The 144,179-nt window shown below is 36.7% G+C and overlaps 1 protein-coding gene across 2 annotated transcripts; it reads right to left on the bottom strand.

The window, feature by feature from the left end:
- Positions 1-15,633: 15,633 nt before the first annotated feature.
- Positions 15,634-101,879, bottom strand: KHDRBS3 (KH RNA binding domain containing, signal transduction associated 3). 2 transcript variants are annotated; one of them, XR_010090734.1, is made up of 11 exons: positions 101,594-101,879; positions 66,217-66,335; positions 63,091-63,207; positions 59,386-59,532; positions 54,804-54,943; positions 53,065-53,251; positions 47,407-47,489; positions 39,188-39,246; positions 37,711-37,860; positions 36,273-36,324; positions 15,634-15,821 (listed from the first exon to the last, which is right to left on the bottom strand). XR_010090734.1 is itself a non-coding variant. In XM_063451037.1 (9 exons), the coding sequence occupies exons 1-9, from the start codon at positions 101,676-101,678 to the stop codon at positions 37,769-37,771; spliced, it is 1,029 nt and encodes a 342-aa protein (XP_063307107.1). In that variant the 5' UTR covers positions 101,679-101,879; the 3' UTR covers positions 37,223-37,768. The 2 variants fall into 2 exon arrangements, 1 of the variants encoding a protein (XP_063307107.1); XM_063451037.1 differs by lacking the exons at positions 15,634-15,821; positions 36,273-36,324 and having other exon boundaries at positions 37,223-37,860.
- Positions 101,880-144,179: the final 42,300 nt, after the last annotated feature.

Here is a 144,179-nt window from a genome sequence, read left to right on the forward strand (position 1 = left end):
CTACGTCCAACAAACTAATCAAATGTGTTCTTGTTTAAAATGTTATTGATGTTCTTCTTGCATCGAAGAACACAGAGAGGTCAGGGCCCTATCCTGTGTCTCAGACTGCAGTGATTATTATACATAATTATGTAATTATAGTTTAAGCAGAAAATTTTGAAACAATCTTGACTACTGTGGATTACACTTGACCTTCCCCAGCCTAAAAAAAAAATCATGCTTTAAGTCGGAAAGCTTTTTCAAAATAACAATATCTATTGTGTGCGATCATTGGAAATTTGCATATAGCCTTTGAACAAAAGGTGGTCAGGCTAAAATATATTTTAAAATATGATATGTAAATCATAGTCTGTGCTGCAAAGAATTTCAGAATTCAAATCAGCATTACCGAGTTTTATAAAAAGCTGATTAGATACTAAACAAACCGCACATACATAGTTCTACATAGGAGTGTGGCCAGTGGCGCAGCTAGAGCTTTTGTCGCCTGGGCTGTCCCTGAGTTTGCCTCCTCTATCTCGACCTAAATACTGTGAGGGGAGAGGGGGGATCTGTGAAGGGGTAGAGGCATATCTGTGAAGGGGTAGAGGCATGTCTGTGAAGTGAGGATCTGTAAATCGGGAGTAGGAGATCTGTGAAGGGAGAGGGGACTGTGAAGGGAGGGGGGACTGTGCAGGGAGAAAGATAGGGGATCTGTGCAAGGAGGGGAAGGGGTCTGTAAGGCTGCAGGGAGGGGGGCTGCGCAGGGAAGAGCATAGCTGATGTATCTACCAGGCAGCTCTCCATCTTAACCCAAAGTAGTGGATAGCGCTAAACGGGTTTGGTAAATAGTGTAGCACTTATGATAATAGAGATCTTAGAAATCAGCAGCAATCTCCAAATATGTGTAAAACAATACAATATCCAGAAAAAGATGTTGCGCTAGAGTATTACTATGTATCTCTAGTAAGTATATATCTCACCACTAAACCTTCATAAAAATCATCTGAAAAGATACATATAGACAATATAGTGCAGACCATCTAATTTTAAAATATTCTTGTATATATTCTTGTATATATATTCTTAAATAGAAAAATGGAAGTTCACACTCACATTTCCCAGAGCCTAATGAACCCTGGCTCTGGGTGGGATAAGCTTCTATGGAGAGGGAAATGTTCCCACAGTCTGGTTCCTCAGAGAGACCAAACTTTCTTCTGCAGTGCTGTATGGGAGACACTACCAGGAGCACACCAATGGCACAGTACAAAATAATATATTTATTAGTAAAACAATTAAAACTGCTTACTCAGCAAGATGTGGGCTTGTGACAAAAAAGTTCCCACTAAAAGTGCTTGTGTTAAAAGTCAATTGCTCCTGTCACTTCCTTGTTCCTGGTCCTGGCTCCACCCCCTCCATTCCTCTCTCTGAGGAACCAGATTGTGGGAACATTTCCCTCTCCATAGAAGCTTATCCCACCAGAGCCAGGGTTCATTAGGCTCTGGGAAATATGAGTGTGAACTCCAATTTTTCTATTTAAGAATATATATACAAGAATATATACAAGAATATTTTAAAATCAGATGGTCTGCACTATATTGTCTATATGTATCTTTTCAGATGATTTTTATGAAGGTTTACTGGTGAGATATATACTTACTAGATACACACAGTAATACTCTAGTGCAAGCTCTCCATCTTAGCTATGCCAGCACTGCACAGAAACGGGGAAGGGGAATCTGTAAAGGGGGAGGGAGGGACATGTGAAAGGAGGGGGGATCTATGCAGGGAGATAGAAGGGGAATCTGTGAAGGGAGAAAGAGGAGGGACTGTGCAAGGAGAGAAATTGGGGACTGTACAAGGAGAGAGAGAGAAGGGATTTGTGCAGGGAGGGAAGGGGTATGTAAGGATTCAGAAAGGGAAGAGCATACCTGGTGAAGATAGCAAACAGCCAAAAAGTGGTGTCAACAGTTGAATTTCTTCAGTTGACAGAGTGATTGCAATTTTATAACTTAATATCCATTTCAAAATTTATACATAACACTGGTGGCTACAGTGATTTATATGCTCTACACATTGGTCTCAATTGACCTCGGTTTTTGGTGACAATTCTCTTTAAATAGAACAAATGGCTCTTGGTTGAACATATTTATTCAGAGAAGTCAAAGGTCTGCTGGTTATCAGAATTGCTAAGAATTTATTGTTTGAATGTTGAGAGTTTTCTGTAAAATATTTTCCATTTTCCAAGATTTAAAGTGATCACTAGACATGAACCCAACCCTTGTTCAATAGATAATGTGATTCAGCTGCGCTACGTTCCAAGCGTCTCTTCCTAGCATTGTATTCTGGAAATACAGTAACTCCAGATGACAGACTGCTACTATAACTCTCTAATAATGGCCATTGCAGCCTTGTGTTAACTGCCTTGGAAGGCAGATTTTGTAAGCTGAGCAATATGGTGTGATGACGAATGTCAGGGTATAGTGGATGGCTCCACTGATGATGTGAAGATTAAGTTAAATATTTCAGGTTGCTGTGAAAATTACAATTAACAGGAGAGGTTTGGATAATTTAAGGAATAAGCAATATAACCTATTTTAAAGAAAATGTCCACAAAACTATTCCATTAGGGAACTAAAAGCACACATGCATAAGGGCAAGTTATGGATTTAAATGACACACTATTTACTTGTTGACAATTTCTTTTAGCACAATTTTACAGACAAGAGAATAACATATTAGTTCCATGACTTCTGCAAGGCTTGGTAACACATTATAAAGCACTGAACATGATGTATGCTGTACAGAGTGCAAGAAGGACAACAGACAAATGGACATTCTATAACCGTGTACCTTCTCGTTTCATGGTTTAAATCCATTGGATTTCCTCACTAAACATATTTCCCCTCTCTAACCCCACTAATTCTCACTCCACCAGCACGTTTAATCTTTCTCTTCCTATCAGACATGTTTTCTTGACAGCATTTATTCATCTTTTGTCCTTCAGCATGTTTCCCCATCACTGGTCCAGCAACATCTTTTCCCTACATTAGCCATTCCTTCTTTCTTTGCCGTCATATAGATACCCCCCATTCACCCCAACAGCTCTATAATAAAATTGACTGTTTCTAATTTGTCAGCAGCCCCCCCCCCCCCCCCATCACCTACTCATTGTTAGGGACTTCAACTTGCACATTGACAATCTTTCCACTGCGTCTGCATTCCTCTCACAGCTTTCTTCTCCCCTAACGTACGTTTATAGTGTTGCACTTGATCTGATCCTAACTTCTGGATTTCAGTCTGCCTTATCTTCCATCTTCCTCTATGCACCAGAAATATTACATTAAGCTGTAGTTGTTCTGCTGTTCAGAGTGTCCCTTTAAGTAAACAACCCTTTAGTTGAAAAAACAAAATACTTAAATGTACACTCGACAACCCAAACAATAATTAGTCTATTAGCTGCTCTTAACCCGAGTTAAACTGAACATTCCGCCAGCATGGTATAATGCACTATTTCAAGTGTAGGAGCAATTTCTCTTTGTGGATTTTGAGTAATATAACCAATCTAGATCTGCTTGCTAGGTCTTGAGTTACATTTTGCATATTGTAATTAATAGTTAATATTTTGGTATGCTTATTTTATGAGAACCAGATGTTCTCAAACAGGAAATCAGTGACCACCAATGGTCCAGGTTTAATTGATAATAAGTTATAACATTTTAAATCAAGAGCCATTAAAAGGCACATCTTTTTAAGTAAACTGTGAACACTCTAGACCCCTAAAGCACTTTTGCTTGCTGTAATGCTTTATGTGTGAAGTGTGTCCTTTTTTTTTTTTCATTTTACTGAAAGTAAAGATTTCAAAAAAATTGTCACTTTTATAAATTAACCTTGCTAATCCCCTGGGCTGTATGACAACTAGTCCTGTTACCTGGTTTGGTTAGCTCAGTAGAGCTTACCTCAAGAGGTTTGCAAACGCTCAGAGCACCTGCCTTGCTTAGACTTCTCATTGAGCTGCTTTGGGAAGTCTGTGATTGGACAGCCACAGAACGTCTGGGCGGGGTTGCAAGGGAAGGGCTTGCAAAGGCTGCAGACACGAGAACTGCAGATTTTGCAAGCGGTTTTTAGATACACCCACAATGAAAACAATGCATAATAAAGTGCATGGAAGCTTTCATTTGGGGTATATCTACTAAATTGTGATATTTATTTATAAAACTTTGGGTTAGATCACTGAACAGATATAATACAACTGCAGTCATATTTTGATCAATTGACAGTGGATGAGCTATAGTCTGAGACTAATATTCAAAGAAAAACTACAAATTAATAGGAGAGAGACCTATCTTTTTAGTTTTAGACAGGGATATAGAGGTAGATAGGGCTTAACCCTTGAATTCAAATATTGAAAACTAATGAGGATGGTAATTCCCTAAAGAAAGGAGGAAAAACCAGCCCTACAAAGAGTACCTCTAGATGAAATACAATATAGGGTAAAAAACTTTATTGAGAGAAGCATATACTATACAAAAAAAAGGTGCTCATGCAACCTAAACGTGATATAGAAAAGTGTACACAAGGTGATGGTAGAATGACTACTGAATCTCTATTTCAAAAGTATACCTTAGGCTCAACAAGCTACACATTTGGTATTTAGGCAGTATACTAACTTAACACAAAGTAACAAGTTGCTTACAAAGTGTCCTTAAGGTAAAATGTAATGCATGCAGGATTAAACCTGAATTATATAAATAGGGTAGACAGAGGGTAAACAGAAAATTAGTCTATTAGAACTTGAACAAGAGATTGCCACTGCAATAGAGGTCTAACAAAAGAAGAAGACATGTTTAGTAAGCATAGGCTAGTACATTTATAAATACTATATACAGGGACCTCAAAGATTCCTAGATAATTGGGTTATATATGTGTAAAGAACAAACCCTCAGGCTGTCTCTATTCCCCCTGTCACTCCCCTTTGCTAAAGACCTAAAAATCTAAAAAGAAGTAAGAGTCAAATCACCATAAACCAAATGAAGTGAAAATAAAATCAAAGTACATGCAGCGGCAACCCGACGCGCGTTTCGGCGGTAAAATCGCCTTTATCAAAGGCTGACGTTAAACCATCAAAACAACCCCCCGCAGGTATCAAGACATGGAAGAAATATTGTAAAATAGCAGGTTGCAGACAGATAGGTGTTAGTATAGATTTAATTCCAGCTGCAAAAGCAAATATAAAAGATCAGATTTTCTAAAGAACAATATTTCACAGCAGTAGCCATCAAGCAATGTACAAGTGGTGCAAAGTAAATAATCCTTTTTATTTCTAATGATCATTTCCTTATAATCTTATAATTGCTTGTGTGGGCAACATATAATTTAGCATGCAGTCCGTAATAACAAATTACATTTTGCTTTACTGAGTTCTGATACCGAGATTATAAACTAAGCAATTAATTATACATGTAGGATGTTAGAGTTTTAGGTAGATTTGTTTGAATTAGTAATCTTTCACATTTCCTTAAAAAAAAATATTCATACATTTGTGCTCTGCGTGTTTCATTTGAGATGTGTTTTTATAAATAGCGTTGTTGAAGTTTCATTTAAAAGTAATCTCCTGCCTACTAAAGACTTCTTAACAGCTGACAGAATACTTGGTCTCTTTCCCAATGCAGCAAATTACATTATTTGGACTTTTCCATCCAAACTAATTTACCTACCCCGATAAGTAATTTTCTACTTAATCCAGTTTTTCTTTCCAAGAAATTACCTACTCATCATTTTGTATGTCTCCAAAACTTAGAATTATAATTAAAAGGGGAATACGTACTGAGAAAATTTGGTCATCTTCACTTCCATTTTGAGATTCTCTTTACTTTTTCATTCACTTATATAAAAAATTAAAATGTTCAAAGAATTCCCAGGGTACTTTTTAAATTGGATCCCTAGCTTCCAGATTGGTTTTTGTGGTTGGGCTTTAGACTAAAATTGCAAAGATTGATTTCATGAAAGTGAATTTTGTCACAAAATCTGCCTTTCACAGAAATGATGATACCACTAGCAGAGAAATACTGCTAAATAATTCTTTACGATATATAAAAAAAAAAAGTTATTGCTGTACTCTGAAGTATGATGTTTTTTTTTTTGTTTTTTTTTATAAAGCAACAACATATTTAACAGAGCTATACACCATGGCTGAGTTTGGGTTAAAGACAAGATGTATAATGAAATATACTGGTACAAAAAGAAAGGATAAAATATTTCGTGATCTTAAAAATCTAGCAATGGTAGCAGGGTTATACAATGTGCTTTGGAAAATGACTTGAGATCATAATCTAAAGGAGGAAGTAAGACAAAGGACAGCATAAGTTGAATCTGAGGTTGATGGCTAAAGAAGTCAAGAGCATCATACAAAATACTTTTAGGGGTTATGTATGTTTAAGGAAGGAGGTTAGGAAGAAAACATTTTCGATGTATGAAGTATCTTGGTATTTAAGGGAAAATGAAGCAAGGATAGACCAGCGGTTGCAGAATGAAGAGGCAGTTGCAAATCAAAGTTGATTTAAAGAAGGCATCTTCAAGAATTGCAGGGTAGAGCTATCACTTAGAAAATGTTTGGGTTCACATCTATTTTTTAGAATTCTACATAATAAATTGCTTTATGTTGCTTAATGACTGATAGTACCAGGATGGTATCTATAGAATTAAGGTAAGTTGGATCACTAATCAGGAGATATCACTATGGAGTACATGTACAGCCAAGTCCCACTGACACCTGAGTTTACATTACTAAGCTGTCACCTACAAGAATGGTGACAGTAGAGCAGCAGCCAGAAACCCTAAACTCCCGGGCCCCAATGAAAGTAAAAACATTTTTTGGGGGAAATCTTTATCTAGATGTGAAATATCAATTCACTCACTGCAAAAAGAAAGGACAAGTCTTCCATTTTGGGAACATTTATATGATTGGTTGGATCTCAGATACATACACAACCCTGATTGTATTTTAAGGGGATTAACCTCCTCAACTTAATCTACAAAAGTTCTTACCATACTCTGTTCAACTGGATCGTTACTCCTGCCCTAGCACAACAGGGGTATTTGAAACTATTTCCAATGGATTCAGTGAGCTCTAGTATGAGTACAGAAAATAAAGTCCTTCAGGTTAACACCCATAATCATCGTTGAATATTGTAGTATTTTCTAAAGATCAAGGCAAATGTCCTTGACAGAGACCCATCTGGACCTCGCTGAAATGTAATATTTCCAGACAATTGTCATACAGTTTTGTAAAGTGCTGCAGAATATGTTGGCACTATGTAAATAAGAATTGATAATAATACAGAACTGTCTTCCGCATAAGCTTTGACACATGTAGACCTTGGAGACAAGCTGGTACCAAGCCACATTACAGCAAATTTATATGTAAAAATTAAGCAAAACGGCTCTCCATATAATCGTACTTCACAATGACAACAGAGCAATAACCACAAAAAGCAAACAAAACTCCGGTTCCGTATTCTTCAGGCAATCTCTACATTAAGTTATAATCATTATATAAGAAGGCTGACCTGCCAATGGCTCTCCAACTTCTGAAACACAGGGTTTGGTGGCCAAAAGTTGGATCTCTGGCTTACAATTTAAGTCTCATGATGTGTTTTCCACATTTAAGGTTAGTAAAGCATTATGCTTGCCTCCTAACACTATTAACCTGGAACATGGGTGGGATTACATGATGTGTCATTTACACTTTATGTATTACTAGTGATGACCTAAGGTGCAGACCTGCTCAAAAGGGAGCATTCAGCTTGATGTGGATGCACACTTGTCATGCACTCGTCCGGCTCAACACTTACTTGCACCGCCAAACGCCACACCATGCTGCATTAAAGGAAGGTGCTCTGTTCTCTTTTCCTGACTCTGAGAAGGGGAGGCGTCTGCAGAAAGCAGGTGCCATGTCTAGTCATTTGGTATTACCAAATGAACCCACACAAATCTCAGACTAGATGTGCACCAGTCGATCCTGTGAATTCTTAAAGGGGGAAGGAGTTCTTTGAAGGGGGAAGTACCTCCTCATACTTGCTACCTGAGATTAGTTTTACCTTGCTCCTACTCTGAATATCAGGTACCTGAACTTTGGCTTGTCTCCTGTTAATGAATCTGTTCTGCTTTAACTGATCTATTGCCTGCCTGACCTCGCTTATGCATATTATCCATGCCTGTACCTCGCTTTGGACATTCTAAGTTTATTACTGCATTATGAGCTCTATCTACTAAACCATGATAAGACTAAATTTACCATCCATCATGTTTCACAACTCCTCTGATAAAGCACTCTGCCTGTGGGTTTAATTCTTGAGTAAAGTGTAGCAAAGCATGCACATGTCTAATGATGCCCTTATGGTGTGCTTCCAGTTCACTTTTTCTCTTGAGTCCCGAGATGTAGGGTCAGTGGGACAGAATCCCAAATTGTAAACCTTCAAACTAAATCCAGGACGGTTGGTAGGTATGTATTATGGGAACTCTGCAACATATGAGATTCTACCTTTTGACAATCTTTTACTTAGTGCCTCAACTAATTCTGCTCTAAACAGATCATTGTAACCACTTCAGTAAGTGGCTATATTGGGAGTTATCATTTGGATATCACTAATGTGTTTACATAAGTTGTATTTACAATGACACCTTTCTATTGTTTGTGTAATGCTTAAAGCTAAGAACACGTTAGGGTTAAATATGTTCCATAGTATCGCACAGTTAAAAAGGCAGAAAAAAATCTTGAACAAGTCTCCAAAGTTTGTTTGCACTAATTACTGATAAATGCTCATTGATTACAGGCTCTGCATTTAATTAGTGGTTCCAACATTTGTTGGCAACTAAACACATACCCCATTTTAAAGCAATTTCAGAGTGACAAACATTTAACTGGCAAATGCTAATTTCAATTTGAGAACTCACAGTGGTACACTTGCATTAAATGGATTAAAACAGATGGAAACTGCCAATCATTTCAATTGTAGAGCAATAACGAATATGAGAGATTGGGGAATAGAGAAATGTGATCCATATTCATAAAACACACATTGACATGCATGATTGCGTAATATTCAGTAAGTGATTTGTTTGTTAATGCTGTGATACAACAAATTACACTCACTGAAAAAAGTAAATACAAACAGAATAAAACTTCTTAATTACCATTTGTTTTTGTTTGAAAAATGAACACATAATAAGAACAAACTTCATGCATCATAAACCACTTGCTCAGTGTAGTGCAGGGGTAGGCAACCTTCGGCTCTACAGATGTTGTGGACTACATCTCCCTTGATGCTTTTCCAGCAATATGGCTGTAAAAGCATTATGGGAGATGTAGTCCAAAACATCTGTAGAGCCGAAGGTTGCCTACCCCTGGTGTAGTGGTTATAGTACTAGAAAGCTGTCCCTGAGTCAACCAGGGATCTGCAAAGAAAGAGCCCTTTCCAATCACAGCTCCTATGAGTGTAGGAGACTTACAAGAGTGGTGTGGTAATATAAATTTGGTAATATTTATATCCCTTATTAATATGTTGATTAGTTAGTACTCATCCAGCTAAGAGATTTATATATATATTTTCATTATTTTATCTGTATTAATTTTACATAAAAGTACATATAACATCACTGAAATATTGGTTCGTCCATTATCATTGTTTGAACCTTCTTCGCTCACATATAGACATTTAGCAAAAAAATATTTGCCTAAAAATGTATGGAAGGGAAGGGATGGGGGAGGAGGGAAAACAGATACAATACCATAGGTAGAAAAATGAGAGAGAAAAATCTCATTCCTGAAGAATAGCAAAATATGACTAATTGACTTTCCCCTCTCTCCCCTTTTCCTCCATTCCTCCCCCTTCCCATTTTGTCCTGTTCTTGACAATCTCCAACATTACCGAACAACAGTAAAACATACAAAAACATATTATAGACATCTGGCGGCCTCTACCTTTTATATAAATCCTCCACCTCCTAACATTGCAATATCATACATCATTATAAAGAGGCAGCTCCATAGGAGGATTAATACTCACTACACTCGTTCATCGGATTATTCGTTGATTTTTGCTCATTCAGGGATTAAATTAATCCATATATCCCAATTATAATTTTTTTGCCCAAATTACAATTTTGGTACATGGCTATTCCTTTTTCCATTTTAGCTGGAAGAGAAGTGGATTTTTGACCTCATTCCAGGTTAGGAGTGTTGAGGATTTCCATTTTCTGGATATTATGAACTTTACTGCAAGCAAAATGTGGACCACCAAATCATATTCAACTTTAGACATTTCGGGGAAATATAAATGTAGTAAATATATTTCAGTTTTCAGTGGTAGTCTAATCTTACTGATATTATAGATTTTTTTGTGCTATCTGTTCCGAAAATTTCCAAATCGGTTCACATTTTCACCAAATGTGTATCTGATCCCCTTTATGTAACTCACATCTCCAACAACTACCCGTATAGTGAGAGCGCATCTTGTTAAGATGACTGGGTACAAAGTAAATACAATTGTTAAGCTTAAATTGCATCTCTGTTAGATTCAGGCATCTTACAAATTTACATAATTTTTAGAAGGCTCCTATTAAGCCTTTTTGGTCAATTTTAACCTGTGTATCTCTCTCCCATTTTTCAACAACGCTGGTCATACTCCATCCCTTTCCTGTGATTTATATATTATATACACATATATATCACAGAAGAGAGGTTCATCTTCTATACTAAGCATTTTCTGTAAATCAGGCTTGGCAGACTTGCACCATACAAATACTTGTATGACTCAGTGGAGACTTCCTGTTTGACATAACTTGATAAGAAAAGAAAGTCAAGAAAAAAGAATGGAAATTAAAAGATTTGTGTTTAGGGGCAGCTTACAGCACCATTATAAAAGCAAAACATAACAGTGATTTGGGAGTTTTGATAAGTGTGTCTTTAATACAACTGGGGAATTTCCATATCTTGAAGGAGTAAAAACCTTGAATTGTCTCATCTGGTTTCAGATATGGCACCTTGCAGGCTCTGCAGAAATGCAATAAGTGCATTACGTCCTGCAGAGTGAATTGTCTGTTTGAATATCTAGCATTGTAGACTAATCAGGTGGAATCTTTTCTTGTCCTATCCAGGATTTTATTTTTACAGAATTACTGTGGACAGCAAGGTGTGTTAATCTTCTACAAAGCAGCGTAGTATTTTGGGACTCTCTGAGAGTTCTCAGATTCAGATGTTATTGTGTTGTGCTTATTAAATTATTCTGCGGTTGACATCTGGATGCTTTTTATCATGCTGTTTTTCAAAATAATTTATGGACAGTAATAAAGAACATTATGTTTTGCATCATTTTATGGTCTCAAACTGCTATCTTATGTAAGCTTCATATCGCTCTTGGGATTTTCTGTGCACTCTCTTGGGATATGAAGCACCTCTGCATTTACTTTGGGAGAAGAATATTCCGCCTATTGGCAATAACTCGAGCTCAGGTTTTCGTGTATAAAGTGAAAAGAAAAAAAAAAAAAAAAAAAGGAAGATACATGCTTTAAAATGTTATTTCTAGATTGTGTCTTGAAGAAATTGTATTTTTTTTTTCTAGCACTACGAACATGTAAAAAATGGGAAAGTGCCGAGAGAGCGTTTACAAAGCGAGATGTGAACTGGTTAGCATAGCACATAGACAAGGACTTTGTGGTATGGTCAAAGCCTGAGTTGGGATGGACGAAAAGAAAAATTCTTGTTTCTTTGGGGAAATGTATACTGAAGAAGAAAAAAAAAAAGTGGCTAGTGTTTATCTTCACCTAAAATGACATGAATTCTGTTTATATGAAGTAAAGATTTCCAATATGCATACAGTGCTTTCAAAATATAAATTTATGCCCTTTAAGAAAATAAATAAAATATATAAGATTCTGCACTATTTCGACTGAAATGGTTTTTGTGCTTTTGCTTTGTATTTGTTCGATAATGTGCACCCATGCATATTATTTAATGTTATAGTTTTTTTTATTACATATCTAACTTTCGTCTCATATTCTAAATGAACATGTCACCTGACATGCTGTATGAATAAAATGTTTGAAGCATTTTTTTATTTTTTTTGTTTTGTCATTTCTAAACAGGGCAGCTAAAGAAAAATACATCCAAACAAGTTTAAGAAATATCTCCATGTTTAGGAATTCCATCAGTTTGGGAAATTTGACTAAATGGTTTTCTGAGTCCATATTACCTAAAGGACACAATTATAGACGTTCCCTGTATTTTACACCTATCATGACACATTTGCAAAAGATGAAAACGGTCTTTATCATGTAGGGCTTATTGAGTATCGTAATTTAACCATCTCATCATCATCATCTGCTGTTGAATTTAACAGTATTTCAGGCATTATATGCACATCCACCTTTTAATGGTGAGCTTGCTAGGGCTTGTGGGTCCTTTTCCAAAACCACACATTTTTGGTCTTTTTGTTCATTTATAGGGTCAATTAACAGACTGACCAATGAAATACTAAACCAACAGTATAGTGATAAACACTTTGTTGAGTGATCAGCTGCATGCCAAGTCATCGAACAACTACTCAGGCTTATCACAGAGCCTGGGAGCCAGTTGATCAATACTGCTGGACTGTCTCAGTTGTGTGACAGCCAGCAATACCTCGGTATACATGAATCTTTGTGTGCACCAGGTAGAAATTCTATTCCAAGCCTTTCAGTATGGATTGAGGGCGATCATTCATAGGCTGTTGCATGAGAGGGGTTATATATTTTATATACTGCTGGACTCATATCATGGTGCCAGACTAATCAGATGCTTCACAGAGCCCTGTCAGGGGTAATGGCTGGGTCTTGCCTCAACGCAGGGTGATTTAAATGGCAAAAGCATGGAATTTTTATATAATAATAAAAAAACACTTACATTGACTGAGTACATGTAGTCAATTTTGTAAAGCTAGACAGTTGCTGAGCCAATCAACTTTACTTTTAAATCAGACATTTTGATTAATCATAGACCAAGACGTGAAGCAATCTACTGCACACATTGCAGTTCTTAGTTCTGTATAACCCTTCCTAATAGGCGATCTTATCCAACTCCTGAAACAAATTATTTAGGTTTTGTTATTTAAGCACTCACTTTCAACTGGATACACAATGTACTAGAATCAACTTTCTAACATTTTACATTGCACATGCTCATAAAAACAGTATTTGGAGAAAAGAGGTGTTCTTTATTTAAATTGATTTCTTAACCCCTTAAGGACCAAACTTCTGGAATAAAAGGGAATCTTGACATGTCACAGGTCATGTGTCCTTAAGGGGTTAAAAATGTTTTTTCCAGTTAGTAAACTGGATGATCTAACATGTTTAGTGAAAACCGAATGCTAGATTATTCTTTTAATTTTAATCACTATTCCCCACCCCTCACTCTGTATATGTACAACCCTACGTAATGCATGTGCAGATGAAATCATGGTTTATTGCTTTTAACACCTTGAGGTCGTCAATGCATGTACGCAGTAAGCGTTTTAAATAAAGAATGCAAAGCACAATGAATTCTGTATAATAGCAGGAAAATGTGGGGTAAAGAGAATGGAATCTCTTGAAAAACAGGTTAATGTAAAACATTAATCTCTCTCAAATATCAATCCTATGGATTGTTTTATGGATCTTAAGAAGTTTTTTTTATATATTTAGATATATATATCTCTATTCTAAAGTAATTTATTAATTCACATGACATATAAAGCATGATTCTAGCATAACCTTAACGTTTCCAAACGTTTGTCCAGGTTGCAATATTCCTTTTTTTCGTTTCACATTTTGTACAAAATGGACTCTCCTGTACTCATAATAAATGTTCCCAGAATGTATCAGTCCTTCACAAATTAGAACCACTATGAATTTACTGATTTACCAAAGCTTAAATTAGACGCACCCTTCTGGTTCACAAAAGAAAAATCCTTCATTCAAGTTAATTGGAAAGAATAAGCAAGTGGTCTCATCTCTGAAGCCAGAAACAACAAGTCCATTCTGATTTGCTGAGGTCAGCGGACAGTCTTCAATTCTCAGTCATACTTTCAATTGATACGATTACCTCAGATGTCATTTCAACAAGAATTCCTCACTGCAGGGAATATATTCACGTTGACTTTATGGGTATAAAATGTTAACTTATAAGGGCGATTTAAAAAAGTTTATCAATGTGAAAAACTCAATGTGTCACAGGTAGTTAATGAAGCAAAAGTCATAATTAAAAAGAAAGAAAGCTTTTGGGATGATTGAATTAGGCATCATCATGCACAAACAACAAGGCAGAAATCAGATTCGGATAACGAAGACTACAGGGAATAAAAAGCAACAAAAAGATCCCAAGGGCCAGCTGGAAGCAGTGTCCGTGATACACTAAATGTCTTTTGTGCAGGTTGTTAAGGGTATTAAAACATGCTCCGATGGAATCATTTGCTCATTGAAACATGCGAAAAAAAAAAAAAACAGCTGTGTTTTCCATGCAAATGGAGGATTAAAAACACTTTTGTGTCACTGATGTGCAATGTACTCAACCTTCGGCAAAGAATTATCTGCTTTTAAAACAAATGGCTTATATACTCATACAAAACACGGACGTTGGAATGGGTATTTTGTTATGAATTAAAAACACTAGAAATCAACAAATGCCTTGTCAATTGTTTTGTAATTAAAAATAAAACAAACATTTAATTATCACGCAAGTTTAATAAAGCAGTCAACAGGGTCCATTGGTTTCCAGAGAGAGGGGGAAGCACATTTCGACGTTTACTCCAAAATAGAACGGTTTAAAATTGAATTTAAATAAATGGTGTACTGGACAGTAATCTTTGACAATATTTTTCTTTCATTGTCCATAAAATATATCAAACTAGTTATGGATAAGGACCCACAAATACAAACCACTTAAAGCATCTCCTCTCCTTTTCTGTCTGTCTGGCCGTTCCTGTTCTGTATTATATGTATTGAACAATTACATTTTATAATTTATTCTGTAACCACTAGCCTTTTGGCATATGTTTAAAAAGAAACAAATGTCTTCAGATCACTTGAATAAAAGGTTTAACAAAGATGTATATGTAGTGATTATAAGTGTTTAAATTAATCACAAAATAAACTTTAAGAATAATGAGTGGTGCAGGTAAAAGGCATCAAAATATCGAACATAGTAAATATGACTATTAAGGCAACAATAAGTACAATATTCTATTTAAAGAGGTTTTGTAACGCACTGCTTTAATTTTGTCATTATTATGAGATATGTATATAAAGTGCTGCTATCTAGCTTATTTGCTGCATTTTACAAGTCAATCAAGAGATCTCGGCCCATGTTCTTGCTGTTTGATATTGAAGTTTGATCCATCTTGTATCAATCAATCTACACCTCATTTTAATTCTGATTGACAGATTATGAAATCATGTTGCTCTGCATGACTACATTAGGTGTACATTCATGGCTTGGTTCTAGTGATAAATAAAATTTACAACATAAACCAACAATAGTTGTATTGTGATAAGATTTTTTTGTTCAAAGTAAGTGAAAATCAAAATTTGCATGAACCAGTTTAGTTCTGCATCACATTAACCCTTAGAAAAAAAAGTACAGTGAAACAATGGAAAATGTATTTTTTTTATTAATTAAAATGTATAGATCATCTGTTTAATGTCTATATACAATGCAATCAGATATTTGCAAAAATAAAAAATATATGCTTCATATGTCCGAGCAATGACTGACTCCTAGGCACCTTGGTGAACACAGTGTAGCTCCAAGCAGATTGTATGTAGCGTGAGCAGTCCTGAAATGAGAGATATATTTAAGTGGACATGTAAACAAACAAAAAAACACCAAATACAGTTACATATCATATTTTAAGCCTGTTATTTCACACAACTCTCTATATTGGATCCATTTACTACATTTGTGAGAGTTACACTACTGGATATTCTAGTAGGACATATCAATGACTGTATAAATCTGGTTTTCAATAGATTAAATATACTAGATTTCTATACAGAAGGTGGCCGCCTTAGGGTGCAACAGCAGGAGCACGCCCTAGAGACTTGCATTTTTAAATATTTCTGCCAGAACAAAATGGCAGCTACTGCAAGCCAGCCCCTTAGAAGCCTTTTACTTGTGCTTCTAAAAAGCCATGCTGGTGCTATGGCACTCTGCTGAAGCCCAACATGAAGCTGCAGGACCTCCCTTAAGGTTTGTTCCACACTGAAGCAGTTTATTGGCTGCCGTCTGCAAAGCCCCCGCCCCTCAATCAGCCCTCCCACTGTACCTCATGTCATCGGACTGCAAGGAAGTGGGAAATAAATTCCCACTCTAAAGGAAAAAGGCTGTAGCTCCCTATAGGTATGAATAGCCACAGCTGGCAGACTTCTTGGTAATACAGGAAATGAGGGATGGTGTAGGGCTGCCAGGAATGGGAATTAGTAGTACTAAGAAACAGATTAGTGTACAGTGTGTGCTGAGGAGCTACTGAGGGGTGGGTCACTGCAGGAGCTGCTGACTCCATGCTGCCTCCTGCCTCCAGTCGTTCTGTGCGGCTCTCTATGAAGTAGGGAGGAAGTGACAGGCGGTCATCACTTCCTCCCTGCCCGCTGATTCTGTGGTCGGCTCTTAAAGTGCTGGCACCCCACCGGCCCCTGCTTAGTATTAAGGAAAGGGGGCTCAAATCATGTATAATATCCCGGAAAACTAACACAATCAGCTATAAGTTGTAGGTCAGATTGTGCGTGGGATTTCCGGGATATTATACATGTTCTGCAGGTGTCAGGAAGCCACATGCAAAATGAGGAAGTCTCCCGGAATTACTGGGAGACTTGAGATATCTGCTGTTTGTCAGAGTGTAAATAAGTGACCGAGTGTGCATGCCTGATTGTAAGTCTGTATCTGAGTATAATTGTATGCATCTGTGTATATCTGTGAGTGTGTCCATAGGAGTGTATTTATGAGTGAGCCTACAAGTGTATATTTTTGAGTTTGTCTATATGAGTGTGTCTGAGTGTTTCTATAAGTATTTATCTGTGAGTGTGCCAATAGGAGTATATCGGAGTGTGCCCATTGGACTTGGAGAGGAGAAATGGAGGAGGTAGGAGTGCCCGTGGCAGAGGGGAAAATAATGTTTGTCTTCCTAGGGAAGTTTGAAATAAATTAACTTTTTTTTTTTACTTTACATATTTTCTGATTTTCCCTCCCTTATCCTTGAGTTGTTATCATTATCATCATTATCATCTGTTAGTGGGTTTTACACATAATCAGAGTAGGATAGTACTTAATAATGGAAAAAAAACACGTATTGTTTAACTGAAGCAATATTCAAAATTAGTAAACTGTAAAAGGTTATTTCTAAAGACCCTTTCCAAGGGCATTTTAATTTAATCGTATACTTCAATGCTTTAAGGGAGAAAAACACAAACAGAAGATTTGCACCAATCAGAAGTTTGACATTGCACACCATGGAATGGCCCTCGCTGAGATAATTGTACAGCAGCCAACTCATCGAAGTACTATAGTCCAGTGGTTCCCGACTCAGTTCTCAGGCAAACCAATAGTCTGATTTAGGCATTTCCAAATAGAAAATATATATATATATATATATATATATATATATATATATATATATATATATACTAAAAATAAACAATTACAAATAAATGTAAAAAATGTAAAAATTCTTAGTTTCCCCGCTAACGCCTCCCACATAGTGGAGAGGAACGTTATGCATTTAATGAAAGATATGAATCAAAACTTACAAAAATGGAAAAACCCTATGGACAGGTAGGATTAATAGTATTAATTCTTATATTCTACCAAAATGGTTGCATCTGTTCTCAATGGTCCCTCTTAAAATCCCTAACACCTGGATATTAATGATCCAATCTAACATTAATAAATTCATTTGGAAAAATAAAAAGCCTAGAATAAGTCAAAAAATATCTAAAAAACTGTCTCAGGGAGGGCTAAACTTTCCAAGCATTACTAATCTTTATTATGCAAATAATGTACGACATATATACATTTTACAAGAACCTACATTTTTTTCTGAACCTTGGTATAATTTGGAATCGGAAGCTTTACATGCTTCTAGTCTATATTCTTATATTTGGTCAGATCCTGGGAAGCTCCCGAGGGACTTGCCCAATTGCTTAATGTCGCTGGCCCAGTCTTTGGAAACATGGGCGGAAATTAAGAAAATTTTGGGCTTAACTAATTTAATCCCTAGAACATGTAAATTAAATATATTAGAAAGCAATATAGAGGATTTATCACTGAGACACTGGCCTAACAAAGATACACTAACTTTATCGGACATCATGCAGGGTGATAATATTCTACCCTTTCAACAGATTGTGGATAGTCTCCATATACCATCTAAAGAATTGTTTACTTACCTCCGTATCAAACATTATATTCAGAAACATGTTGTCCAATCTTCTTTTCCTTGGGCTAAAGAGCTGCAAACTATATTTTCTTTTCAAACTGTACCCAAGATTATTTCGGTTGCTAATTCGCTTTTTAAAGGTTTAGATACCTTTCCTTACAAACTGGTTAAACTATGGGAAAAATAACTTAATTTAACGATTTCACCAAATGACTGTTTTTCCATCTTTAATTCTTGTAAACAAATATGTCCATGGCTCAAACCTGACTGAGTGCCACTTTAAGTTACTTTACAGATGGTATTATACTCCAACAAGATTGGCCAAAATGTATACTTCAAGACCCTACTTGCTGGAGATGTGGCACCTATTCAGGTACATATACTCATATATGGTGGTGTTGTCCAGCACTCAAACCACTATGGGTCTGGACTTTTAACATCATATCTGAAATATCTTTGAATAAGGCATCATTTAAGGATACAAATAGAAATCCAGCCCGGCCCTCCTTCATCTGAACTGGCCTTTTAAATCAAGTAAACACATTTGTTTAGCTATTCATTGCTTTATTGCAGCTAAAATCATCATAGCGAGACAGTGGAAATCTTCTGAGCCCTTTCAGAAGATTTCCCTAATCAATCAAGTTAAATTCCAATTAACAATGGAAAATTAAATTATTAAAAGTCAGGCAGTGATCTCTAAAAAAAGAGACTGGTATACAATTTGGCTAAAAAAAACTGTTCCCTACTCTATGGTAACTCATAAACCATTTAGGTGTTGGGGGTATGGATGATGCAACTTTAATTGGTTAGTAGAATTCACTCCATGGCCAACAAGTTTCTAAATTTGTGTTTATTTTCAGGGATATACTTCCTATTACATCTTTACAGACTTTTGTCTATGTTATATTAATGACTTCATGTGGCTTTTTTAAATTTATTTTTGTATACAATATGACTTATTTATGTCAACTGGATGTATTTTGTATGATTGTGTGTCTGTATTTTCTATTTTTTTTAATTGTCTTGTAATATTAAAACAAAACTTCTGAATAAAAAAAAAATTTAAAATAAATTATAAAAAAATTATATATGTCATTTTATTCTAACTGTATTTTGTTTATATCAAAATACACTTAAAATGAAATTTTATATATACATATATATATATTAATAAAAACAAAAAAATACATGTTCAGATACATAATTACATACATCTACATGTAGACTTAGAATATAAATATATATGCATATTTATATATTTGAAGTGCATATTTATGTAATATTTCTATATAATTAAGTGATTTTATTGATTGCAATTTGGGGGACCTGCCTTGCTAGCACTATATTTAACACTGTAATTTTCCAAGACACAAATGAGTGGCAAACACACTAGGCGAGATGGGAGATATCCAAGTTCAGTGGGGCAAAGAGGAGGTTTGTTTGATGGGTTGTCTGCTTTTGTCATATGGCGTAGTATTGTGTGTTAGCTGAAGTATGTTTCCTAATTATCAAAGCAATCTGCCATATCAGCGAGGCTAGAGAGTGCAGTTCACCCTTACATAAAAAGTTTGCAGCTTGAGTCCCATTAAGTTCTTTCTGATCATAATAGTGTTGAGCATTGCTGGAGTTTGTGGTTGCAAGTGTTTAGGGATTCAAAATAAGTAACAGTCTGGCTTTGCATGATCAGAAAGATTCTACTGCCACCCATTCAAGGGTCGCTTCAGTGGTATGAATGGCTACAAACAAGGATAGCAGGGCTGCTTTATAATACAATTTCTTGTTGGGCAGGTTTAGGCCATCATGGTTGGTTGCTTTTTGGAGAATTGTGGTAGCCACCCCGACTCTTCCCCACCCATAGAAACTCTGTGATAGACTCTTGCAGGTGTATTAAAAAAATGTTGAGGGAGAGGGGTCTGCAAGGCTCACAGCAAATAGAGGTATTTAGGTAATAGGGACCATTTTAAAAGTGGCTAGTCTGCTGTACCAGGAAAAATATTCTTTGTCTCCTACGTGAAATGTCTGCTCAAATTCCTGGATTAGTCTTTCACAGTTCTGTTTAAATAAATTATGTTAGTTTTGGTGACTTGTATGCCTCAAAGTGTGATGTAATTGTTTCTCCAGTCAGAGAAGGAGGACTTCAGAGAATCTGTAATACAGAGATAGAAAAAGCCTGCTTTGGTTAAGGTGTTTAAGACGGTTTCAGATGTTCAGTACTTTCCATTTTTTTCTGATCTTGGTCTTGCCATTATAAGCCCCACCTGGTTATCATGGATAATATGTGGCAGGATGGGACCCAACTTCAGAGCAAATATTCTTGCAAAGAATATTGTGTCAGAATTTACAAAGTATATGGGTCAAAATGTTGGTGGCTAGTAGGAAGTTCACCTGGTTTCTGGAACATTTAATATGTGCCAAAAGGTGGCAGTGTTGGTTTCATTCAAGAGCTGTGTTTGTTGAAGAGCTAGGGCATCATACAATTTCTTATAATATGAATTGGCAAAACCATCAGGGTCTGTCTATTTACCAATGGGGAGGAATTTTATGACTAGCTCTACTTCGATGTAAACGCACTCCTAATAATTGCCATCATTCCTCCGGCCCGGGAATGTGAAATGCAGTAAAGGTAGCGTGTAAGCAAATGAGCAGAAATAACTAAAAGAGAGAAAACCGTAACATAAAAGCAAAAGGCTTCGATAATGGCTAGACACAAAAATGCAGTACCGTGGGGGTAGAAACTAATGGTTTCAAACCTGGATGCGCTCCCTCAAAATAGGCTGTTCATTCAAGTTGGGACATTAGATTGTATTATAAAGATTGAATGGAGTAGATTCCTCCTTTTTCATTTTGCGCAGAATAGAAATTTAGAGTGGAAATTACAGGTTTTCTGCTTGGTCAACTAATTATACCACTCAGCTATGGTAAAGATAATATCTTGCACTAGGGTGTACGCTGTATCTATAGGTAAAAAGTCACATCTACCAGGTAATAGTGCAACATCATCTGTCATCACTATTGTAGTTTAGAGGATGTCTCATATTATATATATATATATATATATATATATATATATATATATATATATATATATATATATATATATATATATATATATATCATAGTGTTGCAGTGGTAATATATATTTATGACTTTTTGGGTAGAGGCAAGTTTGTTAGTTGTAGCCTAATTCTAGCATTCAAGTACTGGAAAACCCCTGGTGAATGTAAGATAGGGACTATGCACATCAACTAATTTTTTTATGGATAGCCACATAATTTGTGTGTCTTATAGATCAACAAACAGTAATAGAAGTCTAATCTTTGGGGCTGTGGTGATGGTATCTAATTTGTATAGTACACATCACCAGCAGTCACACTCACAACATGAAGGGTAAATAGTTTGAAAGTTACATATATCCAGTAAGACATAACTACCAATTCCCAGTGACCGCGGGGAAACAAACAAACAGGCAATAATGGAAAAATGAATATACCAAGCAGTAAAAGTACTTGCGCCAGGAGGAATTTGTAAGGTGGCAAGAAGACAGGCTGGAATCGCACGAGTCATTTGTGAGCAATCTTCCATTCTGGTGGGTACAGTGGGGAGTGTGTTGAGCCTTCGGGAGTTTCAGCTTGTGTGATTCCCCAGGTTCAGAGTATTCGAATGTCCTCTTCAGAAGAATTAAGAATATCGACAGTTCCAGTTCAATGAATGAACAATTTGACCAGGTAGCCCCATTTAAATGGCAATCAGTTTACCTGCAGCAACTCTGATGGTGGTGAAGGATTTCCTCTTCCTTACAGTGGCCGCTGAGATGTCTGCAAAAATCAGTTGCTTGTGGTAAGTCATCTGCAAGCCCTTCAACCTGCTGGAATGGATAATACTTCCTTAGTGTGGTAATCATCCATTTTTATAATAATGTCCCATGGTAGTTACTTCAGTAGGTATAATAGTTTCACAAACCAGTGTATGCAATCCATTAGGAGCATGTCTTGGGGAAGATCAGGGGCAAGTATGTGAAACAGCCCATTTACGTAGGCTCTTCAAACTTGCAGATTCAGTCTCCAGCACTCCTCTTATTCAGAGATTACTGCGGCGTGCCCAGTACTACATATCAGCCAATTTGGCCAAAAGAAGTCATGAGGTCCTCCACATTAGAAGTGAGGTCATTGTGGGCCTCTGCGTATTCCAACATTTTATTTTCTGGTGCAGAGATATGGAGTCGAAAGAGACTCCAGCCCTCGTAATGACTTCATTGAGGTGACCTTGTGGACCGGAGAAAGGCCAGAGAGCCTTTTATATATGTTTAACATACATAGTATTTAGTCATTGAGCTTAAAAGTGGGGGACATGTCCTATATTTGATTGAGAGCAGTCTCATGTGCTGCTAGCTCTGTGGTGAGTTTGCTCTCTTGAAGTATTTTGACCCAATCAAAACTTAATTTTCTACCACCTACAATATGTTCAATCACAAGGTAAAAAGGCAGGCTGAGAAGTCTGACAAGATTAATTTCTCTGGCACAAAAACAGAAAACCGGGCAAAGATTATTCAGACCTGGCCCAACGCCCTGCATCGCCTGACACTCCACTTACCCAAAGCCTGTTACAATCCATGTCCACTTAGCTGCTAGCGTCACTGCAACAATATTTCTGTGATCTCCACAGAGATATCCAAGATTCATAGCCTTCTCACCTTCTGGAATTAAACCGTTTAACCACAAGCCTTCTGTGTCCAACCCAAACAGGTTTTGCTTGTGAAAAAAACAAATATTAGGTATGCTGACACATTCAGCCTTTCACTGGCCACCCATTGTATAATCATGATCATTAAAATAGCAAGAGGATGAGACAAGAGGCAGTGTGCACAGGTGCCCAGTGGTACAACTTTTAAAAATGGTTTACCAAGTAAGGCAGAAAGGTGCCTGGGGACTCCAACCTCCATAACAACTTAAAGTGTCCCTTTCACATGGTAAGACACATGATAAGTATACAATCAGAACAAGGCACAGGACATAATATTGCCCATAATCTACTGAGAATTTTAGTTTCACAAAATTTGCAGTCTTTGCACAGAAATAGTGATCACTCAACTGGCAACAAGAAGGTGACACCTTTATATTCCTTTAAGTGAAAAAGCAAGGCACCAAATAGGGAGAGTTCTAAGAATGCTGCAATGGGGAGAGGGTGAAAAGCTTAAGGTACATACTTTAAATAAAGCTATTTTAGGGTTTAGGGCTATTCTGGAGGCAGAGAGGATAATGACTAAATGAAGAAAAATAAAAAGCCCACAGACGATTGGGAGGTAGACCAAGTAACTTTATGGTAAACTTGAAGAGAAAAAAAAAAAATCAACTCCAAAATAGAATTATTTTATCAGTTTATGGTAGAGAAATAGTTTTGTTACCCACTTGGGTTTATGACCATTAACACCGACATTACACATAAAAAGACATGTGTTTTTGGCAAGTCCAGAAGATGTATCAAAATAATCAGATTTTAATTGCAATATTTTAAAATGCAGATTGATTCTTGGTTATGGCTCAGTCAGTCATTCTATAACGGTTTTACCTTGCATAAGATTTGGAAATATGCGATTTTTATATATTATCTACGTGAAAGGTTTGAGTTTGTCCTAACATTGAAAATTAGAACTGGTATACAGCAATTAATGGATAAAAAGAGAATGAGGTTTGATGCCACAACTAAAACAAAAAAAATAAAATAAAAAATGCATCACCTTGCAAATTCTGGCACAGTATAGCAAGATAAGTTATTAAACTGGAATGTAAATATGGAATTAGGGCTTTAACTGTGACTTAACACATGCAGAGAAGGCACGCCATTTGACGCAGCTTGCAATCTTTCATCTCTGAAGGATTTAACATGCCTTACATAAGAGAAACTGCTTGAAAGTACTTTCACCACTGTCTTGTAGGCTACATAATCCGAGAATAAATAAGTGATCGTATAAGTGGTGCAGAAAACACATTTGCTCTCAGAATATCTGCAAAACCAAGACAAGTTGCAAAGCTATTCTTGAGAATGTAGATAAGTCTAAATTCCGCAATACTAATAAGTGTCTAAAGAGACATCACTTTGATCAATTGATCTGCATGACAGCTTCCTTTCCAAATCTGCTCTCTAATGTTCTGGCCTCTAGTGTTTCCTATATAATCAATCTTCATGTACTCACAACACAAAAGCCAGTCTATTGCTCTCCATCTGATGTAATAACACAAGCTGCAGAGATCCCGGGACCATTAGAGTTATAGCTCCACCTTGCAATATATTACAATAAATAATTAAATTTTACAAAAATAAATGGGCCCTCATGTCAGATATTAATTGTATATCATGTGCCCAGCAGTTTTCCCCTTCAGTATGATTTTTTTTTTTAATGTTCGCATTTATTAGACTGTTTTTTATTTATTTATTCTGTATTTGGGCAGTAGGGTGTTCATTTAAATAGGCAATAAAAAAAAAAAAAAAAAAAAAGTATTTTAAGAAAACACTATTTTTGGTAAAAGTAACTCTTCCTAACCTCACAAAAAAAATACTAGTTCCCCCTGCAGATTCATCCTCCAAAGCGGACATCACTTTCACTAACCAGAGAGGTAGGGGAGAAAGTAGGTGAGGACATGGGTGGCAAGGAGGGAGGCATTCGGTCATTCAATGTCTGTCTGCTCTTCGTGCCGGCATCAGATGCCAAATTCGCACAAAATTGATATTTAAAATTATAACCAACACAGCCTAAAAAGTGTCTCTTAATTTGTAGTACCAACACCTATTCTTCTCAACCCAGTGCCAACTACATCATACAACATTTAAAGGGAAACCTCTTAAAATAAGATATATAAAAGCATGAGAACTATATCAGTATAGGAAAAACTCACCACTCAAATTGCTTTTTTTCACAAATAAATTCGAGAACCTCTGGTTAATCAGTAAAACAAAAACACAATAAATAGATAGCAAGACAACAAGTTAAAAAGCACAGCATGAACATGGGTCATTTATTTTGTCTCTGCACAAATATATGCATGTTTTCATGAAACTTATTAACGATATCTAGCAAAAAGGTTATTTTTATGAGACATCAAAAGAATACCAGAAATCAGCCCTTCTTCAGCAAAGTGTGTTTGCGTGTAGTCTCATTAAACAGCATCACAGCAAAGCAGGTTCAATTAACAAAGCAGACATCTAGAAAAAATTCTATAATCTTCAAACTTTGAAGAAAATAAATATGCATTCCTATTTTAATCTTTATAAGATATAAACCGAAGGCTGTACGGGGGTACAATAATGGGGATACCATTAAAGATAGCATCATAATAAGAGCGATCCATCATCATCCATCCTCCATACACACACACACACTACATGTTATACATGTTCCTTGTATGACAAAACTAGGCACTTGTCTCCATGAAGACCACCACTAACAAAATGTAATAAACGCAAAGGTGGAATTGACACAATGTACTGAATGCATGCGAAAAAAAACTAATGTCAGCTGTCTTGTAAATCATGTGAATCTACAGCGGAGCAGCAGTCTTCTCTGACTGCCAGTTCTCATTCTAGTTTAGACATTGGAATTTCTTAGAGTTTCTGCTGCCAAGAGAGACCGTAATGATCCCTGTAGTTTTTCCGCTTTAGAGATGTGTGCACGTCCAGTGAGGTGAACGGTGACGTGATTGCACAAGTGCTAATGTGAAAAGGTTACGGGTGACTTTACAGTGACATCCCTTGCATATATGGTGATATCACAGCACAGGGTTGCAAACATTTCTGCAGAAAAAAAAAACTGGACTTTTTTCTTAGTAGTTTTAATTTAAATATATATAAAAAAATAGAATTAAATAAGAGCACACAACATTTTTTTACGAAATGAGAAAAGAACGCAGAGTAGCCGACTGCTCTGAAGCAGACCTGCATTTTTTCTATCACCAGAGGCATCAAACGGCAAACATTCACATATTCTTGGCATTTATATCGTGCTTTACAGCTTTTAACAGGGGATTTAACAGAAAACTGTTACAAGTGTTGACAGGAACAATAGGCTAATGATGACCTTGCTAAAATGAGCGTACAAGCTAGAGGAAAAACACAAAGGTCAAAGGCAATGACAAAAAGGGAGAGGGTGGTAGATTATTAAAACTAGAAGGTGGGACTGAAGTGGAATATGGACTCCCTTTGGATGAGAGAGAAAAAAAAAAAAAAGATTTAAAGAATTATAGAAAATCTCAAATTCTCTAGTAATCCTCAATGGAATATATATATATTTGTTGCCACTTTTCAGTAAACCAGTAAGAATTACTGCCTGTTATGCTTTTAAGTAATGGCCATTATATATTTCCTAGAATAACTGCAGTGCTAATGGAAAACAGAATAGAAATCGCTTTAGTTTAATACGAGTTAATGTAACCAGCAGCCTCTCTTGGGAAATTTAAGACACTGTCCTATTTCCTGCAATAGTATGAAAGTCATCAACAGTACATTAAAAAAACATATTGAATACAACTGCAGAATTATTAATTTTACTACAAACAAAATTGAGAAAAAAAAAAAAAGGGGGGTAATTATTTGATAATCATATAAAATACAAAACCGTTACATGCTTGGGGTTTCTCAGTTAAGCTCTTTCACCCCGAGCACTAGGAAATGTTGGGGTACGTGAGGAGTAACATGTAGTCCCAAGTTAAATAGAAGTTTTTGCCCTGAACATGAGTAAATGGTAATTAATATGGTAAGAGCAGGGTGAAACATAGGCCCAAGCTGGAAGTAGAGTATGTACCAAAAAGTCTAGAGTAGGTACTAAAAAGTCCTCGTAATACTTTAGAGTTTTATAGAAAATTGCAATAAAGGCTCTTTCTTTGTTCATTCAAGTAGGACATTCACAAAATACCTGCACTACGAAGTGTTACTATGTTGAGAGTGGTATAAAAGAAAAGAAAAGGTCTAGAGCATAGAACTGAATCACAAAACCAATAAAACTGCTTGTTTATTCATCATTTCGTGATTTGATCATAGGCCGATTTGGAGTTACCGAATTTGGATGAAAAAAAAAAAAAAAATATTACCCAAAATTTGGGAAAATCGCAATTTGTTTGAAGCAGATTGCAGAAGACTATGGATTATACATCCGATTCATTTATTTCTGACCAACATTTTCATTGTTTTTTTTTACAAAAGGTTATTTTCTGTTCCTGTTCATCTAATAGTTTTCCCACTGGAATTATTTATTTGCAGCCTGCTAGGAACTAGCTGAAAAGAACAGTCTGTCTGAAAACCTTTATGAATCATTAAAGCACACAAATAAACATATGTAGGTTTCTGAACCCCCGTGGTGCATTTTTAAAACATTATAAAACCAAAGTCCGACTAGAAGACATATGAAATAAAATATAAAAAAGTAGTTTTACTTTTATAGATAATGTATTTTCTATTTGAGGAAGCACTTTTTAAAGTTAAGATTTTTCTTCGAATCTCTGATATTGCAGCTTTGGGAGTTCGGGTTTGTCAAGAAATGGTTTCATTTCGTATAGTAAATTGAGAATTTTTTTTTTGTTGAGAAAATGCTTAATTCAATAGGGTTGTTGTTTTGATGTTGGTAGTAAAGATGCACGTGCAGATTAGAATTTTTGGGTTGCATCATCAAAATTATTATTCCCTTTGATAAATGGGATACATATATACATACACACACTGTATGAGCAATTGTACAGTGTTGCGGACCGCCAGGCACCCCGACTGGGTACAACTCCGCCAATCACGCTTCCTAGTGCTCACCGAGTACCATAGGCACCACACCGGACACCATAATTACTGTAGCCCCCTTAGACACCGCAGCTTGGCTGGGGGCTCCCAGTCTTTTCCCACCCTGGACCAAACACCTGGATCCAGCTCCCAGTGGTAAGACCGCTCCTCCAAGAGAGTATAGCTGTAACAGAGCAAGTGATATAGCAGTATAAATGTTCCCCCACACATGAGCCAAGGCTTAATGCTGGGAGTCATCTGGTTTATTGGAGGCAACACACTGCCTTTAATGCAAAATCCCTCCCATGATCCTTTGCGCCTGAGCAAACAATTTAATTATCTTTCAGGTACAACATACAATTTATAAACATCCCAAAGTACCCCCAAAATCTATAGAAACCCCCAAAAAAGTTACATTCTATGATAGCCCGATCTGGGTGACCAACATATCCAAAAATCACCCAGATCGGTTCAGTTTTTCCCTGGAAGTCAATTGATTGACCGACCGCACATATGGTATTATGCCCAAAACAGTTCCATGAAATCAGTGTGAACGGACGGTCTCTTTTGGGAGTATAAAAGTGCATAAAATACCGAATGGAATCCATGGTTAACATGTGTAGCTTGTTCACCTTGTTCGTGGGAAAAATTCCACTGAACAGTCCAGTGGTGTTCGGGAGTTTCAGTTCCATGAACTTGAGATCAAACACCGCTGCATGCATTCATGCGAACAAGATAGCCGCCACCTCGTGGTCGTTCATACGAATTGCGGCCAACCAGATTAGAACACTGCAGTGGAACTCGCTATAAGGTGTCAATTGGGCTGAACAAGCACATGGATGGTCTCTGGTTCGTGCGGTTGTTCGGTTCCCAAACAATATAGGGAAATGGCAGGAACAAAGTCTTTTAACAGGATTTTGCATGGTCCATAGTCTTTGGGCAGGAGGCTAGCCAGCAGGCCTCTCCAGGAACACATGGCAGAGGCATTTCTACCACATACAGCAATTATGCATTTTCCGTTACGCTCATTAAAACCAGCTGAACCAATGTACATTGACAAACTGAAATAGCTATAGAACACCAACATCTGAGAATCTAGTAGTGACAGACTCGCAAACAACTCTATAGATTTCTGATGGGCTGATCTGGGGCTTAGTTTTTTGCTATAGCGAGAAACAGAAGGTCTCCTGGTCGGCATATTTTTAATAACAGTGAAACATGCATCGCTCTAAAGAAAGACATTCCATTTACGAGGGCACACACACACACACCTCTAGAGAGCGCTTTAAAAAAAATTCTTAAATAAGACTAACAGGAGAGAACGTAAGCTTTAGAGCAAATTATAACGTGGGTTGACTGGTTTCCCCCAGCACACAGTGCAGTGGTTGTAATAGCACTGCAGACAGAGTGTACCCTCACTGCTATTGTATGTTTCTGAATGGATTTGTGCACTTTTCTAAATGTATGTGTTTCTATGTAAAACACTAAAAAGCACAACCTAAAAAGTACAAAGGGAGACCAATAGTGCAGACTGAAAATTAAAAACACATAATATAAAAAACTAAAATACACTCACAAACAAACGTAAAAAGTAGGCAGGGTATAATCTGTCTTCTTCAAATGCTTCTTCCCTTCTCAGTAGTGGAAATAGATGCTTAAAATGAAGCACAAAGACAGACCATAGTGTATAGCTGTATAATATTAAAGATAAAGCTTTATTGGACACACTTACAAAATAATAGTAGTAAAAGGGCCCTTCAAATCAAAATCAATGTCTTTCACCAAAGGAACGATTTCATCATCCAAAATTTCAGAGACACGAGAGATGAAGAGGTCCACAGTAAAAAAAATATAATATGAATAGACAAAGCTTGCCACCCTACGCGTTTCGTCTGTTAAGACTTCATCAGGGGCTTGTGGCATCAAAACGAAACGCGTAGGGTGGCAAGCTTTGTTTATTCATATTATATTTTTTTTACTGTGGACCTCTTCATCTCTCGTGTCTCTGAAATTTTGGATGATGAAATCGTTCCTTTGGTGAAAGACATTGATTTTGATTTGAAGGGACCTTTTACTACTATTATTTTGTAAGTGTGTCCAATAAAGCTTTATCTTTAATATTATACAGCTATACACTATGGTCTGTCTTTGTGCTTCATTTTAAGCATCTATTTCCACTACTGAGAAGGGAAGAAGCATTTGAAGAAGACAGATTATACCCTGCCTACTTTTTACGTTTGTTTGCGAGTGTATTTTAGTTTTTTAAATTATGTGTTTTTAATTTTCAGTCTGCACTATTGGTCTCCCTTTGTACTTTTTAGGTTGTGCTTTTTAGTGTTTTATATTTACGATATCAAAGACATTGAGGAGTCTTTTGCACCTCCTGAATTTGGGGTATTTATATTTTATATTACTTTCCCCGTTTGATAGCCACAAGGGTTGTTTTGCATTTTTTTGCGAATCACTATTTTTGTATAATGTGTTTCTATGTGTATTGTGCTTGTATAAGTGTGTGTACACACTAACACAGATAAGTACACAGATATATGACTGTATTGCTTGTCTACATGTATGATTGCAGGGGCAGAGCTCTTCACTATCAGCAACGCAAAAGGGATTTTCAAAATTTGGAACATGGAAGACATGGAAAAATAGTCAAGTTGGAGATTTCCCTAGTTTACTCCAAAAAGTTCACAGTTTAGTTGATAACCCTGTAAGTCAGGGAAGAGGCAGCTGTGCATCATTTTATGTTCTGCAAGCAAGCTGTGAACATTTCTAGATTGTAGAAATGTCCATGGTTTTCAGAATAGATAGAAACATGTGCCTTGTTGGATATTTTTTCTACTCATAAGCTAGGCTATATGAAAAAAAATCTGGAACACGATAGAACTAATCTTAAAGGTACAAATAATACAACTGGTTATGTGCACTATATGGAAGTGAAAAGATTGTGCTCAAACACCTAATAACCTACACCACTTCAAAACATATAATATACATACATATAAAAAGGTGGAGCTCCAAGAAATATGGTACAGTCAATAATCTGTAAAACAAAATTATACAGGCAATAGTGCAACACTGTAAATAAGAATTAAGAATATATAAGATGAGATATTATAACTCACAAGCCTGGAGTCATACCCTCATATGACTCAGGTGGTATGCACTTCTGGACCATTCAAGGATGTCCCAAATCCTTTTTTCTCTCCTCAAAGGCTTGATGGTTCCTTTAAAGGTGCTTGGTGCTTTCTGCTTCCCTTTCTTTTTCCCTTTTATATTTGCTATTAATAGTAATGCAAAATCCCAAAGGATAAGTTCCAAAAAGGTGCTTTATTATGAATAAAAATCAAAATATAAAATGAAATAAAATCATAGAATAAGTCCCAGATACTTGTCTGGTTAGACTAAATAGTCTATAACGGTGTCCAATACGCGTTTCGCCTTATAAAAGGCTTCCTCAGTTGGCTGGTAGGTGATAACCTTCCCTCTCTTTTCTGTTTATAAATCTTCCACTTGCCGGGTCCTGTGTGCCTCTCTTCCACTTCCGGGTTCCATCTCGTGGAATGCAACGTGCGTTCCAACGTGCGCATCCACTTCCGCATTCTTCGTTACGGTGGAACGCACATGCGTTCCAGCGCTTTGCTCTATGTGCATCCACTTCCGCATTCCTCGTTACGGTGGAACGCACGTGCGTTCCAGCGCTTTGCTCTATATGTGTCCCCCTCTGTTTTCGTCATTTGGTGAAACGCACATGCGTTCCACCTTTTGAAATAAAAACGTTATCAATGACATGCCCTATGATACAGTTGAAGACACAGCATCATTCTATTTTCTCTTGCTTAGAGCAAATTACATTATTCATTCTTTTTATCAATTGGAAAGCATATTGACTTCATTTAATAAATAAAGTATCTGTATAAAATCGAATTAATAACGTCATGTAGGCATATTATAAACAAGTAGTTTTAAAAGCTAAATTCAATTTAAAAGGCAAAATATGTCATTTATACAGTAGTGACAGTTTATGAATGTCTTTTTTTTAAAAGATATGTAAAATATCTTAAAATGAAGAAAAGATGTAAATAAAATTGGAAAACCATATTTAAAACCAAAAAACATTATTAAGAGGAATTTTAATTCATAAAATGACATGGTTCAAAGTCATTGTTCAATCCATGTGGAACCATTGTATTAAAGTCACAAATAAATTTAATTTTTTCCCTTCCTATTTTTTGAATGTAATCTCCCCCTCTCCAATCTTTCTTTACCAGTTTAATCGCACTAAAAAACATTCCCATAGGGTTTGAATTATGGACTTTCTTAAAGTGGCTTGAGACACTGTGTGTCTCTACCCCATTTTTTATATTTATTGTGTGTTCGGCCACTCTTGTGTTTAAATTACGAATTGTTCGGCCTACATAAATGAGATTACATGGGCATTTTAGTATATAAATTACTCCCTTATCTGGAATTTTTGATTGATAATAGGTTCCATGTCTGTAATATGTCTTTTCTTGCTTTTAGTGTTTTTACATGCTAGACACTGTCCACATCCATAGAAACCTTTACTCATATTTAAAAAGGTATTATTTGCAGGTATTTTATTTTTATTACAACTCTGTACTAAAGTGTTTTTTAAATTTCTAGCCCCTCTGTAGATTATTTGGGGTTTGTCTGGTAAAATGTTTTTCAGTACAGGATCGTCTTTCAAGATGTGCCAGTGTTTATTAATAATATTGTTTATTTTTATATTATTTCCATTAAAACTACATATAAATGGGACGTTATTCAACATAAGAGATAATAGGATCATAACCAAGAACCACTTTAAAGAAGTCAACGCTAATGGGTATATTGATAAGGAAAGCAGTCATCATGCCCCTTGGCTAACAAATGCCCCCAAGGGTCAATTCCTGAGAATTAGGCGTAATTGCACTAATGATCAGGATTATATAACACAAGCAAATATAATCAAAATACAATTCAAGGCCCTGGGGAGTCAGCACAGCTAAACGGACAAGGGCACATGTATGAGTGTGGGGATGGTGCTAGTAATTGGCTATATGTGTTTAGGGGAGTGGTTATGGGTTTATAGTGGGGCAGGGATCATCTTACATCAGTGCCTTTTGGGATTCTGGCCAGCAAACATCTTCCCTCCCACCCACCCTAATTTTCTGTTTTTGTTCCGTCACAGCTAGCGGGGAGCGTGTCCTTGCCAACAGGGTTGGGGACCAGATGGAATGTCAGGAGATGGACATGGTGGGTCTCAACCTCCCCTGCTCTGTAAGGTAAACTTTTAAGTTACCGAATAGGACGTGCCCACCGAGCAAAAAGCCGGCTGGTGGTAGAGCATTTAAGATGATGGGAATTTTTGGTTTGGACGAGGGGGGAGGCGAGACACCAGTGGGTAAAGTTTTGGTGCATAGGCACCTGGTTAAGTTCGTTGGCAAGGACGGTTATTTAAGTTGGAGGCTGTAGGGCAATAAGTGTAATTTATATGTTAATTATGGTATGTATATGTATATATTTATATGTTTATTTATATTTGAATTAAAGAAAAAGAATAAAGTTCGGATGAGTCCTACAGTTGTAAGTTTAATAAATGCTGTGGCCTGTTTCATCCAATATTCGTTGTTTGTCATTATTGGGGGGAGAATTGGGGTAGTCTCCTTACTCTTAGTCGCACCACATTCCCCGCTACGTACATACATGCAAAAAGGATATGAGGAAGGAAAACTCCAGACAGCGTTAGAAGAGGTTTTAAAAAATCCCCAGAAAAAAAACACCTTGACCTATAAGGATAAGGAAAAAAATAGAAAAATGGGACGGTAATAATGTCCCATTTATATGTAGTTTTAATGGAAATAATAGAAAAATAAACAATATTATTAATAAACACTGGCACATCTTGAAAAACGATCCTGTCCTGAAAAACATTTTACCAGACAAACCCAAAATAATCTACAGAGGGGCTAGAAATTTAAAAAACACTTTAGTACAGAGTGGTACCTTGAATGGTCCAGAAGCGCATACCACCTGAGTCATATGAGGGGATGATTCCAGGCTTGTGAGTTATAATATCTCATCTTATATATTCTTAATTCTTATTTACAGTGTTGCACTATTGCTTGTATAATTTTGTTTTACAGATTATTGACTGTACCATATTTCTAGGAGCTCCACCTTTTTATATGTATGTGTATAATCTTAAAGGTAGACTACAGTGTTCAGAAATCTGCATTCTCAATACTATATTCTTCATGTTCCTAGGTAGATTGTTTTCAGTACCCCAAGTATTCACTATTTTCTTTTAACGTACCTTTTCTCCAGCTCCAAGTCTCCCCCATTCTTCCTCACATGTCTCCAGGATGACTGTCCAATCTAATGCTCCTTATAGAGGAGCATTGGGATAGAATATGCATGCACGGTGCTCATCACAATACACTAATGATTCTCTATGACAAGCCACGATGGCATGGTATGTGTGAAGTCACGTTATGTCTGGGTATGAGAGCTCTCAATCCAGAGGGCTTTGAGGTGTGGTTAAAGCCAAACTTCTAATATTTAAGCAAATGTTTTAGAGGCACTCACAACATGAGATCTACTGTAGGCAGTATAACAACTTCAATTAGATATAGTTTTTATAAAGAGTAATGTCTTCCTTTAGATAAACTTATATCTTCATGGAACTAACCAACAGACACAAGACTGAATTATTGTATATGTTACATAGTAAAATGGGCCTGTACTCTTAATGAAAGGAACAGTGACGTTAAAAATAAAATAAATAAAAACAAGGCAAACCAACAGTCCAGGATTTAGTGATTACCCATGTGTCTAGGCTGTTCAGAAAAAATTAAAAATAAAAAAATAACAAAAAACACCTTTTTAACACCTTAGACACACTCTGGTAATCCCTAAATTTTGGCCTGTTAGTTGTGCCTTGAGAAGAGGGTTGAGGAGTACTGCCCTAGAGGTAGAGAATCTGACTTGTAATAGAAAGGCATGTTTAATACCTGTATATAGGTTTTTTTCTGTCTATTGCTTAACACTACCAAAAATCAAAAAATAAAATGAATGTAATTTATCAAAGTTTCAATTAGTGAATAGATTCACTTATGTGCTGGTTGAAGTAAAAATAATATATTCATTACGTGACATCTCAAACATTTTTTATGCCCATACAGGAAGTGAACCCTTGCGGCCAGTGTAAAAACTAAAATCTAAACTACTAGGCTATGGGCGGCAACCTTCGGCACTATAGATTTTGTGTACTACATCTTCAGATGTATCCAGATAGTACTATTGTTCTTACATACACAATGCTGGTAAAGCATCAGGGAAGATATAGTCTACACCTGCACTAGACTAAAAGAAGAAGCTTAATTTCAGAACTCCATCTCAAAACCTAAGCAGATTCAGCATAGACATTTTCTTTGTGGATTTGTCTCAATAAAAGGTCTTCTCCAACCACAGTAATGTATGCCTGCTGAAAATCGTTCCTACAATTGCAGCACTGTGTGTCGTCTAAGCAGGCATTACATCCACCAATCCCATCAATATGTGTGGCTGTTGAAGCAGGCTTAAAGGCTATCACACATTTCCAGTAAAGGCACAATACTTCTACGTCTTGTCCTGTACCCTCAATATTTTCATTTTTTGGGAGGAATAGTAGAACTCAGACTAAAGAGTTTCCTGCGTAATGATAATACTTAATTTGCAACCATTTCAGTTTATCACAACTCAAATATATCACAGAAAATAAAGATTGGCATTGCCTACCTTACATTTTTACTTCTAAGTCCTCCAAAAGTCTATTTCCTTGTACAAAGAAAATAGAAACTATACGCTGGCAAAAATGTAAATCGTAGGCAAACATAATTAAACTGGAACATTTCCCAAATCAACTATTCTTCTAGCTTGGCAATTTTGAGCTAGAATGTTTTAGTTTATTTTCCTATTCTTCACAAACGATCTTCCATCAACTAACGTACTGCGCACTGACGTTTTTAAAAGTTTTAGATAGAAAATTACATGATGTATAGTTTTATAGATTTACCCAAAATATACATACACAGTATACATTAAATTTACACTTACCCAAGTTTTAAAATCGTAAATATCCGTCTTCCCAGTTCTTGTTACCTGCTTCCTGGCAGAAGAAAAAACAAACAGGAAAATTATTTGAAATTAAATTTAAATATAAGAAACAAAAACTGAGCAGGAATAGAAAAAAAAAAATTAAAAAGTATGGCAAAGAGATTAAAAAATAAAAATGTTAGTGTAATTTTTTTAAAATTATTAAGTACTTAGATTTATAGACAGCATCATTGTCAAAAAGCTAGTTATGAAATTTTACATTGTTTTAAATAGAAAACTATAGGTTTTTAATGCTATTAAAAATAAATGTTTAAAATGGTAATTTAGGGGCTTTTCAATTAAAAAAACAAAACTTCTAGATTTGTATTCCACCTGCTTTTATTGGTTATATTAAGAGAAATTAAGGAATATTAAAATTTTATTTCATTTATTTACCTTTGCAAATGAAGATCGTTTTAAGGGTTACACATCCTCTGCCACTGATGAAAGCGATCTCAATTAGTCAAGTCAGAAAGTCTTTAAAAGCTTTGTGCTAATTGCTCCCACCACGGTACGAAGTGCTCATTAAGGAACCAAAATTCTTTTAAATTCCAAAGTTGCACTAGTGAAAAAATGCTCAACAGAATGAAACTAGTCACATTTATTTCAGGAAAATTCATTCTCTATTTTAAAACCATTTTTAAATGCATTATTTTTTTTTTTTTTTGCATTTTTTTTTTTAAAGGTTATTCAAACCCTTTGAATACTTTATACAGCATTTAGTCTACTGTGAGCCAGTATCTTTATAGGTTTATACCAATTTTAAAACCAGACTGAACAATGTTTATTGTAAACCTTTTAAAATATATAAGTAATTTACCCTGTTTATCATTGTAAATTTGTAATTTACCACTATTTATATTTGTTTTTTAAAAAATAATGCATAAAATTACTATTTCACACACAGTGGATTTTCCTTCAAAAGTTTATTTAGTATTAAGCAACAGTAAAATTTGCTCAACACTACAGTACATGTTCAAGACTCGTTACAAAAAGATACCACATTTGCATTTGTAGTTTTCTCCTTTATGCAGTTTTACAAGAGAAAAGGTAGCAAATTGTTAAAGTAAAGCTGAGAACTAAAAAAATAAAATAAAATAAAGTTTGTTCAAAACCTTTAAAATAAAAAGGTTACGCTTATGTTAAAAGAATAGATTAACATATTTAGTAAACCTAACTTGTTTAACACTAGTTAATCAAAAGTTAAATTCATTCTTTTGATCCCCACCTATTTTCAAATACAGACTAGAAATAACATTTTTTTTTTACAGCTTGTTTTGTATCTTTTCATTTGGTATTTCAAAAAAGAAAAAGAAAAAAAAAGTTTAGGTTGAGTCCATCCATTCACAGAATTAGAACTTTTTTTTTTATAAAGGGAGTGTTCATAGAAAAAAATTACTTTGAACAGTATACAGGGCTGGAGAAGAATGGATAATTCACAACGTCAGACTGTACAATCAGTATCTTGCATATGGCTGGTCTCTGTAGCTTCCTTTTGTGACTCTTGCCGATGCAGCCTTGTGTCTTGAGTTTGCCCAGTCTTCTTGCCCTATAAGAAAATATAAATAAAAATATGGGTGTGTCTTTCCATTATTAGAGGACTAGATTGTAAGCTCGTTTGAACAAGGTCCTCCTAACCTGTTGTTCCTGTAACATTTTTTTATTATCTGATTTATTGTTAAATTCCACCCCCATCCACTTTATAATATTGTAAAGTGCTGCAGAATAAGTTGGCACTATATAAATGCTAACAGTGATAATGATATACCAAATGTTTTATTACATAGTCTCTGTTGGGGGGAGTGGGGTTAAAGGACATTTCCATGAGCAAGGGATAAGTAAAGAGACAGAGATAAGCTGTGACTTTGGATGGCAGGATTTTTCTCTTTAGTGGTACTAGACTAATCCTTTATTAAATATTGGGGAAGAATTATATTTTTGGAGTAGTGGGTCTTTTCTATAGAAATGTATAACAAAAAAAAAACAAATCCTATGGCACATTATGTTCTGAAAGCCAAGAAACATAATATGCCTACATTAGTATCAAACATGAATGAAAAAAAAAAATGAAAATATCTAATAAAAAGTTACCAACACTACACTATATAAATGTTAATAAGGGGGCACTCTAGACACCAATACCTCTGCAGTTTACTGTAGTGGTTTTGGTACAAGCAGTCCTTTAGTACCATCCCTCCATTCCCACCCTGTTCTAAAATATGACATTTATGAGTAGTTTGTCACATGAAGAAGACCGCCCAAAGTCTAGATCTACTGCTGCCACACAGATTCTTGGACTATAGTTAATGCGTAATTGTTATTTCCATACTTTACAAAGTTTAAGCATTTGAAGGACACAATAGCTTATTGTTCTGTATTTGTTTGATCTTAACCGAACAGTTACTTCCAGCTCACAAATAAATACCACAGTCCTCTAAGGTCAAATGGCTTTGAATGGATAATTTCTAAGTTAAAGTTACATTCTCGGACTGGCAGCACAGGTGCTAATTAATTGCTTGGAGGAGACTTGATTTGTATATGTCCAATCAACTTAGAATGATTTAACATCAAACAGGAGAACAGCACCCAAGGACTAAATCGCAACATACCCACTGCAATAAGATATAGTGATTATGATGCTTTGGGTGTCCATTTAAATATATTATGATCACAAAACAATATGACTGATAATTTGAAATTATAAATAAAACATGTATTTGAGGGTGCGAGAACTACTTTAAGAATTTGGTTATGATATAAGCATATTGTGAGCTGCTTTTTTTTTTTTTAACTGTATACAGGTTGAAAGTGCACAAAGTGAATACATAGAGGATATTGTAACAGAAGGAGTTAAAACGCGTTTAATACATACTCACCATACGAGTCATAAGATTCCTCTCCGATCCCATGTCCGTAGTCATAATAATCTGCTGTGCTGATTAAACAGAATAAAGAACTCCGTCAGATCTAATTATTATTGGGCGATTCATTGTTACTAGAAAAAAGTGATTAGTTCAGTTATATGAAATATATATTCTGTTTCATGTTCTTTGCGTTCTACAAATACAATATAGATTGGGGTAGGCAATCATTAACGCTCTAGGTGCTGTGGGCTACTACTACATCTACTACAGGCAAAGCTAATCCACAATATCTGCAATGTCAAAAGTTTCCTACCCCTGATATAGATAATGAGATCTAAAGATACACGTGTGTATATAGAATATATATATATATATATATATATATATATATATATATATATATATATACACACAAATGACAATTACTTAAGATTACATGTTGAAAAAAATAATATTACATTAAAAATGTAGGCGGGTTTTAAGTTTTAATATGGGGTAGTTTAGGCAATATCTTTTGATATTTCAGGTTTTCAAAGACAAAGAGCAAAGAAGGCTTTTCTATACTAGTTTATTTACAAAAAATAAAATCAGAGAAATAATTTAATCTTGACTGTTTAGTCAACTGCACAGATTTTAAAAAAAAAATCTGTCAATTATTGCTTGTAATGAAATTAGCACTCAAACCGTATATGTTCCACGCCATTTATTTTTTATTGTCTAAAGACAAAAGTATGTAGACCTTTCCTAGGTTATAACATACAGTGTGTTGCAAAAGTGAGCATTGCAGAGTAATTACTACATTTAATGCATGTAAGAATTACGTAGATCTTAAGGATAACAAACTGTACGGAGCTGCCCCTTTGTTGGGATTAGGTTAATGGGAATGTTTACACAAAAATACAGTTTAAGGCAGCTTCTACTACTCTACTCTAATAAGGAACAAAGGAGAACTATCCATGCTGGGACCGATTGGAAAAAGCATCATTTTGGAGAGAATGAGAAACACTTGGCTCCAGTTCTTTAAACGAAGAGTAAACGTTGTGCAAATCTATTTGTGATGGACATGAAAAATGACCTACATTTTAACATATCATTTGTGCTTTTACGCCTGTAGCTCTCCAAGTTATTAGCCTTTGAGTTTTACAATTTAAATGTCATAAATGTCAGTTGGTAACACTGGAAGGGTTAATTTTTAACAAAGAAGTTAATCTTAAATTCTGGAAACTGATAATGTACATTTAAACCAGTTTACCTGTTCCTGACATGCATGCCTCAGGAAATAAATTTGTAGATAATAGGAGGAGAATGGGCAGGGAATAAGAAGAGAAATATGTAATTTAATGGGTGGACATTGGGTTATTTAATACCAGGACCTAGCCTGCAAGAGAGTGTCATCTTCGTGAATTTTCATTTTCTTTGTACATTCAGCATGTATTATTACAGGGAACAGGCCTATTCACAGGTCCTTGCAGCCGTTCTAATTCTCAGACCGCAAGTGCGTGCTCTAGGCCCATCATTTTTTATCCAGGTACATTAAGGTTGATTTACCCTGAAAAGTAAAAATCATCATCTTCATTTCATCTACGATTTTGGGATGCCAGGTATAAAAAAAAAAAAAAAAAAAAAAAAACCAAACAAACCACTTTTATAAATTCTTGGAATTGCTTGGATAGCCTTGCCTTTGATATATTTTAACTGCAATCATGGGAAATATGATTAGTACTGCAAAATAATTGTCTATTTAGTATCACAAGTGTTTAGCTAGATTATGCGTATTACCTTTTGTTTTTGGTTTTCTCTAACATTTTATTAAGCATTATCTTTTGCTGCACTTTGAACAATTGTCATTTGGGGGTTAACGGTTTGGATATATCTCTGCCAAAATACCTGATGCAGCTAATCTAAATTATAGCTACACAAAATTAAAAGGTTTGAATTCTTGCAACTATATGTGGGCTTCCAGTAACTCTGTTGATGTCCATTGTGCGTGCAAATAGGTTACATTAGGACACATGGCTGTGGCCATCTAGATGCTCTGTGAAGCACATGGTCAGCAGTCATCTTGGAACTCCCAAGCCAAATGGCAAGATGCCATCTTGTAACTGCATAAACACAAATACAGTAGTTATTGTGAAACCCTTTGAATTGCGCAAACCAATTCATCCAAAACCATGTACCACAACATGATTGAAACCAAGATGCCCATTTCAAGACTGTGCCTATTCCATTGTAACATTGTTTAAATTGGTCTGTATCTGTAAGTAAACCCGATTATAAAAATCACTGTGTATGCTTTCACTCTCTTGGAATACTATGTGAACAGTTAAAATATATTTTTTAAATACTAACATACATTGTGAGAGCCAACTCAGTCTCACATACATAGAAATATTTTATCAAATGAGAATATATATTTTTGCACAGTGACCATGCTCAGAGAAGAAAATATTTTGAAAATGGGTCAAAATGACCACAATGAATAGGTGTTTGTGTTATTACTATAAAACAGAATGCCCGTTAACCAAATCATGTGAAGGCTATATTATGAATGACAGCCGATTGACACATCCACTCAAATTAGGCATCCAGTCCTTGTAACAGATGCAAAATGTAATCCAAAACTGCCCATGTAGGTTTGGGGAGTAAAACAAAAATATTCTAAATCTCCCCCACTTCCTGCTAAAAAAGTTAAATTGTATGTGCTTCAAGAGGAAAGCCTTTCAGGTAAAATATAATTAAAGCAAGACAGTATGTATTATTCAAGAAAATGATTATGTGCATTATTCACTCTATTTTGTAAAGGAAACATAAGTAAATATTACTTTCCAATGCATATCGTGCTTGCCATTGCTTTGTGGGAGAGGGACACTTATCTGAACAAAGACCAAGCAGGCAAGAGCTAGTGCACGATCCCAAATAATGACAGCCTCTAATAAAGATAACGGACCAATTGAGGCCAAGATGCCTACCCAAAGGAAGCCAGAGTAAACTCGTTAAAAAGAGGTGTTACCGTGCAAGGATAAGACACTCTCTATATACAATATATAAAAATGTGGGTTCAAGTTCTAAAGGTGGAGTAGTTAGAAAATATTTAATTGGTTTCCCTGGCTTCACATCTATAATTTTGACACTAGATTATAATTGGGTTATAGTCCTAAAACTTAGAGACATAACCAATTAGTGTGTGAGAGATATAAACAAAGCACTTTTACATTTCCATGTTGGAGAGAGGAAACCAACGTTTATAAAAATTAGTCACTTTTCTTCATAACGTAATCTGATTTTTCAATCAAGCCCTTGCCAATACCAGGATGTTCAGTCTTTGAGTTATTTTTATAATCTTCCCATTGGCATAAGACAAAACATGTCAGGAAAAGCCAAAGTGTCTTAAGAATCTTAGTCCACAGCTGTTGCAGTGTAATATACAGTCTGTCTTATCTTGACCAGAAGAAAAGGTAATCATACTAAAACGTAAGAATTTTATTATGCTTCGACTAAATATTTTGAAGGTACTGTATTTCATCATAACAAATCAATGTTCTAAAATGTAAGACTGAAAAAGAGTTGGGGGAAGCGAGCACGCACGCAGATATGCACGCACAAACACACAAAATGAGAAGCAATAAAAAAAAGGGGTCAATTGTTCCTTATTTTGCATTCAACAACTTTGCACCATAATAGAGTATTTTTTTGCAGGAATCAATTGAAATGTCAATCCTGCACTGTCTGATCAGAAGTATCTCTGTAGTCATCTTACTGCTATTAAGCAGATGGTGCATATAAATCCAAACTGGCCAGCCTCGTTTCTGTATAGTATTTTTTTTTTTTTTTTTTTTATAACCCCTTATAAGTCTTGGGTATACTGAACATTATATGGCAAACTCGCAAAATTCTGGTTTTATTACATATATCCATACGGTTTCCCTTGCATATAGTCCTGAAACCTTAAGCACCACAATAAATGTTTTGCCAATTTAAAGAAATGCTGGGATTGTTTTTGTTAGCCTTTTTATAGTCAGACACAATCATGAAACATGAATATTCTAAAACATTTTTCAGATTTCTACATATTCAAGTGCTAATTTTGCAACTTTTTCAAAATATTTTAGCTTTATATCTTATTTTATTGTTCTTTAAATTATTAAGACACACTGAGGCCAAATTGTATCACAAATTTACCAGATGCTTTACAACTTATGCCTAGCTAATTTACACAATGCAGAATATTAATGTCCTACTTCAGGATTCCTTCTGTGGATACAGTTAAAAATTATATCAGATCAGCAAATTCTGTTTAACTTTTGCATTTGGGGATTTGTTGCTACGGATCTTTTGTATCATAATACACAATTAAATAGAAATGTTAATTACAAGTTATTCGATCAGAATATAGATCTTTGCAATAAGAATTCCTTCTCAGCAAACCAGTTTCTAGACATTTTCCATATGTGGCTCTAGTCATCCATAGAAAGATTGTAGGAAAAAAATACAGTATGGGGAAATTGGTAGAGATATTCTCTATCAGTTCTACAAACTAACTGCACTCTCCAAAAGCTCTATAAAAACCGTAAGATAGAAAGATGGATAATTATTCTCAGAAAATCAGCAGATTTTCTGGTTTCCATAAGTTAAAATGGTTTAATGATGCTCTTTTTAGGAAACTATACCTTTATTGGGTGATAACACGCACATCAGATACATTGACATTCTTTAGCAGATTATTTTTTACTTGTACATTTTTGAACTTAAAATATACTTAAATAAAGCCACCGGGATATTAAGAGACAGAGTTATTAATGCCATCTTAATTCAAAAACAGATAAAAGTTTGTTCTGTTTTGTTTTGAGTTTTTAAAATAAAAAAAATAGAAAAAAATTGTATTGTAGGAAATTAAATTAAGAAGAAAAAGATTATTGTTCGACTTCATATATGTCACTATTAGAACTGCACCCTCATATTGGTCTTTTTACATTGTAACAAGTCATCTACTACCATGGACACCATTAGACTGTTCCTGCTGACTGTGCCACTTTCAGATCTTTGGCAGTAAGGGGTTATCCATCAATCATAATTCAGAGGCAATGTAGTTAGTAATATGAAGTTTAAGATGAGAATATAATACCGTTTGCAGAGCACTTAAGACTTGTCTTTATAAAAAGGAGATATTGGTTCAAAGTTCTAAATGTTAATCAGCAAGAAGAATCCATTTGTTTCCATGGCAATAGCTCAACGTTAGACCTTTGCCCCACATGTATTCTTAAGATGTAACACTCATTGTGTTGATGTGTAGGGAAATATCTTTAAAACATCACCTTCCAATTTCTTACAAGATCTACAGATTTAACACCACTTATAAATTTCAAATGTTTTCCTTAATGATCAGTATTTTTCTGTCTCTTCCCCCCTTTATTTGTATACTGGAAAACATATTGTAATTGTATACGTGTTAGCCTATTCCAAAGGGGTCCAATAACGTGGCCTGGACTAGCATAGAAGTTTTTAGAATGTCTTTTCTCACTGTGAATCATAGTTATTTCTATTGAAAATTAATGTGTTATAGTATAAACCTCCATTTTTATAGTGCAAAGCTATATATATATATATATATATATATATATATATATATACATACTTGTGGGACAATAAAATTCAATCAGATGCAATTTATGGTAAAAAAGATACAGAATGTTTGCACACTTGTAGGTCTTTATTCTTATAAAAGTAATGTTTTACTGTAGTCCATTATAATAGGCTACATGGGGGAAGAGAGACTAAAAGTTAAAATACTAAAGACAGCAATACCATTATAAAAGCAGAAAATAATTAAAAATACAATAAACTAAATAAACACAAAAGTATCCAGTGCAAAAAAAATCAAAGAGAATTTGGTTTGGTCATACTATTAATTCCCACCATAGAAGGTGTATGGTTAATTGTCATTGGAAGTATTGCTCTGGCAAGTACAGAGTTAAACGTAGCAGGACATAGGGTTTAATTCCTGGAGGATAGAAGGCTCGGGCTCACAGCTTTAGCTCATACAGTTTTTATTAGTATAGAAAGTCAGCACATTCAGATAAACTGCAAGTACGTGCTTCTATCAAGAGTCCACTTGACCTTAATTATCACCAAATCTGGGAAACAGAAATATTGCAAAGCACCCCAAAAATGGTTTAGTTTAATTTGCTTTGGGAATCAATTTTTTTTTTTAAATATCCAAATAGCAAGCTTTCTAAAATTACATCATGTTCTTATAAAAATTCTTGATGGGAAATTTGCATCTACTCAACATTTCTGCAGGTAGATCTTTAACATGTTCCTATTTTTACCCCAAATATCACAAAACACTCAGAGCTAGCTTAAGAAAATTTGACATATGCAAAGTAAATAAGACCTTACAAGAAAATGTAAAATAAATATTAAAATAATATATGTCCTCTATTTCTTACATCTTAATTCATTTTGTTAACAAAAAAAAAAAAAGTGACTTTAACTCAGAGACACTAAGTGGAACCAGGAATGGCCAAAGTGTTTATTCCATTTGGACTGATTTTGTGTTCTATCCTACACTTTATTAAATTGTATTTTAAAAGGCATGTTGTAGCCCACTGGCCACCTATAAAATCAACACAGAAGAATTGGCTGGAAGATAAAACTATATAAAGACCGAACATTACCTGGTATAGGCTTCATCTAAGGCAGCACACTATATAGCCATCCAGCTAAAGTAATATCTTTGCTTATAGACATAGCAACCACTATTTTTTCTATGCTAGATTATAGAAGCATGTGCTAGTTTTACTTAGGTTTTCTTTTCCATCATGTGGGGACACACAATTTGGACCTAATCACAATGTAGTACCCCATGCATGTATATTACCTTATTCATCTGAAAAGTAACCAGTCTTCATGCATTTGAGATAGGATTTATTCATGGTACAGAGTGACAGGGAAAAGCATCAACAATCAAAAGAATAAATCATAAAAATGTCCCTTTTTACACAAGTCTGGGCCTTTGGAGCAGTAACAATAAGAGATAGCACATTTAGAAGCGTCAAACGGTTCTTGAACTAGTGCATAGCACAATGAAATTGCATTTTCCTTATTATTAAAGTAATTTGAAAATAATGTAAAAAAAGTATTGTCCATCCATGGTGATTTGAGAATAATTGGAAGGCTGGGATAGTTCCAGTCAGGCAGTCATTTTGTATCTAATACTAGGTAGCAAATGCAGGAATGTAACTGAATGCATCTTTCTTTCAAAGCCATATAGTTTTAGCTTAATACCAGAAATCTAAACCCATAAAATCAAGCAAAATGAGTATTCTTAACATTACCTGAAATGGTATATATGGTCATGATCCTTTAGAGTAACTGAACTCCTCTACTCAAAATGTTCGATCTATGGACTGCGGGGAGGTATCAAACTGTGCTTGTAACAAGCTAGTGGAAAGTTCATATGAGGTGGCAGTAAAGCCAATGATTGCAATGTGTTGGTAGCCTTAGTTATATCTCTCAACACTTTTCTAAATTTTGTTAGGGTGTTCGATCAATTGTGTGTACATAGAGTCTAGAAATATAAACATTTATCCTCAGAAATTAAAATGTGAAAAAACAAAACAAAACATAGGACTTCTTTTGTACTCCGACATCGAGTAGGCAGAATATATATATATTTACATATGCATACACACTTTGACAATATTATACAGTGTTTGTCATGCAGTAATAGTAACTGCTTACAAAAAATGATGATATATTACAAAAAGAGCAATACCTGCACAAAGTATGAAGCATGACATGAATTCCAATGTGTTTAGATAAATATTCCAATCTCAAGCTACACAAGTTTGTAATCAAGTGTTTAATCGCGTCTACTGCCAGTTTTATAGGTTGGGTTGATTTCCGTGGATGCAAAGATTATTTTGATAAAACCTAGCAATTCAATTTGACTGCTAATAATATTGTGGATATTCCATTCTGTATTAAAGCTGATGGGTATAGCTAACCTTTGACAATTGCTCAAAATGTAAACAAAACAGAAGATGCATTTTCCAACAACCTTGCATACTAAAGTGGATCAAGGGATACACCTTTCAATGATGTAAATAAGAACTGCCGCTCGATTTTTTTTTTGCTTCACTGATAAATCTAATCTGAGTTATCTTTAGAGGATCCCAGGAATTTGAAAAACCAGTTTGAGTATTCAATAATACAAAATAAAACCAACTTACTTCTGTCCTTGTGAGTTGTAGTTATTTTCGTAAGAATCATAGCTCTGTTCATCGTAGGCCGTTCCATATCCATCATCATAATCCTTGGTGGGAAGAAAATGGATTTTATTTTTTATTAAATGGTAATTTAATATAAACATTAAATATAAACTTTTTTTGAATGAATGGTTTGATCATTTTCGATACTTTAAAGAGTACACATTTTTAAGAACGTGTATTTTTAGAATATTCCCATCTTAACGAAAAGTACAGAGATTCTTCATAAGCCACCTACGGTAATCTTTCATCACTGGGGGAAAACAAAAATGAAAAAACAAAACAAAAAAAACAAGTAAGATCAAAATGTCTAGGTTTAGGTGGGTTTGTTGCACTGCCACATTACACTAGAATTCTTTCATTAAAAATAAAGGATTTAATCTGTCATCCACTATGTGTACAGCTCACTGTACAATTTGTTGACTTTTTTTTTTGTTATCTATAGACACCAAAACAAACAAATACTTAAACAGCGAGTTTAATTATTTGTTTGTTTTGGGGTCTATCTATTATATTGGGTTTTTGGAGTATCCACTGAGTGCATATAGCAGCTAAACTAAAAAAAAACTTTCTATCTTCTATCACAAAGCGCCATTGGTTTACCACACCTTATTTGTGTTCGTTCTATTTATTTTTTATAATCTATTGAATGGATTTTAGATTTGATACCACTGATCTGCATGGTGATTATCTAAATTTAAAATACAGGAATGCAGTGCAAACCCCTCATTACACACATATGGGGGTCTTCATTATCCATGTCAAAAACGTTGGTAAATCTAACAGGTGAATCTATCTTCTCAACATTATCTTTGCAATGTAAAGGTTTGTTCATAAACACAATTTCTCTCTCAGGAACTATTGTTTGTTTTCTTTACTCAAAAGAAAGTATTAATAGAAATTACTTTTGAACGGATAACATATTATGCTGTCTGGTGAGACAAGGATGTATTTTGATAGCTGATGAAATAGTGATGTAACAATACTGTAGTGTATATTATATATAGATATATACCAAGAGAATACAGCCTGAGATGTCCCAGTGTTATGGATGGAAATTAATGTTAGTAAGATGTCTATTTGCTTAAAATGGCTGCTAGAGCACCCCCTCCCATCCTGTGTTCATTAACTGCTCAAAATGGCTGCTGCTAAAGCACCCCTCCCATCGTGTAAAGAATGTCATGTACTGAGATAGCATCTCAAGAGAAACTGGACCCAGAATGCTGGTGACACCACACTTTAGATGAGGTACAGTAGATAAGACACTTGGCATCTACCAATTAAAAATGTATGCTTAGTGTTATCTCATGTTTTGCATATGATGTATTAATGTCTTTATAAGGGGCTCCCCGCCCCCCCTGATTAAAGATTACAAAGTCTTTCATTGACCTGAAACCAGTGTGATTTACTTCAGCATGCATGCATTCTATTTTAAACAAATTTGGACAGGGGTAGATACTAAAGTAAACACTTGGTTTGATCTAAAACACCAGCTTTGACAGGAATAGCCAAACAGTTGCCAATGTCAGCAGGTTGTTATGTCAGTGTGAAATATCACTGTTGGTGAATGTGCATTTGAGTGTGCATGTTAACGTAGGCGTAGGTGGAGCACAGAGCAGCATTACTACACCACATTTTCTACTCTGCACCTGTTCTACATGTTTGATATCCTCCACTATTTCACAAATATCCTCCAAATAACCATTTTTAACATACAAAATACTCTCCACTGTTAAGCTACTGTAACACATTTCCCTGTGCTAGATATCCTCCACAGCCTTCTCCTTGTCCTGGGTACCTTCCACAGAGAGGTATCAACAACATCTCATTAACAAGGCCCAAAGAAACGATGGTCAGGGGTTCCTGTATCTCTCGTGCAGAGAGAACTTGCTGACATTTCAGTTCTAGACTGCTCTTATGGGTGAATTAACTCCGATATGCCTTGGAACTGGTTCTCGCTGTAATGGCACAAGTGAGCAAAAACCATTTTGAGACCTGAGTTGGGAAGGGCAAGCTACGGAGTTCCTCTAAGCTTTTGTCCATTCTCATCGTTCTCATATGCTTTGTTTTCCCCTCTCCATAATGCCAAGTATTCCCCACAGCATCCCTTCCTATGCCTAGTTTCCTTCACATACTCCCCTTAACCTGGCAAAAAAATTAATTAAAAAAAATATACAGCCGATTCCCAAACCAAAAATATATTTGTTTCTCCCAAACTGTCAGAACTTATGCTTTATGACCAAACGGTTTTTAAACCTAAAATACACAAAAGAGGAAAAAAACAAACCAAAAAAAAAATCATTTTGACTAGGATATCTTCCACAATAAACATTTATCATTTTGTAGCAGTGGTAAATATTACAGAAGCATGCTGGCTTTTATCACTGACAGAGGGCTGACCATGTATTATGAAAAACCATGAAAATAGATTGCAGCCTTAGGTTCCATCACAAGGTAAATGAGGCATTGAAAGTGTAAAGACATTAGAAAGTCATCACACAGGTACAATACTTTAATTCCATAAGACACTTTGGATGCTATGCACACAATGAGTTGTGTTCATTAAACACTGAAGGTACCAAACTAAAACCGTAGCTAAAATAACTAAACTGAGACTAGGACAGTTGGTCATTTTTTCCAAATCAGATATTTCGGCCTACAATTTAGTTTTCAATTCACTACCATGTGCTGTTTAATGTATAAACCCCTTTGCATATTTATAACCTGCCTTGCTAGCTTATGAGATGATTAGCAGTATTTTATGGACGATCACCTATATATTTACTTTTTGCTATTTGTTTCAAATTATTTTTATTTAATTATTATTTTATTTTTTCTTCACTGTCCTTCTATCCATTTGTTTTAATGTTTTTTTTTTTTTTTAGCAATAGTGATGCATGCAACGATTTTGTGCTTAAAGTACATAACCACCCCATTAATTCTAACCCCAATCTGACTCTGGGAGTATTCCTTGGTTTTAATGCTCAGTTTTATTTCAAGAGTCCGGTTTTAGTTTAGTCGTAGAGTACAATATATTTGGCTGTGTTTTTTCCACGTTGTGTTGTAAATGTATTTGCTCTGTGCACAGTGCAACTTCTCAATGTGGTGTTCCTCGAATATCCTGGCAAACCATTCATCAGAGGTGCAGATTTATTAATTAAGCATTCATCAGAGGTGCAGTCATTAATGGCCAAGGCTTTACCCCAAAAATATGTTCAAACAGTTATGCCCTAGTTTCTCACTTGGGTATAATGTATTCACTAAAGTGAGAATTGAAAGTGAATTTAAAATGTTGTATTCCAATTTTCCAAGCTTAAAACATTAATGGCAGATATTTTTTTTCCAATTTGCCTATTTTGGCCTTAAATTTTAAATTTACTTTGGTAAATAACAGTGTTTATGTCAAAACTAATAACGAGGCCTACAAGTTATTCTCCGGCAGAGATGCTCAAAAAGCATGTTTTATTCGATTTATATTTTGTAGGTAGCAGAGACGGCAAGTGAATGCAGGAATGATTAGGCATATAAAGAGCACTGTGTGAATGCAGGAATGAGTGTGTGAAAGGTCCCTGTGTGAATGTGTAGAGTGCATTTACTGGAAGTCAATCGACACAATTGCTTTGAATAAAATAAAGAAAAATTGTAGGCATTCTTTTCAATTTTCATCTATAATTTTGTTTGAATTATAGTTGATGCAAAAGTTGAAAAACATTTCATTCATTCCAAATTTGGAATTACATTCAAACTCTTGAGTCTACTTTTTGGCAGCTGCTAATCATACATTTGAGAAGAAGAAAAAAAAAATCACGAGTTACTGGTTCAAAGCAACTTGCTATGAATACATGTAATTGTAATGGCAGTGATTGATTCAACATAAATAGTTACACAAAATGTGTGCACAACTGGGCCAATGCATTAATCCAGTGTGAAAAAAAGGTTTTAATTGATAAGGTTTTTAATACAAATGTTAACTTTTTTGTTTATTTTTTAAAATGCAACCTGGGTTGATTGAATCAGATTACCTTCTTCATAGTAGTTTATATTTTTAAGACAGACATCATAAAGAGTTTATTTTTATATTTTTAACACTGTTCTACAACCAGTCTGACAGACTCAAACACATTTTTAAAATGATTTGTTATATTATACAGATACAAACACAGATTTAAGCAGTAGCCCATTTGTTTCTCCCAGAATGGCAAGTCATTTGCAAGAGAATTATTCTAAAGGTGACCCAAGAACAAAATCCTGCCCCCACCCAGACGCCATGCTAAATGTCCCTGTAGATACCCAAACCTCTCACACATTACTAATTAATCACATATAAACATACATAATTATTCACACCAATAAAACTACTCAAACACACGTACATACAGAGTCATATTTCTTGGTGATTTAACAGTTTAATCCACTGACCTCTTAAAGCATGAAGTGCTGTACCCCAAAAAATGCTGGATGTGTCCCATGGACTTTCCACATTTTACAACTTGGAGTTTGACTTCATTAAAATGACACTGGATGTCCTCACCCTGTGCATGACGACATCCAATGACAGTGAAAATCCCATAGGAAATCATTTATTCAATACTTTCATATAGGGAAGGCCTAATGAGCTCACAGCACATGGACATTAGGTCCCTCATCAGAGGACTTCTGAGTGTGACCCAGCAGTGAGGGAGATCAGCGTTCTAATTGGGTGAATAAAAAGAATGGTATTTGTGTTTTTCCCCCCTCAATTTTAATGTTAGTTGGTGGTCCATGAGGGGAGGGAGGTGACCAGAGGGCACTATAGCTCAGAATAAACCTTGTATTCTTAACACTATAGATTCCCTTTAATCAACTCTTCAACAAACGGCGAGTGCCAAGGTTACAACACGATCTAGGCTAGCAATGTTTACGCTGATTTTTGTTCTCTTACAAAGTTATGTAATTTAATTGGCCATTTTCTAAGCCCGACAGAGAATGTGTACTTGTTGCGTTTATTGAAAAACGATGAATATACTAGAAAGGGGTATCCAGAAATTAAAAAACACCTCGATAGATGACAAGCGCCAATTGTCTATGCTAAGGATGGGGCACATATTGTTGTATTGTTGAATTGTATTATGTATTCCAAACTGATACACAAGTTGGCTTCTGCGTAAGCCCCAAAGTTGATGTGCACCGGATATGTCTATTGAGCAAAAATAAAGAATTATAAAAAAAAAAAAATCAACTCTTAATTTCCCTCCTTTTTATAAATATAATCACACCCAGACATCGGGTTTATTTATTTATTTACAAAGTTATATTGTATAAATTAAACCCCCACTTGTACAGATAATCGGCTTGCTTATTAAAAAAAAAAAAAAAAAAAAAAAGTGAAATAAATCTACAACAAGTATACAATACTGAATCTTACTCATTTTAAAATTTGTAAGGAAACCACGTAAAGTATATAAAGCCATATCTCTGTGCTGGAAAGAGGACAATATATTTTGAGCGGGAGAGGTTTTAGAGGTTCTGAATGCAAAACAGAGAACTGCAGCACAAGATAAGGCAATAAGCATCTGGGATAGAATGCCACCATCTGTAACACAAGAAAAACAAAAAACAAAACCGACAAACAAAAATACTTACATATTCTCCGTATGTATCCTGTGCAGGAGGTGGGGGCCGGTATCCAGCGGGTGGAGGTATTCCTCTTGCTCTTGTAGACATGAGTCCACGTGCACGTGAAGATGATACCCTCGCTGGGGTAACTCCTCTAGGAGCAGGTGCACCTCTAGGTACACCAGCAGCTGGGGGTGGTGCGCCTCTCCGGCCCCTGAAACCAAGTAAAGATAATTAATGAATTATTAATGGAATTACATCATTAAGCTTTTATAGGGGGGGGGGGGGGTGTAGGTTTTATACTTTTCACACCCAACATTTAACATTTACTTCTCCATGAAAGACATGGAAACATGTTTTATATAGTATATTACATTTAAAACAATTGTATTGGTTTAAAATAGATGGTATATATGAACAGATTTTTTTTTTCCTCTTTACTAAAAAAATATGTTTACATTATCCACTGGTGAAATTCCATTCTCTAAAGATATCATTGCAGTTAAAAAAAAAAAAAAGCACTAAATGTGCTCCCAAACAATATGTCACTCTCATGAAAAAATCTTAACACTATAGGTAATCACAAATGTAATCACCATTATATGTAGAGAATATGCACCCAAACATTTATTTTAGATCCAAATTAAATCAAATAAAAACCAATTAGACCCTTTGAGTGGAAATGGATGTTTTTAAAGATAGTTTTAACCTCTCCTCCTCCTCCCCCCCCGATATGAAATATTGAGGTCACAAAAAAAATCTTAAAACTGCATGTGTCACTGGTCTAGAGGGGTTGTACATAGATAAAAGCCCTCAATATATACACAACATACAATTTCCTAATCTCAAGTTTCATCTGACTCATGACATCATGAGGCAAGTGCTCTACCCTTAACTTAAGGTCTTTGATAAATACACAATGTTAACACAAAAAAATATATATATTTCTATTGCTTAAATGGTCATTTAGTAATATTTGAAAGAAACCAAGCGACTAGGATGAGATCACCATGACTGATAATCTTGGTCCTCTCCAATGCTGAGGACATCGGCCGCAATGTGCTGTGCTCCTCCAATCTAATGCTTCTCACAGGAAAGCATGAAATCCAATGCAAAGAACATTTCTCTGATACAGCAATGACAATGTTTTGCATTGTCAGAGAAGGACACATGGCCAATGTACCAAAACCACTACATGACATTCTCACATCTGCTTTTTTGATCATCGCGGTCAATAAGGGTTTACAAATTGTGAGAAACCTACTACTAGATGGCCACCCGTGTTGAAAGAAAGCCAATTCCAATTAAACATCCAACAAGCTTTGTTATTAACCCCTAATGACCCATGATCTAAATAGGTCATAGGAAGTAAACTTATATCTTGTATCAAAATGTTACTTCTTTAACAAAAGCAGGGCTGGCAGAGCTGTATTATGTTTTGCTTATTTTGAACTGAATTATTGAAAGGACACGTCAAGTAAGAAAAAAAAAACAACACCATTGTAAATACCAAAAGCAGTCAGATGCACATTTTGCAGATTTCTGTTTGAGCATCTACAATCTTGGGATTTTCTAAACCCACCCAGCCAAAATATAAGTAGAGTACATTACAAGGCACGTCCCCCAAATGACACATTGATAAATATATGTCATCATTTAAAAGCTATAAAAAGAGAGGTATTTTAATTTAAAAGAATATAATATTAAAAAAAAACAAAAAAAAAAAAAAAAAAAACATTGACACAGATTCAGAAATGTTGTATTACCTGGCCAATGCAGGGACAGGAGCTCCACGAGCACGGAGTGGTGGTTTTCCCCTAACCACTGGGACCTCTGCATTTTCTGAACCACCGTTTAGATATGTGAGTTCTTGTAGCTGTGCCTGCCTGATTTCATCATTATAATCCTAAAAATGAAGACAAAAACAAAATTAGAACATGGATTACTGATTTACTTAAGTTTGATCTCATAAATTTGAAAAGTAATAAGTACATTGAGATGGAAAACCTGAAAACAGGAAAACCTGAATATCGCCATGACAAAACTACTGATGTGCATAAACATTGTCCAATGATGAATACATTTTTTTTTTTTAATGTAAATGTTTTGAGCATTGAGATTGACTTCTGCTACTTTAAACCCTGTAACATTTTCATACATTTTATTTTGAGTACTTTAAGAGGGATAAATAGAGAGTGACAGAGTAGGTCAGTAGTAAGTAATTTATTAACCGACAGCTGGTTTATAGTCTTGAAGGGGGACTATCAATTTACACCTTTGAATAAAAACATTGGAAGTCGCATAACTTTTATTAGCCTTTTTATGCCAGAGCAAAAATTGCAATTGAAAATAAGACAATACCATTGTTTAAATGTTCATCTTCTCTGTACACTTTTGCTATGCTGACTGGAAGGTGCAAAGGACAGAATTTGTAGCAATGATTAACAGCGAGTTAGGATAGAGATGTCCACTAGCAGAATAAAGCGTTAGGGAACACTATAATGTCAGGATCACAAATGTGTATTCCTGACCCTATTTAGCTCTCTTGCCCCCACCACCTTAGATCTAGTAACAACTCACCTAATTTACAGCGCCATGCAAGTCCACCAGCGCTGGCTCAACTCCCAATCTGTCTCCTTGGCTGACATCAGACCTTAGCCAATTCCATAGGAGCCAAACACTGCATCTCTGAGGAAAGTTCAGAGTCTGCATGCAGAGGGTGGAAACACTGCCTGCCCTGTGCAGCTCTGCCCCAGGAAGCTCCTCCAGTGGCCATCTGAGGAGTGGCAACTGTAGGTGTTCCTAGGCTGTATTGTGAACATGGTCTTTTCACTGAAAAAAGCCAGCAGGGACTGACTATCTTCACCAGAACGGCTACAATTAGCTTGTTCTGGTGACTATAATGTCCCTTTTAGTTTGTTTTTCACACATAACAAATACATAATTTATTAAGAGGATAAGTAAACATTACATTAAAAATCCTGGGGTACCATTTAATATTGCATTCCAAACATTTTTTGAGAGTTATACAAAGAATGGGAAATTTCAACAGTCAGAGTTAATGAAGAGTGCTACATTGTATTATTGTTCTCAATTACCTACATTTTAATATGTGAGAATTTTGGAGATTTTACTACCGTATATACTCGAGTATAAGCAGAGTTTTTCAGCACATTTTTTGTGCTGAAAAACCCCAACTCGGCTTATACTCGAGTCAATTGTCTGTATTATGGCAATTTGCATTGCCATAATACAGACAGGGGCTGTGGGGGCTGCAGAGAGATGTTACTTACCTTTCCTGCAGCTCCTGTCAGCTCTCTCCTCCTCTGCCGGTCCGTTCAGCTCTTCTGTCAGCTCACAGTGTAAATCTCGCGAGAGCCGCGGCTCTCGCGAGATTTACACTGGGAGCTGGCCGAGGTGCTGAACGGACCGGCGGAGGAGGAGAGAGCTGACAGGAGCTGCAGGAAAGGTAATTAACATCTCTCTGCAGCCCCCACAGCTCCCTCCTACACAGTGCCCATCCACTGGACCACCAGGGAAGGAGAGCCCCCCTCCCTGGCCAGCTAGCAAGCAGGGAGGGGGGACGAAAAAAATGTATATATATTAATAATAATAAAAAAAAAAAGTAAAAAAATAATAAAATAAAAATAATAATAAAATAAAAAAATAATAATAATAAAAAAAATGAAGCAAAAAAATATTAAAATAATAATTAAAAAATAAAAATGCCCACCCCCCACCAAGGCTCTGCATCACACTCTGCATTACACACACACACACACTGCACTCATACACACACACACTGCACTCATACACACCATTCTCTCATACACACTGCATTCTCATACACACACACACTGCATTCTCATACACACACACACTGCATTCTCATACACACACACACTGCATTCTCATACACACACTGCATTCATTATATACACACACTGTAAATAAATATTCAATTAATATAATTTTTTAAGGATCTAATTTTATTTAGAAATTTACCAGCAGCTGCTGCATTTCCCACCCTAGTCTTATACTCGAGTATATACGGTAATTATATACATATGCAATAGTCATTTATATGTATTATTCTATATACACTGTGTTTTGTTTGTCCACATTCCCCAAAACTAGTAACCGAATAAGGCAAATTACCTAAAAAACTTCAACTAAACGGCATATGTCATGCCAACCAGATTATGCGTCTGACCATAGTAAAAAGTAACATTCAATATATTGACCACTGGATTTAACCTTCTTATATAAAAATACTGTTACAAGACCAAATTAACCTTTATAAAAGAAAAACTAGTAACACTGTCACATAAACGTTCAAAACATTACATTAGATCGGCTTGGGTTTGTGTCATTGGCATCAGCAAGTAAGATCATGTTACATAAAATATCCCACTGGGAAATATAAAGGACATCCAGATTCTACTAGAAATATTGAGATGTAGTGCAAATAACCAGCACACAGAATACCCTTCATTCTCCTTACATGTATCGGATGTTTTCAGAAAATCAGTGCACCAAATGTTGTCTTTCAAACAGATCAAATGTTCTTTACATAAGACCTCCTGCCCCGGTGGTTTTAAACCAGTGTACCGGATCACTGGTGTGCCCTAGGTTTCCTCAAAAGGGGCCATGAACAAATTAAATTCAGAGCTGTAATACGTTGAATGCATCCTTAAAATGTTTTTCTAGTAAGCAAGTATCAGCATCAAGATTCCCATCTGGCTATTAATTAAAACCAGTCATTTTGGCTACAAGTATGGGTATCTCTCTCTAGTGAGGATTTAAGCAAATGTGATCTTTATAATCGGCTGACGACATTAAACAGAAAGATAAAAACAGGTGTGCCTCGGAAATGTAACTCTTATTAAAGTGTATCTTTGTGTAAAAATTGTTGGGAGCCACCTTTTAACATTAGTACATAAAATGTACTACTGGTGTAAGCCAACTGATTTCTCCAGATAACTCCCCTAAGGAGTATATTGAGAATTCTTCCATAAATTAGGTGTATTTTCCATATAGATTTCTCAATTAAAACCACATTATATCTACAATTTAAAAAACTATAACTACTCCTTTTCTACACAACAATTCTTTAAAACCATTTAATAAGGACTCCATGAAGGTTTAGCATTATAGTTGTCCATCTCAATACAGCCTAACCAGACCTGCTTAGACAAAAAAATACACAAAACCTATAATTATTGCATGTGAAATACAAATCTTAATACAGGATGAAAATTAATATGAAACAGGAAAAAGTATTTAAGGAAGTGGAAAGCTAGACACACAAAAAAAACAAAAAAAAACCACAATGAATTTATTAAAAAAATAAAAAATAAATAAAATAACCAAATTTATTCTATTTTATTTGTTAATTTACTGCAAATCATGGAATCTACAAAAATAAAAATGTTCCGTACTCATTTGATAAATACATAATTTATATAGCACTTAGAATGTAGCTTCCAAGAGCTTAGCAATTAACCACTTTTTTAAAATAACGGAAACCACTTAATTTTCTCCCTGATGAACATGGCAGTCCTAGAAAGTCTTTGACATGGGCTTCTAATAACTACACAGTAGAACATTGTCAGGCCATGCCCAATCTGTTAACACTAAGGGGACTTTCCAAGCACCATGACCACATTACCCTACTGTAGTACCTATAGTGCTCCGAGGCTATAGGTGTTGACTGTACAGTTTCTGTCAAATTGTTTAAGCATCTTGACAAAGAATTTAGGATTCATTGGTATCATGAGTGGATAAATCATTATATGTTCAAATATATGCATGTTTAGAGGCTGTGATTAATGTCACACTGGATCTTCACAGCCATTTCAGTCACACCAAATAGCCGATTTGAATCTTCAAAAATTCGAATGTAATTTTTAATAGAAAGCTAGCCTCTTGCTGAGCAGCAGTGAATGGGGGACAAAAATAATTTTAAATGGTTTGCAAAAAGTTGTGTGAGCAAGTTTGTGGGATGCAATTTGACACGCCAGAATGTCATGTAGGTGGCAATGTAACCAAACACGAGTGAAAAAAATAAATTAAAAAAAATAAGCTTTTGGCCAAGAATTTTCACAGAGAATACAATGTGAATCTGGTGTTTGTAAGGGAAGAATCATGTTGGCATACTTGCCCTGTGACAACCAAAAACGATTCAATAATGCTCTACTTGTTACTTGTGAGTCAATACCATTGCTAAGCTTAAAGAGTTATGCAGTTACCAAATGCCATTTCATAGCGCATCTTTACAGTAATGAGAGAAGCATTAATATGAAAAAAAGAAAAAAAGAAATTATAAAAAGCTCTAATGATACTTACAGGAATAAGAAATTTCTTTATTTCTTCCAGTGCATGCCCCATTCTGGCATATGCTTCTGCTGGAGGAGCGAAGACCTCAATAAGGACGTGTAGGTCATCGTTAAGATGGAAATATTTAGCTTCTTCACTTTTCCTCAGTTCCTCTTCCTGCAGAAGAAAGATTTTTCCCATTCAACTCAAAATCTGCAATATGACTCCTAATATATGGGGTTCTGGAAAACTATCCTCGCTCAAATAAAAATACTTAATGAACATTGATCTTTTCTCTACACAGTTTAGTTAAAGTGACAGAAAATTAACCCTTTATCTATGAATGGATACCAAACATAAATTTTCAGACATACAGATTCCAGAAATAGACCGATTCCAATCATCTTAAAGGTTCAATTTAAAGGTTCAATAGGTCAGAAAGATACAATGAAGGTTATATCATGACTTAGTTGGAAGTTGCACACCTGTGTTTATTTGTTCCCAAGTCTGCGCTCTAATGACCCTCAAAGCTTGCCCACAGCCAGGTCCAGTCAGTCTGAAAGTTATAGATTTTATCATTTACACCTCTACTATGAAGTTTGTGGGGGTTTTTTCCCCCAGTAGACTAACAACTGTAAAAAATGTATGTGTTTTGTATTAACTGATAACTTGACATGCATTTCTGCACATGTCCTAACACTTTTACTAAACTAGCTAGCTATGGTGTTTACCAACTCCTTTAAATTCCCTTGTGTGTAACCCTCACAAGAAAAGTATTACTTTCAGAAGATACCGACTGATAAAAAGGACACTGCATCACTATTTTTATGATTACAATTCCAGTCATTTTTTCTCCAAAAGACCATTTTGCTGCATTATATCTCATCTCTCTCCTCCCACCTCCACCTCCACCTCCAGTGTGAAATCTCAACTAATTACATGCTACCTAGTATAAGTCATGAAAACATTTATAATAACCTTTATAATAACCTTTCCAAATATTCTTACATGTCACCCTATTTTCTCCCTTTAGATTGTTAGCTCAAAAGTCTATAAAAAAAAACTTCTACATCTGGTAAATTACAACAAAAACAAACAATATGAGAACTAAGAAAACACAAAAGCTTAGAGAAACTCATTCCCTAATCTCACCCACTTCCCTATTGTCAACTAAACCCCAGAAGAAAATTGAACTAAACGTAAATCTTTAAAAAGATCACTAAAAGCTGGAACTAAGCGGTGTATACACTGAGAAACAGTCTTTACCATTTTCTTATGAACGGCATGTAATTACTACTATCTGGACTTATCCCCCCCTGTGTGGGATGGCTTGTGCATACTTTGGAGTCAAAACTAAATTTCAAACATAACGTTAGAGAAACTCAATAGATTGCCATTTGGTAAATCCTTGCTCTGGTTTCAAGATGTTTTTTGCTCACTTGTGCCATTACAGAGAGAACCAGCGCCATGGAATATCAGACAGATCCCACCCATAAGGGTAGTCCACAACCAAAATGCTGGCAATTTCTCTCTGCATGAGAGATACAGAAAACCTGGATGATAGTTTCAGCCTTCTTCAAGCCTCGTCAGCAAGGTGTAGTCAGTACACCCCTCTAGGCACAGTGAGCACAGGGTCCACATCTGGATTACCCTTTTTTATATTATACGTTTGTGTTTTAGTATGTCCAGTCTTTCTCCCTGTATATCATCCTATGATCAAGAATGGTCACTTATAACAAAGAGAATTTTTGGGGCAATACCCAGTTATAATATGTATTTCAATTCACACTCCGAGATATAGCAAGGTAAGTAGTAGTGAAAGCCCAGGTGCGTTACAACCAGCAATACAGTTGGTGCAAATCCACTTGGCGCGAGCAGGTCATGAGTTCCACCAATGTCCATAGCACTTCCTAGCCATGCTGGAACCACCTGTAGTACCCACTATGAAAAAGAAGGATGCAGGGTAGCTCACCCACGTACAAACATACCCCTGCATTCAAACATCAGCATAATAAACAAACATTCACAGACCTCGTTTAACAGCATCCTAATTTCTCTATAAACCTTACTTTCCCTGTCAAAAGGTTTGAAACCCAACCAGAAGGTAATTTAGCCATTTTAAACAATTTTAAAAGATTAGTGTACCTACTATAAAATGTAAAAATGCACATTAGGCATGGTTTGCGGGTCGTTTTCCCCCACTGATTTTAATAGTACATAAATCTATCGATGTCTACGAGAGACTTTAACCCTGCCACCATGTTCCTCAGCACAAAAGAGCACATCTCTGTATATACAACATTTCCAATAGAAACACTGCAAATAGATTCCATCCTACATGACCACTTCTAAAAGCAGAAGTGGTTATAGACATTGGACAAGCTTCAAATGGTTACTCCAAACTGGCAGATCACTCAAACCACTGATATTACTTTCCATTGAAGAATTATCCAAGTTATCAGATCATAGTTCAAGTCTTATAACAGTTATTCCAACAATGAATCCAATACAATAGCTAAAGAGCAGCTTAAATCAAGATGGTTTATTTAAAATTATTAAGGACTCCGTATGCCTTAATATTTTACATTCCAACGACACATTTATTTATTTATTTTAAATGTGTGGGTGAACATGGTAACATGTATTGGGTAATCTCTTTTCCTATTAAATACCAAGGCTATACAAGAAATGTATTTTAGAAACGGACAACATTGTTTCAAATTTATATCTCTAATGATTTAACAAAAAAAAAATATATATATATATATATATATATTTTTTTGTATATATATATTTTTTTTTATATGTATGTATATACACACATATAAAAAAAAAATCTATTCTGGATAGTGGCAATAGGACAGAAATGTTTTTTCTGATGGGCAAACTCAACATTTTGGAAGCTCTCGTTATCATAATGATTAGTTTAGACGTTGGGGTTTACAATCCAGTTTACTGGCAATTAACCTACAGCTGATTACAGCATTGAATCACCATATTTTACACACATGCAAAAAAAAAGGTTCTCTTTCCTATTTCAAATAAACTACCCAATTATATTGAAAAAAAAATGGTGCCTGATATAACGATGAGAAGTATCCCATGTGACTTTCCAAATTAAGTCTTACATTTTCAGATTGCACCTGAGGAAGACCCTGTTAGGGTTGAAATGCTTGTGCTTATCTTTCTACTTTGCTTTTATACTTTGACGACATAATAAAGATTCTTTAACATCATTATTTTGCTACTTTGGTTCCTAGTTCATGTAAAATAGAGCAATTATACTTTCTTCTCAGTGGATCCTGGGTTCCTGCTGTCGATTTCGGCTATCCTGGAGTACTGGATATATATGGTTGTGTCTGCATAGTTTAAAGAGTACTACTACTAGGCACTGGAAAGTGAGTATCTCTGATCGCTTTAGCTGCCTCAATTATGCACTTTATATACTACACTGTGATGTTTTTCCTTTATATTTGTGTTGTATAGGATCAATTTGCATAATGAGGATCTTTTTGGCTAGGAGTAAAATGTGTGGGTGATGATACACCTGGGCAATTCTTAGCAAATTTGGGTTTTATTTGTTTAACCTCCAGTTTACCCTTTAAATTTATTTTAAGACATTTTTATTGGCCTTTTATAATTAATAAAATAATGCTCTCTCTATAGAATAGATTACTGCACAATAAATAGAGAAAGCAGCAATAAGAAATGCATTAAATGTAAATGTAGACCTACCTTTGCCTTGTCTCTCATGGAACCCTTCCCGAGAATAGACATTTTCGTTAGAGTGTCTTCTTGTAATCGCTTCAGAGAATTTCCACGTGGACCCAAAAGCTTCCCAACAAAGTTAAACTATAGAAAACAAAATAAGCCCATGAATCAAACAGCCAGGATTGTATGTTATGCATTTGTTTTATTGCGTGGGTATGTCTGTGATTGCAATTCTCAAAACACACAGGAGAAACGTGTAGGGGACAAAACACTCTACAGACGCAAACTTAACATGGACTTTGCATGTGAGTGGATTGGACTTCCCAGAACAAACACTTTTCTTTGAATTAACCTAGTTTTAGTTTTCCTGTAATATCAGCATTTATAATGTGCCAACAGTTTCCACAGCGCTTTACAATTATGCAAGGTGGATACTTAATAAGCAGTTGACAGTCACAAGAAGTGTATCTACACTACAATGTAATTCACCAGAAAAGAGAAAAAAAAATAATAAATAGACTGCATTTAATCTAAAGCAATGGTTCCCAAACCAGTCCTAAAGTCACTCCTATCAGTCCAGGATTTAAAGGATATCCCGATTGTGTCCAAGGTTTCCCACCCGTTCTTTTTTTCTAAAAGCACCTTAGAAACAGATCTGGGCAAGCCCTAAATCTTGGACTGGTAAGGGTGCCTTGAGGACTGGTTAAATAATTTAGAAGTGTGCATTCTTCCAGCAATTTAGTAAAAAATAATGTGTATAAGTGTGTGATTCTGTGCATGATTTTCAATTTATTTAGATTTCCAAAGAGTACTTGAAGCTCAGTATAACAAGTTAAACAACAAATGCATGGCCATTTCGTCTTGAACACCAAGCACAATGTAATAATCATGCAATACACCATATATGAAAGTAAAACAAATCTCATTATAAGAGAAAAATATACAACATAGATTGCTACAAAGAAGCAGATGGATGACTATGGATAAATAAATAACATATCGGTCTTCTAATTTGTAATTACAATTATATGTTGATATTAGTTCCATTATATTCAGTATGCTGAGCCATTTTCATAGGACTCCCAAAGAGTCCAGATAAAAAAATTGTATGTCTAGAGCAGGCATAGGCAACCTTCGGCACTCCAGATGTTTTGGACTACACCTTCCACGATGCCTTACCAGCATTATGGTTGTAAGAGCATTATGGAGGATGTAGTCCACAACATCTGGAGTGCCGAAGGTTGCCTATCCCTGGTCTAGAGCTTGATAAAAAGCAAGTACCAAAAAAATATCCTGAGCCAGATAATTTGTAAATAATTCAGGAACTTAAACGTAAAATGAAAATACACTGGTGTTTTGGTAAAACATTTATAGAGTTTAAAAGCTTTCCATATTTTTTCTGTCATTCTCTCCATTAATGGTGTAAGGTTTGTGCTTCTGTACATTTTCCTTAAATGCAAATCTATGCGGGATTGCACTCTGCATGAATACAAATTTATGGATAAACCACATTAGAGAGGACTTTGGAGAAAATCCTGCAGTTTTCATGAAAGACTCCGGTAGTCAAAGCAAGCAGATATTGCGTAGAACAAAATAGGACAAGGAAAGTTAAACCGTAAAAAGGTGTTTTATTCATTTTTTCAGCTTTTTTTTTTACATGCATAAAAGTAGTATACTTAAATTTAGCTAAATCTTAACAGGTCTGTTTTTTATATTGTTACACGCACACACACACACACTATTCTTCAATATCAGGAATCTGAATATCTTGGAAAATGAAGATTGCGGTGAACCCTTGAAATGATCAGTTTTAGTGTATGTGCATATTAATAAACAATAGAAAAAAAAAAACACTTTCAAACTATACTTTATGTCTCTACACTAAAGACACGACCAGCAACACGCTTTTGTGATGACTAGTATATGCAGTGTTTGGTAAATATTGGAGTGGACAGAGTTAACCTTAAATTTCTATGTATGTTTACACAGACCAAGAACAAACAAACGGGTAACATTCTATAGGTCTAGAACTAAAAATGGTCTTTGACGAATTAAACATGTAAGAGAGTCTACCTGTACATGTGATTACACCCTGCTTAACGGATGACCAGGTATACGTAAGCTGATCAGGAGAACGATTATTTTATATTTTATAGCACGTGTTCTGGTATCTTTTACACAATACCCATTTATTTACTTTACAATGATGGGCTGGATGGCTTATAAACATCAGCAGTTCGTGATTCTATTCTGTGAATGAACCATTTTATTTTCTCTGCTGAGAAGCATTTAACACGTCTCCAATGGGTCTTCCTTGTGGGAACATGTGTATGCATTCACGCCCAGCCACTGCTGGTTTTGGGACAATTATTAATTGCTATAAAGTGACACCGCATGTGGCAGATACAAGAGGTTTTTATTTCTGTTTTTGTTTTTTTCCCATCATTTGTGGCACCATGTGGTTACCAACATCTGTCTTATTAGAAGAATGTTTAAAAGTAAAATGCTTAGAGTCTTATAAACACTGTATCTAGAATTTACATGTAGTTTGATCGTCATGAAAAGTGAGAATACAAAAAGAAACCTGACGCTTCTTTAACTTTGACAAATCCCATGGGAGGAGACTAAAATGTAATATCTAAAGGACATCCGTGCAGCGCAAAAGTGCCTTCCACCTTGAGAATATGCAAGGAGCTATTGGTGAATTGCAAACCAACACACGTTTACAGTGAGGAACTGGGTCCAACCAAGACCAGATCATTAGACCGAACTTTTCAATTGCATGTTCTCTCTCCAAAGTGCACTTTGTATTTAACTTTTGCTTCTTTAACCCCAGACAGGCCAAAATGTAGGCACATGTCTTTTATAACAGGGGGGTTGAGTTTTTCTTTGGACATTGATCTCATTTATGAACAAGTTTATTTTTGGATAAAAAAAAAAAAAAAAAAAAAGTCAAATTATTTATCTACAGACTTCACAATTAAAGTCTATAGGGAAACGTGTAGATTAATCATTTGAAAGGTTTATCCAAAAATATTAAATGGAGATCAAAGAATGAGAACCATTGCTGCAAAGACAACTACAGCGTGGCAATAAAGCATTTTGAATATTCATGCACTTGTTATTTTTCCGTTCACACAAGACACTCACCTTGGGAAACTGTTTAATAGGGATTAGGACTTTCTGGGCGAGTTTCATATTTTTATTGATTACAACATCTATGTACTGGTCTTCATTGCTCTCCTCTCCTTTCTGGACTTTTTCAATTTCTAAAATGGAAAAATCAAAAGATAAGTTAAACTGAATTACTGGACAATCCCTTAACACTTGTCACATAATCACCAATGTCAACAACTGCTCAAGCAAGACTCTTCCAAAAAAAAAAAAAAGAAGAAGATTCTACAAGTAGGGATGTTGTTCAAAACAGTTGGAAGCACTTTGTATGGGTCCCCACAAAAAAAAAAAATGTTTTATTAATAAATAGACCATTATACACACCAGAATACACTCATCGAGAAGAATGTACACTAGCATGCATCGGTTGGGCTCCTTAGATGAGAAACTATAATTACTACAATTAATTGTAGTGGCTATAAGGGAAGATAATTTGTGGGCATCACTCCCTCTGAAAACTGATGTTATACTGTGTCTAAACAATTGGACATAAAACTTCAGAGGGGCTGGCTGAAGTCTCTAATGTGATAGGGTTTCCTCTATGAAGGTTCATAAGGGTCACTTCCAGATAGAAGATTAAGGGCATTCCAGCAAATTAACCAAAGAGAATGAAACTGAATTTAAGGTAAAAGGTTAGAAGACATCTCTGCTGTTACAAGAACAAAATCCCAGTCAGTCATTCTCTCTTATCCCGATACCTCCCAAGTGTCTCTATTTAGTCTTTTTTGGGGGCCAAAAATCCCTCTGTCCCCATTTTCTAGGCACTCCATAGAGTTCGTGTGTCTGAGCTCCACAGGAACAAGGTTCCCAGTAATGTGTCTAAACTAACAGAGTACAACAAAATGCATTTGTAGCAAAGTATCTGCTCCATTTTTTGATTTGTAAAATCCACTTAAAGGGACTCTGTACTGTAGCTAATCATACTGCACATTCTGTTTACCAAAAAAAAAAAAAGCTGACTAAAGGGCAAACTCATAATGGATGCAATGTCTGCTGCATTACATCCTACATTTCAAATCAGCAATTTGCAACAGTTAAAAATAAATCATATTGAGTGGACGTATCTTATGCACACAATGCACATTTTAAATCAGCAGTTACAGTACTTGCAGAAGTCTTGCTAAATCTGTAATATGCGAATAACAATTATTGAAAGAATAGAAAATAGTATTTTCTATTATTGCACAATAAACAGCTAATGGAATGATTCCTTCAACTCCTAATACTGACTCCTATGAAAGACGAAGACAGCCTTGTAAAAATCACCCTACCAATGAAGGAAAAAAAGAATATATGGATAATGCAATATATACTTCTACATAACTTTAGTTTCACAAATATTGAGAAAAGCTGCTAGGTATACATTCCAGTTGGCCTTCAAACACAGATTATACTGATATTTCTGCAGTGAAATGTACACAAACAAGAATACGCAGTTAAAGGGTTTTTACTGCAGCAAGAAAGACTGAGCTTTAATGATATGCAAGCTCCTAACGGTACTATACACTTTATAAAAATTCTTGATGTCGATACACAGAAGTCACAACATTCCAGTGGAGGGGACTGCACTCCTTTTGTGAGGACATTTCCTTAGATGAGAATAAAATAAGAGAGGTGATGCTCCCTGCCCTTGGGTAGGCCTACACCCCCAATCACAATACCCAAACGTTTGCTTGTGAAGGCTGGCAATATGCTACATTAAACAGCATTCAAAACTTGCAGAGCAGAGTGCCTCGACCACTTTCGTTTGGATATTCAAAAGAAGCCAAACCATAGGACATCTATTGCTATCTAGTATCAGGGTTAGCCTGACCCAAACCTAGGTATATGCAAGTAAGGTATGCGTACCGGTCCTTCAGTCAAAGTCTGCAAGCATATAACACAGAAAACAAGTAAAAAGTAGGCGCTCGTAATATAATAGTCTCCAATAAATGTTTTATATTATATTATGAAGCTGCACCAAAAACAAGTGTAAAAACTCCTCAAAACACTCTTGTGAATATACTAAAATAATATTATTTTAGTATATTCACAAAAGTCTGCAAGCAGACACAGAATAAAATGTTAAAGCTGAGGTCAGGGATTACAGGAGGTACACAGAAATGAGAAACATGCCAAGGTCAGGGTTACAATGATCAAGAATGGACAGACAAGCCAAGGTCAGAAAACAGAACAATAAGTAATATATAACATACTCTTGGGTAATCAGAAACAAAGACTGGGCAATGAATTAAGAACAATCAGGAAGTTAAATATCCCAATCTGTTCAGTGATTGTGTGCATGTACAGTGATGTCACGAAAAAGTAACAAGTCATAAAAAAAGTGGCATGTCACTTTAAATACCCTATTTACTCGAATCTTATGCACCAATGAATGTTCATTTACATTTTTAAACCTGGAAGCCTATGTAATGTATGGCGAATGTAATGCGCATTTGTACATACTATACAAGATACTACTATACAACATATAGGTTGATAAGAGACTACTGTCTTCTGACCCGGGTGAAATTCTGAAAACAGAAAGCCTATCGCAGTGATGAGAATGAGAATTTTGCCTCTGTGAATTTTCCCCCGGTGATTATGTGTTGTATGCCCATTATCTCTAAAGCACCGTTCGTACTCAAATCTAAATGCACAATCAATTTTTGGAGACTTTATTTAGCCAATAAAGGTGTGCATTAGATTTGAGTAAATACAGTACATAAAAAGGCAGAGTCTGAGTGTTCCGCATCATGTACGACATCAAGATGCCACGATGTCTGCATGCGTGCGGAGTGTTGGTGGTCGAAATCCAAGTCCTCTGGTACAGGGAACACTAGGCGCAGTGAGAAGGTAACCTTACATCTCGATTGCGAGACACACATAAAAAAAAAAAAAAAGCATAGAAAAAACACATGAATGTTTTACAATATTCGAGAATAAAAACTGAACGGTATCCTTGCAAACACAAGGTAAATAAATGGAATCGGAATGATAGCCAGACAAGAAGCCGTATTGCCAAGTTTCAAACAATATTGCTTAATCAAATGTGGTCTACTGTTCATAGAATGGCATTGCTTCCACCACACTTATAAGCCAATTCATCTTTGCTACAAATAGTGACTTTTTTATTAGAACCCTGTGAAACATTAAAACATAAAAACAGCATTTAAAACCGGTAAGGCGACATGAAGGATTTCTCCCAGTCCAATCTTAGAATGCATTCTCTGTTTATTCCACTGCATAATGAATGAAGCATTTTGTTTGCGTAGGCATTTCAAATTGCAAACTAGTATAAATATAGATGCCCCCACTTTAAAAAGAACATTCTACTTTTTCACACTCTTTATAAGCAAACACAATGTATTAGATGACCATATAATTACTTTTCGCGCAAATGGCCCTCAGATCTTTAATCAGATTTTCAAGGTTGAAAGGGTAGTCTGATTTGCTTTTTGCTAATCCACAGATTACATTCCATACCACTGTTGTGTGAGCCTTTCCTAGCTTTACAATAAGTGAGAAGTATGATTAAGGTTTCTCATAAAGCCTGGGATTAAAACCTCCAAGTGCAGATGTTGCATTTGTAGCTGTGCACACATCAAAATGCGTAGCAGTATTTAGAAAATGGAGTTTAAGGATGGCCTCTGCCTTCTCTCATGTTTGATCAAGGATTAGTTGAAGAAACACACTTTACTAAAATAAAGTCAAATGGAATTTGTGACATTATCCTATATAATACAGAGAGGAAGCAGGTTTAATGCTAAAACTGTAAAGACATCCTATCTTCACAATGCCAATAATCTGAAGTAAAATTGGACCGTGATAAACCAGCATTGTCACCTTCTGACCGCTGCAACCTCCAGACTTCACTTAACCAATAAAATGGGCAAATTAGTATCTATATAGTTAATTGAATTTAAACAAAGAATTAGCAGTGACTTTAACCCCTTAAGGACCAAACTTCTGGAATAAAAGGGAATCATGACATGTCACACATGTCATGTGTCCTTAAGGGGTTAAACGGTTACTCCAACCATAACTATATGAATGAAAATGGGGCATATGGTTAGCGAAGCCTTATCGGGCTCGTGCTCTTTAAAAGGCAGATTTAGGACATTTGTCTTTGGCAAAGCAGCAGAAGACAGATACTGATCCTGCCACGGATTCATTGGCTAAGAATGTCAGCTGACCATTCCCAGCCAATTAATGGGCATCTGTGCATCGCAATCTGCACAGAATTGACATCCGTTGACCTTCAAATGCTACAAACCAGATCAACACCAGATGCAACAGATCAAGGTTGTCATGAATTACACTGCACTCCATGTGATCTCACAAGCAGTGCATTAAGAGTACATGCCGCTAACAACGTTTTATGTAACCAATATGGCAGGCACCTTACAGAGTTAGCTCAGTGAGGAGAATTTCTGGCTCTCTAAAGCAATAATAGGGATGGGGAGCGGGGGCCGGTGTTCTAAAACCATTTACATTTGAAAAAAAATGTAGCCTAACCACCAGAGAAAGATGAAAATATGATGTAGACTTGAGCTCTCATGGTTGGATAGAATAGTATCTATCAAAATGACTGTTCACCCGAAGATTCTTTATTATTTTAGAGTGTTAGCACAATCTATACCTGTATACTTTCAGTTAATTCCATTCCTCAATGATCAGATTTATTTGGAATAAACCCAGCAGGATTAAATTAACAATGAAGCATCTCCAACTCAATGGTGGCATGGGTATTCCAGTAGTTTATTTAGAGCTTTACCAAAATCTATTTTGTCATGGAAGTTCCCTACTACCATTTAACAAAAAATAAAAATAAAAATTTGGCCTACCGGATACTGTTTAACCGAAATTCAACTTGCTGATAAATAAATCAAAATAATATTTTAACATAACACACAACCCTTTGGCTTCAACTAGGTCTATATCTAAAATCGACCTGCGACAAAATCTCCCTATTTTGTGTGTACCAGTGCTCTTTTCGTATGCTGTTTGAGCAGTTGACCCTCTTTCCTTCCATATTTTGATTGCCGACCTAATCACCGAACAACGACCCCAAGGCTTGTTAACTTGAAACAAACCACATGAATACAGGTTCTCGGTGTGGCACGAATGCAGGCAGCAGGACTTAGTTGTTGAGTGCCTGGAACTCTGAGGCACTCACTCAACGACCCGAACGCGTGCTTCTGGCTGCGGCAAGCTAGGAGAACCTGGTTCGATGGTTTGTTCGACTAAAACTACCTACCATTCCTATAATATGAGCCAGGGGATTCAGTCACCTTTTTGTTGATTTCACTACTTTCTGTTCAGATGAAACGCACAAACTAAACCTACCCTTATAGCTAAAAGCGTGGAACTATTTCTGGACAGACTAATTCAGAGCGGTCGGTCAATTCCATTAACCCCATGGCGATTCGATTGTGTTTGTGGGACCTGAGCGCTTTTCAGATATATTGAGCACTCAGATCGAAGCTATCTGGGGATATGTAGACTATAGGTTATGCGAAATATGATTTTATGTATTTTAAAGTGTTTTGTGAATTTATAACTTTTAAACACTTTCTGTACCTGGAGATAATTAAGTTTACTATGGCCACTTAACCCAATTATCTGCAGGATAGAGAGGAGGGATTATACGGTTTATGTGGGAGTGTTTTACATTGTAACTGTATGTTGATTTGGCCCATCTAGTCTGCCCAATATTGCAAAATACTTTTAAAATACTTTTAAATTAGCCATATCTTATAGTTAGGATGGCCTTATGCCTATCCCACGCATGCTTAAACTCCTTTACTTTAACCTCTACCACAAAGTAATACTTCCTGATATTTTTAAACCTTTGCCCATCTAATTTAAGACTATGTCCTCTTGCTGTGGTAGTTGTCCTTCTTTTAAATATGGTCTCCTCCTTTACTGTGTTGATTCCCTTTATGTATTTAAATGTTTCTATCATATCCCCCCTGTCTCGTCTTTCCTCCAAGCTATACATGTTAAGATCCTTTAACCTTTCCTGGTAAGTTTTATCCTGCAATCCATGAACCAGATTAGTAGCCCTTCTCTGAACGCTCTCTAAAGTATCAATATCCTTCTACGGTCTCATATGTTGTCCTGGGACAGAGCTGGTTACACAGTATAAACTAGAGGAATGGTTTGACGTTTTTCTTGCCTTGATGGGTATTACCTAATGTACCAACCATTTGGAGAACCATTTTAAGATTCTTTACCACTGGTACTTTGCTTCCTCAGTCTACATAACACAATAATAAGTAGACCCAACTATCACTGTTTTCACCTCGGAGTCAGGCCTATTTAGGAAATTCCCCAAATCCATTACCAAAGTAGATAAACTAAATATAGGCAACATCTTGTTTACCTCGCTGGAAATCTTCTACCATTCCTACTATCAAAGAAGTGTTATGTATAGTGATAGAAAATAAGGCATATGAACTGGGACAACCTTCTACATTGTGTTACCAACTTCATTCTCATTGGACTAAGTGGAAAGATGATGTACAAACTGTATTGCTTGTAATTTGGGACCTGAAATACTTAAGATATTATTTGAACATAACATTTATTTCATATGTTACGTAGGTTTAGTACATATACATTCGACAGCATAAATATAAACCAAGATTGTATATTTCAGGATGGATAACCCCCCCATTGCTTTACAACAATTATTTCAACCAAGAAGCTTACAAAGACCATCCACATGCTTCTCACCTCTGAAAATTAGACCTTCATCATGTGTGTCAAATTAGTATAACGGATTTCTCAAAAGAACAATAGATACAGCCAATATATTAGAATATCTAAGTAAACAAACCGACACATGTTTGCTGGACTTTGAGTCCTCTGGCACTGTCCCTCTCTTTAGTGTGAAACCATTTGAGCAGTGTAATACTAAATAAGGGTTACTCACTGCCTGGCACCCACTGAAGGTTTGGCTAAGGCAGAAATTATACACTCTCTACTAGCCATACCAATTGATACTAGCACTGTGAAAGGCTGAAAGCAGTCAGCGGACACTCTCAGCCAATCACATTCTCCCGTTGCTGCTTAAGTTAAAGGGACACTATAGTTACCAAAACAACTTTAGCTCAATGAAGTGGTTGGATGTATAGATCACGCCTCTGAATTATCACTGCTCAATTCTCTGCCATTTAGGAGTTAAATCACTTTTGTCTCTGTTGATGCAGCCTTAACCACGCATAACTGCATGAAAAAATAAAATGGGTTCACTTTTAAATCAGATAGTAGCTTACTTACTTGCTCTCTAAATTGAACTTTAAAATCACTTACAGGAGGCTCCAGCAGAGTCTAGCTGACAATTAATAATGCAGGAGATTAATTCTAAATTAATCAGAATTTGCAATAAGGAAATGTAAACATTAGATGAGTCTTTACAGGAAGTGTTTAGGAAGACTTAGCAAGTCATATGCAGGGAAGTGTGCCTAGGGCTGCATAAACAAAGTAATTTAACTCCTAAATGGCAGAGAATTAAGCAGTGAGACTGCAGGGGCATCATTTATACACCAAAACCACTTCATTAAGCTAAAGTTGTTTGGGTTACTATAGTGTCTCTTTAATGTCCCCTCCAAAGCAGCATAGATGGGCTTCAAGAGATTCCAGTCTAGCATTAAAAATGGTTTAATACAGAGAGAGTGCAAGGGGGATACAGACACTATAATCACTTCAATGAGATGAACCAGTTGCAGTACCTCTTTAATATGGATTTATTCTGCCCTTCCGAGTCTCCTCTAGAGAGTCTCAGGTTTACATAAGGTCATATGTGTGTGCAGCCTATTGCATTAGGGTGTGCACCCTAAAGCACAAACACACGCCGCGTGTGTGTATATATGTATACATATACATATACATACACACACACACACACACACACTGCTGTGTGTGTGTGTGCGCGCGCTGTGTGAGGGTGGTTTCAGGGTGTCGTTAGTCTGATGTGTGTGTGTGTGTGAGGGTGCTGTTTGTGTGCTGTGTGTGTTTGTTAGGGTCCTGTTAGTGTGCTGTGTGTGAGGGTGCTGTGTGTGTGAGGCTGCTGTGTGTGTGTTTGTGAGGGTGCTGTGTGTGTGCGCTGTAGGTGTGGTTGTGCGTGCTGTATGTGTGAAGGTGCTGTATGTGGATGCTGTGTGTGTGGGTGATTGTGGGGGTGGAGGTGAGGGTACATTACTCAATATCCCCCCTCCCTTCTTACCTTATGTAGGGAGGGAGGATTCTTGTTCCTGCTGCCATTCCTGGTGGTCCAGTGGAGAGTGAACTCTAGCCTGTGGGGCTAAAGTTCACTCTCGCAAGATCTGAGCGTTCTGAGCGCTCCGATCTCGCGAGAGGAACCCTGTGGAGCTGCTGGTTGAGCTCCCCGGGTCCTCTCCTGCCTCCCTCCCTGCATGTGGGGAGGGAGGCTTAGAGCAGAGCCTGCGCTTGGATAGTGCTGGCTCTGCATGCTGGTCTCACTGCATATGCGCGCCGCGGGGATTAGGGTGTTCCCAGGCACACCCTGTGCGCATGCCTATGCATAAGGTACTAATGGTAGCGTTAACATCTTAATATTGTAAAACCCAGTGTCACGGTTTAACCAAAAGACGTATTTTTGTCTAGAATTGTAATTCTGAGCAAATTCACATGACCCTTTCATTACAGAGTTAATAAAAAAAATAAAAATAAACACACTAGGAAAATCCTAGCATAAGTTAAAATGTAATCATGGCTTGATCGATACCTAGTTTGGGAAACCTTTCAGACAACAGTTATGCTATCCGTACAAATGCGGTCTGAACCCTAAATGAAAGAGTAAATGGGATTATCTTGTATCCTAGGAAATGGATTAGGCAGTTTAATAAGGAAATTACGCAATATCATCTAATTCACTATAAACACTAACATCGGTTCTGTGTAGATCTATGACGTTTATTACAGAAAAACTTCAAAAACTTCCACTTCAATCTCAACTATTGTTTAACAAGCAGGGCAAATATCAGTGCCACAGGGATATTAAATAATATGCTCACAATTTGGGCCATTATTAGGAGAGAAAAACATTGCATGGCTTTGACTGAACACATTGTCACATTTTCTAACTTATTTGATCTTGGCATAAGTAGAAACCTAAAAGAAGACATTAAAAATGTAAGACCACCCACCAAAGCTATAACATTATACTTGGCTTTCTATAGCATTGATAAACGTAACCCTTTTCTGGTTGGTTGGCAATTAAGGATAACTGCGGAAGTTTTCATAATTTAGTATTAAATATTAAAGTAATAAATTCAGAGGGTACGTGATGCGTCAACTAACAGAAATGGAAACCTGCAGCCATAGAACATAGTGTATAGAGTGAATTGATTCTTTAAAATCGTATATCTTTAGAAGAGTATTTTCCCTGCAGAGGTCAATGGAAAACAAAAAACAAATACAAAAAAAAAGAAAAAAACACAACTTGAATTTGAGCTATAGGTTTGTAATTTAAAGGATTTCTTCGACTGTCCCCATACAGAACAGAAAGGGCTTAAATTTATTGTGGCATATACATATACAACTTCTCATTTAACAAAAGATTACACAAAAATGCAAAAAATTAAAAATGGTTCACAGTTTTGGCGATGTGTGTATAATTACTGCAGCATACGTACTCTGATTTACCTACAGGTACAGGTAGCTTGACGCGTATTATGTAGCAATTTAACTCCCAATCGCTGCTAAAAATTGGAGTAGAATTTAGATCCAATTTTTAATATAGTCACACATATAATCAAGGTATTTACATAATTATTTTGTAAACCTGATGTGTGCTACTATAATGTGTTCAGCTACATCTTTTGATTTCAATGATACCCCCAATGTATGTCTTTCTCACGATCCTGTGAAGCTACAGTGTCATAAAAGAGAACTGACCATTTTAGTTTTTACAGCTAGACTGATTGGATGGGCTTATGCCTAATTTTGTGACATTCTAGTGGTTTATTTGTTCAAATGATCCCACAAAAGCCTACCATTTTTAAAATTAGACACATCTGGGAGGTCTGATATGGTATATATTGTGCCATAACGTGTTGCCCTGTTTTACCAGTTTATGTCAAAGTTTGTAGGAATTTTCAACAATGCATTTTTCAAATCTAATATGTTCCACTGATCAAAACTTCAAAATTGTGCTCAGCAAAACCTTCAAACTAAAACAATTCTGACAACGTATGCCTTTGGCACCATCTTGCAAAATTGCAGTGTTATAACAGATCTGACTTTCAGTTTTTACAGTTAGAAATTTGATAGATGAATTTGATGGGCCCAGTTTATATTTTTTGGGGCATTGTAGCAGTTTCACAGTTCAAATTACCCAAAAAATGCATACCATTTGTGAAAGTAGACATCACAGGGTATGTTACATGGTAATTATTGAACCCTATTATACAGCTATTTTAGCACCAGTTTCTTTAAAATTGTATGGCATTTTATTTTCACATTGTTTTACATGCACATTGCAATTTAGCACAATATTTTGTAAACTTTAGTTACTGTAATAAATGTCACTAAATCATGCTCAACTATATCTCCTGTTTACAGACTGACCCTCTTCGTATACCCTTGTACATTTTGTGAAAATACTAAGCTGAATTTATAAACCAGCCCAATGCATTTTTTTTTTTTTGAAATGGCAAATTGAAGATGGGTTTATGATGCAATTTAGTAAACCACACTTACATTACTCAATACATGCATACCACTTGAAGAGTGGACACCATGGGGACTAGGACTTGACATATTTTTAGCTTTATTTAGGTGCCATGTTTTCACTTTATTTTCCCTCAAAGGTTGTGGTATTAATTTTTATTTTTCAATTTTGTACACTTGGCATTTTGTTCGGCTTATTTTTTACATTACATGTGTCCCACTGTAATACAATTATCAACTATCCTCAGCAACATCTTTTGAGTACAAGGACGCCCCATTTGTATATCTTTGCAAAGTATTAATTTTAACCCGTGTCTAAATCCTTAATTGTTAACAAAAACCTAATTCTAAACCAAATCCTTACTCTAACCCTTAATCTTAACTCACACCAAAATCTAAATATACTCTTAATCCTAATCTAAATCCTAACCCTAAAGTATTAGAAAGATTCCCTCTACTGAGGTCAGCAGAGCAATGCCTTGCTGGCCCAAATCCTAATCCACGCTCCAAACCTTAAATATAAATCTATTAATAAACACAACACTAAACTGAATATTTCTTCTAAACCTAATTTTCGTCCTTAATCCTGATCCATAATCCAAAAAAGTTTCCCTCTGATAATATCAGCACTGATATCATCACCCATTTCAAGTGAGTTTGCCACAAGTTCTTGGAGGGGCCTGCTTGCTAGCCTCCTGCCCACTGACTATGCACCCTGTAAACTGTAATATAAAAAAAGCCTCCGTTTGTCTATTGGAATTATATGGTTCGGTAACCGAGCAGCCGCACGAACCAGAGACAACCCTGGAGCTTGTTAAGCTTAATTGATACATTGTTGCAATTTCCACCGCTGTGGTCTAATTGTTCGTCTGGGTGGCAGCAATTCCTATGGACGACCACCAAGTGGTGGACATCTTGTTTGCATGGACCAAAACTGTGAATAGACTTCAGGGGGACTTAGCCGCGAATGCCCTGGAACTATTTTCGGCATGAACACTTTGCGGTTCCCTCGCGATTCTATAACTATTTTCGGCTATGGGACCATGCCTGCTGTCGGTCAAATAAATGTCTTCCAGGAAATTCCTGAACCCCTGAATTGATCCGGGTGATTTTTGGATATGTTGGTCACCCAGATCAAGGCTATCAGGAGATATGTATTTTTAGGGTACTTTTGGGGTGTTTTAAAAAAGTATTTTTTTTCTGTGCTTGGAGTCAATTGGATTAGAATTAGTACAGTTACTGGTCCAATTATCTCCCAGGGAGGGAGGGATTGTGTGCTGTGTGTGGGAGTGTCGTGCCTTGTAACCTTGTTATTGGTCTGTGAATTTGCAAATCAGTCCCCCACAAGGTCCTTGTGGGCATACCCCTTGCATGGGGATTGTCATATAAGGCCAAGTGTAGCTCCCATTAAACGGAGATTCGTTTACCCCTTCATGAAGTCTTGGCTCATGTTTCGGGATTGGAGAACTACATACACTCTGGGGATTGCTATATCAATACTCGCCTGAGTAAAATCACTTGCTCTTATAAGAGCTGTTTTTGCTACGCTCTCTGGACTAGGAGAGGTTCACCCACTGGAAGTCTTGGGCCCTATGTGGGTGGAGGATGGCGAGATCCCAACCAAGCTGCGGCAGTTTGTGGGGTCTACGGTGGTTATGGTGTTCAAGTACAGTGCAGCGATTGACAGATATACCAGGTCGGAGTGCAAGGCGGTCTGACACACTGATATTAGCAGAAGGAAATCCAAGCGAAAACTGAGCGGCATGTTAAAGCTATCTACTGGCGATTTTCACTATGAAAGCTTCCCATCTTTTTCATTGAATATAGTACAACCAATGCATTGAGATCGGTGCTGGGCAACTAACAAAGTCCAGCCCTTATGAAAATGCCATTGAGGGAGACCCTCCAGGATCTGCTTATACCCCGTGGGACCCCAAAACATCAGATCCAGTAAGATAATCATTGGTTGAGCTTGATTTTTCACCTGCAGTGTTCTCTATGGATTTAAAGGGCTCTATGCAGTACTGACTTCAAGCACTGCATGCATCTCAAAGAGTCTGGTGCCACTTAAAATGACACCGCTAAGAGAGATCCAATAATACCTGGGATTCCCTTGTGTGAGCAGGGATTTAACCCTGCTCACACTAAAGGAAACCAGTAGGTATATCTTGGGGTAAAATACTTGCTCAATGAGTGTTCCGGTCAAGGTTTCTTCTTGACGGTGTACATCTATAATCAGCCTCACTCCTTCAGATACTCTACGATCTCCATTGTGAGTAATCCTTCTAGTGGATTATTCAGTATGTTTTTACCACCCAAAAGGAACATTAAGTACTTATTTAGTAGGTGTGCAAATTTGATTGTACCTAGTCACTTTTGCTAGCCCTTCATATGTCCCAGCGACCACTAATAGTGAGGGGGGCAGGGGAACCAATGTGCTGCACTAGGCCTACAAGATAAACTAATAAATTGCGGGTAATTAGGTTAACCTCTTCTTGCCCAGAAAGAAACACAGAAACATAGAATGTGATGGCAGATAAGAACCATTCGTCCCATCTAGTCTGCCCAATTTGAGTTCAAAAGCAAAACACCCAGCTCCACACAGAGACTGTCTGATGTTTATGTCCAACAGAATTATGTTCTATTGAACACATGCATTGAGATGGCTCAGAACATGGTTTTCTATCCTACATAGTTCATTGGGATTAAATAAGATTAAAAGAAAAACCCTCAAAATATATGTATTATTACATAGTTACAAATCAGGTTAAATAGATTTCAGGTTAACTTTGGGTACTGGATGAAATATTTGATAAGGATACAATGTATTTATAGAGCACAAAAAAACATTTTATTAAAGGAACACTATAGTCACCTAAATTACTTTAGCTAAATAAAGCAGTTTTAGTGTATAGATCATTGCCTTGCAATTTCACTGCCCAATTCACTGTCATTTAGGAATTAAATCACTCTGTTTCTGTTTATGCAGCCCTAGCCACACCTCCCCTGGCTATGATTGACAGAGCCTGCATGAAAAAAAACTGGTTTCACTTTCAAACAGATGTAATTTACCTTAAATAATTGTATCTCAATATCTAAATTGATCTTTAATCACATATAGGAGGCTCTTGCAGGGTCTAGCAAGCTATTAACATAGCAGGGGATAAGAAAAGCTTAATTAAACAGAACTTGCAATAAGGAAAGCCTAAATAGGGCTCTCTTTACAGGAAGTGTTTATGGAAGGCTGTGCAAGTCACATGCAGGGAGGTGTGACTAGGGTTCATAATCAAAGGGATTTAACTTCTAAATGGCAGAGGATTGAGCAGTGAGGCTGCAGGGGCATGTGCTATACACCAAAACAACTTCATTAAGCTACAGTTGTTCAGGTGACTATAGTGTCCCTTTAAGGTATATAAAAAGATAAAAAGGTATTTTACCAAAACATACAGCTACAATACACCCTGAATTGTAACAACCAAATGTAACTGCTTTATTAGTTAAAAGGTACATTGCAGGCACTGTTACTGCCCCAATTCATTTAAGTTGTTATGGTGTCTGGAGTTCCAGGCACCGACATTCCAGCGTTATAACATTTTCAATGTTTTAATGCTAAATGATAGTTCCAGCATTCCATCCCACTGTTCTGCTTGAGCAAATGAGAAAAGACAAGGTTTAGCAGCAATGGGAGACTAGAATGCACTGACCTGTTAGCCTACCACAGCACACATTGTTGGTATGAATTGGTATGGCTAGAAGAGCGGGTGTAATATCTGTATTAGCCATTCCTCCAGTGGGGCCTGGACTGTGGGTGACTAGAGATGCTTATTTAATGTTTGTTTTAAACTGGTCAAAACACACTGAACTGAGCACCATACGACTCCAGGTACTAGAACTACTTTCATTAGACTAACTTGTTATTGTGTCCCTTTAATATAGGTCATTGGGTCCACAGTCATTTTTATTACAATTTCAGCCCCAGGAAAAGTAAACTCCCTGGAATCTTACAGTCTCATATAGGTTATAGAGCTCATGGTAAGAGTAGCTGCTGGTTAGGGTACCCTATAGTCCGATAGCTTGCACAACACAGCTGGAAGAGTCACTATATCACTTTCCAGCAAATATCCAGCAATAAAACAATAACTCTAGATGTTTAGCACTTCCATACAGAGCGTGGAGCCGCTGAACGCCACACTAGGAAGCTTGTCTAGAGCCTGTCTGAGATAGTTCCTGGGCAGTAATGTAAACCCTGCCTTTTCTCCAAAAAGGCAACATTTACAGTGCTCAGCCTGCAGAGGCATACTATAGACACCAGGAACACTACATTAAGCTGAAGTGGCTCTGGTGAATATAGTGTCCGTTTAATGAACAGGTCACCAAAAGGCAAAATAGAAAAAAAAAAAGTCAGCCATGCAGACTGGAGGCAATTAGATTTCAGCTAAAGCAAAGGATACACAATGGAAAACAATGTCTGATCATTGAGGGAAGTAAGATAACTTTCAAAGAAATCCTCCATTATTTAGACATAAAAAAAAAGATATACAAAAACAATTCCATAGAATTATAAAATACACACACTATGAAATTAACTAAACTGGAAATCACTGAGAACTAACAAGCTAATTCCAAGTTAAAAAGAAAACCAGCACATTGAGAAGAACAATTAGTATAGGTCCGACATCATGGCCTTAATTTGTCTCATTCTCATTAACCCCTTAAGGACACGTGACATGTGTGACATGTCATTATTCCCTTTTATTCCACAAGTTTGGTCCTTAAGGGCTTAAAAGACTCCACAGTTCTAGGTTTATTGAAGACCACTGTTACTCTTTTTTTTTTTTAGTTAAAGCAATCTCAGGTTATTTAGTGATTAAATAATGAGAACATTGATTAATTATTTTGTTAGGTCAGTCTTAAAGGGTGAGCTATATAGACCGCAGAGGCCATTAGGTGAAAAAAAAAAAATCCACACAGCTTAGTTTCTGATGATCAATTAAACCTCTGATAGGATTTAAATTAAAGGCATCGTGATTAGGTGAAGTAACGAGCCACACTAGATCAAGAAAAATAACTAAAACTGCTTAACGGAGTATCAACATGTAAATAAGCATGTTGATCTATATACAAGGGGATAAAAATGTCTCAAAAGTACAAAATATTTCTATAACATTCCATTAACAAACTTTCATAAAAAGTAACTTCCATGATTCCTAGTAAGCATACCTAATAGTACATCAGTTCTCCCATCAATCTCCAGCCTTTGTGGTGGTACATGAGTGATATCCATTACAGAACAGATAGCCTGTTTATCTCCAATGAAAACATGCATCTATTTATGGTGTATTTTTCCATTGGGGTATATCTAAAAAAAATCAGATCTCGTCTGCAGTCTGTGCAAGCCCCTTCCTTCCTCTGTAGCCCCATCTAGACTTTCTGTGTTTGTCCAATGACAGACTTCCCGACGCAGCTCAATGAAAAGTCTTTACAAGGCATGTGCTTGGAGCTATTTCTGCCTCTTAAATTTAGCTTGACTGAGCTAAACAAAGTATCAGGACCGTTATCGGATTGATTGCCATAAGTGTAACAAGATTAGTTTATAAAAGTGCCAATTTCTATTGCAATTGCCATTTTTTTCTCCCCATCCACAAAGACACACTTTATACATAATGAACTTCAGGAAGCTGAAGTGCTTTTGGGGTCTGGGGTTTCTTTTAGGAACCATAAACAACTTCATCATTATGAAAGGGAGACACTGACCTAGAAGACCTGTAAAAAGGAGTGTCAGCCACAACACAGCCGATTTCAGTATATCTTGGTAACAAATTCAGGCCTCATTCTATTCCTTACAATGTACTACACATTGCTAGAAAGTATCACTGCATGCTGGGAGAGGTAGGGGCGCTGCACTCACTCACAGGGTACCACGTGAATCTCAGCATCCCAGGAGTGAGGGACATGCCTGACTCTCCTCCCAACTGCCAGCAAATGCTTTAGTTACTCGGGGGGCAACGCAAGCACAAGTCGGCCCCTACAGCCATTCCATGTGGGCTGTCTTACCAAAAAGTATAACAAGTTTGCTTGGATCAAAAAGGCACAAAAGGCTTTTGAAGGCCTAAAATAACTTAATTCCCACCCTTATATTGTCTCTCCCAGACTCAGAGAAACCATACTTTGTGGAGGCTAATGCTTCAGAGGGGGCAAACGGTGCCATCCTCTCACAAAGGAAGACCAATTACACCCTGTGGTATTCCACTCCAAAAGACTTTCACTCACAGAGACTGACATTGGGGATAAAGACTTGCTCACCATCAAACAAGCATTTGAAGAATGGCGTCATCTATTACACCCAATAACAATTTACAAAGATCACAAAAATCTGGAATATTTACCTAGGGCCAAACTATTACATTCCTGGCAAGCCAAATGTACCCAAATATGCCCCCTACTTTCAGTACCATTTATGGGCCTGGGTCCTAGAACAGCAAGGCGGATGCTGTGCCCCACATTCCTACCCAAAAGGAGAGTCAAAGCCTTGATCCTCCTATGGTTCTTTAAGAAGATCACTTAATTGGCGCTATATAAATAAAATACTAATACTAAAAAGAAAAAAATAAAGTTAAGTGACTGTTTGTCCAAATCTCTGCATACTTAGCCCATTTAGCCCATACTTAGCCCATTTTGCAACAGAGTGATATAATGGTATCTGCTTTATTATTTTGTTGCCATGGCAGAAATGGTTTGCACAACACAATCTACCATTAAGGAGGCTTACTACAAGTGATGAAATAGTTAACAGATTCATGCATGGATCTGATGAAAAGCTTAGGAAGATTTTAAAGATGCAGTCAATCACAAAAGCCTCGGTCAGCACAATAAAAACTTTGCACATTGCATGCCCTTTATTTTGAAGTCAACCAACAAACCATTTTATTTTAGTAAAAGTAGTAGTGTCTTTAGGACTAGACATCCTCTGGCACTACCGTGTGTGTTAAGGTGCGTAAAATAGGGTGGGGTACCTCAATAAGGTTTTGGAAACCCCAGTATAGTTAAAATAGGTACAATTTCTATTAGTCCCTGTGACCATATGCCACCAGTGATGTAGTTCTACCAGTGAAGACAGCTACTGAGAATGGGGGTGAAGCCTGCAGCTACTCCAGCAAGGCATACCTCAAGAAAGCCTTGTCCTGCCAAAAAGGCATAGACCCATCTGCCTACCCTGCTTCAAACTACTGCCTTTACAAAGGAACTTGCAGCTCTCAGGCATATATCTTGCTGCTTATGTCCCTGGGACCAAGGACTAGTGCAGCCAGCAAGCAGGTCCCAAAACACTGCTACTGAAATCCCTGAACAAACATAATAGACAGCCCCCAATGGAACAACCATGCAATACTTTATTTTGGACAAGTACTAGTCTTTCGTGACATGTCCTTAAACATGTGGTGAAATACACAAATAATACTACAAAGCTGAGATAACCAGTAATAAACAAAACTTTATGAATATATATATATATATATATATATATATATATATATATATATATATATATATATATATATATATATATATATATATATATATATATATATATATATATCTATATCAATATAAGGTCAAAGGGCTAGTGGGCATAAACCCAAAATGGTATGAAGGACAAGACTGGACAAGTGCCCTGACCACAAAGTAATTCAATCAAATAAAACTTAACATTTATTAAGTATAAGTGAAAAAGTAGAAGTGAGTTAATGCACAAAAAAAAAAAAAAAAAAAAAAATAATATGTAATGGAGTGTTATCCCATGTATGTAGATACACGGGAAGCAAAACTCATGAGTTAGAAATTATCATAAATTAAGGTATTTACAAGCTAGAGTAACTGAAAACAAAACAAATATAAATGTAATTAGTCGAGTATTAGTCTTCATAGATTAGCATGAACAGCGCTACGATCAAATTAAGCGTAGGGTGCAAAACTGTGAGGTAATTCTCGTTTTCTAGTGACTGTCAGGTGGATACACAAATGAGATTACATACCCCTATTACTTATATGTAACTCGGAACAAATGTTGCAATTTATAGATAATATCACAGCTAGGGAGCCTTAACCAAGTAGTGTGCTATGAGTGAGCCACTATTAACAAGTCCGTTAAAAGTCCAGTTTTGTCCTAAACATAATAATGTAAAATAGGTTTGGGAAGACAGACAAAGTATGTAGAGATTTTTCCTGAACCATCTTAAACGTAGCCCCCTTAAACCTAAACACAGAACTTGATGCAAGCCTCACATTTTCCTTTAAATCTGTAATAAGTTGGATACATAAAGGCACTACAGACCCTCCAGGCAGGAGCAGCTACTCAGAGAAAGACTGAGTAGCTGCACTTTATGCCAGAACATACATCACTCTAAAAAGCCTTCCTAGGTTAACATACAGCCAACAGGAGCTTCCTATACCAACAAAAATGCTCAGGGAGGTAAGCTGGGAGTGTGTTTTTTTGTTTGTTGTTGTTGTTTCTTTTATATAGATTAGTAGATAGAGTGAGTTATTGAACTGGTGTGATTTTCCCTATTAAAAGCCACTCACTAGTAACCAGTTTTCTTTCTACATGAGGTTGTGAGGTTGTTACAAATTTACTGGAAGTTGGTGGCGGGCCAGTAAAATACAGGAGTTTCTTCCGGTAGAAAACTCCTGTGTATCCCTAGATTGGGAGGAACACAATAACTTTATATGGTTTTCAGTTTACCTTCTGAAAGTAAATTTTTTCTCCATGTGACTCAAAAACACATGTGAAAACAGTGAAACAGCCAAACAGTCCTAACATGAGATTCTACCTACAGCAACTTGATATAAACTCAAAAGATATATATTTTTTTTATTTAGAATATGAATTTAAAAAAAAAGAAAAAAAAAAAAAAACACACCCACACCACCACCACCAATCTTTCAAAATGTTTATACCTACCCTCCAGAAAAGGCAGAAGATCATATATTTAAAATAAAGATCACGCACCTGGCTTCTGGAAGAAATATGGATTCTAGTTCTTACCAGTCACCATATATCACTACCACAGAAGGGGCAAGCCCCAAGGCCTAAACAAGCCAACATTAGAAAAAAATATATCACAAAGCATTTAAATGGTCAGATAGTAAAAGATGTTATATGTTTGGAGCTATCCTACTCCCACATCTATTTCATTCTACCATTGGAGCGGAGCACCTCCTGCAAACTCTAGTTTACAAAGGTTGGGGTGGGCACGGGGGCAGGTACATAAGGCGGCCACATATGTTGGAATTTTAGTACCCTTTCAAACCTCAGACTCAACAAGGACAAAGTGGATATCCTTAATGTGATGTTGCACCCTAGGAATAGTGAACCATTGAATAACTTTGGGAATACGGGTGCCCACACATTTTGATGAGTTATTTCTATGAAGTGTCATGCCTCTTCTTGAGGAGACATCAGGTAGACTTTGCACTCTCGAATAAGGAGCTCATCATGGTTTGGCAGACGTTACATACACTTAAGAGTAACATGCTTTCCAGAGTACAATTTCTGTTCCAGGCAATCCTTAACTAACGTCCAGAGATGTATTAAACATCAAACACAACATTTATGTATGGGGTGGAAGGGGAACAAGGTTGGAACATAAATAAAATAGGGGAGTTGCCTTAAGCCCCAAGGATAAAGCCTTTTGATAGTAGTAGTTTGGCATTTGCAGGAGCATGCAGAAGTCAGAGCAGGGCATACATATGAACCAAAGGAATTAAGAAAAACAATGACTATGGGTTCTTTATCAGGAAGATACGAATTTAATAAAACAAGATTTAAAAAAAAAAAAAAAAAACACACACCAAACCCCAACGACTTCTTGTGAAATCTTAAAGGCAAACTTGCTGCATTGCAAGTGAGACAAGACAAAAATCATAACATACTTCTTCCTCAGCACCATCGAAACTACAGAGGACTGACAATTCAGAGTATGTTGCTTTGTTAATTCCAATTTTTTTTAATTTTTTTTTTAAATCCCCCCAGAAGTTGGGGTGTGCTATGCAGTCTTACAAAAGAAGAGCTTTAGTGCAGCTAATGGTCATGTAGTTTTAACCCCTTAAGGACACATGACATATGTGACATGTCATGATCCCTTTTATTCCAGAAGTTTGGTCCTTAAAGGGAAACTCCAGTGCCAGAAAAACGATCCGTTTTTCTGGCACTGGAGGGTCCCTCTCCCTCCCACCCACCCACCAATCCCCGGTTACTGAAGGGGTGAAAACCCCTTCAGTCACTTACCTGGGACAGCGGCGATGTCCCTCGCCACTGTCTCCGCGACGCTCCTCCTTCTACTTACGTCGGCCGGTGGGCGAGACTGATCTCGCCCGCCGGCCGAGGAGACCTAGTGCGCATGCGCGGCATTGCCGCGCATGCGCATTAGCGCTCCCCATAGGAAAGCATTGAAAATGAATTTCAATGCTTCCCTATGGGGAATAGAGCGACGCTGGAGGTCCTCACACAGCGTGAGGACGTCCAGCGACGCTCTAGCACAGGAAACCTGTGCTAGGGACCAGGAAGTTCCCTCTAGTGGCTGTCTAATAGACAGCCACTAGGGGAGGACTTAACCCTGCAAGGTAATTATTGCAGTTTAAAAAAAACTGCAATAATTACACTGGCAGGGTTAAGGGTAGTGGGAGTTGGCACCCAGACCACTCCAATGGGCAGAAGTGGTCTGGGTGCCTAGAGTGTCCCTTTAAGGGGTTAAACTCACATTTATCTGAGCAATAGAATGCAGCACACTCATACAGAATAATATAGCAAATTCCGGTAAAGTAATGATGGCTCCTTTCCCTTACACTGCAAAAGGAATACCTCTGAAATAAGTAAATTTGAGCAAATCATGGTACCCTTGTACACATTTATTTAAAAGCACAAATTACCTTCCTTATCAATATTGGAGATTGGGTTCCAATGCAAGTAATCATGAAGGAAAAGTAAACTGTTGCACAACGAATTTTAACACAAAGTCTTCCTCAAAAGAGGCTTACAGGCTTGTGCATGGCTTGATTATTGGGTTAAAATAATTTCCTTTTTTTTTTTTTTTTTTTTTAATTGGTTACTTTTTGTTATATTCTTTACTCCAGTGGTTTCCAAACCAGTTTTCAGGCACCCCTACCAGTCTGGGATTTAGGAATTATCCAGTTGTGTCTATGGTGTTTATAGAGAAAAAACAAAAACACACGCACCTTAAAAAACAAAAAAGATTCTTAATTTAAACATAAAATAACTGAATGCTGATCCAATATTCTTTTAAATTTTATATCAGATCCTCAAATCCCCCCCTCAGGGACCCAGGGATACAGATAGTATAAGGGATAGGATCACTTTTAAGTCTTCTTTCATAATACATAGACAACATTTTACAAACATTGGTTTAATTTGAAGGTTTCTACTCAATTGCTAAATGTTTTAAAAAAAAAATTCAAGTTGAATTTAGTATACTTTTAACATGAAATATACATAGTTTGTACACCATAATTTCCCATGAATAAGGTTGTTGAGCGGTTGAGCATTTTTTATTTTTTTTTTTTTTTTTATATAGTTAGAAGGATACATTTGCAGGAGAGCTATATTGCCAGGAAAACAGCTTTGTGTTCCTGGCACTTACAGTATCCCTTTAAAGTTTAATGGCAATATCCAAAAGGAGATCTATGAATAGTATTTCAATAATAGTATTTCAGTATTTTTGAAGTGGGATCCATCCCACTTATTTTATACAGCTATTTGTGCAAATAAAAATGCATGGAGGGGAGAAAAAAAAAATTACGGAATTGGGTAAATTGATAAAATAAAATTCATAATGTTCATATGGTTTTATTAAAAAACAAACCTAGATTGTGTTTGTTTAAATTTTAATATACATTTGCCTTTAGGATATTGGCTGGGATCTCTCCTAATAAATTTTACTGGTTGTTAATACATCATGTTATATAGGTGTATAATTTAAAGTATATCTTATTGATAAATGTATGTTGTCATAGTTAGCACCTATTTCTCACTGTATATAGTACACAAATACAGATTAATTCCAACAAACCTTTTTAGAAACTAATAACTAGAAAGGGCAACTATAATTCTGTAAAATCTGGGCAGCAACATACTTGTGATGAGCGACTTACTATCTGAAATTAAAACCTGAAAAATGTATGTTCTCTCCACAAATAAAGGTGATTGCAAGTCTAAAAGAATACTTGATCTAGTAAGAGCAACCTTTCAGATCAAACATCTACTCAGGAATTAAATCCCAACAGTGTACAAACGTTTAAAAACAGCTGGTGTATATCTAGAACTTAAACCAAATATATCAAAATAAGATAACACAATGTATCACGGAATACATCACATATGAACATGTCACCAATAAACATTTTTGCCCATTTTAAATATAGAGGCATCGTATGCCGTTGTCCCACACTTCAGATGGCAAGAAGTGAATCAAGAGAAAGCAGACTGGGATGATTTCCATCTCCTGAGGAAGGTATCACCTCCATGGAGCCAAGGACAGAAGGGACATTGTGATGATGTGTCGCAAGATTGTATTGGACGCACATTTACATCCAGAATCCATCAGATTACTTCTCCTGGAAATGGAACTCTGTTATATGAGATACCTATTGTACAGCACAGTAGGCAACTTGGAAAGAGACTTTTTCGTATAAACTTATTTGCAGTACAGTTTGATTTTATTGAGGTGGTGAGACCATTTGATTTTATTACATATTGCCTTCCCACTTTTACACAGAGCCTGAGATGAATGTGGCATGTAAGGGTTTTTAAAAATGGTTATTTTCCCCATTTTTATAGTTTTAATATGGGAGTTTTGACTACCATATTAAGGCCTCCATTATAAAAATTCTTGTAGATCTTAATGATGAGATCTACAGATAAAAGCACGTCCCCCCCACCCCCCTTCTTCTAATAGAAAGGAATCATTTCTGATTCAAACAACGTCAATTGAGACCTAATTCTGCTTATTTGAACATCAAATGAATGCACACATTGTGGAATATTTAAAGGGACACTATAGTCACCTGAACAACTTTAGCTTAATGAAGCAGTTTTGGTGTTTAGAACATGCCCCTGCAGCCTCACTGCTCAATCCTCTGCCATTTAGGAGTTAAATCCCTTTGTTTATGAACCCTAGTCACACCTCCCTGCATGTGACTTGCACAGCCTTCCATAAACACTTCCTGTACAGAGAGCCCTATTTAGGCTTTCTTTATTGCAAGTTCTGTTTAATTAAGATTTTCTTATCCCCTGCTAGGGGGGCGCTTGCATAGCGCCGAAACGTGCGTTAGGTTATGCTTTTATTTTTTCACTAGCACTTTGTGTGTTCACTAGGTGGGGGGAGATTCTTGAGATATACAGAAGGTCTACAGAGAAGTTTATGTTTCTATTAGGTTGGAGTTTCCGGTAGTTCTAACAGTCAGTTCATTATTATACTCTCAGTTCTAGCAGTCAGTTCAGCATGATACTCTGTATTTAGCTTATCTTGCAACAGTGTGAGCAGTAGTAACCTTAGGGTCTAGCGGTATAAACATAGGCTGTAGAGACTAAGTTACAGATTCCTCAATATGTTGTACATGTAATGAATAGTACGACCAATAGATTTCATATATCTGTCCGGCAGCGTCTATCTGTCTATTACAGTGTACCGCAGCTCACCGACACTGTCCTGCTTAGAGCCTACTGAATAAGAGTACTGTCTGCTCCACGCTTATCCCAGAGAGGATCCAGATGGTCTGTCGGCATGAAACGGACAGTCTAGCTATGGTCTAGGCGTCCATACAGCGGTAACCTCATATCCTACTATATTAAGCGTCTCACTATCAGTTTCACTGTTAGGGGGAAGAGTGATAGACTTTGTTTTGGGCTTTACCTACTTATCTGTCGTAACGGTCATATACTGTCTGACAGTAAGTCCTAGATAGCCTATAATCAGCAAGTCTACAGCGTTCACCCCTTCTCTCCCCTTAGAGTGTATGGTCTGGATATTCCCCCGCTAGAAAATCCATTGCTTACAGATAGGACTTTGGGAGTCATCGAGTACAGTTGACACCCTGTTGTCAACGCTGAAGTATTCCAAATGTATTAATTCCCTCACCTATCATAGACCAAGCAAGGGTTTTTTGTTCAGGGGACAACAGTTACCACCATTCTATACAAGATCCTTAGACTATGATCAGTATGCATCAGTTACCCCTCATGCAGATCATAACTATACTCTAAGGATCTGATGACGTTATCACGAACTACCGTATTATCCACTCCTATCTCCCCCTTATTTCTTTAGATGTGGTTATTAGTTATAAGTTTCCTTTATCTTTTTAGGGAATTTATACCCTACAATAAAAGGTGTTTTTTATTTTTCTGTTCATCAAGGGTAGACTCACAGAATCCTTACCGGTGTTCATGTGCCTACTTGGGCCCTTTGACCACCACCTGTCTACTTAGTTATCCCCTGCTATGTTAATAGCTTGCTAGACCCTGCAAGAGCCTCCTGTATGTGATTAAAGTTCAATTTAGAGATTGAGATACAATTATTTAAGGTAAATTACATCTGTTTGAAAGTGAAACCAGTTTTTTTTTTCATGCAGGCTCTGTCAATCATAGCCAGGGGAGGTGTGGCTAGGGCTGCATAAACAGAAACAAAGTGATTTAACTCCTAAATGACAGTGAATTGAGCAGTGAAATTGCAGGGGAATGATCTATACACTAAAACTGCTTTATTTAGCTAAAGTAATTCAGGTGACTATAGTGTTCCTTTAAGCTAAGTGCATTTAATGAATCACAATATTGTTTTGTGTATTTAAAATGTTAAATTCAGCAATTTAAATAACATTCCTCAACTCTCAAGTTAAAGTATTCCCTCTCATTGCCAATCCAACACTGTCATTAATATCATTGGCATCTCTTGGAAATAGACTAATTTTCAAGAAGATTTTGATTTCACTTTCCTGACGCATTCTTCATGCACACTGCTGTGCACACCGGTAGAAGAAAAAAAAGCCTTACATTTCAAAGGCAGTGCATTAGAATTCTACAACCTGATTAATGAAACCTTTAGTAAAGTACTTTATAGAGCTTTCCAATTTAAAAGTGCTCACAGCAGCCTAGAGGTTTCTAGAAAACCAATAATAGGCATAGACTGGGTTTAACCAAGGCAAAAAAAAGAGGAATTTACTTTTCTAGCAATACTTGGGAATTAATCGACTCCCTTATCTGGGGAAAGATTTAAAATGATAATTTGTGGTATAAATATGCCCACAAGTTATTGCAAACTCATTATTACCTATATACAGGCTTCTATCCAATCATCTAGACTGCAATGTATAATATGCATGCATTGCCATAATACAGACAAGGGGCTGTGTAGGAGGGGGGCTGGCAGGAAGCTCTTACTTACCTCTCCTGCAGCTCCTGTCAGCTCCCTTCTCTCTCCTCTGGTCCGGTCAGCTCCCTCTGCAAGTCCCAGTGTAAGTCTCGCGAGAGCCGCGGGGTCAGAGCGTTGCCACTGGGAGAAGGGAGCTGACATGAGCTGCAGGAGAGGTAAGTAAGAGCTTCCTGCCAGCCCCCCTCCTACACAGTGCATACCACTGGAGCACCAGGGAGTGAGAGCCCCCCTCCCTGGCCATGTATCAAGCAGGGAGGGGGGGAGGAAAATAAAATAAAATAAATCATATTATACAAATAATAAAATAAAACAAAAAAAATTAAAATTAAAAAAATAAAAATGCTCACCAAGGCTCTGCAACACATACACAAACGCACACTGCACTAATTATATACACACACTGTAAATAAATATTCAATTAATATATTTTTTTTAGGATCTAATTTTATTTAGAAATTTACCAGTAGCTGCTGCATTTCCCACCCTAGTCTTATACTCGAGTCAATATGTTTTCCCAGTTTTTTGGTGTAAAATTAGAGGCCTTGGCTTATACGGTACTCTGTTTCTGCACTTTAATTTGATGGAATTCCACCTAAAAATTTTTTTAATATTAATTGGTACAGTATTTTCTTTGGAGCATCCTTGTTCTTGCATTTAACATTCCCTTGCGCAAGGGTACATATAAAATATTCAAGATGGACAAATGTAATAAATTCTGTTCTGGGTCCACTTCTCTTTAACCTGTTTGATGATTTTGCAATGGGCATTTAAAAAAAAAAAAAAAAAAAAAAATTTAAGCTCAGTGTTTGCAGATGACAGAAAACTTGGTAATGTAATAAGCATGTCACTGCAGCGTGATCTGGATAAACAAATCACATAGAAGATGAGATACAATGTTTATAAATGCAAGGTTACACATTTGGGGATAAGGAATCCATAAGCAATCTACACCCTATATGGAACGGAGTTACGTGACACAAAACAGGAAGGATTTCTGTATTGTTGTAAGCAACAACCTAGGTAAAAATGTGCATTATCACTTTTCAAGATATTTTGGAACCTGAAAAATTGCATATTTAGAAATCCCTTGTTAATTAAAAAAAAATAAAAAAAAAATATCCAAGGATATGTGCAGTAACCGACGGTTGATCCAATGGCAAAAAATAAATCAGTGACATTTTGGAGTCAAAAAATATTTGCCAATTTTGACATTGGGCTGATAATTTAAATTGCCAGATAAAATGCAGTGTTTATATTGCTGGATAGTAACACCGAATTGCAGTCATTCAGATGTCCATTAGAGGTGCTTCTGAGCTCATTGCTGTACAGTGTGCAGCACCTATGTTTGGCATCTCCAAAGCTCTGCATGGTGACGCTAAACGCTTCCCATACAGATACACTGATTTAATGCAGCTCTACGAGAAGATGCTGATTGGCGTGGCGTGTTTTGCCACGAATTCTCAATAGCCGCCCAATGCAGTCCTATGTGGAAGCAATGGATTGGCTGGGCTCATCAAGATGGATTATCTCAGAAAGTAAAAAGATCCAATAAAAGTCCAATAAAAAGTCCAGAATAATCAGCTAAACGTGTTTCACTCTATGAGCTTCCTCAGTAGCTGCTCATAGAGTGAAACGCGTTTAGCTGATTATTCTGGACTTTTTATTGGACTTTTATTGAATCTTTTTACTTTCTAAGTACCCATTTATTTTGTTTTTAATGCATTGTTAATAAAGGTATATTTACTATTTTATACTTTAGTCCAAAGTCCTTTCTAGCCATCAGAAACTCCATTGGGGAGAGAGCTATCCCTCCTCTAAAGTAGCACATTGTTTATCAACCTCAGAGCCGGGATTTCAGGGCTCTGCAGAAGGTGAGCACAACTATTTAAATCTCATAATACCATTATAGTATGTGCAATTCTACACAGTTGTTTTTCTGCTTTTCTTCTCGTTGTATACTCTTGGAGGGATTCTACCTGGGATAAAGGGGTGTGTTGCTGCCCTAAGAGCATAAAGGATCCTTTTACGGAGCCAATACCATATAGGCTCCTGTCCATGTGAGTGGTTTCAGTCATTACTTACTACCAATTATCAATTTTTGGAACATCTGCACTATATTTTTTTGTTTCCTTTTATATGTACATTCAAGTTTTTTCCAAGACTGTCACTGTACTAAAGGGGTGAGTAAACCCTTCTACTGTTTAGAGCACTCAATTTGTATACCTTATTTCTGTATATTTGTTTTTTATTGTGGGTAAGGGGTATTCCACTTTTAGTGTTGAGCAGGTTTTACATTTTGGGCATTGTAAAGAAACACTTTCTCTCTTTTATTGAGGTAGTTTTCTCTATTGATTAAGTTCACATTATAGTTTAAGGGTTTGGGTCTTTAGCGGGTGAAAGTGCCTTTTAACTCTAGCAAGTCTCAAATCCTGGTGATTGGCCTCACTCACACCCACATACTTTGTTTATGATGCAGACAGAATTATACAGAATTAACTTTAGGTCCCTTTATCTTCCAAAATAATAATAATAAAAAAATAATAAGTCAAACCCCAATAAAAAAATAAAAAATAAAAAATGTCGTTGGTGCCTCTTAAAAAAGGACACAGTTTAATCTCTAAATTAAGCAGGCCATATTTTTTAGTAAGGGTAGAAATGTGATTGTATCCTAGGATGATTTTTAGTAAATACATTGTTACCATATAAACATTAACAATGCTGGTCATTAGGATATTCATCAATGCAAACTGTGCGCTCCCAAAAATTCCTTTAGTTCACCTATTGGTTAGCACAGAGAAGGTTTATGCGAACTATAGCACTTCGGGTGTTGCAGATTACATCTCCCCTGATGCTTTGCCAGCATTATAGCTTTAAGATCATTTTGGGAAGGTTTACTACCCCTGGCGGAGAGAGATTATTTTATAAAACCTATACATAAATGATGAAGTTCATTATTAACTTTATGCATATTTTTCACCGACAGGTCAACTTTAATTTTAGAGGCAATTCATTTTACAGTGTAAACAGTTAAAATTGCTATGCATAGAAAAATGGAAATTCCGTGATAAATACTCGAGTCAAAACAAATATTTATAAATTACCATGGGAATGAATAATTGCTGCCGCCTATGGCAGCATAATCTTGTTTTTTTTTTTTACTCAACATCATTTGTTAAAAATTCATTAGTTAAAACAGCTGTATGCATGTTTAGTTGAAGCCATCAGTGAAAGAATAGCCCTGCCTGTGAAAACAGTAAAAAAAAAAAAATAGGAAGTTGATGCATTACATTCCATCATTCCAACATCGAGCATGTTGCCCAAGCACGGTGCTGAACCCAAGAAACTTTCAAACTGTTGAATTAAAGTGATGACCATGATCTCATAGAAGTTAGTTTGTGATCATGGCATTTCGTATGTCAACAGCAGAAGGGGCAGACCAGTCCTGCGAAGAGTCTGTAATTTTAGACACTTTAGTTTTGAGGCCAAAGGCACATATTGTAAGAGTAAGTTCCTAAAATTATATATTTGGAGGCAGAATGTTTTGGAACGGGGTACTCTGAAGCTAAATATGTTCACTCTCGCAGCAAAAACAAAGTTGATAGCTTTTCTAACCTCTATATTAAAGTCTCTTTTAAAATATCACTTCAATCCTTTGTGACTTGACTGAGAGCAGAAGACATCATTGAGATTTGGATTGCGTGCGGGCATACTACCATATGTCTGATTTCTACAATAGCAGTTAATTTTTTAATTGTTTATTATATTAAATTTTTTGGTTTGTCACTAAGCACTAAAAGCTTAACGCCAGAACATTGTTCCAATAGTTTGATATTTGGCTGGAGACCGAACCCTGCAGTCAATTAGAGCGGTTTGAACGACAGATAAAAATGTGCTTTACTGTGTGAGGAAATTAACCATCTGCAGCTTTGAACAGTGTTTCTATTTATTGAGAAATATGGCATACACCCATTCTAGTCATATAGTTAAACACTTGTCTCTGTAGCAGACATTTTATTAAGCTTCCAGGATAAGACAGGAAAAAAAGTGGCCACCTTAAATGTATTCACTTGATGGAACCCTGAATAGGTGAAAAACCAAGATCTGGACATTCTGGCTGTTATACAAGTTAATCCATGCAACAGTTTTTTGTTTTTTTTACTTTTAGATTTCTCTGACTCATGTATAGAGCATGTAAACACACACACAAACACACACACACACACACGTGAATGCAAACATAATTAATGCATGCAAGAGGCATTGACTTCTTGTCATAAGTAACCAGGAAGATACTGTGATGATAGGAGTCAATGAACAAATTCAAACAGTGTGTTCTTTTCAATAACAAAGGGGCTGGCAGGCAAGACAACAACATTTGGTGATATTGTAGATGTATAGTTGTCATGAGCATTTGGTGTGACATTACAGGACTAGAACCAAAGTTTTGTCATATGTTTATGTTAGAGATCCATACTAGATTTAACACTTGCAACCTGAAAATGACCACATTTTACATAGAATTATTGCAAAATAAAAAAAAGGACTTTCCTAGCATTGCTCATCAACAAAACTAGTTTAAATGAATAGCATTCCACTAACATCAGGTGCTAATCAGTTATTTGTTGTGCTATGACCAGCCGTAACAAAAATAAAAGTGTTATCACTGCCCTCTGCAAGTTAAAACATCAGGCTTTTAGTTTTCTACCAGTTCTTTTCTTTTTTCCCACTGAGAAGCAAGTCTCAAACTGAATCCTGAATATAAAAGCCATGACAACCAGTACATATACAGAAGAAACTTGTTACATTGAAAGTGAACGGCAGGTAACCAACACATTTATGACTGATGTTTGTTTTTAGTTCAGAATCCTAACTATTCCAGAAATGGGACTGACTGTAAACCCGCTTCAGCTCTAAAGAAGAAGATTCAACAGTTGTGTTTATATTAAAAAAATAAAAAAATGTACCCACTTCATGTAGGTGGATTAACACCTACACACAACCAGTTAACAATAAGCACAGGCAAACCATTGCCTCTGGTATATTCCACAAGTTTTCAAATTAAAGCCAAGTATGAGAGCATTTCACTAGATAGATTTCAAAACTGTACAAAAGGTCATCCACTGAAACAAAGAAATAAAATAAACTGCAGTGGGTAAAAATATATATATTTTTTTTTTAGAGCAAACAAAACAAGATAGATAGAAGAAGACTATCTCTAAAAAATTAACAGTGTTATGTACCAAGTGAAAATTAAGAGTGAATTTCAAATTTAATGCCACAATAGGTGAATTGAATTTTTTTTATATATATATATATATATATATATATATATATACACACATATACACACACACACACAAATCCATCCAAGTCAGTTAAGCTTCAAGTTCAGCTAATTTTGCAATTCACTTTGAATTAGACATGTACGATTCGTTTCATTCCGAATGTACATTCTTATGAATTTCATGCCATTCAGACGCTTACGAATGTCCGAAGTGACCCAAATGACATTGGTCCGAATTGCCGAAGCAGACTTTTTTTTTTTTTTTAACTTACCTTAATTTCTGAACTAATTTTTTGCCCATGCAAATCCCTGCTTTAAATTCTCCCTTTAGTAAATATCCCTGAGTGACATTAAAAAATAATTAAAAAAAAATAGCTAAATATAGCAAAGAATACCATGCAGATGTATAATGTAAGATACCGATAACCAGTTGTTGGGCCACTAAAATTCCTGAAGGACACAATTGAGGCACAACTGGAAATGTTTTCAAAGATTTGTCTTTTGAGTGGTAGTGAATGAAATATTTTAAATTTATGGACTTTAAAATGTGTGAAGGGACAGATTCCAAGTGCAGGACCACATTATACTTCTGAAAGTATGCATTATTACATAGGCTTACTTGTCAGCCCTATTGTTAATCAATAGATTCTAATACTGTACAATGTTGTTGTGGTACATTCAGTATTTTATTTTATCCAGGGTTTAAGCTCCAGAAATACCTTCAGATAGAGTTCTCAATATGAGGAAAAGAGAAGATGTTTTTAGAGGTTAAAATCATCCTAAAAATGGCAAAAGAAAAAAAAAGTGAGAGTAGAAATGATTAGTACAAGCTACAGAAAAAAAAATGAGTAACTGTAAATTAACATTTTTCAGATACAATGGAAAACTTGATTACGAGGGCATTGACAAGCCACGTGAGGCAAGATCAATAGATCGATCTCCCCAGTTACAGGTACCACCATAAAATGTAAGCATGGCACCTCAAATATTGTTCGCCAAGAGTTTGTGTTTAACGCTAGCCCAGGAATGGTGTTTATCTTCATGCACACAAAACCTCTCCAGGGACCACAGATTTAGGCTGTGCAGTGGAGTGAAGAAGACTGACTGCTAAGGGTCAGCAATGAGCACAGCTTTGTGTAGTCGGTTATTCTTGTCTCTTAAAACAGGTCTTGTTAAACTTAATGTTTGAAATCTTCAACAAGCAAGAAACACAGAACCAAGTAACTAATGGAACGCATGGATTGAAGCATAAATTTGATACTTTACATTCTGTGGACCTGAAAATCCTTGTATAATCCGGATCTGAGAAAGGTATCCTACAACCATAAGGCAATTGTGGTTTTATTTCTTAAACAGTTTCCTTGAGATCACTAGACTCAAAGTGTACTTTGGATGAGAACAATAACAAAAAATAATCATGGAATTGTAGGTGTAGATGCAGAGGGAGTTATTTACCTAAAGAAGTGCAACAAAACAAAAAAAAAACATAAAGGGGGGGTCACAAGTCATAGGACAAAATAGAAAACCTAATAAATTGCTCAGATCCGCCGTTTTGCCATAAACATTACAATATTCTTGCATAATTCTCTGCAATATTTGGTTTAGTTAAAATACTCCACCACATACACACAGTTGTTGTTCACATCTCAATTTGCAACATTTGTGACCAAAGACCTCATCTTCAAAAAAAAAAAAAAAAAAAAAAAAAAAAAAAAGGAGTAAACATTGAATAAAAAAGTAAACAAAAAAAAACATGAATTGCTATATCCAGTTTCTATCAGATTATTGGGTTTAAAGCCTAATGGACTCTCTTACGTAGCTCTGGGCTCAGCTGCATTCTCACTGGTGTTGTACAGGAATCTGAGTGCAGAACACTTAATCCCAATGCAGAAGAGGCAGGTTGTGTGAATTATGCAACAAATTCCATTTTAATCTTCCCAATTTGTGAGAAACCTCTAGTGATGAGCATGTCAAGAAAGACAGGCGTCAGACAGAGCAAAATACAAGATGGCACATAAGGAATCTCTAGCAAAACAGGCTCTCATCTTGTCAGAAACGCTTACAATTACTCAGGGGGAAAAAAAAAAGAAAAAAGAAATTATATATATATATATATATATATATATATATATATATATATATATATATATATATATATATATATATATATATATATATATATTTTTTTTTTTTTTATTTTTTTATTTTATGTAAGTGTAATTTTACAAACAAATAGCAACTCAATTTTTCTTTGCCCATTTCATTTAGCTTCAATAGTTAACATGATAAATAACTAGAAGGATGTTTTATCCCCAATTACTTAAAAAAAAAAAACATATTTAGAGTCAAGGTTTTTGAATGCGACGGGATTGAACGCAGTGATTGCATTTACAGAATGGATGAGTGAATGAAGTGAAATATTACATTTTCCCCAAGATGCGTGCCCCCAAGAAGGTTCAGAATTAATAAAAACGCACTTCTGTTGTTGCAGCATTGCCTCTAGGGGCTGAGTGTGCACGCATTGCACATGCAACACCAAATGCTCCCCACCAAAGGGGGCCATACAATAACAAGCCTGGCGTTACATTAAATATCTCCTTCATGTCTTTACATCTGTACAGTCAGAATGCCCAAGGACCTTGTGAATAATGAAGCAATTACTAACAAAGCCACCAGCAGCAGTAATTAGCCGTAATGGGGTGAAAAAACAAACAGGATCTGCAGACAATGCTTTGGACAGCTCTGTTAAAGGGGCTCATCTATTGTGTTTCAATTGTGAGCAAAGAAAGGTTCTTTGAATATCCTGGCACATAAAGAGTTAAACACTACACACCACAGCAGTCTTAAATTGAATATTTGTAGGGTAACATTGCACAGTCTGAAACCTCAAGCTGTTCATTAGCACAGCTTATAGATGGCCTGATTGCTAGCCAAGTTTCAAGGAAATACATTCAAAAATGTTTATTCAAGAGAAAGAAAGCTGAACCTGCCAAAAAAGCAGCCACAGGGTGGGGTGAATCAAGAAATACCCCCAGTCTAATGTGCTTCAATGGCAATCCATCAAATCTGGCTTGACTCTCACACATCAAAGTTATAGTGAATTAAGGCAACAGACACCTATTACTGGGATAGTAAGAATTAAAGACGTCTATTCCCATCATGCAGAGCTACCAAGTAGTTAAGTCCTTCATAAAAAATAAAAAGATTTTTTTTAAATCATAAAATATTGTAAGATAATGTAAACACAATGAAACACAAGAGACAGAATAAATGACATCCAAGGCACAGAGCGAATATAAAGCAGTATTAATACCACCCTATTTCAGCAGGTATTTAAATATAGTAAGAGAACCAGTCTGTATCAGAGAAATAAAAAAGTTTTAGATTATCATATTCTGCAGAGATATGAAAGATTGTTTTACTGCAGCCTAGTCTGTGCAGTTAGAATAAAGAACTTGCAAATCAGAATCTGCCCAAATTAAAGCTCCCTAGAAGGGCAGAAAGTCTGATTTCTCCAGAATCCACCTGTACAGACTATTGGGAAATTAAATACTCCCCAGTCAACAGGAGCACATGTTAAAAGAGGTTTTGAGATCAGTTAGAGCTGTCAAGACCAGCAGTAAAAATCACAGAATTCTATAGAATCTCACAAACCAAGGTTACTGACACATACAAAAAAACATAAAAAAATAATGAAGAATGCTGCATCTGATCTGATTAAACTGCACATAATGCTCAAATCCAGGGAACAAAAGCAGGAAAATAAACATACTCAGTATAAATAAACAGTCTGGATATCCAGAAATTAAAAGTATTTCAGCACCAGATGAAAATGCAATCAATTCCTTGTCCATACACACAGAATGCACACTATTACCTAGTAATAATGTGGGTGCAGGAGGGATTTGGGGGTTCCCTGGGTACAGCATTACACTCACTGTCAGCTCCTCACCTTCATTGACCATCCTGATAGCATGAGTGAATGAGGGATCCAGGGCGTCCTTCTCAGCCAGCAGCTGGGGCAAATACTTCTCCATCCCAGAGACAAGAAATACCCGGAGAGACAGACACACAAGGTGCAATGCAGCCACAGATGCCAAGAACGCTGTCAGCCAGGGGCTGTGCGGTGAGTGCACTCAGGGGGAATGGGAGAGAGCCCTGCGGGGAGAGCTAGGAGCCGGTGTGGTGCTGAACTTGCTTCCCTGTAAGGATGTGTTAGTACATCTCCGCGCACTCTGGCTGTGAGGCTGTATGGAGAGGGAGGGAGGGGGAGGATGAGAGAGAGGAGGAGTGTGGATGTCACTGCCCAGAAAATCATTAACTCTTCCCATGCAAAAAAGTCCTTTACCACCAATAAAAAGCAAGTCTGCATTTTATTCTGTATATCTCTCTCTGCTCTTTTCTATTCTGTTATCACCTGCTGCAAATACAATTCTTGTTATATATTTTATCATGTGTATTCATATCCCTTAGTTATTACCACCTTTTACCAACCCCATGGGACTGAAAGGTTAGTACATGAGCACTCTGCTCAGCATAACATTTCTGGGACTAAAACATGTTAATATGCACACTTTCTCTCCTGAATGTTTTTTTTTTTTTTATTAACCCTTTCGGTCCCACACGAACCACCACCTTTTACGAGTTAGAAGGATTAATACATGGTCACTTGACATATTATAAATGAATATACATTAACCCCTTCAGTTAATACATGATGACTTGACATATTATAAATTAATATACATTAACCCCTTCAGTTAATACATGGTCACTTGACATATTATAAATGAATATACATTAACCCCTTCAGTTAATACATGGTCACTTGACATATTATAAATGAATATACATTAACCCCTTCAGTTAATACATGGTCACTTGACATATAAATTAATAAACATTAACCCCACTCAGTCGCAGATATATCATATGGTGGTTGCGCGCTAACCCTTTCAGTCCCACAGGAATCACCACCTATTACAATCCCCGATGGAGTTGGAAGGAGTAACACATGGCCACTTCACACCATTATAAATTAATATACATTAACCCTTTCAGTCGCAGATATATCATGCGGTGGTTGCGTATTAACCCTTCCAGTCACATGATAATTATAAATCGTTGTGGTTCCTGTGGGTCTGAAAGGATTAATATAAAGGCAATTTCACCGATGTGTCTTTATTAACACTTTCAGTCCCACAGAATTCACCACATTTTATTATCCCCCATATGGCTGATAGGGTTAATGTATGGCTTGTTTACATTATGTATCTGGGATGCAAAGGGTTAATATAAAATTACTTTTGATGTTAGATTTATTTTATTAATACTTTTTTATATTAACAATCTAAACATTTTTATCTTTAATGATCTGCCTGTCATTCCAAGTGGGAGACTAGCCTGCTCACGGGACCTCAAGGAACTTAAAGGAACACTAGAATGTAAGGATTACAAAACTTTATTCATAACACTAGTGTCACTCTGCCCCTGCAGCCCCGCCAATATGAAAGGGTTAAATAATAATTTAAATCCATTTGCGCTGGCTCTGTCTCCACATCCTCTGATGTCATCGTGAGGTGAAACCTAATGTGCATGCGCGGCGAGCTCAATGCTTTCTTATAGGGGATTTGAAGACAATGGACGTCCAGACTTGTTTCATGGAATTCAACTGGTTTCATGGAATTTAACTTGATGAAAGAGCAGGAAGCGCCTTTCTTGGCTGTCTGGGGTACAGCCACTAGAGACAGCCTTTACCCTGCAATATTTACATTGCAGTTTTTCTAAAACTGTATGTTTTTACATTGCAGACCACTTTAATGAGACAAAGTAATCTGTGTGCCTGTAGTGTCCCTTTAATATTACAGGTGACGTATTATTACAGATACAGTATTATTACAGTATATTCATGTAGAGATGTAGTACCAGTAATGTTGCATTACTTCTCTTCTGCCGATCAAGTTCCACACATTTATACACATATTATGTGCAGACTTAGAGTGTATGTGTAGCATTTTGCACTAACCTGCTCTTGGGACCTCAAGTAACACAACATTATAGGTATCTTCATACAGAGACATACGATGAATATACTGTAATAACATTACCTGTAGATTTGGATTCTTTGAGGTCCCATGGACGGGTTAGTGCATTCTCCATGCACTCGCACTTCAAATAACAGGCAGATTATTGTAGATATTGATAGTTATAAATTGTATACACACACACAATGTATCATGTATCATAAAAAACAGAAATATATATAATTAGAAATTCATATATATTAACCCTTTCAGTTGCAGAGATATGTTGTGGTGGTCGTGTATTAACCCTTTTAACCCCACAGAAAGAAAAAAATAATAATTCCTGTGGGACTGAAAGGGTTAATACAAACTCACATCAGTAAAAGTGTGTGTAAACCCAATCGGTCCCAGAGATGCTAAGAGAAGTGGTCATGTATTAATCTGTCCAGGTAAAAGATGATGCTTTCTGTGGGGTTTGCAGGGTAAAAAAATACACATTATATGAGGAATAATATTTGTATTTGCAGATGGTGATAAAGTAATAGCAAAATGAGAGTAAATGATAATTATATGTGTTTAGAAAAAAAAATAGACTTCCTCTTTACTGATTGCAAGGGACAACTGGGACAGCCTGTTTTTTGCAAGAGTAATGGTTAAAGATTTTGCATGCAGTATATACAAGCCAGGATTATTTATTGACCTTTCAGGACCTTTGACAGTCACACTCAGACTCCCCCCTACATTCACACAGTCACACACATTTTGCATGCATGCTCCTGAGAGATGTGATAGCACATCTTTGTAGGATCCCAAGTTTAGCAGGATCCCGGCTGCCAGTCACCCTCTCTCTCCACCTGCTGGAGACAGACTGAGCAGTCAATAACCAGCCCCTTGGACGCTGCCTGGTCCCGCCCCGGGTGGAGAGACAAATAATCAGCATATCAATGCTGAGCTGTGCCCTCTCTCTTCTCATACTCGCACGGCAGGTCAGGCATGCTGACTGGTGGATTAGGCTGTCATTTAAAGGAACATGCTTAGCACCATAACCACTGCAGCACACATTTTAGAATGGTTTGACTTCTTGTCTGGGGTCCGCCTTTGCGTAGCTTCCTGACTCCACTACGTCAGACAGAGAGTTAAAAGAGCCTGGCAGTGCAGAACTTAACTTATTGGCTGAGAGGGATCAGCAGATTTTGCCCTGCACTTTAGGGCATTGCTCAAAAGAGCTCACATAATCTCCTACTTAGGAGCATCTGACTCTCCGTTGGAAGAAGTGTCGGGTAGTGTTTATGGTGCTTGGAGAGTTTCTTTTATGTCAAACATTGTGTTAGTCTGCTGTCGCTGTCCAATGTGCTGAAGAGAGTACCAGAGAGAGTTCCATTTCTAGCAGCTGATAACTGCAGTCAGGCTTCATGGAGTGACATGAATAATATAGGATGAAACCATCTGCCCTGCCAGCTACATGGAGGAACCGGGGTCTGCCTTAACAGAGAGAGCAGTGTGACTGTTCTTGTTTGTGAACCAGGTTCCCAACAATATCCTTATTTTTTAAAGTATGAGCAGTCTAGTTAGTCCCCCTGCAGCAAGGATGGCAGGGCATCATGGGGACTGTAGTTCTACAATAGCTAAAGAGCTCCATTTTGACCAGCACACAAAGTGTTCCTGACAGCTATATCCCTGTCTGTCACAGAGTACCCCGCTATTATATCCCTGTCTGTCACAGAGTCCTTAAAGGGATTCTCCAGTGCCAGGAAAACATATTCGTTTTCTTGGCACTGCAGGACCCTGTAGTGCCCCTCTCCCTCCCACCCCCCATCCCAAGTTGCTGAAGGGGTTAAAACCCCTTTAGTGACTTACCGAAGTCCAACGCCGATGTCCCTCAGTGCTGGGTCAGGCTCCGCCTTCTCTCTGCACGCGCATTAGACCTCCCATTGGGAAAGCATTGAATAATGCTTTCAATGATTTTCTATGGGGATTTCCTTGACGCCGGAGGTTCTCACATAGCGTGAGGACGTCCAGCATTGATTTAAACACTTTTCGTGTTCTATGAACATGGAAGTGTCCTCTAGTGGCTGTCTGATAGACATCCACTAGAGGAGGACTTAACCCTGCAAGGTAATTATTGCAGTTTATGAAAACTGCAATAGTTACACTTGCAGGGTTAAGCGTAGTGGGAGTTGGCACCCAGACCACTTCAATGGGCAGAAGTGGTCTGGGTGCCTGGAGTATCCCTTTAACTATTATATCTCCATCTCTTACAATGTCCCTGACTGTTATATATCTGTCTCTCAACTATCCCTGTCTCTTACAGAGTCCCCAACTAATATATCCCTTTCTGTCACAGTGCCCCCAAATAATATATCCCTTTCTGTCACATTGTCACAAACTATAATACCCTGTATATTATAGCGTCCCCAACTATTATATCTCTATCTCTTGTAGAGCCCCTAGCTGCTATATCCCTCTGTTATTATATCCCTTTTTTTCTCACAGAGTCCCTAGCATCTGTATCTCTGTCCCCAATAGTAGGTACGATATGCCTGTCCCTACCAGTGTTCCCACCTGCTTAATCTTTGTTCCTCATGGCACCTCCATCTACTATAGTCTGCTATATCACTATCCTTAACAGCCTCCATGGCTGCTGTATCCCTGTCCCTCACAGTCTATATGGTTCCTATAATTCTCTCTCACAGGTGGCATAATCCATACATATACAAGCTCACAGCACTTTGACCAGAATGTGATCCAAACAACTCCGATCGTTTTCCTAGATATGTGCAATAGACCAGGACAAGGGCAAGCATTCACCCAAAAACTGGAAAAGGACAATATCCTATTGTCATCCTCTCATCATCTCCTCAGCTCAAACATCCCCAAATACATTGAGGAATTGCAGGAGGTGACTTGTCTAGATCTGGGTAGTCATGTGCACTTCCATACAGTGGTTACTAGGAAGCAAATATTGTCCAAACTGCTTTGATGTCTCTAGACAAAGTCACTTGCAACTCTAAGGCTGAGTGATTAGTTCTCCTGTCAACAGTTTCCAAGAGGTTGTTGCAAGAATACAAAGATAAGAGTCATAAAAAGTATCAAGAGAAAACTTCTCCAATCATCAGATCCTGACAGTGCACATTGTTAGTGCAAAGCAGCCTTCAACCAGTAGGTGAAGCTGCACATAGCCCACAGAAAACTATTATTAGTAATGCTTTTGGTGTTGAGGATAAATGGAAATTATTATTCATTAGAGATGTCCCCAACGGTTCGCTGGCGAATAGTTCCTGGCGAACATAGCTTGTTCGCGTTCGCCACGGATGGCGAACATATGCGATGTTCGGTCTGCCCCCTATTCATCATCATTGAGTAAACTTTGACCCTGTACCTCACAGTCAGCAGACACATTCCAGCCAATCAGCAGCAGACCCTCCCTCCCAGACCCTCCAAACCCTCCTGGACAGCATCCATTTTAGATTCCTTCGGAAGCTGCATTATTTATTTATGTATTTATTTATTTTTGACAGAAGTGTGTTATATTTCAGCATGCTAGGCTGAACGTGCGTATATCATGGCTAGTTGCACTGAGGGTATGAGTATATAGCAGTACATTGTTGTGAAAGATGGCTGTCATGTTTAGGGTGTAGCTTGCACGTTATCAACTGTGTATTTATATCAGAAGCTCCACCACTAGTTATAAATCAATTGTGAGTCGCCCCATGAGATGAGACTAGTGAATAACATAATACATGAACGGTTAGGGTAAAGGCATGTAAGGAACTACGACAATAAACTCTTTAGGAGGTGAAATAATGACATGTTTAAACGCTTGCTACTTTACGATTAGTTAATGTGCAGAGAGCAGTTTATGTGATCAAAGGCATGGTGTGGAGGATCGGCTATAGTGGGACATGCTTGGCAGGCTGCTGTTTACTGCTTGTGCTCATCCGATCCCTTCTGGGCGCCAGGTGCAGACCCTGGGAGTCCCTGATACCTGGAACAACAAAGGCAAGTCTCTGGCTGAGTGCCGGGTTTGCGGCTTGAGGTGGTGGAAGCTTGTTTTGTCGGGTGGTCGGATCTGTCCCGGTTATGCTTCACGTCCGGTGTGGGATTGTGGTGGCTTAAGGTGGAGGCGAGTGCTTGACGTGGGGCAGGCTCTGCATTTCTGTTTGTGCCTCCGGTCCCGTCTTCGACGCCTTTTGCGTTGGTGGATTTTAATGGGGACTGCTTTGCTTAGCTGTGGTGGAGCTTGTTGGGGCTGTGGTGGAGCTTGTTGGGGCTTCCTGCTTGTTATTTGCTTCCAAAATTGATTAAAGAGTCTGTCCAGCTTAGACTATTGAGTCCTATTATTAGACTATTGAATCCTGCCATGCTTTGCTGGTACAAGGAGGACACGCGGCTGCCGCCATATTGGGAGAGTCGCAGATGAGTATGTCAGCCTGGGCGGCTGTGCCCTGTGCGTCAATTAGCTCCAGACAGCCTCTCAGGGGTGGACCGGGATAACCCCCACCGGTCCGAAGGGGGGGGGGGGGGGTAACGGAGCTCCTGCTGGGAAGTAGCTGCTCCTGGGCATCCCAGGATCGGGAGATCGGCCGCTTCTCCCGCCCGGTGAGCAGCAGGCCACACTTGCCACGCGGAGTTAAGTAAGACTCTGTCGAGTTGCTGACCGCTATTAAGCATGTCGGGTCAGTCAGGTAGGAGCAACATTGCTGGGTCATCCCCTTCTGGGTGAAATTTGCTTGTTGATAGCTGCTTAAAGTGAGATATTGAGGGAGCTCACACAAAGTGTGTCTTTCCTCCATGACAGCTAGGCCCCGCCCCCCGGAAGCTGCATTCTTAGTGAGAGGAGGGACAGTGTAGCTGCAGCTGATTTAATAGGGAAATCGATAGCTAGGCTAGTGTATTCAGTGTCCACTACAGTCCTGAAGGACTCATCTGATCTCTGCTGTAAGGACAGCACCCCAAAAAGCCCTTTTTTAGGGCTAGAACATCAGTCTGCTTTTTTTTTTTCCTGTGTAATCTAATTGCAGTTACCTTCCTGCCAGCGTGTGTGTCAGGCTCACAGCATATACTGTGCCCACTTGCCCAGTGCCACCACTCATATCTGGTGTCACAATAGCTTGCATTTAAAAAAAACAAAACTTTTTTGACTGTAATATAATAGCAGTCAGTTTCCTTCACACGTGTGCATTTCAGGGCCTGCCAGGGCACAGTGTCACACCAGTGCAACTCATATCTGGAGTAACAGTAGTGTAAATTAAAAAAAAAACTAGAAATTTGACTGTGAAATAATAGCAGTCAGTTTCCTTCACACGTGTGCGTTTCAGGGCCTGCCAGGGAACTCATATCTGGTGTAACAGTAGTGTATTTTTAAAAAAAAAAATACAGGGGGCTTGTTGTCACCTTTCAGGGACCCTTGGTGTTGTACGTGGCTGGGTGGAGGAAGAGACCTTCAATGACATCAGTGAGGACAAGGAACGGGACATGGCTAGCTTGGTATCCAACCTTGTGCAAATGGGGAGTTTGCGGTTGTGCAAATGGACTGTTTGCGGTGCGTTAAACGGGGAGTTTGGTCTGTCACTGTGAAGCGGTCGTAACCCTTACACTACCTGATCGATTCAACATCATACCTGATGTTTTAAAGCACGTTATTCCAAACAATTTAGGAATGTTAGGTGATTTATGCCCTTTATGGAATAAAACCAGACTCTGCATCAACTATGTAATTTTCCATGGGAGTTTTGCCATGGATCCCCCTCCGGCATGCCACAGTCCAGGTGTTAGTCCCCTTTAAACAACTTTTCCATCACTATTGTGGCCAGAAAGAGTCCCTGTGGGTTTTAAAATTCGGCTGCCTATTAAAGTCTATGGCTGTTCGCCCAGTTCGCCCGTTCGCGAACATTTGCGGAAGTTCGCGTTCGCCGTTCGCGAATGGAAAGTTTTATATTCTCGACATCTCTATTATTCATCCCACCAATATTTTGAGCAATTCCAGGAGTCAAGCATTTTTAGGGTTCCTGGAACATGAACACAGTGGTGTGCTGGGTTCTGTGCAAAAGGAACCCAGAGTCTTGAATGCCTAAGTAGGTTGAAACACCTTCCATATGCTGCTATGTCCTTGGTCCTACTTACATAATGCTAAATTTCTGTATCACTTTAACTCACAACATTATATACTTACAGCACCATCAGTTATGATCATATGCCTTATTCCTGATACTCACATAATCCCTGATTGCATTATCCCTGGACCTCCCACTGTTTATGACTATTTAGGCTGGTCACACAGTGACCCAATCTTTTGTTGTTCCTTAGCAAACTTCCTTGCAGAATGTTGCACTAGTCCATCATTGTTCCTCATACATTTTATTACAGTATCCTGATATCTTATCAAGATAAGACTAGCCATCAGGTAGACATATACTCAGTGGAACATGATGCCCAGTTAGGCATGACTTCATTGTAAGATGTCTTACTGTTGCTGATTCATCTGGAGAGAAAAATCCCTAGCCAATTTATGATTGCTCTGCCATGATGGCCATCATATTTTGGTGGAAACCGTTGAGCAGCCTTAGACTGGCTGAAATGTTCACTCTTCAGCTTTCTGAATCCCAGTGTAGTTATAGCATGGCGGGTATCATTGAAGACTCAGCTACGCTATTGTATGTATGTAGTTACTGAAGTTTCATACTTGGGTAAGTGGGTGGGAATATGTATTTGCATTATGATCCTATCATTTCCAAAAACTGTAGCCATTCACTTTAGTTGTCACCCAGGCCAGCTAATAGACTAAACCTACATTGGGAGCTTAATAACACAATCCTACCAAATTTGGGAGGTAAGAAGGAGGGGAAACCAGAATTTGAGTTTGAAAGGAGTGGGGAATGCACTTTGCTGGGAAAAATGAGGACACAGAAAACTAACATGGGGAGATGGCAGCAAACTATGAAGATGGAGATAGAAACAGCAGACAATAAATGGGGTCAGGGATAGCATATACTAAACAGGGAAGGAGGAGGGGAGTTGGTCAAAATATCACCCTCCATTCACAAACTACACTAGAACTGAATATGCACACACATACTGACAATTCAAAGGGTAACACCTGCACACACACTGCCTCAGGCACACCTGTGCAATCCTACATACTTACCATACACTATAATGTCACCCTGTATTTGCAGATACTTGCTCTTATAGACACTTGCAATCATACAGTCATACATACTGACACTGTGCAAATACATTCACACTTACATTATTTACACAAATGTGCACATGCATTCACATAGAATCTGCACACACAAGCATGCATGCACATTATATACATACATACAGATTAATTGTTACATAAAATATGTTTTTATAAAGTAGCACTCCATACACTGGAAAGCACGCCTCTTGATTTGGTAAGAAAGTATAGAGCATGCATGTCAGTGGGCTCCCTGAATTCTGTTATTCATAATTGCAGGGATTATCAAAATTACTGTAGCTAAGCGACTACCTTCTTACTCAAATATATTCAAGAGTCTAATTTTGTTCGAAGGACCTCATTATTTTCCATCCATCCTGGCTTTAGGTGAATTATTCATTAAAGTCTGAATTGTTTGGAATTCAGAGTAAAATCAAAGTGAATTTACATTTTACTTAAAATTTACTACTTTATGTGTTTTGGCACCTCTTCAAACTTTATATTCAGACTGAAAAACCTTGTATTATCCTGAGATTCAGCACATTCTCTGAAGAGTTAAAAGAATCCCAAAATATATATATATTTTTTTTTACTTTTAGATATGATAAAGAAGCCCTATTGAAGGTACAAACTAAGTACCATTATCAATAATGCACATAATAGTGATTATGATGCTAGCAGGCTGCGTCAAACTGTTTTTGAGCAATCTGACACACACTGAGGTTCCTCCAGGAGCCGGTGGCATCTTGTTCACCATATTGCTAAAGGACAGTTTAGGCTTCTGCATTAGCAATATTAAGTTAAGACACATTTGGATGGCATTGACTAAGAGTATCAGCTAACAAACTCAGGCAATCAATGACTTCAAAATATTGATGAGATTGGCATTGCTAATGTGGAAATGTAATGTCTATATTAATAATGTCTATAATGTCTATATTGCATCACGCCACACAAATGTGGTTTGACAATTATTTTGTCATCAATAAATTTAGAGAATCTTAAGAAGTTACTAAATTACAGTAATATTTCAGTATAATGCTAAGCAATGATCAATGTGCAGATCTTTATCAATGGAAAAGAACACTATTTGTCTTTGTTTGTTTTTTTCTCTTTGTCTTTAGTCAACTTGTTTTCCCTTGTCACCTCTACTTAATGAGGGGAAAAAGGTGTTCACCACCTTGATCTTATGGTAGTAAATATCACCGTCTCATTACACAAGCCATTAATCTTATATGCCTTAACTCCCCCAACTGAGAGATCAGTGTTACAGCTCACCGTAGGAAGGGAATTTAAATCAGGCACTTGTACAAAGCCAACTAATTCAGAAAATACAATGGGTGTGGACAGTGATAAAAAAAAAAAATACATTATACACACAACTTTAGTCTGGGATGTATGGTTCTTAAGAATGCAATTAGTATACCTCTGTGAATGTCAACCACCGAAGTATTGTAATTTATTCAAACAATCCTTCTGCAAAAAAAGAATACAATGAAATAATAGTTCCTTCTGTAAAATATTGGAATCTATAATACATTTCCTGACATGTCACTGATAAAGTCACATTTCTCTGTTTGGTGACTCCAAAAACTGTCAAATACATACCATTTTAGGATGGAGGCAATTGTCCAATTGCTAAACCAAAATATATCCTAAAATTTTAACTATGTCTGTTCCACTGTAATTTAAGGGTTTCTTATTAAGTGCCCCTTTACATATCATACAGGAATAGGACGAAAAAAACACCCTTTTACTTCTAATATTTTAACAAATATAGTGACAAACAAAAACAAAAAATGCGGAGAAGTCCCATCCACCCTGAGCTCCGAGTTAATACCCACCTTTAAACTAAATATTGTTCTCCACTACTGAGCTCCCTCGGGAACGGAGTTGCGGCAACATTGACTCTCCTGATGCATCCCCAGTGACTTGCCTGTCTTAGTTGATACGGGGTAGGTAATGCAGCCTATCCCTCATCCTCAATGTCCTCGCAAACCCTTCTCCCCCCTTGGACAGGTTGGGGTAATCCCAGCTCACCACAGCTCTGCTACAAGCCTGGACCCATGCACATGAGCTCCGACAATTTGGGCATAAATACAGGGAAATACAGCAACTCACCCACCAGGATGGCAGCTGCCCGCTCTGTAACAGCTCCTGTGTACCGCGCTGACTTTACATATCTGAGCAGTAGACTGCCAACACACTTTGACTTGATCTGTGATGCGTTCTGGTGGTGACTGCAGAAGAATCTGGAGGTTGGTGTCAGAGTGGGAAAAACACCACAGAAACTTTCATCCCCTCAGTCTGGCTATACTGCAAAAGCCCCCATAGTGGGCATGACTAAGCCTATCCGGAAATGCAGACATGGAAGACGACGGAGAAGAAGTGGAAATCAATCTGCCCTGCATCACAGCCACAACGGAAAGAACAGACAACAGCAAAGTGGCTCCTTCTGGGTTGCTCCTAGCCACCCACCTTCACACGTGACAAAAGTGAAGGCGGCTGGAACATGGTAGAAACAATACAGCTCGGCAGTATCCAATATTGGCTCCTTCCTGGCCCCTACCCTGGGCCTCTACAATATGACTTTAGAGCTGGCATGGGATGAGATGCATTGACTGCTCTAGCGATTAAAGGACCACTCTAGGCACCCAGACAACTTCAGCTTAATGAGGTGGTCTGGATGCCAGGTCCCTCTAGGATTAACCCTTTTTTTTATAAACATAGCAATTTCAGAGAAACTGCTATGTTTATACTGAGGGTTAATCCAGCCTCCAAAACCTCTAGTGGCTGTCTCATTGACAGCCGCTAGAGGCGCTTGCGTGCTTCTCACTGTGAAAATCACAGTGAGAGCACGCAAGCGTCCATAGGAAAGCATTGAGAATGCTTTCCTATGCGACCGGCTGAATGCGAGCGCGGCTCCTGCTCATTCAGCCGATGACGTTGCAAGGAAGAAGGAGAGGAGGAGGAAAGCTCCCTGCCCGGCGCTGGAGAAAGAGGTAAGTTTAACCCCTTCCTCCCCCCAGAGCCCGGCGGGAGTGGGTCCCTGAGGGTGGGGGCACCCTCAGGGCACTCTAGTGCCAGGAAAACAAGTATGTTTTCCTGGCACTAGAGTGGTCCTTTAACCTCAACCAAGAGTGTCATTCCAAAGGTCCAGCCCGACTAGCATATAGAAACATAGACATAGAAACATAGAATGTGACGGCAGATAAGAACCACTCGGCCCATCTGTTCTGCCCAATTTTCTAAACACTTTCATTAGTCTCTGGCCTTATTTTATAGTTAGGAAAGCCTTATGCCTATCCCACGCATGCTTAAACTCCTTTACTGTGTTAACCTCTACCACTTCAGCTGGATGGCTATTCCATGCATCCACTACCCTCTCAGTAAAGTAATACTTCCTGATATTATTTTTAAACCGTTTGCCCCTCTCATTTAAGACGATGTCCTCTTGTTGTGGTAGCTTGCAGCTACTTTTAGTTAATTTATTTTTATTTAATTTAATTTTAACATTTTCAGAGTGCCTATGCCTTTCAGTGTATGCTCTTTTCCTGTTAGTGTACCGTATCCTAGGCCTCTGCTCTCCATCTCTGTCTCTATACTTAATGCAAACTGATGAGGGAGCCTGCATCTATGTTTTTTATCAATGTTGCTGTGGTGCTATACAAGGCTTGTTAGCAAGTGCTGAATACTTCTAACATATTGTTTTGCCACTCTTGTTTTCTAAAAAAAATATAAACAGGTGCAGTAATTCCTGTATGCCTTATACTATTATTCTTTATGATATTACTTGCCTTACTTATATTGTTGGGGCATAGTGAGTCTGCCTGTTCTTTGCATGCGCAGAAAAATAAAGAATAAAAAAATAAAATTTAAAAAATGAAGTGTTGGTAGCTAACCCAATACCAATCCCACCCCCATGTTGTATCAACCCTACCCCTAACACTATGCTTACACTAACTCTAACTGTATACCTAGCCTACCCTTACCCATAACCTTAACCCTACACCATCATTAACCCTGACTCAGAATTAACCCCAACCTTAGCTTAACACTAACCCTAATTTTACACCCAGCCCTAACCCAACACTAACCCTAAAATAAAAGGCCTGCTAAAGTACTGACATTAGCAGGTGGATTTCCTAGTTGAATAGAGGAGATAGTGGTTTGTGACTACCATCTACTGGCTGTATCCAGCATTACAAGGATATTTCCTTGTAATGCTAAAGCTTCAGCATGTTGTACCTGCCAATTACTTTGTGATCAGTGGTGGGCAGCTGGCAAAGCCCAGAATGGTTCACAATTATCAGGGGTCTGATCTTCCTTGAGCAGCAAGCTGTGAACCACTGCAGCTTGTGCAATCTGCTCAGCTGCTGTGTTCTTAATGCATTCATATGGGTGTATGCAGCGCTCAGTTCAATCGCTGCATACAGCTCATCGGTTAGCCCGGGGCCACTAAATCTAGACCAAACTGTCAGAGGGGAGTCCCAGGTATCAATAAATACCATAGTTTTCATGGTTTGAGCAAAGATTTAAGCGTTGGCATTCTAGACTTTAAAGCAGGGACTATTTAAATACCTATATACAGCTTTTGTTCTCATTTTCTTTCACACGGCATTGCGAGGAATGGGGAGCCAAATCCCAATTTAAAGGGCTGTAGACAGTGCTCACTTTGCAAGTTGCGCATAGCTCAACTGTCTGTCTAGAAATGTCCCCAACTGATAGGGATTCAACACTGCTCACACCAAAATGTTCCGACATGTTTTTCTGTGGAGTTTATAAAAAAAAAACAGCTTTGCAGGCCCTTTACTTTCAATCTGTACTCGGGAATACACCAATCAGAGGCTTCTCAGGGCCAAACCTCTGTGTTGGAGCCACAGGCACGTAGTACAGATCATTAAGAAGGGAGTAAGGCAAGCATGCTCTAGCTGAGCCTACCTGCCATTGCTGTTAGATCTATAGGGCTAATAGAGGTGGAGGAAGTGACAGCCAGAGAGGGGTTTCTGATGGCAATTATAAAAAATGTCGATTTCTAGACTTGTACATTGTGAACAAATTTGAATCGATTTATCCAAAAAAAATAATTATTTGGATGGCCCAGAATTATAAATGTTTATATATATATATATATATATATTATAAATATTAAAAATATAGTAGAAACAAGCTTGTTTTATATTATAAATATAATGTTTCAGTTTGAACCATATTTGTCCATGCATAATCAATATGGTGCAAAAGTGGGCCAATCAGTGTTCTGCAAAATATAAATATTATGTATATATTTCCCAGTACACTTTGGTTCAGAGATCGGGTGAGTAAAAGTAACCAAAAGGAGGGAAAACAACAGTAAATAAAATATGTTTAGATATATTTATATATTATATATTTATTAAATATGTAAAAATAGAAATATAATATTTTATATATATATTCATCTGTGAATAAAATCAACATTGAATGGCTGTCCCCTAGCCATCAATCATCTTCATTTCAACCAATCAACTATTTTTTGTCACCATGGACGGAACTCTGCATCACAAAACATACAAAATGTTGCATCCACTCTCTGTTTTGTTTGCTTTGGGATTCATCCATATGCTAATGTACCAGGGTGATATGTGTGAAGAATAGGCGCTTAAAGAGTGATAGTAACTATATAATTTATGCAGCTGCTACAACACTTCGATGTGGATCTCTCTAATCCACCAAATTAGAAAGTATAGTTAGAATTAGGGAGTTTAAGAGAGGGTTAGTGAAACACAAACCACCCACCATAAAATCCCTTAAGTGGAATGCTGAATGATAATTAGGGGTATCAGACAATTCAAAATGGAGATTTGAATATGCAAAAAAAAAAAGGGAAAACATATTTCCAATAGTGGTGTATTATTGGGAGACACCTTCCCTCTTTCGTTTCTTTCTTCAATACGTGTGAGGAAATATATGAAAACACAAATATCTCTCTGGTGAAGTATGTTTAAAAGAAATTTGGACAAATTTGAACACCAAGTGGTATATTGCTCACCTTGTCCAGAGCCAACTCTGTATACCTGGCTCTGGTTTGAACAGCTTGTTACCCACCTTCGGAAATTAAATGAAGATAGCAGCAAAATAGGGACCAAAAAATTATCCAAATGATAAATGTATTATAAGTATTAAAAAGTAACCCATATATATATAACGAAACAATAAAAACACTGTCCTGTATGCTGGAAATCTCCTCGAGACGCGTTTCGCCCTTTCCTCAGGCTTTTTCAATCAAAGTTGATTTCTTCCTCATTACCTCCTTTCTTTTAAATCCCAAGTCTTGTTCCTGATTCGTCCTCTCTGCTTCTTGATTATCCAATCAGGTCTGTCGGGTTCGTAAATGGTTTCTTCACAGCTGATCGTGCTGTTTTAGAGTTCCACATTTTGCATAATTCGCAGATCACCCAAATTTTGGCTTAATCATGATTCAGTAGAAACCGAATGAAGAAGTCTACCTATTTCTATTGACATCTGCAATTTCACAAATATGACAGACTCCAGGCACATATTATTTTCTTGCAATTTTATTTGTGGATGCAGATTTTGCTATTCATCCTACGCTACATTGCACTGTAAAACCACTGTAGGGAGCTGCCCTTGTTAGAGGAATATCAAAGCATCAAACGGCATGCACTGTAGTTGCTGTGACACAAGCAACTGCCTGGATAACAGTTCTTCTACTTTCCCATGCCACTTAGTACTTTGCAAAGAAGCATGCTGATTATATGCTGAGAATTGATTAACAGATGAGGGAAGGGAACATAATTTAATATTGTTCTTTTATAAAATCCAACTTGTGTTTACCATGAAAAGTACACTTTAAACTATTAATACACGAGAGCTCTGCAGGTAAAATATATTATAGTCTGATTCATCAATACAACGAGAGTTAGTTTGAAAAGTTGAATGTGTATTATGTGATACAACCTGATTTAATCCATAGTGTTATTGACTTAGAAGATCCCCATACATCATAATCATTCACCCATCCATCAATGCTACTTCCTGTAAAACCTAATCAAAGTGCATTTCATAATGCTCTTTGAGGAAAAAAAAACGTTTATGTTGCAAACATTTTTCTTCTGCTGTCTTCGAAAATTATTATTCTTTCTTTTAAAAGCCGCCAAACAAAGTACCTTGCTTCCGACGGCCATTGTCGGAGGGTGGAGAATACATTAACGTGAGCACAAATTTCTCAGCGTGGTTTTAATATTGTGGATTTTTTGTTGCAATGCTGCAGTCCTGCTTACATGTCTAAGGTTTGAAAATAAAAGCATTGAACCACATCGCACATTTCCTACATTGTTTAATGCTTGCTTAATTATTTAAAGAGGTAATTTGTGATGCTACGCTCAAATGGATTTTCCCCACTTTGATGATCTCTTTTCTTGAACTACACATAGCATACACATATTCAGAAAATGCTAGCACAAACACAATAGGGATTTTATCCTAAACAGTGAATTAAAATTAATTGGAAAATATGGGCTAAATTAGGTACTTTAATTCTGGGTAGTATTTTGCTAAATCAGCACCTTCTGCCTACATTTTCAATACACCAAATTTGGCGTTTACTTAATAAATACCTGTGTAAAGCAGGACATTATTCTCTGATGTCTTAATTGGATTCTGAATTGCAAAATTTAGGAATTAATTGCAATTTTTACTTACCGTATTTATCGGCGTATAACACGCACTTTTTCTCCCTGAAAATAGGGGGAAAATGATGTGTGCGTGTTATACGCCGATATACCATATTTACTTACCTGTCTTGAAGCGTGGGCCGGTGTTCAGCGCGCACCGCGGTACTGGAACTTCAATTTCAGGTTCCGGTTTCCGGCGGGACTGAAAGGAAGTGTGCACACTTCCTTTCAGTCCCGCCGGAAACCGGAACCTGAAATCGAAGTTCCAGTATCGCGGTGCGCGCTGTGAAGCCGGCCCACGCTTCAAGACAGGTAAGTAAATATGGGACAAGGGGAGGGAAAGTGCACTAGGGGACACTATGGGAGGGGGGGAGAATACTATGGAAAGGGGGGGGACATTATGGGATGAGGGGGGGAACACTATGGGAGGGGGTGGAGAATACTATGGGAGGGGGGGAGAATACTATGGAAAGGGGGGGAACACTATGGGATGAGGGGGGGAACACTATGGGAGGGGGTGGAGAATACTATGGGAGGGGGTGGAGAATACTATGGAAAGGGGGGGAACACTATGGGATGGGGGGAATACTATGGGAGGGGGGGAGAATACTATGGAAAGGGGGGGACACTATGGGATGAGGGGGGGAACACTATGGAAGGGGTGGAGAATACTATGGAAAGGGGGGGGACACTATGGGATGAGGGGGGGGGGGATACTATAGGAGGGTGGGAAATTTCCTGGAATTTCCTTCTTAAAACGAAGTGCGTGTTATACGGTAATACGGTAAATAAGAACATTATGTAAGCACTAAAGGTAGTTCAGGGAGGTTGCCAGTAATTTACCCCCAATATGTCAGTGTAATATGAAGGTGTTTGCTGTCTGCTAAGAAAACAGTTCAGAAAGTACATTAGCGCAAACATTAAGCACTGAAATGTATGGAGAATTTTCATTTTGCCTGGTTTTTGCAAGTAAGCAAAAATATAATCAAGTAAATCAAATAAAAAGAAGTGACTGACCCGCTGGCTCTGAACGCAAAAGTGAAATGAATGCATGCAAATGAAGACAATTAACAAGTAATTGCTGGTGGTAGGATCCTTCCTATTTCTTTATACCATAAAGCTGACAGTAAGGATACTTGGCGGTGGGGTTAAATCATACTTCTAGTGGTCCGAATGACCCCCTATCTTCTTACAGGTGACACTGATGTTTTGGTGTAAATATCTAATATTGAACGATAACATGCAATTAACATGCGGATTCTGTGTCACTGAAGATCTATCACACTAAAATGACATAAGAGGAAATGTAAGCTCACTTTCTTTGACCACAAACCAATTTGCTTCATAAGTGCTACTTTACATGCAAGAAACAATTACATCATAATATTAGTGGAGGAGAACTGTTGTGGAATACGGTTTTACACAATTTGCTTGACTCAGGTCAATTGACTTTCCACTTGCACCTAACCCACTTGCATTAAAACCTTTTACATTGTATAGGGAATTATGTCTTTGCCACATAAAGATGCAATAATTTAGCAGTTCAGCAAATTCTATGGCAGACCTGGAAGACTACAGAGAAAGATCAAAACTTTTAGATTCAGGCCCTGTACCTGCTTTCTTTACGTGATCAATATTGGGTTTTTGGTATTATTTATATAAATTCTGCATCACTGTACAATAGGTGGACTTACACACAAGTATTTGTAACAAGACAAGCTGGACGCACTGGGACAAAGGGTGTTGAGGGTCTACTCAAACCAGCTTACATTCTAAAGGGAGTAGGGTAAAATGACACAAGAGCTAATGATATTATTATGCCCCTGGTTAAAAATGTTCAACTTTGGACGGAATAGGTCTCTAAAAAATGTAGACTCAAAGCAGCTGCAGACCAGCAATGTGCAGATCTTTGTAATTGTCCCAGCTAGCCTTGAAATGTCCTATTTGTGTTACACATTGCAATAAGGAATATACTGCATGCCCAATGTAGGGACGATTTCATCATATCATTAATTTTATTATAATGCACACACACTCACGGTAAGACAAGACAGACGCTAAGTATTCTCTTTTAGTGCATTTGTGCATGTTTAAAAATAGGAAGAAATAGAGTCAATAAAATATTTAGAAATACCTTGGCACATTGACAGAAATTCAATAGGCGACAATGTCAAGAGGATGCATGTTATTGATGCTATAAAGTAGCCTTGCTTGGTGTATTCCCCTTAAAGCAGTTTAGCAGTTCATGATCTCTACTCAGGATTCACTGATTACCGCATTCTTTATTTCTCTTGGCAAACAAAAAGTACCGTAGATCTTTTAAATGAACACCTTGGTCCAGGCATGTAATACGTCCATTCTTTATGTCTGATTTTGTTGCCCAGCATTGAAGTATGTTTTTTTTTCCATGCTCTTTGTTTTGTACTATTTCGAAGTTTGAATGAATGAATTTTCATTCTGCTCATGATCTACTTAACTCAATGGGTTACAACCCGGCTCTGCGGCCTTTTGCCATTTAATGTATTGCATGGTCTTTGTCAGCCAGGAAGTCAGGTCCACTTCAAATAAAAAAACAATTATTTGCGATATTGTTACAGCGAAGAAAGCCTGCAGAAGTGGCATATTTATAGCCTGATTTTTTAAATACCTTTCTTTCATTTCTTCCTCTGTCTATGTGAGACTTTGTTTGAAACACAAGGGTTCTCAATCTTTTTAATATTGGATTTGGAGGCAAAGAAATCTCTTATTAGCTTTACAAATGAAAGTAATTGAGAATGCGTAATCTCAGTAAATTAAACACTTTAATTATTATTACCTTCCTTAAGCACAGCCTGGAATAACTTTTTAACGTGTACAGTTTAATAGTAAATAAATCACCTCAATGTATAGAAGAGATCAGGCTATTTAAATGAAGACAAAAGCTGGGAGACTGGCAGTGGAGATTGATGGTTGCAGGAGGTGCAAACGGTGAAAATTGGAGACAGGTTGTCTTTTCCCTTTCAGTTATGTACTGTCCACATAAAGGGTTCCAACGGTCTAATTTGGGAAATAAGAAATATGCTTCAATAGACCCTCACAGGTTAAGGCCTCAGAAGCAAAAACAAAATGAAGGGTGCGTATATATGATGTAATAGTCAGGGACCGTAAGATTTAATTATCAGAGAAGACTACCATGAAAAGAGATTATTATCATGATTGTATTATGAGTAGTATTTTAATAATAGTGTTCACATATGTAATATAGAATTGTTATAAGCAGACTGTGTAATAATGTTCACATGTGTAATATAGAATGCTTATAAGCAGACTGTGTAATAATGTTCACATGTGTAATATAGCATTGTTATACGCAGGCTGTGTAATAATGTTCACATGTGTAATATAGCATTGTTATAAGCAGACTGTGTAATAATGTTCACATGTGTAATATAGCATTGTTATACGCAGGCTGTGTAATAATGTTCACATGTGTAATATAGAATGGTTAAAAGCAGACTGTGTAATAATGTTCACAAGACTGTGCAATAGTGTTCACATGTGTAATATAGCACTGTTATAAGCAGACTGTGTATAATGTTCACGCAGGCTGTGTAATAATGTTCACATGTGTAATATAGCATTGTTATAAGCAGACTGTGTAATAATGTTCACATGTGTAATATAGAATGGTTAAAAGCAGACTGTGTAATAATGTTCACAAGACTGTGCAATAGTGTTCACATGTGTAATATAGCACTGTTATAAGCAGACTGTGTAATAATGTTCACATGTGTAATATAGCATTGTTATAAGCAGACTGTAATAATGTTCACATGTAATATAGAATGGTTATAAGCAGACTGTGTAATAGTGTTCACATGTGTAATATAGCACTGTTATAAGCAGACTGTGTAATCGTGTTCACGTGTAATATAGAATGGTTATAAGCAGACTGTGCAATAATATTCACATGTGTAATATAGAATGGTTAGCAACAGACTGTGTAATGATGTTCACGTGTAAAATAGAATGGTTATAAGCAGACTGTGTAATAATGTTCACATGTGTACTATAGCATTGTTATTAGCAGACTGTGCAATAGTGTTCACATGTGTAATATAGCATTGTTATAAGCAGACTGTGCAATAATATTCACATATGTAATATAGAATGGTTAGCACCAGACTGTGTAATAATGTTCACATGTGTAATATAGAATGGTTAAAAGAAGCCTGTGTAATTATGTTCACATGTGTAATATAGCATTGTTATAAGCAGACTGTGTAATTATGTTCACATGTGTAATATAGCATTGTTATAAGCAGACTGTGTAATAATGTTTACATGTGTAATATAGAATGGTTAGCAGCAGACTGTGTAATAATGTTAACATGTGTAATATAGAATGGTTACAAGCAGACTGTGTAATAATGTTCACATGTGTAATATAGCATTGTTATTAGCAGACTGTGTAATAGTGTTCATGTGTGTAATATAGCACTGTTATAAGCAGACTGTGTAATAATGTTTACATGTGTAATATAGAATGGTTAGCAGCAGACTGTGTAATAATGTTAACATGTGTAATATAGCATGGTTATCAGCAGACTGTGTAATAATGTTCACATGTGTAATATAGCATTGTTATAAGCAGACTGTGTAATACTGTTTACATGTGTACTATAGCATTGTTATTAGCAGACTGTGTAATAGTGTTCACATGTGTAATATAGCATTGTTATAAGTAGACTGTGCAATTCACATATGTAATATAGAATGGTTAGCACCAGACTGTGTAATAATGTTCACATGTGTAATATAGAATGGTTAAAAGCAGCCTGTGTAATTATGTTCACATGTGTAATATAGAATGGTTATCAACAGACTGTGTAATAATGTTTACATGTGTAATACAGAATGGTTAGCAGCAGACTGTGTAATAATGTTAACATGTGTAATATAGAATGGTTATAAGCAGACTGTGTAATAATGTTCACATGTGTAATATAGCATTGTTATAAGCAGACTGTGTAATAGTGTTCACATGTGTAATATAGCATTGTTATAAGCAGACTGTGTAATAGTGTTTACGTGTGTAATATAACACTGTTATAAGCAGGTTGTGTAATAATGTCCACATGTGTAATATAGAATGGTTATAAGCAGACTGTGTAATAATGTTCACATGTGTAATATAGCATTGTTATTAGCAGACTGTGTAATAGTGTTCATGTGTGTAATATAGCACTGTTATAAGCAGACTGTGTAATAATGTTTACATGTGTAATATAGAATGGTTAGCAGCAGACTGTGTAATGATGTTAACATGTGTAATATAGCATGGTTATCAGCAGACTGTGTAATAATGTTCACATGTGTAATATAGCATTGTTATAAGCAGACTGTGTAATAATGTTCACATGTATAATATAGAATGGTTATAAGCAGACTGTGTAATAATGTTCACATGTGTAATATAGCATTGTTATAAGCAGACTTTGTAATAATGTTCACGTGTAATATAGAATGGTTATAAGCAGACTGTGTAATTATGTTCACATATGTAATATAGAATGGTTATAAGCAGACTGTGTAATAATGTTCACATGTGTAATATAGCATTGTTATATGCAGGCTGTGTAATAATGTTCACATGTGTAATATAGCATTGTTATAAGCAGACTGTGTAATTATGTTCACATGTGTAATATAGCATTGTTATAAGCAGACTGTGTAATAATGTTTACATGTGTAATATAGAATGGTTAGCAGCAGACTGTGTAATAATGTTAACATGTGTAATATAGAATGGTTATAAGCAGACTGTGTAATTATGTTCACATGTGTAATATAGAATGGTTATAAGCAGACTGTGTAATAATGTCCACATGTGTAATATAGCATTGTTATTAGCAGACTGTGTAATAGTGTTCATGTGTGTAATATAGCACTGTTATAAGCAGACTGTGTAATAATGTTTACATGTTTAGCAGCAGACTGTGTAATAATGTTAACATGTGTAATATAGCATGGTTATCAGCAGGCTGTGTAATAATGTTCACGTGTAATATAGAATGGTTATAAGCAGACTGTGTAATAATGTTCACATGTGTAATATAGCATTGTTATAAGCAGACTTTGTAATAATGTTCACGTGTAATATAGAATGGTTATAAGCAGACTGTGTAATAATGTTCACATGTGTAATATAGCATTGTTATAAGCAGACTTTGTAATAATGTTCACGTGTAATATAGAATGGTTATAAGCAGACTGTGTAATAATGTTCACATGTGTAATATAGCATTGTTATAAGCAGACTTTGTAATAATGTTCACGTGTAATATAGAATGGTTATAAGCAGACTGTGTAATAATGTTCACATGTGTAATATAGCATTGTTATAAGCAGACTTTGTAATAATGTTCACGTGTAATATAGAATGGTTATAAGCAGACTGTGTAATAATGTTCACATGTGTAATATAGCATTGTTATAAGCAGACTTTGTAATAATGTTCACGTGTAATATAGAATGGTTATAAGCAGACTGTGTAATAATGTTCACATGTGTAATATAGCATTGTTATAAGCAGACTGTGTAATAGTGTTTACGTGTGTAATATAACACTGTTATAAGCAGACTGTGCAATAATATTCACATATGTAATATAGAATGGTTAGCAACAGACTGTGTAATAATGTTCACATGTGTAATATAGCATTGTTATAAGCAGACTGTGTAATAATGTTTACATGTGTAATATAGAATTGTTAGCAGCAGACTGTGTAATAATGTTAACATGTGTAATATAGAATGGTTATCAACAGACTGTGTAATAATGTTCACATGTGTAATATAAAATGGTTATAAGCAGACTGTGCAATAGTGTTCACATGTGTAATATAGCATGGTTATAAGCAGACTGTGTAATTATGTTCACATGTGTAATATAGCATTGTTATAAGCAGACTGTGTAATAATGTTTACATGTGTAATATAGAATGGTTAGCAGCAGACTGTGTAATAATGTTAACTTGTGTAATATAGAATGGTTATCAACAGACTGTGTAATAATGTTCACATGTGTAATATAGAATGGTTATCAACAGACTGTGTAATAATGTTCACATGTGTAATATAGAATGGTTATAAGCAGACTGTGCAATAGTGTTCACATGTGTAATATAGCATGGTTATAAGCAGACTGTGTAATAATGTCCAGAGTAAAATATAGCATTGTTACAGGCAGACTCATTTAAAAAAAAATCAGAATGTATTCTAATATTTGCCTGTGTGAAGACATATTCTGTACAGGCACAGTTGTATTTTATTTTTAGTATTTAGTCAACTGTCCTTTTACCATAAGCTCCTATGTGGTAAATACCATCCACCCTATGTTTTATGTCTTACCTGCCACTCTACAGTCCGTGCTAAAGACATATTTTAATTATCCTAAAGTAATAACCAACCATACGGAATCTGTTTCCCCCAGTGTAGAAATATGGAATTGTGAATTTATTGATACACTAGATTTTGTCACTGCACAAATGCCTACCTTTGTTTGTTGGGTGTTGCCAAGCAACCTCTGGAAACAGCCAGGAGCAAGGCATTTAAATAATAATGTGCAGGTCAATCTTAATGTCAATGGTAATGGATGATTTTACAGCTTTAATGGCCAAACATTCCATATAGGACCAACCGACAATCCAACAAGCCAACTGCTCTTCCAGTTTAGTAAACTTCCAGCTCTTTAAGCCTCCTCCATCTCACAGTTGAGTTCAAGAACTTACAAAAAACATTTTTGAACATTTGGAATTCCCTGGTCAATACTCAATTCCCAGATTAGTAGAATTAGTCCATCATCCTCTCCGAAAACCTTTCGTGATCTCAACTAACTCCCTATAACCATAGCTGAATAATACTAAATACATTATTCAGTTGGGATTTGCCTTGTATGTAAGTGGGCAATGATTCAGTTGGCTGATGGCCTGTCTGCTTATCTCTTATCATTATTGCTGTCCTAAGTGATTATGAATATTTATACCTCCCTCCTGACTTCTCAAATCTAGCTCTATGAGGTGTAGACTTTAAAGTAAATTGAAGCTGAGTTCATGTGCTCTTCTGGCTTCACATGAACAGACAGACAAACAGGATATTTATCTTTGGAGTCAGGAAGAAAGTTCATGCCATGTTATCAGCAGAAACAGAGAAGGGAAAGGACCCAGGAGTAATAATATATTTTTTTTAATGACCAGTACCACCATATAAATATTCTGAACATCCTTTAGATTGGGAGCTTATTTGAGCAGAGGCCTCACCACCCGTCCCTCCTAAACATTCAACTTGTCTTGTAATTATATGATTATGCATTAACTCATTATACATTGCTATGAAATATGTTGGAGGTTTATTTATATTAATGCTAATAATATTCAACATCATAAAATCTACCTATCTAGGGATAAAGTCACCAAGATGGCTTACTCTTACTATAGATTTTTAGTAGGACATTTGTACGTCATTCACCAATTAATATTCATACAATCTAGAAAAAATGACATCTGAGCAGTGCCATTGATTTAATGATTTGCAGTTGATATCTCTATTTTTGTCAGCCTTTTCAAATAGTAGCACAGAAGTAAAAAGAACATGTAAGTAACACTTTAAAATTAGCACTGGTAGCAAGGGATAATTTTATAGCTTTACTTTTAAGTAATTAATGAGAACTTCCTAAATCTCATTGCTACTGTTGCACAATTTCAGAGATTAGCATTGTTATCCAGAGAACAAATGAGTCCCCGAGTACAGCTTTCGCTGCATCTTTTGTACACTGTGCTTTTCTGACGGTCTGGGGACATATTTAGGGTAGTCGACTAAAGTTACCCTGGAGACAGTTGTATAATTCTTGCTGAAGACTTAGCGTGAGACTTCATATTGTATTACCATGGCGCAACTTAATAAACAAAGTTCTGTGTCATTTTAATTCTCTGCGTACATCAGTAGATACAATACTGAATATTGCGAGCAAAGTTTAGTACACACAAGCAAAACCGCAATGCACATTAAATAAATTATCTGACTTATGAATCATTTCTTCTCTAATACCATTTAAATGATTAACTGCATCAAATAAATGATGCAAACTGCAACACAAGGCTTAAGGCCAAAGAGTGTTTGTTCAGCCTGCAAAAGGGATAACAACAGAACTAAAGGCAGGTGTAGGCGCTCACTATAATGTGAACAGGCAGCAGTAAATCTACAAGGATTCCCAAACCTTGCGTAAGATACAGAAATGTGACAAAACAACAGGTGATAAACCGCGCCAAACAGAACCGAAAAAGTCACACGGGTATACTCAATCTTAACAATAACCCAATAATGTGTAATAAATTATGTATATACGTACTCTCTCTGGAGTAAAGTGATTTTGTATTTCGGTACCGGGAAAACCTCATAATAAAACAGAAATACAACAGAAAATAGTGTAATATGTTTTAAATGGTTTTACAGACAGTTAAGTACATAGGTGTCTCACTCACACTTTTATGAGCTACTGAGAGCTCTGCTGTTTATCACTTTGACGGATATATGTAGATCCACAATTTTTTGTGTCCAGTATGACTTCAGCATATAAAATAAAGCAGAGAGGGTCTAATAGTGCAATATGTTCAAAATATATAAGGTGAACAAAAACAAAATATCCCACTTACACTTTGGAGAGCAATAAACTTGCTCTGGTGGTATAACGCCTTGGTGGTATAATTCTCACCCGAGGATGTGCAGGAATTAGCATCAAAACAACAAATTTGATATGATGTTCTAGACAATACATTTTATTGTGTGTATATATAGTAGTTAAAAGTAATATTCTCCCAGAAATCAAACCAACATCACTAAATGTTGTACTGCATTTTCAGAAAAATAATATATTATTATTACATGTACAGAGTAATTAAAAGCATACTCAGTATTAAACACGGTAATGTAACTAACACAGTGCACCTAAACTGTATGGGAGCCTGGAGTGTCCATTTAATATAATCCTCCCGGTATAACTAACTGTAACCTAGCGTAAACAGCACACCTAATATATGTGGCAGTCTAAAGCAGGCTTCCTCAAACTCCGGCCCCCCAGATGTTGCTGAACTACAACTCCCATGATTATATGAATGAAATAGATAGGCTGAGAATCATGGGAGTTGTAGTTCAGCAACATCTGGAGGGCCGGAGTTTGAGGAAGCCTGGTCTAAAGAGTCCTTTCAGCATATTAACAGGGTCCTGATTACCACACACAACTGCCTATATAGTAAATCAAGCTTTGCTGAATGACAAAAAAAACATTTTCAGTAAATGTACTGGTGATCTAAATATAGAATTCACTGGCCAAGAAGAGGTCTGCAGTAAACCATGATCCCAAGGTATCTACCTGCTCTGATACACTGTACCCATGTTTTGATTGGTTGGGGTTCAACGCCCCAATAGTTACTAACCAGAAACCATTTTCCCTTGCAGTGCTTGCATTTTATGTTCCTTTTGGATTTAGACAGCCCGTTGGAAATATGATTCCCCCAAAAATAGATGGCAGACCAGAGTCTTAAGTTATAAATGGTAAGTCATTATGTAAATATAGAATATATTGTTAGTAAAAGGTTACATTAGTGTTGGAGAACACAGCAGCAAAATACTGTATATAATTGTCTTGCTGAGATAAATATATATATATATATATATATATATATATATATATATCAGGAGTGGTGCAATAATGGGAGAGGGTAAAGAAAGTCACACTAGAGTTCCAGGCTTAGGGGACAGTGAGTAGTATAGAACATACAAAATACCTATTACCTTTGTGCAACACTCCACCCACTAGTAGTGAACTAAAACAAGTGTGTTACTTGTTTTGTGCTGACAAACAACTTGCAACATTTTGGCTAACATTGCAGTATGGATAAATAAACGTAATTTTTTTTTTAAATTCTGCATATCTCCCTAATTATAAATTATAGATTTTGATACAATAACAATATTAAATGGATAACAGCAGAGCCCTTATTTGGTGGGTAAGAGAAACATGTTCTTCTCTCTGCATTATAGAAAATATCCGTTTAAATACACAAAGGGAGAGGAAACATCTTGAGCTTCAGTACGAACACTAATTGAGGTAAATGGACCTTAAAACCCTTGAATAACTATTTTACACGGAAGTTGTTGTGTGACCACATATTACAGTGTGCGGCACTGTAAAAGAGATCGTTAATGCACTGGGCTGTGAATGTAAGCTTTGCATCAGTGAGCTTAGTAACTTTAAAGCTTCAAACCTTAAAGGGACACTCCAGGCACCCAGACCCCTTCTGCCCATTGGAGTGGTCTGGGTGCCAACTCCCACTACTCCTAACCCTGCAACTGTAATTATTGCAGTTTTTTATAAACTGCAATAATTACATTGCAGGGTTAACTCCTCCTCTAGTGTCTACTAGACAGCCACTAGAGGGAACTTCCTGATTTCTAGCAAAGATTTTCTTTGCTAGAGCGTTGCTGGACGTCCTCACGCTGTGTGAGGACCTCCAGCGTCGCTCATTTCTCCATAGGAAAGCATTGAAAATCTTTTTTAATGCTTTCCTATGGGGAGCGCTAATGCGCATTAGGTCTCCTCGGCCGGTGGGCGGGATCAGTCTCGCCCACCGGCCGACGGAATCAGAAGGAGGAGCGGCGCGGAGGAGGAGACAGCGACGAGGGACATCGCCCCTGCTTAAGGTAAGTGACTGAAGAGGTTTTCACCCCTTCAGTAACCGGGGATTGGTGGGTGGGAGGGAGAGGGTACCTCCAGTGCCAGGAAAACGGATTGTTTTCCTGGCACTGGAGTTTCCCTTTAAACTAAAATCTACAGAAATATTCAAAGTATTACTATTTTCAGGATTATATCACCATTGTATTCATTTATGTTTATCACATTGCACCTCTCTCTAAGAAGCTATATATAGATTTGCAAAATGAGTCTTGAAAAGACTTCATCATTTATACAGAGAGAAGGGTTGAGATTAATTAATTGATCATTGTGAAGTGCAAAAAAAATAAATGCAGTACATCAATAGAGAATTAGAAAACTGCAATGTAAGAAGGGTTGCCAATCAATATTGAGACTGGGGGTGACACACTAACAGAACAATATATAGGGTGCAATAATAATATTTCAGATTTTTTAAGAACAGCACTATTACTAAAGAAAAATATTCCTAGAATGTGCACAATTGTAACACCATTAAATATTGGATTATACTACAAACACATTGATTGCATATTGAAAACAGATGTTTGTGTGTTATATTGAAAACATTTCAATATGTAATTTTAGAAAATAATATAATTATGATTTATGTATTTTTTTTGGTCCCAGTAGCCAATGTCTTCACCACAGCTCTTCTTTTTCAAAGAAGAAAAATAACCCCAGGAAGCTGTGAAGCCAAATACCAGACCAATACAATGAAAGCTGCAGAGTAACTCTGCCAGCCATGTAGACGTTGGTTCCAATTAAGAACAACAGGTGTTCCCTACAAAGTCCTAACAAGAAACAACAAAGTGCAGTCTTTCTTTTCAAAGATGAGTCAGACTAGGAAATAGTGGGCTGTGAATTGGAGATGCGTGGTAAGGTACAATTCTTCTTATTTGCTTCCAATTCATTTTGCTACTTTGAAACAAACCATGCACTGTTAAAATCTATGTATATAGTTGTTTTGAGAGGTTATTATCCTCCATCTGTAACACAATGTAATCTGCAGAGAGCAATTTGTCTTCAAAGGGACACGCCAGGCTGCAGCTGACCCTTATTTTTAATGTATTGTATAGATAATACATAAAAAAGTAAATAAAAAAAATAAACTAAAGTGCAACTGTGCCTAAAATCCACAATAAACAAACTATTGAGTCAAAACATGCAAGATACATACATGGGGGAGATGTTACTAAACAAAGGATAAATAACTGTAAAAACAAACAAGACAAAAACATATATATATATATATATATATATATATCAGAATAATACTATACAAACTCATAATATTAAAGGTAACGCCAAATGAGCACTCACACTTGAAAGAGTAATAGGAATGATCCTCTTAAGCAGTGAATACTGTAATATTTGAGCTTATTATAGTTCTCTCAAGTGTGAGTGCTTATTTGGTGTTACTGTAGCGGAACTGCAATATTCACATCAATATCTCCACTGGCAGACTTGTACAATATCCAAGAGAAGCGTAGTTCGGCAATCTTATAAAATTCCCCAATAACAAAGTCACAATTGGTAAACTCAAGACAAGGTGCTGCAGCAACTAAAGAAAGTTAATATAAACAAAGCTCCAGGGCCTGACAGTATCCATCCATGTGTACTTAAGGAACTAAGTGTAGAAATAAGTGAACCTCTGTTTTTAATCTTTCAAGATTATTTTCTTTCAGGAAGTGTTCCGGAGGATTGGAGGAAGGCAGATGTGGTTCCTATATATTTAAAAAGGGTTCAAAATCCTTGCCTGGAAATTATAGACTTGTGAGCTTAACTTCTGTGGCTGGTAAAATATTGAAAGGTTATGAAGGGATAATATTCAAGAATTCCTTGAGAAGAACATGGTTATCAGCAAAAATTAGCACGCTTTTATGAAGCACAGGTCATGTCAAAGTAACTTGATTGCATTCTACGAAGAAGTAAGAAGAAGTATAGATCATGGTGTTGCAGTGGATTTGATCTATTTGGATTTTGCCAAGGCATTTGATACAGTTCCACACAAAAGATTAGTGTTCAAACTCAAGGAAATAGGTCTAGATGAAAATGCTTGTTCTTGGGTAGAACATTGGCTTAAAAACAGAGTACAAAGAGTTGTCGTTAATGGTACATTATCAAGCTGGACAGAGGTGGCAAGTGGTGTACCTCAGGGGTCTGTTCTGGGACCCCTTCCATTTAACATGTTTATAAATGATCTTGAAGACAGCATTGAAAGTCATGTTTCAGTGTTTGCAGATGACACAAAACTTTGTAAAACAATACAATGTGAGCAAGATATTACTTTGCTGCAGAGGGATTTAGATAGACTGGAGGACTGGGCACTCAAATGGCACAGGAAATTTAATGTTGAAAAATGCAAAGTTATGCACTTCGGCGTAAAGAATACACAAGCAACGTATACCCTTAATGGAAGCGAATTAGGGATAACAACACACGAAAAGGACTTGGGAATTGTTATAGACAACAAACTATGCAACAATGTGCAATGTCAATCAGCAGTGGCCAAGGCCAGTAAGGTATTGTCATGCATGAAAAGGGCAATTTATTCTCGGGACAAGAATATCATTTTGCCTTATATAAATCACTGTTAAGACCACATATTGAATATGCTGTGCAATTTTGGGCACCTGTTCTAAAGAAGGATGTTATGGCACTAGAAAAAGTGCAGAGGCGGGCTACAAAATGAATAAAAGGAATGGAACATATCAGCTATGAAGAAAGGTTAACAAATTTAAACCTATTTAGTTTAGAAAAACGTCGCCTGAGAGGGGATATGATAACATTATACAAATATATTCGGGGCCCATACAAACCATTGTGTGGAAATCTATTCACAAACCGGACTTTACATAGGACACGAGGCCATGCGTTTAGACTGGAAGAAAGAAGATTTCGTCTAAGGCAAAGGAAAGATTTTTTTAGTGTAAGAACAATCAGGATGTGGAATTCTCAGCCTGAAGAAGTGGTTTTATCAGAGTCCATACAGATGTTCAGCTACTAGATGCATACTTGCAAAAACAGAATATTCAAGGATATAATCTTTCAATGTAGGGTAATACCTGCTTGATCCAAGGATAAATCTGACTGCCATTCTGGGGGTCAAGAAGGATTTTTTTTCCTAGCTTTGCAAAATTGTGCTTAAAACTGTTTTTTGCCTTCTTTTGGATCAACAGCAAAAGAACTAATGTGAGGAAGGCTGAACCTGATGGACGCAAGTCTCTTTTCAGCTATGTAACTATGTAAATGCAAATAGGATAGGGGATAATCTGCTAAATACAAATAAAACAAAACAACATAGCATATAACTGTGTGGAGACTGGCACTGTTATGTATTCATAATTGGTCACTCACAAATTTGTGGAGATAAAACAGCCTTGAGTGATATACTTTTCTTTCAGTGTCCAGAGTGTTGTCCCTCCTCACAATTTCATCAATCCATAGATGTATATATCTCAAGAAAGGGAAAATATATACAAAAAATGTAGTGCACGTCCAGAGTATGAATAAAAAAGGTATTTAATCACTTACATTCAGGTTTAAAACAAACAGCATGTCACCATAAAGCGTCCTACGCGTTTCGTCCTTAGCTTGGACTTCCTCAGGGACTTGGTGTCAATAAAGTGCAGTAAAATACAATAGCAGCAATAAATATATCCCTCCCACAGTCCTTTTATACATCCCCATTCAGTGTTAAAGTTCTTTCAGCTGGTGTTCAATTTTCATTTTCGCGGCATGGAACCGGATGACGTCATCGCGTACGTTGCGTGCGTTCCACTTGCGTTTCACGGAAACGGATGACGTCATCGCGTGCGTTGCGTGCGTTCCACTTTGCGTTTCACAGACCCGGAAGTGGGTCGTGATCGTTGGTCACTCGTTTTATTACACTGACTCAAAGTATATACAAGTGGGTGGACAAAACGGGGAGGGGGAAAGGGAAACAATTAAAATAGTTCTCTGGATGGCACTATCTTCGCAAAATAGATGTGAAGTAAAAAACGAAAAAGATATATATTTACATCTCTTAGTATATAACCCATTTTCACCAATGAAAAATGCAAGTCTATGCATAGACAAATGTTTTTTTACTTGTTTTATATCCATGTACAATTTATATAACTCATACCAAAAAATATATTTTTGTATACCTAAGGCTATATAAAGGAATCCTTAACTGGACATCTCATACAGTTACAGTGTAATATATATTATATATATGATGTACAGATGATGCTGTAGTGGTGAAACCCATTTTCATTGCACCTTTGTCTCTTTCTTCTTATAGGAAAGAGGTATATATATCTCTAAATCGAAAAAATGTTATATTAGAAAAATATTGAGTTATATGAATAATAATAAAAATGAGAATAAGAATAAAGATAAAGATGAAAATAAAGATAAAAATAAAAATAAAAATAAAAATAAAATTTAAATTAAAAATAAAAATAAAAATAAAAATAAAAATAAAAATAAAATTTAAATTAAAAATAAAAATAAAAATAAAATAAAAATAAAAATAAAAATAAAAATAAATATAAAAATAAAAATAAAATTAAAATTAAAAATGAAATATAAATAGAAATGAAACTGAAAATGGGGATAAGAATTAAGTTAAATTAGAAATGAAAAAATGTATACATATAATAAAAATCCTTAATTTTTGAATGAGAGAAAAGTGCAATGATTCCCAAACATTCCACAAAAAACAGAATATGAGATAAATGGTGCATTTAGTCTTCAAAAAAACTCCATAAATCTATATCTAAATTTAGACCAAGGCTCCTTCTCTGTACTTGGAAGATAATTGAGTAAAGACAATTATTTAATTATATCATCTCCCAAGTACAGAAAAATAAACACTATTTCAAACCATCATATTAATATTAGTCAGAACTCCACGAAAGATACTTCACCGAATAACAAGGATCTGATTGCCCATTATGTCGAAATACCACTCATATCCGTTTGGTATAATAGGAACGCCATTCAAGTGACATTTAGACTGGTCAACCACGAGGTGAAGCCCCAAAATAGTTCCAGGTGGTTGTATGCTTTGACCGGTCTTCTTTTGGGAGTTTTTGCCATTAAAATAACGAATTCAACTGTTCGTGTAATAGGTTGTCGTGTGCCATGTGTTCGTTCGTTTCGTTCATTCGAATGTCGCTCTGTATATGTGAAGGGAAATGAACATACGAAAGGGTGGAAGTTCAGCGGTGTTCGCGCCGTCGAGTGTCCGATTATAGTTCCATGTGGTAGGCGACCAAACACAGGTGTCTGTTCGTGAACAAAGATGGCCGCCGCAACGTGTTCGGTCATACTAGCAACGACCACCCATCCGACCATTTAGAATCTTGCGGTTTCTCAGTGTGAATACAGTCAATTGGAGGCACACGATTCCCATGGGTGGTCTCCCTGTTCGGTAGTTGGTTCGACGGACGAACCATATGTCTTTAATCTGTTCGGGAACCCCAAATTGTCGAACCAACTCAGTCTTGCATACAAATAGGTGGCTAGTTTTGCCACACTTACCTATTAATATTTATATATTTATATAGTATTTTTCAATAATGCAAGAGTTTGATTATAGAGGATTTTAGATGTGGTTACACTTTCTTCTAATTCTTTTCATTTTATATGCCAGGTGTTTGAGATCTTTGGTTGTGATGTTGCTTCCTTATGTGAATTTTATTTACATATGATTAATTGCATTGTATTTTTTTTTTATAAATAAAACACAATTAATAAATAAATAATTGCCAGATCTGACCAGATCAGGAAAAAAACTGAAAGTTTTGAGCCAATCCTAGCAGTCAGTTATCTTCAAAATGATTTCCTGCCCAGCAAAGGTTTACATCATATGCATTTTAGTACAAGCAGCAGTTTAACTCATGAAACCATTTAGAATCTTACAGTTTCTTAATAAAATTTATGTTGCAAGCTGTTAGAATGACGAGTAAGTTAAATCCATAATAGGAATAAGATTTAACTGCAAATGTTTGGGGATTATTAGCGGTAGCTTGGGTTCAAGGAGTAGATGTTGGGTAACTTCTTCATTAAAGGGAATCTACCACCACATACCTGACCCCCGCCGCAATTTCCTCCATGATACCAACATTCTGGCTTCATTGCCAGCAAGCTGGTGTGTAAATGAAAAGCAGAAGGACTGCCTGTGGGTGGACTCTTCTTCCTCTCATTTATCAATCATATTTTCAGCATAGAGTATATCTTAACAAATTGAATGACAGGTCGGAAATGGTTTTTGCAAGTTTTTTCTCCTAAAACTAATAGCACAATGTATAATTAAATGTTAAACTCTTTTGAAAGAAAAATAGTAGTTTTGAGCTTTTGCCACGCTATATATGTGAAAAAAAATAGTGATTTACCTTTTATAAAAATATTTCAGACCCATTGTGATATATTATATCAAGATGAAAAATACTATATACAGTCTAAAGCTTTTCATGTGACAAACAGTTCTACAAAGGATGAACAAAAAAATACAAAATAAAGTTTACCTACATTTGCATAATTTAAATTTTTATGTCTGTCTGTACCACAATCTATACACAACATTTTTGTTTTATCATATTTTTCTGTGCTAGCTAGGCATCATTTATTTAAAATACATTTTATGTTTTTATAATATTATATTTTTTCAAACCAAAAATGACTTGGAATGGAAGGGATTAAGGATAAAAGATAATGAGGAATTATCGTACAGCTAGGGAAGACAGGGCCAGAGTTGTGTTTTAGCTAGAGCAATATGAACTGCAGATGGAAATAGTTTTGGTGCTTGGTTTCACCACATCCTTAGAAGTGCATAAATGTGTTTAAAGTTGGTATGTCCTGTAAGAAGCTCTTAATCTTATAAAAAATATGATTGGAAAAGACTCCAAGTTGACATGTGTCAAATCATAACGCAAACAAAATACTCAATGCCCAAGCATGTTCATTCTGACTTGTGATTGTAAATTCTGCCAATGGTGTAAAAAAAAGAGATGGATTATGGGAAAAAAATGAAACATGGCTAGGGAATGGTTAAGAATGTTGATTTTATTTACAGATTGTCAGGATGGGGCTGTGGCCAAACATGCAGAATTAAGTCAAAAATGTAGACTAGACTAAAAGTGATAAACGTATTACCAGGCTTTAGAATGGTTGGATTCAATGTAGAAATAATTGTCAGAAACAAACCAAAGTCAGGGACACAGACAGGAGCATAAATGAGAAGACAAAGCCAAATGGTCAGGGATAACAGAAATACGGTTAGTCAGACCAAGCCAAGATAAAAAGCCAGAATAACAATATACCAAATGCGCTCTCAGATAACCAAAGTAGTGAAAACCAGGACAGGGCACTGAACACTAGCAGGTCTGGGTTTTCATAACCCGAAAACCCTGCTCATTGGTCAAAATGGGACCTATGACCCCAAAACGTGCATGTGCATCGAAAACGTGACGCCTCACGCATGTTTGTCACACATGATGTTATTGGGGACTGCAGCGGATGGCATCCTCCATAACACTGGACCTGGTCGCTACACCAGACGCCGCTTGGATTGGGAGAGGTGCTGCAGATTAGATAAATAATCTCTCCCTCCTGCAGCATGACCGCACCAATCGGGTGCCGATCGGCACCGTGACACTGATCTAGTAAGAAGTGACCAATTAAGGGGGAAAAAATATCTATACTTATATATTTAATAAATATAGAAATCTAGATTGCTCTTTTTTTACTGCTCCTCTTTTTCTTGCCCCTATTTGATTACTTTTTCTTTTCTTGATCTGTAAACCAAATGGTGGAAAAATACATATGTATATAAATAATATTTTACTGATTGGCCCATTTTTCACACCTTTTGGACTATCTGATTCATTTTTGAAGACACTCTTCTTCAATAAATTACATTTGCTTGACCTGCACCTCCATATAGCTGAAAGATTTCTATATTCAACATTGGTAATTCGGCATAAACAAATTTTTTGGCTGTGCGCAAGTCTACCTGGGACTGATTTTGTTACATTGCCAATGCATTAGAGAGAAGTTATTGCTTTGGTTTTCTAGTTAGTGTCTGGTAATCTGCTGAACCAGTTCAAGTGAACTGAGAGGCTTAAACCATAATAACATGGAGATAGATATACCTAAACCCCTTCTTGCTCTTACATGTATGATTTTAGAAACAATGGCTGTAACGGCTGCACTACATTCTCTCTTAATCTAAAGGGTAGACATGATTTTTACTGACGTTGTTAATATATAATTTGGTTTTGTGATTTATACCTTACTCTCCATCTGTGCTCCTGGTGTCTGGTTTTCACTTTAGGTACATTTAATGAGCAACACTGAACAAACAATTAATAATTTAAAGAAGATACCATGGACCAAAAAGTAAAACCTAACCTTTAATATTTACATATAAAAACTTTCCTATCATAAGGTTAAAGATAATGCATAACATTTTACATTACTTAGTCCAACCTAGGAATGCTGAGAGGACTTTTAGCCATATGTCTTTAAAGGAAACCTCTGGACACCATAACAACTTTATTAAAATGAAATATTTATTGTGCCAGGAGCTCCATGTTGCTGCCTTTCCTTTAGGCGGTTAAGTCATTAAAAAATTGTATTCTCCTTATTGATTTTATTCTCCTCCAGGCACTGGATCGCTCTGGCACCCTATAACATCCGCTTGCTTAAAATCTTTACAATGGAAGCCATGGATTGGCACAGGGAGGGGCACCACTGATTGACTTAAATTGGTCAGGCGATACTCTCAGCCAAGCTGTGGCTCGCCATTCAAAAGATGGCTTGAGAAAAGTACAGATTTTTCTAAAGCCAGTTATATGAATGGGGAGTTACTGATCGGCTAATAACTATCAAACGCAGCTAACCTAGAATGCACTTGGCTGAACCCCCAACTTTTGCTATCACACATGTGAATCCTCTTTAGGATAAATACAAAAACAACTGGTGCCAATACATTTGTCAATAATAAAATACAGAAATAGAAAAATATTGTCGCGTCATGACGTGCGGACGTGCGGAGGCGTGCTGACGGCGGGATGACGGAGGAGGAGGGGCGGTCTGCCATGTAATGGCGCGCCCGGCGAGAGACGACCGCGAGCACTATTAAGTTTTTACTTGCTTCCATACCGTATACCAGCAACTGGCTTTTCAATTCGCATGCCAGGAATTTGGTAATACTTAAAGGGGGGACTTAGAACTGCGCACTGCAGTAATCCGAAACTCTATAGGCGGCAGTCCGACCATCTGCAGCCCTGAATGTGGATAGAGACAACAGCCTTATACACACGCCGGATGCCCGGACCCAAGTGGTTCAGCCCCTAAAACAACAGCCACGCTGAAAATTGAAATAATCGGAGTCCCAACGACGCTTCAGTGCGGTAATATATATCAGCCGCTGTGCTGTTTCAACTTGTTGTGTGGTATGTGAAGACTAAAATTTTCAGCGTATTCTGCCTCTGCATGGTAAAATAGCCTGAAGCCTGAAGTCTGAAGCCTTTAATAATGCCTTCAATGCCTTTAATAATGCCTATTCCGACCATATTCTGTAACTGAACTATTAGAGGGACAGAGAAAGAGAAAGAAAAGAGGAAAGGGCTACAACCTAATGCTAAAAGTTGTCCCAAGGGTATAATTTATCATGAGTGCACAATATGAGCATAATATGTTTAAACCGTGAAATATACAGTACAGAACATTAAAATTGCACCTTGGGACCAATATAGTGGATGTGGATTTTTTTTTTTTTTTCTTCTCTCGATCCTTTGCATCCGAAGGATTTGTAAAAATATCAAGTGGCAATATATCTGCTAAATATATTACTGCTAAATATAATCCACCTAATAATATTCATCAAATTCATCAAATATTGGAAGCAATTGTATAGTATTATATACTGTATATGACCTTAAGTGCCTCCTGAATATGGCTGCTAAAAAGACACATGACACAAAATCCTCCTTGAGGAAGGACAAAAAAGATACAACGCAAGATAAATCTCTATCAACTTACTTCTCTCCCCAACATAAAAACTCCAAACAGATGATGAATGACACAGACGTTAGCGTGGAATGCTTGGATACGGAGATCAATAAAGAGCCGTTAACAATCACTTTTTTTTGTTCTACCTTAAAGGACAACTTGCAACAGATCAAAATGGAGTTGGCTACAACAGCCACAGAAATAAAATCAGAAATTAAACAAGAAATAAATGTACTTGCGGCAAAGATAGACAAGTTTGAGGACCAAATTAAAGAGCTGGAATTTAATGTACAAAATCTAGCTGAAGACTGCCAAACGGCCAATCATAAGATTTTGGACCTGGAGTCTAAATTGAACGCTATCGAAGACCGGTCTAGACGTAAAAATCTGCGTTTTAGAAATATAGCAGAAAAGGGAAGACCAGAAGATGTGAGACAAACCCTGATGGAATATTTTTCTGCGCTGGGGGTGGAGTGTAATTCACATAATCACTTAATAGAACGGTGCCACAGACTTTTCAAACCTCAATCCATCCAGAACGATGCGCCGCGAGATATCATTGCATGTTTTAATACAGACGACTATAAAGAAAAAGTGTGGAAAGCCGTAAGAGAGAATCACCCAACCTCGGGCAGTTTTCAAATCGTAAAAGTATTCCAGGACTTATCCTTCGAGACGAGAGCAAAAAGGAAAATGTTTAATCCAGCAATTCAAGTTCTCAGACGTCATGAGATAAAATATAGGTGGCTTTATCCGCCCAAAATAAGCCTGTCGTTTGAAGGGAAAAGAGAGGTATTTGAGTCAAATACCAAACTGCTGGACTGGCTGAAAGCGAACAAATTGACTTTGTAAATAGCGGAGTCAGGGGCCAGGGCTAGTATCTGATATTATAAGGAAAGAAGGGGAAAGGGAATTCTTCTTTTCTTTTTTTTTTTTTTTTTTTTTTCTTCTCTCGGGTGCAATAGGACATGGTGTCAAGGATATGCAGCTGGTCTTTGGTTGAGATAAGGGGAATATATCAGAAATAACCCCTATAATTGTTAGGTGAGCATTAATTCTGACCTAACAAGTGTTAAGTAGTAAAGATTTTTTCACGTTGTGAGGAGTTATGGAAAGGGCTCCTAATGAAAGGGCTATTGCAAACAATAGCCAGTAATATGGGTTTAACACTAAGGCGATGGTAAATAAGTTGACAAGAATTTGACCAAAATGTATGTATAGTAATAATTGCTGTATCATAATTCAATTTAATCTAGAACGACACTATTTCACAGCAAGGTTCGACTCAAATATGGGAGTAACACAAATATAATGATATACACGGGTTTAAAGATACACGGAAAAAGGATACAAATTAAGATAACACAGAGATACAGTAGTGAGAAATAAGAAAAGACCTCAGTGAGGTACATTGATAAAATAAAAATCCACACGGGGATATAATTTTCGGTAAATGGGACAGGATTGGAAATTGTTGCTAGGGTAGTTTTATATCACATAAGTTGTTATCACATATACTTGCACTAGGAGGTCAATTTTCTGTGGACCAATAAGAAGGGGTATACTTAGATACACATTGAAAAAACGATATAACGCAAAGAAAAAAAACACAGTGTATATATACTTCAAACAGAAGATATGATGTAGTCTCATTAATATATTAATGTGAGAAGTCGATTTGGTTTAAATGATATAAATGATTTATGTCCTTAAAGGGAATTTTTTTTTTTTTTTTTTTTTTTTTTTCCTCTTTTCTTGGGTGTAATAGGATATGGTGTTAAGGATATGTAGGTGGTTTTTGGTTGAGATAATGGGAATATATCAGAAATAACCCCTATAATTGTTAGGTGAGCATTAATTCTGACCTAACAAGTGTTAAGTAGTAAAGAATTTTTCACGTTCTGAGGAGTATATGGAAAGGGCTCCTAATGAAAGGGCTATTATAAACAATAGCCGGTAATATGGGTTTTAACACTAAGGCGATGGTAAACAATTTGACAAGAATTTGACCAAAATGTTTGTATAGTAATAATTGCTGTATCATAATTTAATTTAGAACGGCACTCAAATACGGGAGTAACACAAATATAATGACACACATGGGTTTAAAGATACATGGAAAAAGGATATAACTTAAAACAACAAAGAGACACAGTAGTGAGAAATAAGAAAAGACCTCAGTGAGGTACATTGATAAAATATAAATCTACATGGGGATATAATTTTCGGTAAATGGGATAGGATTGGAAATTGTTGCTAGGGTAGTATTATATCACATAAATTGTTACCACATATACTTGCACTAGGAGGGCAATTTTCTGTAGACCAATAAGAAGGGGTATACTTAGATACACACTGAAACAATGATATAATGCAAAGAAAAAAACACAGTGTATATATATTTTTAATAGCTGATATGATGTTGTCTCATTAACATATTAATGTGAGAAGTTGATTTGGTTTAAACGATATAAATGATTTATGTCCTGAAAGGGAAATTTTTTTTTTTTTTTTTTTTTCTCTCTTTCTCCCCTTCGATGCGATAAAGTGGTTTTCTCTAAGGCGTTTTTTTCTGGGCCCGGTGGTAGGCTCGCCCCTCTTGGTGTAGGAATACTACATTGTTGACGTTGATTTCTATTACTATCGGAAATCTACGGTTAAAATAGAGCAGAAAGAATCACCTTCTTTCTAAATCTAGCTGTATGTTGGATGACCATGTTGGATCTTTTTCGATCCAATTTTAATGTGATGGAGTTTTTTGTTGTCTGTTTTTTGGTTGGTTTTTTTTTCTATTATGTTTGTTTATGTTATCCCACGCTCAGAGCTTTTGAATTCATGGACAAAGGAATGGCAAAAAATGACAAGAGTACTCCTATGTGGGGTGACTGGGGGTTTGAATATAATTACACCTGTTTAATTTTCTGATAGACACAGATGTTAAAATTTTTATCTTTAAATGTTCAAGGTTTAAACACGAACAAAAAAAGGAGTAGATTATATGATACCCTTAGTGAACATAACATTCAAGTGGCATTCTTACAGGAAACTCACTGGTTGCAAGATCTTAAACAAAGATGGGGCGGGGTTAAATTTACCAATATTGTACACGCTTCTTTAAGAGACAAGAAAAAAAGAGGAGTTGCAGTCGTCTTCAATAGTAATATTGAATTGGTAATTGAATATATTGAACTAGACCAAGAAGCCAGATATATAATTATTGTATGCGTAATGGATAAAAAGATCTATACCTTAGTAAATGTTTATTTACCGAATGTTGACCCTATGTCAAAATTTGCATCAATAATGGATAGAGTGGACAAAGTAGCTAAGGGGTATTTAATAATAGCAGGAGATTTTAACTGTGTGGGAGATCCCATAATGGATAAAACTTATATCTCTGCTACTACAAATGATAAAAGAACTGCCAAACAATCTAAGAAATTAAAAAATATTTGTAAACAATATAACCTTCATGACATATGGAGATTATTACATCCAACGGATAAAGACTATTCCCATCAATCGTGCGTGCATGGTTCATACGCTCGTATTGATTTTTGTTTATTAGAGGCCAATGTGATACCCTTATGCAAATCAAGCGAAATTAAGGAGAGTCTATGGTCGGATCATAGCCTTATTTTACTAGACTTTGGTAACAAATCCACAAGGGGGTATAATACTTGGAGATTGAATGACGCCCTCATAAATGACCCGAAGAACAAGGAAGAAATAACCCAATTATTAAAATTCTTTTGGTTAGAAAACAACTCATCCGATACTTCGCCTGCAAACAATTGGTGCACTCACAAATCAGTTATGCGTGGCTACCTAATTAAATTAGCACATATAATGAGGTCCAAAAACGGGAAGACCCTAACTGATTTATATATTGAGTT

This window comes from Pelobates fuscus, chromosome 4 (genome assembly GCF_036172605.1).
Source record: "Pelobates fuscus isolate aPelFus1 chromosome 4, aPelFus1.pri, whole genome shotgun sequence".
Lineage (NCBI taxonomy): Eukaryota > Metazoa > Chordata > Amphibia > Anura > Pelobatidae > Pelobates > Pelobates fuscus.

Coding starts and splice junctions, on each gene's coding strand:
- KHDRBS3 (XM_063451037.1), bottom strand. CDS start 101,678: ATGGAGAAGTATTTGCCCCAGCTGCTGGCTGAGAAGGACGCCCTGGAT. Junction 59,533..63,090: donor CCATGAGAGACAAGGCAAAG/GTAGGTCTACAT, acceptor TTTCTTCTGCAG/GAAGAGGAACTGAGGAAAAG. Junction 47,490..53,064: donor AGGATACATACGGAGAATAT/GTAAGTATTTTT, acceptor CTTCCCACCAAG/GATTATGATGATGGATATGG.